The 144,179-nt window shown below is 36.2% G+C and overlaps 7 protein-coding genes, 6 long non-coding RNA genes and 1 pseudogene across 39 annotated transcripts in view; 9 read left to right on the top strand and 5 right to left on the bottom strand.

Annotated features, from left to right (window-relative positions):
- Positions 1–3,247, bottom strand: part of LOC147514264 (S-adenosyl-L-methionine-dependent methyltransferases superfamily protein) — a 6,333-nt gene extending 3,086 nt beyond the window's left edge. For 2 of the 3 annotated variants that reach the window (XR_015207459.1, XM_086582075.1), the window contains exons 1-3: positions 3,020–3,243; positions 2,691–2,936; positions 1–44 (exon numbers count right to left, since the gene is read on the bottom strand). The exon at positions 1–44 is cut by the window's left edge and continues 17 nt beyond it. Coding sequence is in view for 2 of the 3 variants with exons in the window: in XM_086582075.1 (XP_086438201.1) it covers positions 1–44; positions 2,691–2,936; positions 3,020–3,134 (405 nt within the window). In the remaining variant the exon portion in view is untranslated. Of the gene's footprint in view, positions 45–2,690; positions 2,937–3,019 lie in introns of all 3 variants that reach the window. The other variant, XM_086582082.1, reaches the window with a different exon arrangement.
- Positions 3,248–3,581: 334 nt separating this feature from the next.
- On the bottom strand, positions 3,582–9,042 carry LOC147514263 (uncharacterized). Its single transcript, XR_015207471.1, has 5 exons — positions 8,904–9,042; positions 8,522–8,809; positions 7,016–7,137; positions 5,940–6,038; positions 3,582–4,272 (listed from the first exon to the last, which is right to left on the bottom strand). It is a non-coding gene; the product is annotated as an uncharacterized LOC147514263 (long non-coding RNA).
- Positions 9,043–35,299: 26,257 nt separating this feature from the next.
- Positions 35,300–37,867, top strand: LOC147514262 (uncharacterized). The gene is made up of 2 exons (XR_015207449.1): positions 35,300–36,112; positions 37,366–37,867. It is a non-coding gene; the product is annotated as an uncharacterized LOC147514262 (long non-coding RNA).
- Positions 37,868–38,193: 326 nt separating this feature from the next.
- Positions 38,194–39,400, bottom strand: LOC147514261 (uncharacterized). The gene is made up of 2 exons (XR_015213175.1): positions 38,674–39,400; positions 38,194–38,565 (listed from the first exon to the last, which is right to left on the bottom strand). It is a non-coding gene; the product is annotated as an uncharacterized LOC147514261 (long non-coding RNA).
- A 26,577-nt stretch (positions 39,401–65,977) lies between these two features.
- On the top strand, positions 65,978–67,308 carry LOC147514260 (putative receptor-like protein kinase At1g30570 pseudogene; annotated as a pseudogene).
- A 3,711-nt stretch (positions 67,309–71,019) lies between these two features.
- Positions 71,020–72,624, top strand: LOC147514259 (uncharacterized). The gene is made up of 4 exons (XM_086581398.1): positions 71,020–71,114; positions 71,177–71,199; positions 71,675–72,131; positions 72,281–72,624. Exons 1-4 carry the CDS (start codon positions 71,020–71,022, stop codon positions 72,498–72,500), a joined length of 795 nt encoding a protein of 264 aa, XP_086437524.1. The 3' UTR covers positions 72,501–72,624.
- Positions 72,625–75,885: 3,261 nt separating this feature from the next.
- Positions 75,886–82,650, top strand: LOC147514258 (uncharacterized). Of its 23 annotated transcripts, none has more exons than XR_015207435.1 (8): positions 75,886–76,547; positions 76,822–77,230; positions 77,363–77,425; positions 79,666–80,369; positions 80,578–80,649; positions 81,919–82,103; positions 82,190–82,264; positions 82,374–82,650. It is a non-coding gene; the product is annotated as an uncharacterized LOC147514258 (long non-coding RNA). The 23 variants fall into 23 exon arrangements; XR_015207447.1 differs by lacking the exon at positions 79,666–80,369 and adding an exon at positions 79,554–79,665; XR_015207425.1 differs by having other exon boundaries at positions 75,886–76,258; positions 76,341–76,547; positions 79,666–82,103.
- A 9,635-nt stretch (positions 82,651–92,285) lies between these two features.
- LOC147514257 (uncharacterized) lies at positions 92,286–93,266 on the top strand. The gene has a single exon (XM_086581389.1). The coding sequence runs from the start codon at positions 92,286–92,288 to the stop codon at positions 93,264–93,266; it is 981 nt and encodes a 326-aa protein (XP_086437515.1).
- Positions 93,267–93,290: 24 nt separating this feature from the next.
- On the top strand, positions 93,291–93,611 carry LOC147514256 (uncharacterized). Its single transcript, XM_086581387.1, has one exon. It carries the CDS (start codon positions 93,291–93,293, stop codon positions 93,609–93,611), a length of 321 nt encoding a protein of 106 aa, XP_086437513.1.
- A 126-nt stretch (positions 93,612–93,737) lies between these two features.
- Positions 93,738–95,036, top strand: LOC147514255 (uncharacterized). The gene is made up of 3 exons (XM_086581382.1): positions 93,738–94,010; positions 94,092–94,511; positions 94,977–95,036. Exons 1-3 carry the CDS (start codon positions 93,738–93,740, stop codon positions 95,034–95,036), a joined length of 753 nt encoding a protein of 250 aa, XP_086437508.1.
- Positions 95,037–112,546: 17,510 nt separating this feature from the next.
- LOC147514254 (uncharacterized) lies at positions 112,547–113,401 on the top strand. Its single transcript, XR_015213174.1, has 4 exons — positions 112,547–112,581; positions 112,721–112,806; positions 113,111–113,226; positions 113,330–113,401. It is a non-coding gene; the product is annotated as an uncharacterized LOC147514254 (long non-coding RNA).
- Positions 113,402–115,667: 2,266 nt separating this feature from the next.
- Positions 115,668–120,957, bottom strand: LOC147514253 (uncharacterized). Of its 3 annotated transcripts, XM_086581977.1 has the most exons (6): positions 120,442–120,598; positions 120,307–120,366; positions 120,203–120,223; positions 120,030–120,116; positions 118,551–119,003; positions 115,668–116,091 (listed from the first exon to the last, which is right to left on the bottom strand). In XM_086581977.1, exons 1-6 carry the CDS (start codon positions 120,506–120,508, stop codon positions 116,042–116,044), a joined length of 738 nt encoding a protein of 245 aa, XP_086438103.1. In that variant the 5' UTR covers positions 120,509–120,598; the 3' UTR covers positions 115,668–116,041. The 3 variants fall into 3 exon arrangements, with proteins under 3 accessions (XP_086438103.1, XP_086438094.1, XP_086438113.1); XM_086581968.1 differs by lacking the exon at positions 120,203–120,223 and having other exon boundaries at positions 120,283–120,366; positions 120,442–120,957; XM_086581987.1 differs by lacking the exon at positions 120,203–120,223.
- Positions 120,958–133,503: 12,546 nt separating this feature from the next.
- LOC147514252 (uncharacterized) lies at positions 133,504–134,643 on the bottom strand. Its single transcript, XR_015213173.1, has 2 exons — positions 134,142–134,643; positions 133,504–134,057 (listed from the first exon to the last, which is right to left on the bottom strand). It is a non-coding gene; the product is annotated as an uncharacterized LOC147514252 (long non-coding RNA).
- Positions 134,644–140,264: 5,621 nt separating this feature from the next.
- LOC147514251 (uncharacterized) lies at positions 140,265–141,712 on the top strand. Its single transcript, XM_086581370.1, has 5 exons — positions 140,265–140,448; positions 140,540–140,849; positions 140,922–141,023; positions 141,232–141,516; positions 141,593–141,712. Exons 2-5 carry the CDS (start codon positions 140,586–140,588, stop codon positions 141,710–141,712), a joined length of 771 nt encoding a protein of 256 aa, XP_086437496.1. The 5' UTR covers positions 140,265–140,448; positions 140,540–140,585.
- The last annotated feature ends 2,467 nt before the right edge of the window (positions 141,713–144,179 follow it).

The following is a 144,179-nucleotide window of genomic DNA, read 5'->3' as shown; positions in this document are numbered from 1 at the left end:
AGACAAGCAAAAGTAGGCCAGCACATCTTCTGATGGCCAGTGACCTGTAAAACAAGTTAACAACCCAGATGAATAATAACACTACTATTTTATTATAAAAAAAAAGTACGAAGAAAACAATGCATTACTAGGAGCAGGAAAAAATATCAAAATCAAGATTAACAATGCCGTGATACTTTCATATTATTCAGGACCATATTCTAAAGCATAACAATAACAAAATATAAGGATTAAGGACCAGCTGTGTTACTATTCAGGACAAAACAAAAAACACATTAAAAAAAGGGTGAAAACAATACAGAGAATCATATTTTATGTAAGGAATTGCAAAACCAATTAGAATTATATTTACTTAAAAAAAGACATGAATGGAAATACTAAGCAAGCAAAAGACTTCATACATATTTGGCAAGTAATCGTAACTTCGTAAGTAGTAACTATTCTAAAGCACACCAGTACTCCTTCCACTTGTAGAGATAGTTATGGTAGTATTCATCAATGATAATAGCATCCCTTATATATGGCTCGTCGGGCGGGAGCTCAAACAAACCAATTATTTAGTTACTTGATTAAGAAAAGAGAAGGAAAATGATTCCCTTTTTATTTGATGTTTACCCAATTCTTTACCACTATTCCACTATAGAATAACAGCTTACTACACATTGATTCCAAGTGGAAGTGCCACAATTGTGAAACACTAGAGTGAAAACGTGAAAAGCTAAGATAAACAATAAAAAGTGTTGTACCCAAATACAAATATCTAGGATCTGTTGGAGGAACCATAATTACCCGCTATCAATTAAATGAATATTGTTGTAATTTCAAATATTCTCTTAGTAAGCATTCTCTTCTGGTAACCCTTTCAAAACTCTCAGTCTACAACCAGGGAGTACTCCAGATGTACTCTCAGTCAGTCGCTCAACCTCTGAGTACATCTCAAGCAACAATCAAATTTACTTACACTACAATCCTCATAGTCTTTAAAGCAAGCATGGACTAAGAAGCATCAATAGGAAAAGTCGCCCGCATCCCCAACAACAAGAAATGGAGGGGATTAGCCGTGTGAATGAAAGATATAAAAAATTTGGCACGATTGCAAGCCAACCGGAGAGGTTTAAATACGAACACCATTATAAATTTACTCATGTCCTGAAGAAGTAGTTGAGGAAAGGTACTAACGACAATAAATATATGATAACTCGTGCAGGTCAGGGTTGGTCATCGAGTCGAGCTGTTTGTGAGTAACTCGAGCTCGGCTCGTCGAAGGCTCGACTCAAACTCATCCGCACAAAAGTATGAGTCGAGCTTGAGCTTAATTTAAAGCTCATTCTAGATAGCGAGTAATTTGAGTTCGAGTTACTCGTGAGCTACTCGTTTTATAAGCCCATACACAGTATATAATTTATAATTTATACGTCATTTTATACTTTATACCTAACTATAATTTACAATTTATACTAGTTTTAATTTTTTATATACATTTTTTTCGAGTTTGAGCTCGAGTTCGAGTTCAAACGAGCATAACGGAACTCGAGTTCGAACCTAAGCTCGAGCTCGAACTATTAGTATAACTAGACGAGTCGAGCTTGAGCTTCAATATTAAGCTCGAATGCGAGTTCGAGTCGAGCTTCTCCATGTGCGAGTCGAGCTCGAGTATAGCAAAACTCGACTCGGGTAGCTCAATGACCAGCTCTATGCAGGTGTAAGAACTCCATATAATGCAAGGTTACTACTCATTTTTTTGCCTGCCTCGGTTCGGAGCTCCAAAGATGAACTATGTCCTCGAGGGTTTAAGTGAAAATAACAGACAACTCTACATACGACTTGACTAACATACTTCATAGTCCCAGACTGCAAATGCTGGAATTATGTTTTAAATGTTTCGGTTCCTTGTACTTTTAATGAGCCCTTCCAAACTAGTTTCTGATTTCAATATTGCTTTATCTCTGTTCCCCGAGCAATCTCCAATCCAATACTGTTTCTAATTCAAACTAGTAACAGTTGTATAAAACAAGCTTATATTTCTTTCTTACAGTTTTTTCCTCTCAATCTCTCACAACAAAATCTTGAGAAAAATTTCAGGAATTGGTGTTGCTAATCTATAAGAAAAACTTCATATAATCCCTCTCTTTATTTCTCTGTCCTTTCTGTCCTCTTTTCCCATTGGAAACAAATAACCAGAGTGATGAAAAGCACGATTGTTCCACAATGAAAAGATGGCGTACACTATAAAGCAGAACACCACATAGTCGACTCAATAAGAAACAACAAGGATGACTGATTATATTCAAAACAATTGTTCTTTGCCATCTATTGACACCCGTATAATCAAAAGTATGGGTGTTAAAATAAGAACATCCACCATCTATTGACACACCGACAATTGTTCTTTACTCTCCCTCAAAGAAACTAATTAATGAATATCATCCTCCGGAGTCCCCCTCCCCCCTCTCTCAAATTTTACATTAAATTACGCAATGCTCCTTTAGATGTATATGTATATGATGAACAATGAATGCGACACAATGCAGCACAACTAGGAACTGACGAGGTTTGGATGTGTTCTTGAGCCATTGCATAGACGAACAGAATACGATTTCCCTAATAGATAGAACCTTGGCAGTTATTTGATATAAACGAATGAAATGAAAATAAAGGCAAATGGAATGTAGGAAGTGATAGAAACTTACAAACGAGGCCGGTATTGTCGATAGCGAATTGGTTACAGATATGGAAGTCATTGATGAGGTTGACACTAGTAGTAGTGTTGTCCAGCCTTTGGTTCAGAACAAGTGTGGGAGCTCCTTCCAAAGGTAGAGTGTAGGACACACATACATCCTCACACTTGGAAATGATACGACATGGTATCAAGTTAAAGCCTCCAGTAGTCTTTCTAGAAATGCGAATTTGAGCGGACAGCTTGTTGTAGTAATCTTCTGTGCAAGGAATAGTTGGGAATAGCTAGAAACTAATATATATAAAACCGAAATGAAAAAGGAAAAAGGAAAAATGGACAGACCTGTTGGTTGGGGTTGGGAGGAACGAGTTGGAGCAAGAAAGGCATCACGTAAGATTCCCCACCTTAGAGAAGCAGTAGAAGGATATGGGTTTCGATAGCTACCCTTGTCCTCCATTACTTACCACCTTTTGTTTTTCGGAATGGAATGGCAGCTGGGTTATCTATCTATCTTTAGTAGTAGTTTGTTATTCGCACCCATGGGCCATACTTAAAAAAGGAAACAGACAAACGACAAACGCGTCATGCATAGCAAATCACAGTATCTAAAAATCTGACATTAACTCCTTATATATTTATTAATGTAAACGTAACATTTGTCTTTTAGTTGCTTTTGATTCTACCGCGTGCTCATTTTAGTATTACTGTTCAGGTTGTACTTTCAACGTCAAATCAGGTTTGCACAGTTGCGTGTACGCTAAGTTTTATTAGTCTGGTGTTGAGTTGCAGATAACACTTCAGACTCAGTCGAGGCGCTTTCTAAAACCAGAAATTCCAACTTACTATTTATCAGTGCATGCCAAGTGGAATATTGGGAACGCTTGCAAGTTTGACAGACTTGATATCTTCTCCGTAAAGACCAAGAGTTCATAAATGATGTATTAACTATGAAATCACCAACTATCACTTAATATACAAGTTCAAATAGAATTTTGAAACAATTATCATAGTTCTAATCAAAGAACTGGGCGAGCATCAAGAAGAATTCCTTCAGTTGTGGGTCAATTTAAGTCACTTCCTAGTTCCTACCAGCCTGGCCCGGTCGGAATGCTCCATCCCCAAGCACAAATACACCACATAAATGTCAGGCCAGCATCAAGAGTTATGGCGTATCGATCAGTTATGTTTGTACCTATATGCAACAAGTGCAGAGAGAGATAAATGCCATGATGATTGTACAGTTCACAATAGCCGCAGGTGACATGGCTACAGTATTACAGTGGCACCGAGATGTACAGGCATGTTAATCAAGCGGAGCCATTTCTTGTCTGAGAAAGCCTTGTGTTTGGAATAAGATGAGGAACAATTGCTCCAACTAAGATGAGCCAACTCATAGATGAGTACAAGCCTAAATCTCCAAACAAATCGGCGTGGCCTGCTCACACCCTAAATCAGAGGCATCATAGAATACATGGTCACCTAGGGAAGTCAAGCGGTTGCCAGTAGGTAGCAAGGGACTGCCACAATGTGGTAGTGTCCATGAGCCCCCATGCTGTTCCCAAGTGAACAAACGCCGCTTTGAGAGTTCGAACAACCTGATCATACACCAAACGAATTTAAACTAAACGTGAATGTCGTATTCCAGTATTACTTGGGGGAAAAAATTAAATAAATAAATATAAACTATTAGCCTGTGCTCATGAACATTGCTCTACGAGGAATCTTCATGAAATGGCCAATAAGCTTAATCAGGAATACACAGTTGAACTTTTTATGCCTCGGACTATCTTATAAGCGATAGGCGATACTGCAATAGCCACTAGTATATCCTATATCCCCTTTTTCAATTGCTGGAGATAAATGATCATATCCTTGTCACTTAAAATATTACTTGGAGGCTGATAAAAAGAGTTTAAAGCTTGCTTGAGTATGCAAAACGGTTAGGGACAATCAAAAACAAACTTGAACTAGGTAAGCTCTAAGTGAGAAGGAAAACACTATAGAATGTACTGTGGAGAGTGGACCGTCACTGGAGCAGGAAAATATAGAAAAACCATACAAGAAGAGTAAAACTAAGTAGAAAGGGAACTTTGCTGCCCATGTTGCTGCTAACAAGGGCGCACAACTGGCTGAAGATGCAATCCTAAGCTGTACTAGACCTGACTTTGTGAGATCTCTTGAATTCCTACGTATAGAAATTCTTAAATAGTGTAACTTAAATATTTCATTCATCGGTTCTGCTATCTTGGATTATTTATTTTAGCAGTCCCATTCATCATTTTGTTTTTCATCCGAACAGCTGAAAAATAAACTTAATTTATACTGCTTTAGGCATCTAGGGCTTTCTGGATTTTGTAGTAGTATATGTGACCAGACCATCTAGGAGTGCCTAATCAGTCAGCAGTGATCGATATATGATTTCTAGCTGCTAACCTAGCCTTAGCTAATAAGATCAAGTTCAAGTGGAAATCAATATTCCTTATACATGATAAACACTTCCATTCTTTGTAAAACACTTATTTATAAATCAGATAACTGTGTATTGCCATGCGGGCATGATCGATATCCTTCTCTGTGATACTTTCTCTACCCATTATTTGTTTCCTCTTTTTACATGTTTATTTGAGGGATGTGTCGCTCCACATTTCAAATGGGAACAGAAAAATCAGACCCAAATACTTGCAACACCAGTGATGATCCTTCCATACCACTACACCATTTATACTTGAAGAAATAAGAGGAACCATTTTTTTACTTTCAGCTCATATGGTATACATGACATACTTAACCAAAAAAAAAATACATGACATACTACCATGGTCTGTTTCTTGTGTCTGGCAGACACCAAAAAGAAATGATAAGTTTTGGAGAAAATTTATGAGATAGCTACCTCATAAGGGGCTTATATAGTAGATACATGTATTGTTTCCAAACTTCCAATGAAATCATACAGAAGCATACCGGCCAATTCAAAAAAACAAAAATCCAAAATAAACAATACCACTCCATCCTTATTGCTAAAATAATGCTAAAAAAATTTGATTTGGAAGCAATTCACAAGTCTTTTAGGCTAACTTTATTTTCTACATAATCAGGCACGAAAAAATAATCTAGAGGTAGTCCAACAACTTTGATCGTGTCAAATTGTTGAGTGAGGAAGCTGTACAAATAGAAATTATGATTAGAGGTGTTATAGATCATGTACTGGCCTTTTAAAGAACCCAAAAGATGATAACTACTTGCATCAAATGTATCCACTTACATTGAGCTCTGGGGCCTCTAGTTTATCTTCAGCTCAACCAAGTCAGAAGCAAGGGGTGTCATTCCTGCAGTTGATAGATCCTCGCCTTCATCCAATAAGCTGTGAGAGTAACACGTTCCATCCAATAAGTTTCACAATTTCAGTTCTTGTAGAAAAAACCCATCGATTTATCACAAAGAAACACAACGATCCCAATAACTTCCGAGAAAAAATGACATTAATTGTACAAATAGGAATATCCATAGTAACAGATATGAAATAAAATTTACCTGTTAATTGGATGATGGAGCTAGAGAGAGACAAACAAGAATGAATCTCTAAAACAACTAGAATTGAAATCCACTAGAACTGGTAGCAAAAAATATAAATTTAAAAGAAATTGATATTAACAATTTCTATAGAAAGTATAATGATTTGAAGAGAGAAAGAGTACATGGTCGAAGAATAGCTAATTAACATGTTATGGCTGTGTATACCCACTTCCTGAAATTCAAGTAAAATTAAATATAACAATACCAAAACTTAAGTTCATTAGCAACCTATGAATAAAAACATAGCATCCTTTTAGTCACGTACTTCCCACCTTTTCATCGTAAAGGCCAATATCAAGTACCTTTATATAACCAAAGCCTATTCCTTGGTCAAATGGTTAAGCCTGTTCAGCACTAGCCAAACACAGTCCACACGTGTTCAACATGTAAGTTAACTAATACTATATTTAGAATAATAATGAAGAAATTATATCCACACACAGAAAGAACATGAAATTCTTATGCATCTGGAATACTTATTCTAGTCATAGCTAGAGATAAACCAACATTCCCATATTCAAGTTCAGTATAACCATACTTTTAACTCTGAAACGAGTCCGAAATCATCTAAAGTGTGAACTGGGAGTTACTAGTATAATCCATTCAAACCTTTTTCATAACCTTGTGTGAACAGCTAAACAATACATAGTCAAAATTGGTGTTACTAGTGTAATCCATTCAAACTTGTTCGTAAAAAAAGCTAACTAGCTTACATTTAATTCTAATGAAAATATAGTTGAAGGTTTATATAAGAGTTCTACTTACCTGAAGCAAGCTTCACTCCTTTAGAAAACAGCTAGATCAGTGTTTGACTTCAATATAAAGCTAAACCCAACTATCTTGAATTGTTGCATGAAGGCATGTCAAATAAACACTCTACTGATTCCCTGCCATTACCACCTTGCGATAAGCTTATGCCATATATACAAAGATATGGTTAACAAAGCACACCCTTGCTTCCGTTATTGCATTTGCATGAACTTAAGACATCTTACACACAAATGATAGAATCACAAAACAAAACTATGATCACACTCAAAATACCACCAAACAAGGAAATGTTAATATGGTTTGTTTATAGAAAAAAATAAAAAAGAACGCACATTGATGGGTGGGTGAGTATAACGTGGGATGCAGTAAATTTCAGTTACGTGCTAATGTTCTTATGCATACTGTCCTATTGTTTAGACAATTAGTCCATGATGACATGCCATATAAGACCAAAGATCTGCAAACAACATATAAAATCAATGATCAGCAACATCAATTCCAAGGTCTACAAGCATGCATAACACATAAATCCACTCTTTCACAATGAAATACGGAACTCATAACATATATGACACATATACAGTTCCTAAGTATAAGTGACAATATATAATACCTCCAAAGAGCTGAAACAATTGTAGGAAATCCTCAAAACCCCCAATACCAGCAAACAGATAATTGACAACTAAGACGACAACAATCATCATACACATACATATGAATTGTGCATACTACACCCTATAACGAGAAATCCAACATCTTTATAATAGGTAATTTTTGTCAGCATTGTTTCTTCAACACTACCTAAAAGAGAAGAACTAGCCAATCACAAGACATTGATATTAAATCCTTATTAATGCATACCTTCAAAGAACAAAAAAAAGTAGACTGAAACAGTTGAGGTGCACCTTCTTAGAAAACACAGATTGACAAGAACTTGTACAAAAAGACATAGCTTAAGACTAAGGTATTTGTACATGGAATTACTAATGGATACTACTCTATATAAGCACTATTACGAATGGTGTCGAGAAAAATAAAATAAAAAAGGGCATGGGGTTGAACAATCACACCCCTGCTTAACCATCCCTAAGGCAACTGATAATCATTCCATCGTTTAAAGATAAAAAATCCAGGCAACAGAGCATGAAATTAAAGAAACCCATAAGCCAAAAAAAAAACACTCGGAAGCAAGCAAGACTATTCTTCAAAGTCTCACATTTCTTCATTCAATAATTCTGGTTTTTTGTTTTTTCTAAAGAATAATTCTGATTCAAACGATGTTCATCTCATAAAAAATGGTGAAGGACTTGATGAGCTGGTTTAGCAAAGACTAATGATAATGGAAAAAGAGATGATGGCTTCATTTCTTCTGGTTAATTATCTTTTTCCACCCACTAACAACCATTTACACTAATTATCACAATACGATCATCAGCTGTCATATTTAGAGTTGTGATCAATAAAAAAAAAACTTGAATCATGCAAAATGTAGAAACACACCTCAATGTTTAACCCCGAATCTGAGCCAATCAGCATATCACTAAGCTAGTTGCCCTCTCGATTAGCCATACTTATCCCCGTCTCTTTCCTTCAATTCGCCAATATTACTTCCCATAAACCAATGATCATAATCATGAATTAGACAAAATGGTAGATCTTGGTACAAAAACACAAGCTAGTAAGCACTACTAATCAATTAATCTCCAAATCCAATAATTTGAAAGACACCCAAGTCACCAGTTGAACAAAAAAGCATAAAACTCCACTGTCAAATCGATTGAAATTCCCCTGCTCTTGAAAGAAAAATTGCTTAGAAGTCAAAAAACGAATTTTTTTTTAGTACGAACAAGTTCAAAATCAAAAGAGAGAGACGAGAACTAACTTTGGAAGTGCTAATGAACACTGATTAAGGAATCATTGGAAACCTTAACGACCCAAGTGAAGAGAGAGTCGTGGGAGATCGAGCGTTTTTTTATTGTAGAGCACTTGTTTCTGGAACTGTTGGAACGTGGTCTTCAATGTTGTCAATAATCGGGTAATATGTAATTATTTTTGTAAAACTAGTCACAAATAATATGCCACACATGTATGTATGGGCCTTTTCTTATAAAAAAACATTTGTGACTGTTTCGAAAACGACTGTCACAAAAAACATTTTAAAACAGTCACAAAAGCCATTTTTTACCATTTGTGACCGTTTTGAACAAAACAGTCACATATAACATTTTAAAACAGTTACAAAAACCATTTTTTCTACTAGTGAATTTTGATAGTTTTATAAGATATTTGTATAACTGAAATTGTATATTGTGGAAGCTTTGCATCCTTGTTTTGCATTTTTTCTTATGTGTTAGGAACCTCCAAGATTCCTTGCATCATAGATTCATAGTTGATGTATAGCTAATTACTCTTCAACCTGAATGCATAGTTCCTATCTATGACAATGATCAATGAGTAATTAGTTCGTAGTCTAACTTCTCACCAATGTGTAATGGTAAGTCAAGTTTTAGTAGCTCTTGCCTATGAGTTTCCTTGGAATTTTTAACCTGATCTCGGTTACATTCAGATAAGTTTGGTTTGGTCACTTTAGTGAATATAATTGGTTACAAACAATAAGAACCCTAGTGTCAATGCTCTTCTTATATTGCTTCTACTCCCTCTAATTTGTGAATGCAATATGAGTATATTTGTTAGGTACTGCCTGACTCCCATTTTATATTTTTTTTGAAGTGTTTGACGAAAGAAACTGTTGTGATGATACCACACCAAGGTCATCCACTGATGCTTGCAACTGCTCATGGTGGAACTTCTGCACTATTGGTGGTATATATTCTTCTGCTCTTTTTCTTTGTTTTGATAATTATATTTGCATATCCTGGATATTGTTCCCTACGCGCATTAGATAAAATTGGACTGATCATATATTATACTTGTATCATATATTATACTTGTAAAAGGTCATCAAGATGCATTCTAAACATATTCAGACCATGGATATAGTTTGCATATGTGTTTCACGTGGGAGAAGAGAGAAAGCTCTCTTATATATAAGGGGGGCTGTTTTTGGAGCGTTAACTCCCTTTTTGGATTCCTTTTTCATTCCTTGTCTTGTAGTTTAGTTTTTAGTTTTTGTTTTTATGTAAGAAAGCTTGTAATAGTGTTAATGGAGAACATCTTTAGTTTTTGAAATAAACTTCATCTTTTCCTTAGGTAAATCAGGTGTTAGTCTTCCTTTCTTCTTTCTCTCTCTCATTAGCATATATAACTTGTAGTATTTTAAATAATCGAAGGATCATGAGCTAAAACCCTCCCAAGGGAAGGTTAATGATGCTCATGTGAGGATCAGGCTACAAATTTAGGATTCCAGAATGACTAATTAGAGACTTAGGTTCTATTTTTCATCCTGTCCCAAAATGACAGAGATTGACCAATATCTGATCAACTGTTGTAAAATAGAACTAAAAGTTGGAATGATATTTCAGAGATGAAATATCATTTCAATTCCACATACTAGCATGATATGTTTAGAGATAGGTATATTGTGTTAGAGATTTGAGATGGTAGTGACCTGTTTCTAAAAGACTTGTAGCTAGGCTTTGCATGAGTAGGATTAATCCTTTCTTATCTTTCTCTCTCTTTTATTTAAAAAAAAAATTACAAATTTTAGACAACTTTGGTAGTAAAAATCTATCTGTCAAATCCTTCTCACTTAGTTTCCAAGGTGTAGATTTCAGTTATGATCATATAGATTCTTGTCTTAGGAGTTGGAATGAAATCGCTACTCGAACTAGAAAAACCGAAAAACAATGAGTAAGGAAATATTGAGTTTTAGCACGTAGTAAGTAAATTTCTAAAAACACTAAAAACTGCTAACATCACCACCCACTAGGTTTCACTTTCAAAATTGATCTCTCAACAATATGCTTACTTCCTGTAAACATTTTATACTCAGTCTACTAGAGTGATGAGACTTTGACTCCAGCACTTGGAACTCCCCTCAGTAAAGGATAAAGTTATGAAAATCTGAGGGCCTGACTATTGGTGGCACTTATACTAATGAGATCCTAAGGAGTCAAGCTTACGACGCCTGACTTCCTCATGCAAAAAATTTTAACTAGACAGAGTAACAGATTCAACATGACATAGAATATAATCTTTAAGGTGTGTAGATAACTTACCCCAATTTTCCACTTCAACAGTGGTCTGATAAACCGGATCCTTGAGAAAAACGGCCTCCACGTCTCCAGTAGGTAACTCCAAAAAAGGCTTCAGTCGATGAGCGTTGACTTTGAAACGTGTCCTTCTCTTTATGTCTTCTACTTCAATTGCTCCAAAAGGTGTGACATGTCTTACTACAAATGGTCCCGTCCATCTAGATCTGAACTTTCCAGGGAAAATTTCTAGACGAGAGTTGTAGACCAGAACCTTCTGTCCAGGTTTAAATTCTCTCTTCAGAATTCTTCTGTCATGTAATGCTTTTGTCTTATCCTTGTAAATCCTTGACTTATCATAAGCATCACTTCTCAATTCTTCTAATTCACTGATCTGAAGCTTCCTCTTTTCTCCTGCTTGATCTAGGCTAAAATTCATCTCTTTCACTGCCCAATAGGCTTTATGTTCTAACTCAACAGGTAGATGACACGCCTTTCCATATACCAAGCGATAGAGTGACATCCCTATGGGTGTTTTGATTGCTGTTCTGTATGCCCATAGTGCATCTTGAAGTCTAAGAGACCAGTCTTTCCTAGAAGGATTAACTATCTTCTCCAGAATACTCTTGATTTCCCTATTCAAAACTTCTGTTTGACCATTAGTCTGAGGATGATATGGTAAAGCTAGCTTGTAGATTACTCCATACTTTGCCATAAGATTTCCAAATATACGGTTACAGAAGTGAGAACCGTTACACTGATGATGGCCCTTAGTGCTCCAAATCTTGGAAGAATGTTCTTCATCAGAAAGTCTACGACGACTTTATGATCGGCGGTCTTTGTAGGAACTGCTTCAATCCACTTTGGAACATAGTCCACAGCTAGCTAGTAGAATGTAGGTGTAACCAAAAGAAGGCGGAAATGGTCCCATGAAATCTATACCCCATACATCAAAGATTTCTGAGATAAGGATTGGTTGTTGAGGCCACTTGAACCTTTTCGAGGTCTTACCCAAAAATTAGCATCTCGGACATGCTTTGCAACAAACATTTGCATTTTTAAAAAGAGTAGGCCAATAGAATCACTACTACAGAAAAGCTCATATACCACTATTATTTACAGTGGTAAAAAGCCTTTAGCCAATGGTTTCATACAATGGTAACAACCACCGTGACAAATACTTCTAACAGAACCGTGGTATTAAGTATCCTCTATTTACCACGGTTTTTGGAAAAACCGAGGTATTATGTTATAAGAAACCGTGGTTAATAGTCTTTACGTACGCTGTATGTGATGTCAACCGTGGGAAATAGTAATAATAATTACCACTGTTTGATTCAAACCGTGGTTTATATAATCCCCTTAAACCACTGTTTTTACACAACCGTGGTTTATACTTTTTTTTTTAATTTTTTTTAAAAAAAAATTCCCCTGATTATTTAATTTCAACCTGCATATATTTTCACTGTATCCACACTGATTTAAAAAACACATTGCTCAGACAATATATTCATCGTGCAACAAACAAAAGAAACAAATTTAGACCATGCAACAGTGAATTGCTAAAAGAATTTGATAATTTTTGCGTCAATAAAGAAATAATAATGACCAACTTGTTCTTTGTTCCAAAATATCAAAGGAGTAATATATTTGTTCCACCTATACATCAAATGAGTTTTACAATGAAAAATACAAATGTTGAAATCAATCTCCAAACGTTAACTAGAAGGGGTCCAAACCTAGCTAAGACACCATAATCGGCTCGAACATTCCATTAGATGAACTTCAAAATTTCAAATCGAACAACATCAAATTCATCTTGTGCATAAGTATCTTTGGGTGTTAAGTGTCATCTACACGATCAATACCATAAAATAATAACTTAATAACGAAGAATACCATAAAATAATAGAATGCTAAAGAAATATAAGCACAAACAGACATCTTAATAATATAAAATGTGTAAACTATAATTTACCAGCCCTAAATCAATTGTTGCCCCCTAAATGACGCTTGACATTTGTTTTCTTATTTTTTTGTTTCCACAATCTAAAGTGTAAATCTTAGGACAATGTAACATTTGAGTTATATATATATCACGTGTAAATAAAATACTTACATACCTGTTGCTTAATCTCACGTTTTCTTATTTGCATTGTTGCCTAACTTGGGTGTTGATGGAGGTTGGGCTGCTTTGGGATTTAATCTCCTCTGAAAGCCATTAAACGTCAACAAAGAAAGTGAGTATACAATGCATACTGTTTGTGACATCAACAAGATAACAACTAATATGAAACCATAAAAGTCAAAGGAGTATAGAAAATTCATTTCGAGCATCTTGTCTTTCAAAGAGCATAATTCCTCACAACAATTACTAATATCCAATCCTTAGGTGTCTAATGAGCTACTACCAAAAACAAAAATTGCTTAAGAGTCACAATAGCTTGAATTAAGAGATCACTTTGGAATTAAAAAGATTCAAGGATTTAAGAAATCACTGATGCAACACACTCCTAGGAGTCATATTTTATAACCAAAAAGAAAAAAAAAATAGATCGATATTATCTAATCCAAATAATTTGACCATACCAATTTCATATACGGGTCGTCTGGCACTTGCAAATGTAATCACGATTGGTGCAAGTGTCTAACATCACATAGACAAACACAGAACAAAAACAAAACAAAGTGAACACGACGCACTTACTTTTGTAAGCACCTTCACTTATCCAAAATGAAGAAAAAAGTAAAAGAACTCCTTGTGTCAAGGCTCAAGGCTATTAAAAATGATCCTAACAATTTCCCACATAACACATGAAGAAAAAACATACGTCTAGTCCATCAAAATAATGGTGTAGTTTTATTCCTTTTTTCCCATAAACTTCTCCATTTAATACATAACCCGTACAAACACTGAGAATTATTTAACAAACCACACTAATATACAAAATGACAAAGGGAAATAGATATGTAGATTACATAGATCTAGATATTATGGATGATGTCATGCATGATCAACAATATCATAATGATAAATACTGCTATCAGGAAGACTGTGAAAGCCCCCTCACGTTGCTCCTTTTCAAATTTCTCGATTGGATCCATTATGTTGAAGAAGGTGAGAATTTGTGAAGATTAAGTTGTGGAGAGTGAGAGAATGGGATGTGTGAAGTTTGATGAGGAGTGTCGGATTTTATAGTTGCAAATTTGACCGTTTGGATATCTAACTATTGGGATATCTGACTGTTGGGTCTAGTGAATAAATCTGATGGAGTGACAATTTGAATCAGTTCGTTGGGCCTAAAGAGTAGGCCCAATGCATAAAGGAACAAACTAATATATTAGGAAGACAATAATAATTTCTCATTTAATCCGTCTGGAGATACAAAATTATGAGAAATTAATCGATATATCGTTTTACATCACTAAAAAAATAAAGTGCAATACATAAAGGAAAGAAATGACATAGTCATTTTCAAACTTAGAGAAGGGAGCTGCTACTGTGAATCTTCAGGGTTAGCTGAAGATGAACTAGGGTTCTGACGACGATGGGCACTGCGAACTCCTGAGTGAGATAACTGGTCCATATGAAATTCGGAAATTCCCCTTATGTCCCAAAATGTCTGAAATTTCCAAACTGAAATCTTGATTTGTTTCAACTCTAAATGGAACAAATGAGGTGCCAAAACGATCGGCATTAAAAATGACATCCAATGGAATATGGAAAGGGAACATTCTAACCCATTTTTTTTTTTTTCGGGGTTGAGTCTTGTAAAAACAGAACGCAACCTTTTTTTTTATATATACAAATGTACAAGGGGAGATGAATGTGTCAACAACACCGGAAGTCCAGAAGAATCACCACAAACAGTAAAATCAGGCAACTGTCATGTCGGCTATGGAGCGAACCCAATCCAGCCAGATTGTGGCTTAACCTTTATGTTTTGGGGGCCTAAGGTTTAGGACGGTACCATCCCTGACCAATGCGCAATGGTCTAGTAATAATATTACCCTTAGTAAATATGGTATAGCCTCAAACCGCCCCAAAATGCAGTCAAATAGAAAATTGCTAGGGGTTGGCCTTGTGAAATCCATTGCCCGTACGAATTAGGGAACATCCGATTTTGCATATCACGACTCTCTTTGTGCACAATACTTAGTGCAAATGGAAAAATAAAAGACATGAGTATATACATGTTGAGTCTTTTAACGTAAGATCCCCAAGACGAATGTGAGTCTTTTAATGTCAGATCCTCAAGACGAATGTGAGTATATACATGTTGAGTCTTTTAACGTCAGATCCTCAAGACGAATCCCAACTTATGGGAGCAACAGGGTGACGACGAAGTTTATCCTGCTCAGCTAGTGTCAGACAAAAATATGCCTTATACCGGCAATTATTGGGTAGAAATTTAAGACCCGGACAGAAAGGTGTTTCACAATGCATACACCACCTCATCTTTCGCGCACGACAGTTACGAGCAAAAGTACTACGACCATTACCATAAGCGAGATGGATGAGATTTACACCAAATGATGAGCTGAAGTTCGCGAGGAAAAGAATAGAAAAGGAAAGAGAAGGAAGGAGGGGAAATTTTTGGTACCTATTATTTACCATAAGGCACGTTTGCTCGATTATCAGAAGATATTTATACTCAGTTCTGAATAGAGTTTTTGTGGACTAAGGTTCCGGCGCTTGCAACCACACACTCTAAGAGATTTGAGAAAAGAAAATAGAAGAGGGCCCGACTACCCTAATGGCGTACTTTCCTTGTTTTAAACACATGGAAGGAAGTACGCCAACAAATCTATTAGTCTCTATAGACTGGATCTTAGAGAAGAGTTTTTTCGGCATCGGGAAAGCGCAACTCATGATAATGTTTAAGGCGTTGGCCATTTATTTGAAATTCGCTGTTATCGTTTAAATTTTTCAAAGAAATAGCCCCATAAGGGGTAACAGCAGAGACAATGAAAGGACCAGACCATCAAGTTTTTAATTTTCTTGGAAAAATGTGTAATTTTGAGTTGTACAACAAAACTTTTTGACCAATTTTGAAATCTTTTCTCAATATGTGTTTGTCATGCACTCTTTTCATGTTGGCTTTATAGGATTTCGAGAGATCATAAGCATCACTCCGAATCTCCTCAAGCTCACTTAACTGCAATTTTCACTTCTCGCCTGCTGCATTGGTATTATAATTTATGCTTTTGATGGCCAATAGAGCACGATGCTCTAGTTCAACCGGTAGGTGACAAGGTTTTTCAAAAACGAGGCAGTAAGGAAACATGCCTATAGGTGTCTTAAAGGTTGTTCTATAAGCCCACAAGGCATCAGATAATCGAAGGGACCAGTCTTTCCTAGATGGATTAACAGTTTTTTCTAAAATAGATTTAATCTCCCTATTAGAGGCCTCTACTTGGCCACTGGTCTGAGGATGATACGAAGTTGCCACTTTGTGAGTGACTCCATATTTCTTTACTAACAACTCAAAAAATTTATTACAAAAATGTTTTCCCCCATCACTAATGATAGCTTTGGGAATACCAAAACGAGAGAAAATATTTTCTTTTACGAACAAAACGACAGTCTTATGATCATTCGCACGACATGTCATTGCCTCAATCCATTTGGACAAGTAGTCAACAACTACTAATATGTAGAGAAAGCCATGAGAGTTTGGAAAGGGACCCATGAAATCAATGCCCTACACATAAAAAATTTCCACAATTAAAATTTGATTTAAGGGCATCATATTACGTTGAGTAATGCGTCCTAGCTACTGGCAGCGGGTGCATGCTTTGCAATGCTCATGTGCATCTCTAAACAGTGTTGTCCAATAAAATCCACACTGTAGAACTTTGGTCGTAGTTTTTTTACCACTGAAATGACCACCACAAGATTGTTCATGGCAAAAGGATAATACATCATTGTGTTCCCAATCGGGAATGCAACGACGGGTCAGTTGGTATGAACAATACTTGAAAAGGTATGGGTCATCCCATAAATAAAAGTTCACAGTGGATAAGAACTTTTTTCAGTTATTACGAGACCAAGATGAAGGGACTTCCTCGGTGACTAGGTAGTTTACTATATCAGCGTACCAAGGAGATGAAAAGACGGGATACAAGTTTTCATCCGGAAAGGAATAACTGATGGGTTCGGTATCCGTATCAAAATCACTAATGAGTCGTGATAAATGATCTGCAACCTTTTTTATCTCTAATTTCTAAAGTAAACTCTTGCAAGAGGAGAATCTGTCGGATTAACCTCTGTTTTGCATCTTTTTTCGCCAATAGGTAACGAAGCGCCGCATGGTCAGTATAGACTATTGTGGAAGAACCAACTAGGTAAGGATGAAACTTATCCAAGGCATATACCACAGCGAGAAACACTTTCTCAGTGGTGGTATAGTTACATTGAGCTTCATTGAGAGTTTTACTAGCGTAGTAAATGACAATTGGCTTTTCTTCTCGGCGTTGCCTTAGGATAGCTCCAATAACGTAGTCACTCGTGTCACACATTAATTCAAAAGGTTTAGACTAACCAGGTGGTTGAATTATAGGAGATGTAGTCAGGGCGGATTTTAAAATCTCAAAAGCTTGTTTGCAATTAAAAGTGAAGTCAAATACAGAATCTTTAAGCAGGAGATTTGTTAAAAGTCGAGTAACCTTAGAGAAATCTTGAATAAATCTCCTATAGAACCCTGCGTGTCTTAAAAGCGCACGTATGTCGCAAACTATTTTTGGCATAGGAAAGGAAGCAATTTTTTCAATCTTAGCTTTATCTACTTTGATCCCGTCCTTGGAAACAATGTGACCTAGAACTATTCCTTTTGTAACCATGAAATGACATTTTTCCCAATTAAGAACGAGATTTTTCTCTTTATAACATGTAAAAACCTTTTCAAGATTTGATAAACAGCTATCGAACGAATTACCATATATTGAGAAATCGTCCATGAAAACTTCCATAAAACATTCAACCATATCACTGAAAATGTGAAGCATACAGCGTTGAAAGGTATCAGGGGCATTGCACAGGCCGAAAGGCATTCGTTTATATGCAAATGTACCAAAAGGACAAGTGAATGTTGTTTTTTTTTTTTATCAATAAGATCTATGACTATTTGAAAATAGCCTGAATAACAATCAAGAAAGCAGTAATATGCATTACCCGCTAACCGTTCAAGCATCTGGTCGATGAAGGGAAGTGGGAAGTGATCCTTACGAGTGACTGCATTAAGTTTGCGATAGTCAATGTATATTCGCCATTTTACTAGAATACGAGTGATAAGAGCCCAAAACTGTAGTTTTAACCCCTTAATAATCATACTGTTAGACCAATTATGTGAATAATAAGTAAGAGTTAACACCGATTCACATTGTTTTTATGCATTTCAAAGGCTTCAAAGTCCATTATGTGCGTAAATGTGCCACTTTAGCGAGATAAAGGAGCAAAAGTCAGCAGAACTTCCGAATGCCATATCTTTGGACTCAGACCTCGGATTGAGGCCTACCTTATGTTAAAACGACCGGCTCGGAAAGAGCTTTGCAATGGTCCAAGCCTTGACCCAATCAGAGGAGCAGAAGTGGACGAAAAGTCTGTGGAAGTCAACTGCAGCTGAAGAGGCCTTTTTGGACTGAAAGAATTGGGTTTTGGGCCTGATTCTCTGGCCCAAAACATGGCTCCAAGCCCATGCACGATTTTTGATCTGAATGTATAAGAACAAAAGCTTAGTTCATTGTTAATGGTAGATAGGGTAGATAGGGTAGATAGTTAGGTTAGAAAATAAATTAGATTAGTTAGCCTCCATTAAACCTTAGTTCTAGATCTAGTTTTTATATTAAAGTAATTAGTTTTATTCTTGTTTTAAATTTAGTATTGAATGATTGTTCTCCCTTGAATTAGATAATAAAATAGTTGTTCTTGATTCAATTTCGATTTGTCAATTACAATTGTTAGATCTAATTTCATTTACTACTTGTTATTCAATGCTTAGTTGTTAATTAGATTTTTGTTATTGTTTAATTTAGATTAGTTAAATTTCATAAAGTTAGAATCTTTATATTATGTTTAGTTTAGATTCAATGGGAAATGTTAGTTTAATGAATCAAGGCTAAAACCTCCATTAGAGGGGTTGATGAAGCCTTGATGAAAACTTAATTGTTAGTGTAGAATTGTTTGTAGATTCTATTCCACTCTAGAAAGTCGTGTTTAAGCCATGAGAATGGGTGGACGATTTCACATGCTAGTTAGTACTTTCGGTAGAAATGCCATGAACACTAGGGATTAGAACTTCGAATTTCTTGCCGTAAGAACGTGAGAATCGAGATACAAGAATCTATACTAGGTTATTAAGTTGGATTCGAGGTGGATTCAATTCCCCTAATCCTTTATCTAGATTCAAAACAAGCATATTTCCATAGTATTCGTAGTTAAATTCAACGTAGACTCATTTTAGTTTCATCGTAGTATAACACCCTTCGTAAAGCTCTCATTGACTTAAGAGCGACTAGTTAGACTTAGAAAACAATCCGTGCTAGAGAACTAGGAGTGGAACGAACTTCGTACTCCATTTAGTGCAATTCGCATTGAGAGTAGAAGCTTTGATAATTCCTTTACGTAAAAGACTAAGTTCTAGTTTACTTACGTTTTGGATTCGTAGTTCATTTCGTAGGTAAACTACTCATTTTACAATTATCAAATGGCGCCGCTGCCATCTTAGTTGCACTTTAGCATTGTTTTCTTTGTAGAAGTAGTTATTTTTAAGTCCCATTAAACCCACCCACCCTTGTTTGATTCATCTTTGTGGTTATTCGTTTTAATAAAAAAATTCGGAAAAATACCTGAGGCCCCCGCTTCAAGGGAGAGCGACCAGCTATGTTACTTGGAATTTCATCAATACAATCGAAGCCAGCCATACTTCAGGAAGAGCGACCAGCCGCTATGTTACCGAATTTCATCAATACACCGAACCCAGCGCCAGGAGAGCGCGACCAGCTAAGTTCTTGTAATTTTTCTTCTACCCCTGGGCGCCAAGCCAAGGGAGCGCGACCAGCGCTAAGTTTCGAACTTCGAATTTACACCGAAGCGCCACCAAAGTCGAGCGCCAGCGCCTTAGTTGAAATTTCGGATTTCCCGGTTTGATTCGAACCCGAGTTGTCAAGTTTTTCAGTGTTCTAATCTCTTATTTACACTGAACACGCGTAAACAAGACGCTATTCAAACGCGTAGCAAGGAGGCATTCAGGTACTCCTTCTTCCACTCCTCGCATCTTCTGTCAGAGGAGTTTTAATTCTAGTATAATCAGGCTTGTTTTTCGTAGAAATAAATACAACACGCCTATCTAGAATTTCACACACTACACCGATATTATGGTGAAGAAAGAGACCCCCTCTCTCGACTTTTATAAAGCTTTGAAAGCGATAGCCCTAAATCTTGCATCGTTCTAGCGGATCTAACGGGATTTTCGAATTCCCCAAACATATTTAATCACATTACCGCTTTTTCATGGTCTAGACCATGAAAACCTTACCAACACATGCGTGGATTGAACAAGTCCTTACAACATTCCATCATCCTACCGTTGGTACGAACGCATTAAACCGAGGGTATTTCCCTTCACCTTAGTTGATAAAGCGCGTCTTGGTTAACGCGCCCAAGCGCTAATTAAATGGACTCGTGGGCCAAACTTGTTCAAATTGTTTATGGAACATTTTACCCACCCCCTAAAGACGGATGAAATGCTTTCCAAGATTCATTTCTTCCGACAAAATCCTCATGAATCATTTTCGAGGCTTGGAATCGTTTCACCGATGCGCTTATAGAGTGTCCACACCATAACTTAGCTAAAGACACGTTAGTTCGTGCCTTTTCAAAGGACTTCTACACCACCATAAAGAAGTCCTTGACATAATGAATGGGGTAGTTTCCTAAGTAAAGGAGCCAATGAGGCTTACAAATTTTAGAGGATCAAACTAAAGCGAAATAACAACCGGGGGTAGTGGCGATTACTCCCGCTCCGCTAGTTCTTCTTCCACGCTAAGGCTACCAATATGTTTGAGGTTAAACCCGATCTAGAACTTAAAAATTTAATCGAATCTCTAACTAAAAAGGTTGAGGCCATTTCAATACAACAAAAGCCTATCCCCGTCATGAATGTAAATTCAAATCCATGTAGTTTTCGTTGGAGTCCCGAGCATCCCGACTCCAATCGTCCCATAGCTATGAACATTCTTGTTCCATTAATAGTGAACCTAAACGCCCTTGGAGACAAAATCCCAACTTCGGTTGGAGAAATAACCAACAAGTCACACCTTCGTGGTACAATAATCAACATGTTAGGCCAACACACGCTTATAACCAAGCTCCTCCAGACAAGGGCGATTCGGGGTAATTATAATAATTATAACAACCAAGCACAACCTCGACAAGGTCAAGCACAAGGTCAATATAGTTATAATAATTATAATGCTAATAAAGGTATCGTTCCTAAGAAATAATAACTATCACAATCCGCTATAAATAATCAACGCGACATAGTTCCAAATACACCACCGTGACTATTACACCCACACAACCGGATCGTCTTGACACCTTCATACAAGTGAGCCAACAACTTTTCCAAACCATGGCTCAATCTAACCAACACATTCTACAATCTGTTAATAATTTAAACCAACAAGTTAGCCCAAGAGAAAGCCCAACCAAAAGGCGTGTTTCCGTGCCAAGCGATACCCAACCCTAGAACGGCAAACCACGGCCTTTGAGGTAAACGGTAATACTAGTATGGAAACTACAAAACGTGGGTGAGCTAAATGCCATCACCACTCTCGCTTGGGAAGAGTGGTTGATAACAAAGTAACTATGCCTATAGTTACCCCATCAAGATTCCTACAACGGATATCGAACTAGATACGAAATAGAAACCAAGAGCCTACAACCGTAGAGGTACCGGTTAAACCACAACCTAAGAAACAAAAGCCAAGGTTAAACATCCTGTTGATCCATATGCTAATTATAGAGAGAAAACACCGTTTCCCCAAAAATTAGCCATGTTAACTAGGGATACAAATTATGAGGAGATTAGGAACGTTTTCAAAAATCTAACTATAAACCTTCCCTTTCGGCTATTAAAAGCTACCACACCATGCTAAGTTTCTTAAGGAGTTGTGTACTACTAGGCGTAAGACCAATATACCAAAAGACTTTTTAACGGAACAATTCCCAACGCTTATCCGAAAATAATGGAATTGTTAAGTACAAGGACCCCGGGTCGTCCCATCAGATAATGCACCTTAGGAGATTCTCACACGACGACCGGGCTTACTAGACACGGGGGCTAGTGTTAACTTACTCCCGCTTTATTTGTATAAACAAATAGGCCTAGAGGAGATGCAACCTACTAAAATGACATTGCAATTAGCCGATCGGTCTATTAAGTATCCTAAGGGTGGTTGAAAACGTCTTTGGTTAAAGTCCAAAATTTTTACTACCCGGCCGACTTCGTTGTCCTAGACACGAAGTCACTAACGACTCTGTACCTATCATTTTAGGGCGTCCTTCTTGCTCGCCAACGCTCATAAACTGCCGCGATGGTTCGATGTCCTTGTCCTTTGGCCATCTTTCTCATGAGGTAAATGTTTTCAAAACGAGGACCGCGGTAATCCCGATTCACCTACAAATGGAGAGGTTAGCATGATCGAGAGCTTAGCTCAAGATTACTTCAAAACATGTTTCCTGAGAAACAAACTTAACAAATTCCTTTCCTTCGAAATTCCGACTTTAACAATGACTCCTCGGTAGTAGACCGAAATCGAAGAAGAATTCCCCGCAACTCTTTTGCACCACTTCTTTACCACTTCACAGTCCCCTTGCCAACAACCATTCATCCCTTGATGCTATGGCGGAAGATGAATTTTTCAATCTTTATCCCAGTGATCCTTTTGACCCACCTATTGAGGAATGTCCGCATATATCAAGATTTCTCGATGATATGGACTTGAGAGCTTAGCCGAGAATCATTCACCTTCCATCACCAATATTCCCCACCCTCCACCTTTTCAAAGGAACCTCGAGTTTGCACTTTCGATCCTTTAGTTTCTCCCTTTGCTTCATGATTTTTAAATCCACCTAGTAAACAAATACTTCCCAAGGATAAACCACTTGACACTTTCATTTTCAGACTTGAGGCGGTCCCCTAACTACACCATGAATGAGTTTTGTGCTAAACCCACATCCTCATTTTTTCCATGCTTTTCTCTAAAAACTTATCCCAATCCACGATATCTTCCCACAACCATTCACTTTTCCACATTTATTCACTAGGACACCCTCTCCGCTCAAAGATGAAACCAAAGGTGTATGCTCGGTTATGTTATAGGTCTATCCGGCTTCGCTTTCATTCCACTAGGTCAGTGTCCTAGGAAATCTTGGTGCTTGATTGTGTTTGGATATGTTTGCTGTGATATTTATTTATGGAATGATCCACAACTATTTCGGTTGTTGATATATGATAAACCTGCATGTTCATACATATGTTTAGATAAAGTCTCGAAAGTATCGACTATAAACGACTCAATTTCTGTGTTTGGTGCACTTCCTTTCATTTCAATATATTATTGAGTGCACCATTCAGGTAACCGGCCCTCCCTATGGAGTGTGTGGCTGTAAGTACGGATCCTAAGTCCACGTTTCACATAATTCACGTTTTCCACTCTTGCATGTTTTCTCGTTGTTGAGTCATGTTTCTATGGTGTGAATTATGTCTTTATCGCTTATTGTTTTCCTTTATATTAAACCTAATTCATAAAAAGTAAAAAGTTTAAAGATATATAAAAATAGTAATCTAGCAAGTCTCGAATCGGCGTTAAAAGACCCCGTTTTAAAACAAATTTTTACAAACCCGTTTTCAAAAATTTGTTTGGGGAATGGGGTGTTTGGTTTTTCCATTCTTGATCACTTAAATTCCTATTCTTACCCCACCTCGCCCCTTGAAGAATAGCTAGATTTCTCCTTGTATGTTGTTTTGATGTTGTCTTTTATTATTTTTAGTAGATAGGATATTACGTTGTTAAAATTCCGTGAGTTCATTTTGACTTTTGTAGTGAAATGTTGTTTGAATGACAATATGAATATAATGTCGTTATTTTCATTATCGTGATTAGTTAATGTTGATCCCACCTTCCCAAACTGTTTGGGGTGGTGTTATCTATTCCAAAGATGATTTTATATAAACTTCATTCATTCTACACTCACAACCTACACTACACCTAATTTCCATCACTCACCTTTCACTCCCACGTTTAGCCTCTCAATTTTTCAATTTTCAAGAAACTCCGAAGCGCTTTCAAGGCCTCTGTATATTTTTGTTCTGAATTTTGCTTTCGAGCGCCAGCGCCCAGCGAAAGCTGGCGACCGCCCTCATCTATCGGACCTAGAGCGCCAGCTTACAAGTTGGCGCGACCAGCTAAAACACTGGAATTCTAAAATTTCAGAGCGACTTCCATCGCCTATATGATAGCAGCCACTGACTTCCGTGGACCCGGAAAAAATTCCAGTTTTCTACGGGTAGTTTCGGATCATTCATAGCTATTCCAGGCGTAATGTTGAGATGACATCTCCTATAATAATACCGAAACAGTCTTTCAAAGATTTGTTCCAAAGCACTACTTATGGTGCTTGGTTTTGAGGTGATCACACACGTAGGCTAGGAACCGCTTATGGGTCTTGCTAGCAATTGTTCTTGGACTTGCCATGCCCGCTGAAATACAAGACCCATGATGCTATTGGGTAGATAATATGCATGTCCGGAGTGGAGGTAAGTTTTAGTTTACATAGTGTCCGCTTATGTCCCAAGCAATTTAATTACATTAACCCCATAATGGGTGGAACTCTTATAGAGTTGCGTCAGTTTTTTTTTATTATTTCCTATATTAGTATATTCTAACCTTGTTTTGCAGATGTTCCAGAATTTCACGCATTTCCATGGTATTTTTCTACCCTTTTTATTTAAATGCTTTGAGGACAAAGCATGCTTCTTGTTTGGGGGGGGGGGCATAGAAACACGTGTAATTAAGACATCTGCTAGGATATAGATATATATAATATGCATTTGTTTTCTAGTGAAAATTTTCAAAAATTTAAAAATATAAATAAATAAGTTATGCTATACACTTAGGAATATTGGTATTGTTTATTTCTCCATGCTTTTAACAATCTAGAAGTCTCACATAGTACATTTGCATCGGAATAATTGTTAGAAACGTGGGTTAATCGTAGGTAATAATCTTTGCATCTATCTATAAATATATTACATGAGTATCTATGATTGTTAGCGATAAGTTTCTGAATTCTAGGCTAGAGTACTTATTCTACAAATCCTGTGAGAATATAGCCTAAAAGCTTATATGAAGCCAAAACATTTGAGAAATGACACAAAGGAGAAAAAATCCGGATAGAGAAATCACACGCCCACTTGCTTGATCACTAAACCATATCCTAAGTGAGAATTTAGGCCGCCTTTTGGATCGATATAGCCAGAAATTCAAACCTATGAATTATTTTCCGCTAGTCGCCACTCTGAGCCTCTTCTTTAGCCTTCCATACACCCACAATTCCTTTACCCCTGTTACAAAACAAAAACAAAATAAAAAAAAAGAGAATAAATCAACCTACCCAATTTAGAATAAGTCCGAGAATAGAATGAGTGAAGAAAGAAGAAGAGAAAAACCTTGTAAACAAAAAATTGTTAGTTGCTTGGAAAATAAAGAAAAGAAGTTTCCATCCAAAGAAAAGAAAAAATAGAAATAAAATAAAAACTCCAAAAATAGAATAAAAGGGAGTCAAAAGCCAAAGAAAAAGAAAAGAAAAAATATGGCTAAGGATGGAAACAAAGTATAGAAAGCAAAAGAAAATAACAAGGTTTTCTCTAAGTTACATAATCTGAAGACTCTATTATCTCGGACTTGTCCTTTTGAATATCCATTTCCTTCCTTCTTAAACCATCTCCTAATCCCGTAACACCTAATAAAGACCTCTAGCTCAATTAGGAATAGGTTAGTGTGATAGTAAAGTGGCGGATGTGTTTGATCGACGACCCGGCTTCCTTGTTGTCATTGAGATTGTAAGGTAAAGTGTGCCCACCGTGCATTAATCGGAGTAAATAAAACTTGAGTGCAAAAATCGAGTGTTGTTTCTTGACTATTATTGTGAGAACCTATTTGAGGGCCGCCTATTCCGAGTTCTCGAAAACAAACCCGCTAAACATTTGATAAGTACTACTATCATTGTATATATGTTTATTGTAGATGATTGATTATTATGCATATATTAACTTAGGGTTTTGACTGGTTATTCTTATGTAATTGCTAGAGAGATGTATAGATAGTTGAGCATGAATAAGGAAACAATAGTTTTATTTTCTTAGTCGTTGTGTAGTATAGATGAAGTTTGTGAGTACCTTCACTGGAAAACTCTCACGAGGCTATAACTTCGTCCACTAGGGAATTCCTAGTGGTTTAAGGCCTTGTTGCATATGGTCAATGCAATCGCACTCAGTAAACGAGAGTAGTTAGAACTCCATTTTTGGTCACTTATTCTAATTTCTCATATTTGCTTGAGGACAAGCAAAATGTTTGTTTTGGGGTGGTTTGATAAGAGCCCAAAACTGTAGTTTTAACCCCTTAATAATCATCTTGTTAGACCAATTATGTGAATAATAAGTAAGAGTTAACACCGATTCACGCGTTTTTATGCATTTCGGGCTTCAAAGTCCATTATGTGCGCGAAATGTGCCACTTTAGCGAGATAAAGGAGCAAAAGTCGTGAGAACTTCGAATGCCATATCTTTGGACTCAGACCTCGGATTGAGGCCTACCTTATGTTAAAACGACCGGCTCGGAAAGAGCTTTGCAATGGTCCAAGCCTTGACCCAATCAGAGGAGCAGAAGTGGACGAAAAGTCTGTGGAAGTCAACTGCAGCTGAAGAGGCCTTTTGATCGAAAAGAATTGGGTTTTGGGCCTGATTCTCTGGCCCAAAACATGGCTCCAAGCCCATGCACGATTTTTGGATCTGAATGTATAAGAACAAAAGCTTAGTTCATTGTTAATGGTAGATAGGGTAGATAGGGTAGATAGTTAGGTTAGAAAATAAATTAGATTAGTTAGCCTCCATTAAACCTTAGTTCTAGATCTAGTTTTTATATTAAAGTAATTAGTTTTATTCTTGTTTTAAATTTAGTATTGAATGATTGTTCTCCCTTGAATTAGATAATAAAATAGTTGTTCTTGATTCAATTTCGATTTGTCAATTACAATTGTTAGATCTAATTTCATTTACTACTTGTTATTCAATGCTTAGTTGTTAATTAGATTTTTGTTATTGTTTAATTTAGATTAGTTAAATTTCATAAAGTTAGAATCTTTATATTATGTTTAGTTTAGATTCAATGGGAAATGTTAGTTTAATGAATCAAGGCTAAAACCTCCATTAGAGGGGTTGATGAAGCCTTGATGAAAACTTAATTGTTAGTGTAGAATTGTTTGTAGATTCTATTCCACTCTAGAAAGTCGTGTTTAAGCCATGAGAATGGGTGGACGATTTCACATGCTAGTTAGTACTTTCGGTAGAAATGCCATGAACACTAGGGATTAGAACTTCGAATTTCTTGCCGTAAGAACGTGAGAATCGAGATACAAGAATCTATACTAGGTTATTAAGTTGGATTCGAGGTGGATTCAATCCCCTCTAATCCTTTATCTAGATTCAAAACAAGCATATTTCCATAGTATTCGTAGTTAAATTCAACGTAGACTCATTTTAGTTTCATCGTAGTATAACACCCTTCGTAAAGCTCTCATTGACTTAAGAGCGACTAGTTAGACTTAGAAAACAATCCGTGCTAGAGAACTAGGAGTGGAACGAACTTCGTACTCCATTTAGTGCAATTCGCATTGAGAGTAGAAGCTTTGATAATTGACACGTAAAAGTAGAAGTTTAGTTTACTTACGTTGTGGATTCGTAGTTCATTTCGTAGGTAAACTATTCATTTTACAATTATCAACGAGCGGAGATGCATTCATCTTTATCATTTCGCACAATTGTAATGCCAGATTTCTTAGGAACAACGTGTATTGGACTCACCCAAACACTATAAGAGATATGGTAAATAATACCCGCATCAAATAACCTTAAAACTTCATCCGTTTAGATGACGTTGTGGTTCACGCGACGTCTTTGCATTTTCTTCAAGTTGTATGCGATGAGTGCACACACTAGGGTCAATGCCCTTAATGTCATCAAGAGACCATCTAATAGCAGAACGGTGTTGTTTAATGACATTAATTAAACGAGATTCCTGATCGTCAGTCAATTATGATGATATGATAATTGGATGACTACCATCAGGATCAAGATGTACATATTTTAAATTCGAAGGAAGAGGCTTTAAGTCAGGGGTGGGAGGAGTGGGTACTAAAGATTCTTGAGGGAAGTCTTCTTCCATAGAGAAAACAAATTGATGTTAGTCCAAGTCACTAGACAACACGGTAGTAGGGTCAAATAGTGGTATTGACTCTAATAACGCGTTTACTTCTTGAGTATAATCATCGACATCAAATTCAGAACCGCCAAAGGAAAGAAATTGGTGTACTTCATCGTCAGGAAAAGAATTTGTTAAATACTCTTGCACAAAGCTGTCAACCATGTTAACCTCACACTCAATGTCAGCCTCTGGAATTTGTTTCATAAACTTGAATACATTCACCTCGACAGAAAGATTTCCGAAGGACATGGTCATGGAGCCATCCCTACAATTAATGAGAGCATTAGCAGTTGCTAGGAACGGACGTCCTAAGATGATAGGAATGGAATCACAGGCAAATTTTGTATCCAAAATGACAAAATCGACGGGATAGTAAAAGTCTTGGACTTTGACAATCACATTTTCCACAATGCCTTTTGGATACTTAATGGAACGATCTGCTAATTGCAAAGTCATGGTGGTAGGTTTAAGCTAATGAAGACTTAGTTGTTTAAATAAGTAATATGGAAGTAAATTCACACTAGCTCCTAGGTCTAGTAGTGCAGTAGCCGTATATTTGTCACCTAAAGTGCATGGAACTGTTGATCTACCAGGGTCCTTGTATTTGACTATACCATTGTGTTCGGTGATGGATGGAAACTGTTCGGTGAGGAACGCTTGTTGAGGAACATTGGTTCTCCTTTTTGTGGTGCACATATCTTTCAGAAACTTTGCATATTTTGGCAATAGTTTGAGGGCATCAAGAAAAGGTAAGTTGATTGTCAAAATCTTAAAAGTTTCTCGAATTTCATCAAAATTTTCGTCAGGTTTATTCTTTGCCAAACGGGCAGGAAACGGTGCCTTAGGGCGGAATTTGGCATAGGGATCCGTTTGCTCGTCTCCCAATTTTTGAGTTGTTGACTTCGTTGGACTTGGTGTATCCATTGTAGGTTCATTATTGGAAACAGATTCATTGGAACCTTCTGATACCTTTGGGTGCTCATCTGGCATAGGTATTAGATTGTCTACAGTTTTGCCAGATCGAAGAGTAGTGATCGCGTTCACCTCACCCTGGTTTGGAGTACTTGTACCAGGTGCATTGGTGAGTTCAAAGGCAGTGTTTGTAGGCTTAGGGTTTGGAACTGCTTGTCCAAGAAACACGCCTTTCTGACTTTTTTCTTGCTCTAATTGTTAAAGTGATTGTTAGATAGATGTCAATATTTGAGATTGTTGGTTCATGTAAGCAAAGAAATTCTCGCTTGTCCTATCAGTAATGAGTGGCGCAAGTTGTGCAACAGGTACTAGTTCACGATTATTTCTGAGAAGTTGTTGATTATAGCCGGGGCTGGGATTGGCTGGAACAAGCCTGTGATTGTTTTGATAGTTATCATTGGAATTACTTTGAAATTGATTTTGACTTTGTTGGTACTGCTGATTATTTCCTTGGCGGTATGGAATGAAGTTGTTTGGTGGTCCAACAAGTGGATTGGCGAGACCTGGAGGAGCCATCTGTTGTGTATTCGGGTGCCAAGCAAAATTCGGATGTTGTCTCCAAGGTGCATTAAGAATGTTGAATGCACATGTCTCTTCTACTGGTTGGGTAGAGGGGGTTGATAAAACATAAAATTGAATAGTTTACCTACGAAATGAACGTTGAAACTCAAAACGTAAGTAAACTAAAACTATCTTATGTGCCTATATTTTATCAAATATTTCTACTCTCAATCCTATGAGATATAGTGGAGTAGATGATTCGTTCCACTCCTAGTCCTTCCGCATGCTGTGTTCTCTACGTATAAGTAATCTTAACTCTAAAGTCTAATGAGAGATTTACGAATTGGCAACTAGACTACGATGCAACTACCCACAAGATGCAACTAGTCGACTATTAGAACAACTATAGGAATGCTACGTTGATTCTATGATAAGGAGTTAGAGGGGGATTGATTCCACCTTAACTTCGACTTAATCCTACTAACCACGAATCGTCGTAATCTCAATGAATCGCTTCGAACAAATATGGTTACTCCTAATCCCTAATTACACATGGCATTTCTACCAATTCATAACTAGTATGTGAACGATTAAACCCATTCTCATGGTGAACTAATCGTTAGAGTGGAAAGGAAATTACAACGACTTCTACGATAATCGAATCAAGCTTTCATCAAGGCTTCTCAACCCCTCAATGGAGGTTTAGCCGAGAATCATCACGCTTTATCATTCCCAATGGAATTCAAACAAGACATGATATAAAGATTGAAACTTTGCTTGTTTAAACCCAATTCAAAACTACTAATGCAATAATTGAATTAAACTAATAATGACAATTACTTGAATCTACGAATTGAAACTAAACAATTAATGGAAATGAAACTAATTTATGGAGAACACTATTTTATTAATCTAATGAATAATAAAACAATGATTCAAATACTAAATTAATAATCTAACTAATCTAAGTCTAGCTATCTACGTAATAAGGGAAATTAGATCTAAACAATTGTAAATGACAAGAATTGAAATTGACAAAAATAACTATTTTATTTATCTAATCAATCAAGAACAATGATTCAAAGACTTAATCTAAAATAAGAATTGAAAATGGAACTTAAACTTAATTACTCTACTGAAAACTAGATCTAGAATTATCTATAGTTTTTGGTCTAACTAGCTACCATTAACAAAGAGTTAAGCTTGGTTTTTATACTTTCAGATCCAAAAATCGTGCATGGGCTTGGAGCCATGTTTTGGGCCATAGAATCAGGCCCAAAACCCAATTCTTTCAGTCCAAAAAGGCCTCTTCAGCTGTAGTTGGCTTCAACAGACTTTTTGTCCACTTCTGCTCCTCTGATTGGATTAAGGCTTAGACCATTGGAAAGCGCTTTCCGAGCCGGTCGTTTTGACATAAGGTAGGCCCCATTCCGAGGTCCGAGTCCAAAGATACTGACGCGAAAAGTTCTGGCGACTTGTGTCTTTGTTTACGCACGCGACTTTTCAGCTTTTGCCGGGCTTTAGAAAGGCTTTGTCTTCTTGAATCTTGTCCTTTAATCACGGAACTCCTTAGTAACCGACCTTTGCTCCTTTATCTCGCTAAAGTGGCACATTTCTGCACATAATGGACTTTAAAGCCTGAAATGCATAAAAACACGTAATCAGTGTTAACTCTTAATTATTACTCACATAATTGGTCTAAAAGTATGACTGTTACAGGGTTAAAACTACAGTTTTGGGCTCTTATCAGGGGTGTATAACAAAGGACAATAAGCATCAAGGTGGTCAGGACTGAGACAAAGTACACACGGGGAGGTTTTAACGCTCATGACTTGTTTTGGGAGTTGATCGTTAACTTGAACTGTGAGGGCAACTACTTTTTTAGAGAGGGATTCTATCAGAATTTTTAATTTGGGATCAGATTTTACCTCAAAAATAGATGTAACTTTTGTAACAGTATCCTTAGATGACTTAGAAAAATCAGTGTTACCCCAATGTGTACCTATTTTTTGTTGTTTTTCAAGAAAATTATATGCTTCAGTCGCTCCTTTGTCCATAAAGCAACCGCCGTTCATTATATCAATTGTTTCTTTTTGATTATCAGAAAGTCCATTAAGGAATGAACGAACAAGGACAGCGGTATCAAGCTGATGATGAGGACATTCTAAAAGAAGATTAGTAAATCAACTTCATGTTTCCGTAAAGGATTCATGAGGATGTTGACGAAAGAATGAGATTTTCTGAAGCATTTAAGTAGTTTTCTTTTGAGTATAAAATTGTAGCATGAAAGCTTGCACAAGTTTATTCCATGTATCTATGGATTGTGGAGGTTGGCCTGCTAGCCAAACTAACACTTTATCAACTAAAGTGAAATGAAACAACTTAAGCATGAGTTGTTCGGTAGAGACGGTGGGATGGTGAAATGTTGTGGCTACTTGCTGAATCCTACGGAGGTGATTGTACGGTTTCTCATGATCTAAACCATGATAAACAGGTAACAATCCGAAAATGTTAGGCAGGATTCGAAAATCGCCGGTAATATCCTCGAGTTTGATAAAGGAAGAAGGTCATTTCTGTAATGCAGTATAGAAGTCCGGAAGGGGCTTCTCTGCTGGTGGAGTTTCGCCAGCCATGACGAATGAAGTTAATGGTGGCAAGGGATCTTGATTATTATTATTAACAGATGATGCACTATTTTGAGGTAAAAACTTATGCAAATGTTTATCGTATTTTCTCCTACGATAAGTACGTTAAAATTCTTTATTATTACCAGACCTTAATCTCATGCAAGCATAAAATTAGATCTTATGCACACAAGGAACTTATTATTACTTGAATTTTATTATTTTCGGAAGTATTTGAATTGAACAACGTAGGCCTAAGCTGCTGTTAACTTAGTAGTAAAGCTAGGAATACGTGTACATAAACCAACAGCCAGGTCACAAGAAAGATATATGAGGGAGGATTTCCGTGCAAGCACGGTTCTAATTAAGTAACATCAATCTTTCAAGTTTTCTAGACACCGTTGGAATATGATTAAGATTTATGGGATTTTTTTTCTTTTCGTTTTTTATTTTTAATTTTTAATTTTTAATTTTTAATTTTTAATTTTTTTTAGTTAATTAAAATTTATGCAAGGGGTAAAGTACAATCATGCAATCATGCAAATACAACTCATACGTATAAAATTGAAGTACAATCATGCAAATACAACCTACTCATACATTACTAGATACAGTAATATGTGAAGATACTCTACTCATACGTATAAAAATACTAATAGGCAAAGTTATATCATCAATAATTACTTCGATATGCTAGGGGTGGGCAATGGGCCGGGTCGGGCTAGCCCGGCCCTAAACATTTAAAGCCCTTCAAATATTAGGGCCGGGTTGGCTAAAAGTCGACATATAGGGTCGGGTCGGGCCGGGTCACAAGTCTAAACCTCAAGCCCTTACCCTACCCTAAGCCCTCTTTAAAAGCTTTAGGGCCGGGCCTATATATTTTCTTTTTTTTTACTACATCAGTTTTAAAACTCATTTATATTACAAAAATGTACAATAATCTACAAACTCAAAGTCCAACCAATCTAGTAATAATCTGTATAAGTCCAAAATTTTAAATGCACATCCACAATCTAATGAACTGAAGTACATCGAGAGTTCGAATTTGTTCTTCCTTGTACTCAAACCTCACTAAAATTACATTTTAAATTGAAATACATAGACAAATAATTATATTATCATTTTAAAGGAAGAAGTAATAGATATAAAGAAGAAACATAATAGTTTTGGTTAAGGGTCATGGAAGTTGTTAAACTATTTGTAATATCATAAATTAATTCTATAATAGATTCAAACAAATATAATATTACCTTTCTTCTAATTTAAAAGTGATTCAAGCTTTGTATATGGAAATGAAAATATTGGCTTTTGAACAAGTGATGGAGAAAGGTTTGAGATTACAAATGTCATTTTTCTGACAAAGGTTGTTTTTTGGTTTCTATGTTACAAATGTCTGCTCTGTATTTTACTTTAATGGTTTGGAAGGAAATCTTTAGTTTTAGACTTGGCTTGGATGTGAATAAAAATATAATTTATAAGAAATAAGTGAGAAAAGAAATTGAGAATAATAAGTTATGGACTTTGACTTGATGATCAAAGGAATAAAGTCTTATTTTTATTAGGCTAGTGCTCATTGTTCTTCATGGTACATTAAGTTGAGAAGTTTTTGTTATATAAGACAAGTTATTGGAAGTACCCTAGTGTAAGTGATAAATTACAAAAAGACATGTTATTTTAATTGAAAATATTTAACAAAAGAGTTTGACAATTATGGTATGTGTATTTATAGTAAAAGTGTGAAACAGGCGGTTAGGGCTTGGTTAGAAGTCCGGGGCTAATGAAAAATGAATTAGGGTCGGGTCTATGTTTTAGAATCTTAGCCCTAGCACCTAGAAAGGCATTAGGGCGGCCGTACCGCCGACCTAAAACTCTGTGAGGGGCTTTATAGGGCTTAGGGTCGGTCGGTCGAGGGGGGTTGGGTTAGGGCCAAATTCCCACCCCTACGATATGCAAAAAAATACACATCAATAATATGTATATGTAGGCTAAGAGGCAAATATATATTATCATAATGATATCTATGCTAACAGCTTAATTTATACTACTGTGTTTTGCATAATAAATTCATTTCATCAATACTTAGTGAGATTGCGAATGTCATATAGAGAAAGACTTCTTCACCCCAAGGGTTTAAACAACTTACCCAACTCGAGATTTTAACCCTCGTTGGAATGTTCTCCTCTTTCATGACAAAATCAACTTATTAAACAAGACAATTTTCTAAAATGATGAATTTGGAAGGGAAAACAGTGGATTTTGACCTCGAAAATGACCACCACAGAGCTAGCTCAGTGGTGATAGCGTGCGTGCCGTCGAGATCTTTCTGAATTGAGGTCACACGCGTGATTCAGACAACCATAGACAAAGTTATGGCGAAAATACCAAACCCTAATTACTATGTATAACTCATAAGTTATATATGCCAACATGCAAAATAAGCACTCATAAGGTAATATATATGCTAAACATGCGATATATATATATATATATATATATATATATATATATATCGGTTTGTCTAGAGTGCCACTCTAATATTGCCACTCTTATCTGACACTTCTCCTCAGCCGTCTGATCCCACCTCAAGATCTGATGATTTAATTCACTCAAAAACTCTGAAATTTCAAAATTTCATAATATTTCAAAATCGAAAAAACGAAATAAGAGAAAAACGCGAAATTGGAGAAGAACTCTCTCTCTGTCTTCTTCTTCTCCACTCCAGCAACCAAGCCATTTCGTAGGTAGACAGCCAAAAAAATAGCCAAATTTGAGCCGTTGGATCACAAAAAAATCGAACGCCCATATCCTAAACACCGAAAAATCAAATTACGAAGGGTTTCCTATTCCTCTCTCCAATCTCTCATGGGTTCCTCTTCTCATCGATTGCTGTCTACGAAATCTCTCATGGGTTCTCTTCTCATCAATTGCTCTCTCCAAGCAAGACATAAACTCTGGATTTGAATTTGTTCCAGAATTATCGTTGAATTGTTTTTGATGTCGATGAAAATTCTTTTGTACCATCGTGGAGTTGCATGGAGAGAGTGGGTTGAAGGAATGGGTTACCGCTATAGTTAAGATGGAAGTGAATGGAGATGGTGGTAATGATGTGCATTTTGAAGCGTTTCAGTTGAGTGATGTGTGTTAGGTTGTTTAAAGAAGGGTGGTTTGAGACTGATGTTGGGGAAGGGTTTGATCTAAAGCTATCGAGGATGAAGAAGGAGGTTGTTATTGGGCCTGAGGATGTTAAGGAAGTTGATAATGATTTTTTCTTGGTTGTTGTTAAGATAGTGGATCATCAGGTTCGCTATTACTTTATGTTCGTTGTTTTAATGTTTTTCACTTATCATGTTATATAATATCTGTTAAAAACAATTGCTTTTTTATTTTGTTAGATTTAATTTTGAAATAAAAGTTTATTTTAGGGTAATTGACACACCATTACTGGGGTTTATAGTGATTATATTTATGTAGATGTAGAAATCAATGTAAAAGTTAGTAACATAATAACTTTTTGATTGATTCTAGTACATTTCATATTGTAAACTTCACCAATTTACGGTTCATGTGTTTGGTCCGTCGCTATCGCATACTCTACCATATAGGAAAAGAAGGGCATCATGTATTTGTACCCCCTCCACCCTCAAGGTCTTTAGGATAAATGATTAGAATAGGATTAGAACCGTAAATAAGATTCTCAATTTCAACCCTCGGGGATGGGCTCTTCACCGGGTTGAGATTAACACATACACGTTATGCATACGATTTCAGGCTAGCGCTTCTCTTAAAACCTAAAATACTAAGAGCAAAATCTATTGACATAGTTACAACTCCATGATATGCAAGGAGGCACTGTGTAAGGTTTTGAACCAAGAATTAGTTGTGTATTTAATTAATAGTAATTGTTTTCTTTTTAAATAGATACGTTGTTGTGTCCTATGTCATATACGTCGCCGTGTCTGACACTATGTACCTGTACCTGTACCTGTGTCGGACACCGACACGCGTTACCTGTGTCAATGTAAGTTGGAAAAAAAGAAGACTACTGCAACTTGTGTGATTGATGGACAATACCATTTTTACATGGTCTGCTAGAAATAGATTAGGTTTCACACTCAAAAAGTAAATACATTTTCACGCAAAATATTCCTATTGGATGTTGTGGATATTTTTACCCCAGTTCGGGAAACCCTTATGGTTCTAGTTTGAATTGAACAGAGGATGATTTAATTTGTTCTGTGATGCAGTTCGTATAATCCACATCATTAGTATGTTTTCTCTACATGCATTAGAGTCAGGTTCTCTTACCATGTAATGGTCATACCCAGTTGTCTTCTGTAGGCTGAGTGTTACATTGACCTGTAAACCTAACTGTTGAATTCTGCTCTTTTGTTTTTCTTACGCTTTAATTGTTTATCTTACGCATTAATTGTTTAAGGCACAAAGCTGGTGCAGTGTACCTGCTTGTTCGGATATTAACTAATTTTAAAGTTTCATATGTAATTTTTTTTTTTGACGATGGGCCACTTTCAATAACATTTCCTGTTGAGAACAGGACCGTACCAGTGACGATGAGGGCACTGAAGACTCACCTGGACAAGGCAAAGAACCTTCCATTTGTGAAGAAAATTTCAGATTTTTACTTGCTACTACTGCTGTCAAGGTTCTTAGACCCCAATGCTGACATTCCTGCATTAGCAGAGTGTGTACAAACAGGAACATCAGTACCAAAAGGTTACCAGCTACTAATAGATTCAGTGGCTAATGCTTCTTGACTTGAATGGTCGTGCCATGGTCCTCTGCCTTAGTTATGTGCAAAAAATCCTTTCTGACATGGTACATGCATGCTCTAACTGGAGTGGAGATTCTGTTACAAGTCAATTATTGGCTGTGATGTATGCATAGCAGTGATCAGTTGGTTTTTGGTTATTCAAAACAAATGTTTCATGATGATCGTTGTGTGGTGTAATTATACTCGTAAAAATTGTGTTATCAAACCTTGCATCTTAGATGCAAATATCTTTCAAAACATGAATCGTTTTATCTTTTTGTGTCAATTTATATTGTGTAAGCATTTTGAATTGATGTATTTTCCTAAGAGCATCTCTGGTAGTTTCCCAACTAATTTAGTTCTGTTTTTTAAACCCTATGATGCCACCAAGTCACATCTAATCTTAGGTAAGATCCACACATAGGTACTTATACCAGCGCACACACCAGCACATAGACTTTTTTCACCCTTCGACCTTTGATAGACTTTTTTTATACGTCACTGGCATAATCAAATGCACACTTCTGGGAGATTTAAGTTTGGCAGTGATATGGCATCAAATAGGTGCAGAATGGAAATTTTATGCATGCTATATAGGAGAGTCTAAACAGGTAACACAGAAATAGAGCAGTACTCATTTTCTTCCTAGAAAGGTAAAAGAGTTTTACATAAAAAGTTGAATAACAACTAGATCCAAACAATTAAGAAATCTCAAAAACATCAGGGAAGGGACGAGTGTTTAAGTTATGTGGAGTTCTATATCATTCTCCCAGAGACAAAACATAACTCCTTACTTCATCTTTGCCTCAGTAAACAACACTTGACGATTCACCCGGTCATACTTTCGAAACTCAAGCTTCTCTGTCATCTTCCGTGGATTCTTACGCTTCACATAAAAAAAATCCCGTCCCTGCCACAGAGACAAGCCTGATGAATATTGAACCACCCTTGGCCTTCCCCATTAAAACTCCTAAATAGTGAAGCCTGCAAAATCAGCTTATTGTCAGAATGGTATAGGAAAATTGTAAATTGGACAAATAAATTCAGAGATTAATGCACATTCTCAATGTGTTTTTGGGCCCTACAACTGACATTTATAAATGGAATGCCCAAAAATATTCTTCGTCTAGTTATGACAGCTTTAGGGCAATTACTTCATAAACCAAATAAGAACAAAGGTAAAATAAGTTCATTAAAATATGAGAACAAGGATTATAATCATCTGAAGCCGCTTTAAGAATGTTTCAAGACAAAGACTGAAACCAATAAAAAATGTATGACAAAGTCATATTGAAGGATAAGGACAGCATGCTCCCTCGTTTTCTTAAGCAGTATGATGTCTCTTAACCAACATAAATATAACAACAATTTGACTCATTGGAATAGCTATTCAACGCTGCCCTTCCCTTTTCGTTTTTCCCAAGACACGTCTGGAATTCGTGAACAACTGTAAAACCTCTATCTATTGACAGCAGGGTGTAATTTGGCTATACTGTTTCTAGTTCTTCCCTTCACTACCACCCAACTTGTACTAACTAAGCTTTAGTAATTAGCTAGAATGCTGAGGTGATAGCCTCTATGGAACTGAAGAGAGTGGTCACATTGGAGGCAGTAAAGATATCCTTCACTCTGAGCTGCGATCTAATGTAACCTATACTTGCGCAAACCATAGAACTAGGGTCACGATTTGAATATCTTAACCTCGAATCCTAACTTTCTTCCAATAGATAAGGATAATGAATACCGGTCTACACTAATTCAGTTATGATCTTCATCAGGTCAAGAACAAACACATTATGGAACTTCTGTTAGACATACCATTTTTATTAGAGAAACAAAAAGCCACCACTTTATTCTAACACAGCTGTAGCTCCCAACTCCTTAAGCTTCTCAATAATAGGATTGACTTGCTCTTTCGTAACCCCCTTTTCAAGGGTTAAAGGGTTCTGCAAGCATAATTACTCCACATCCTTCTGAACCCTACATGCAGAAGAGCAATCAGGGCATTCAGACAGCTCAACAAAGAATGCTAAATAATATATCGATTCTAGGAAACCCAAAATAAAATACAATAAAATAGAGCAGATACCAACTTCCTCAAATCATAACATCCAAATATATATCTAGAAATCTATACAGTGAGACGCGGATACCATTGGAGACATCATAGTTCTACTGAGTAAGTCTGCTTACTTGCGGGAAAGAGCCTTTTTCATAGGATGGTACAAAAGAATTTTCATCGACATCAAAAACAATTCAACGATAATTCTGGAACAAATTCAAATCCAGAGTTTATGTCTTGCTTGGAGAGAGCAATTGATGAGAAGAGAACCCATGAGAGATTTCGTAGACAGCAATCGATGAGAAGAGGAACCCATGAGAGATTGGAGAGAGGAATAGGAAACCCTTCGTAATTTGATTTTTCGGTGTTTAGGATATGGGCGTTCGATTTTTTTGTGATCCAACGGCTCAAATTTGGCTATTTTTTTGGCTGTCTACCTACGAAATGGCTTGGTTGCTGGAGTGGAGAAGAAGAAGACAGAGAGAGAGTTCTTCTCCAATTTCGCGTTTTTCTCTTATTTCGTTTTTTCGATTTTGAAATATTATGAAATTTTGAAATTTCAGAGTTTTTGAGTGAATTAAATCATCAGATCTTGAGGTGGGATCAGACGGCTGAGGAGAAGTGTCAGATAAGAGTGGCAATATTAGACCCTATATATAGAGAGAGAGAGAGAGAGAGAGAGAGAGAGAGAGAGAGAGAGAGAGAGAGAGAGAGAGAGAGAGAGAGAGAGAGAGAGAGAGAGAGAGAGAGAGAGAGAGAGAGAGAGAGTTTTGCTCTAGTCAGGACTTCCCGGACAAAAAAAGCTCCGGACCTAAACAAATCACGTGATTTTTTTCTCTCATTTCTCTCTATTTTTCTATCTACCCGACCCCACCCTTTCTCTCTCTTTTTATTTGACTTTAAACAATTATTCACGCTCTCTCTCCACACTCTCTCTCACCTTTCTTTTCTCTAAAATCACTCTGTTCTCCATTTCTCTCTCAGTCTCATCAACCCACTCTCTCTCAATTTTCTATGATTTTATTTTTGAAATCCTATCAAGCTTTTTCAAATAGAGTAATGGATTTATCGGATATTATTGACCATGTTTTTGCTTTTTTATTTGAACAAATTTACTTTAGGACTTTAGGTGTGATTTTTTAATTAGTGATGAGGCATGTTGGAATGTTGATCATAGGATCAGGATGTTGGATTGGGTATAGAGAAAATACATATCATACAAAGAACAGAAGAAATTGTTTTATAACTTGTGATGCAACAAAACAATAACGTAACAAGATATAAAATAGTCATAGATCATAACATAGAGAAGCTTATTTGTCAGGAATGAACAACTGAAGCGGAAGATGAATATTCTGTCCAAATATTACTTTTGCATTTTATTTTGGAAACAAAATGTTCACAACTTTAACAATCTAAATGGAAGAGCACAAAGAGCTTATGAGCAAATAACAGAAGAAAAAAGGCTTGTAATCTTAACCAAATTCGTTGGCCAGTAATGACAAAAAAGTAAAGGGAGTATTAGTCTATCATCCCAAGCAGCTTGATCTTGTGACCTCGTAGGCCAGAAAGCAGGCTACATTTGCTGGGACGTTTCTGGCGGACCGAATCCTTATTGTATAAACCTTTTACTCCCTCTGTAGCTAAAATCCTTTTAAAAGCATCGAGGGAACCAGAGAATTTAGGATTCTTGTAATTATCCACTTGAATCACATTCTTGACAAAATCAGTGGGGTATACCATAAGCCAAAATAAGGCTCCAGCCAAATCTCCAGCAACAATCATGAACTGCCTCCTTAACCCTGAAGCGTCATGTCCACCTGCGATTAATTGCTTGACACCAAACATTGCAACATTTCCAGGAACTTCGCGTGCAAAGGTATGCCTTTGAAGATGCCTCTCAAATCACCTTCGGATCTTAGCAACATCCATTGGACCACCATACTTCACTCCCCCACCAGATGAACATTACAATGGTTGTTCCACCCATTTCTGAAGCCACTTTAACATGAGTAATGGTCTATACTATAGTTTCAGGATCAGCCACCTCTCCTTCAAGCTCCCCGACACTGTTATAGACAAATTGAGTGTGTTTGCCTGCAAAATCAGGAAGTGTCTTCTTCTGCACAAATCTCTTTAACCAACCACGAACCCCAAAAAATTAAAAGTTTACTCCATTGGAAAGCAGAGGTACAGAAAGAGTGATTGAGTTGCAAAGCTTCAAAGAGAGGGAATGAGACATTGAGGTGAGAGAGAAAGTGTGGCAGCAAAACACAAGAGAGAGAGAGAGAGAGATAGAGGGCGTGAGAAAAGTAGTAAAAGTGGAGAGTTTGTGTGGGCCAAGGGGGAAAAGTGGAGAGAGAGGAGAGAGAAAAAAAAGTTGCGTGAATTTGTTTAGGGCAATTTTTTAGTGGAAAGAAAGAATAGGAGAGAGAAAAAAAAAATAAGAGAGAGAAAAGAGAAGTCACGTGTTGTTTTTAGGTCCTGATTTTATTTTCTGCGGACTGGTCCTGACTAGAGCAAATATATATATAAACCATGCAAAACAATATCACCGATATGTATATATACATTAAGATGCAATTCATAATCACTCAACGTGTATATATATATATATATATATATATATATATATATATATTAACAGGTGTATTCACATGATTCATACATATTTCTAACCTAATACGTAAATAATAGTCCATTACCTACGACATATTAGATAATACATGTGAATCATACAATAGTCTATTAAAATTTGGAACCTGTAAGCGTCCCGCAAGTCCACCAAAGAAAAGAAACGTGCACAGCAGGCTAAATCTTTCACAATAAGCTTAGTTTTTGTTGTATACTAGTTTTCAGGTCCTAGCATTTGGAACCTGTACATGCAACCAAAAATTAGTATGCGCACGGATCAAAAGTAAAACGCGGGAAAATTAAAAAAAAAAAAAAAAAAAAAAAAAAAAAAGTAGAAAAAAAAAAACGCAACAAAATGAAATAAAGGAAAGGTAGGAGATTGGAGATTAGGGGTTTTCCTTGTGGAGCAATTCCAGCTTATAATGGAAGGTCCTTTGGTTTTTAGGATTGCAGCGACGCCATTTGATCCTTACACTTTGCGGTCTTTAGATTGAGTTTCTATTCTCCGTTTGGTGTAAATACAAGTTCCTACTCAAGTGTCTTCGTGCGTTTAGTTGAGTAGAGATTCGAACCAACCTAAATTCTAGGACAGCATATGTCACGCCCCGAGACCTAACACACATTCCGAGGACACGAAGATGAATCTCAAGGCAGTCACTATCCTGATTCTAATGAAATTTCGGCGGAGTTTCCTTTGTTTAATCGACATTTCGTATACAAAAACCTGTCATAACACCTGGACATCGCATAATTCATCCTTACAACCATATATATATCTAACAACCATATATATATTACTACTCTTAACTTTAGATACTACAGGGATATGACTGTATATCTACAAAACAAGGAGAACCGTTGCCAAATACATCGATTATTACATCAAAATGACCTAGCTCTCTATATATACAACAAAAGAAACTAGTCTCTCTCTATACAACCAAAATCACTCGACTCTGTCCCTCGTCAAGCATAAGGGAAACCCCCCCAAATCTCCATAACCATCATCCCCAGTGGTAGGGAAAGTCTCCTCCGCAATGGGCTCGGCTGAAATGTTAATGTAGGATGAGCAAAACAATTATGCCCAGTAGAAACGCACATAACCAATAAATAGTCTACTTATAGAAAATATTTAAAACATGCAGGGTTTCCATAATAATATCCAAATATCGTGACTATATAATACATCATTAACTAGTAGAAATCATTTTGACATGCTTCGTTAATATTCAAAATATAGTTTTCACAATCATCATACAACTATTGTGGCGTGATCCTATTAGAATGGTGAGGTGCGGTAATTACTCGGCCCGATCCGCGAGGCATATCTCGGTTCAGTATTTTCCAGTGTGAACTATGCACCGTTGTTTTCTTGATTTTACCGGCAGGGAGCTGAAATGCCGTTGTTGTGTTCATACACACAAAATCCCCAAAGCTTTTAGGGCTCAGGTGGGCCCCGTGACCACGACCCCCCATATAGGCAAATCCACCTAACTTACGGTGGTCAACCGCTCGACGATCGCAGACCGCCAGATCCTCGACACACATCCAGGAGTGGACTAAACTCTCACTCCTCGTGTCTAAACCTCATCGAGGTAACATGTAACCTCACACAAGCTAAACACCATACAACGTGACACGTACAAGCATGATTATCTAGAAAAGTAGAAATGGAATTCCCAGACTACATCCTGTGATGCATCCCTTTCAAGATGACCCACCACCTCGAAAGGTGTACACCACAGTTGGAATCCTAGAGCGAACTGCCGTCTCCGGAAATGCGACAACAATTCCTTCTTTATAGGAATTCACCAATTCTTTTCCAAATCCCCTCGTGATAAGCATAGTAATATATATACTCGTATTACCGATTATTTTTAAATACTATAGTTACATATTTAGTTTTTCCTTTAATACTGCTGGTTCTGTATGTGTGAGTTCCTGGATTTCCAACAATCGAGTAAATGCAACCTATGACTCCCAAACGGGCCAGTCATAGTAAATGACAACCGATGATTCCCAAACGGCGAATCATCATAAATAACAACAAATTATATCCATGGAACAATCCAGAACCTCACCCATATTTACAAACAACCGGGTAATTCTTACCCACATTACAAAATCCATCTCTCTGTCTCCTTACTGAGACAAGAGACGAGAGCCCTTCCCAAAACCAGTTTTTGCTCTTTTAACACAAGAAATTAATCCCCCGCTACCCAGATTTCGCAAACTCATTTTTCATACAAAAGCTATCCGTATATTTAGTTTATATCGCGGAAAAATACAAATGCAAAACATGAATACCATATATACATGCATGGTTGATAGGCAAACTATCTCTTACCAATTTAAACAAATCAAATCATGCATGAAAATAAACATGCTATATATTGGTATGTAGGTTCCTACCTTAGCAAGCTCCGTTCTCCTCAAGCCCACTTAACCGAATCGAGCCCATTTAACCGAATTCACTCGTATTTACTCCTATAACATCATATATACACGTAGGTCATTAGAATTTATAACTGACGAGAACTCTTATCTAACTTAAGCCGAGAAGAATCTCAACGTTACGAATTTGGTCTCAGTAGATGTTTTCCTCTAACTACTGTCAACAGCGCTACAGGCCATTTCTAGCACTGTTACTTTGACAGGTCTCTACAGGCCTTTATGCCCACACTACTCATATCTATCAATTCCACTAACGATTACGATTTTCCCCAACTCTAACTACAACCAAATTCCACTCTTCACTTCACCTTAATCTGTTAATCAAAATCAAGTGTGTGTTCTCTCTCCTTAATCATAATTCAACATGATCTTAACAAAGCCTAGAACTAACATAAATTCTCTAAAATAGATTGAATATACAGTAATCCTTACCAAATCAGTAGAATAGCTCCTTAGCCCTCTGCTCCATAATTTCGATCCACTCTATCTTCTCCAAACGAGCTACTGTCGAAGTACATCACCCTAATTCAATTAATTCCATCAATACAATCCCAAGCTATCTAAATCGAGTCTAAATAATTATTTGAAACAAAATTAAACTCACCTTTCGCTGTGATACGACGAAATTCCAAATTTTTTTTGAATCTTCACACTTGGATTCACGGTTTCTAAAGATTGGGTGCGAAGAATTATTGGTTTTAATCGATGGGAATTGAGCGAATTGGTTTTCTCTCTCCTAGGTTTTCAGTAGTGGGCAAAATGAAGAAGAAGAAGAACTTGGGTGCAATAATTTTTTTTTTTTTTTTTTTTTTTCACATGTTTAGCTAATTAGGCCCAAGCCCAATATGCCCAAATTAGGCTTAAAGCATAATTAGACTTCTAACCACTAACTAATTTAACTTAGCGTCGTGATTATTTTTTTTCACCCATCCAAATTTTAATTTAATCTCCTACATTCTATCCCACCGCAAGAGGCTATAACGATAACCCCACTCATGCGTGTAAAGCCGTTAACTTCGTGCGTGCGAACTTGAAACGCAAAAAGCCGCTAACCGAAATTTTTGTCAAATTTTCGTATATGAGTTGCTTACCTAACGTGGATTATGAGTCGGAGTTAAGTTTCATTAATTTATGTACATTTGAAATGTAAACCCGACCGACCAATTATATAAATGTCCCTAGGTTTGCTATGTAATTTATGAAAATACCCTTAACGAGAATTTGAGTCTTTACAACATACAACTTTCTTATGCTCCAAGTCAGGAAACTAGTGAGTAAGTTTCATATTGGATTACTAACAAAGTTTAGTTTTGTTGTTTAAATCCTAACGGACGCTTAAAATGCGAAACAAGCATTCAAAAACGAAAGAAAACTAAGATTTACATAAGATATTCAAAGAGAAAGAACGGGTGGAGGATCATTCTACTCATGCAAGGTCTTATTAACTTCTCTTAAAATTGGATTACTACCATCTCTAAGCTATTTTGGGTTCATTATCAAACCCAAACCGGCTTGAGCGTCAATCCCTAGCGAGATGAACTCATCTCTAAGTCCATTTCCCTAGCATAAGGAGTTGAACTGGAATTTCATCTCTGAAATCCATCTCAACTCCTGGACTCATAAAACATATTCCTGTCAAATATGGAATCAATAACTTCAATAAAACCCGTGCGCGCGGCTAGCCCAGGCATAGAAAGGGAGGCACACGCAAGTCTTTCTTCACTTCCAAGCTTCAAGTTTGGTCGGACACTACCATTTTGGGGTAGTGTGTTACATGTGTCCTTAAGTCTAGGCAGTGAATCATACTTCTAAGAAATTTATATGAATCCTCACATGAGCTTCATTAACCCTCCACCTTGGAGGGTTTTAGCTCATGATCCTTGGATTATTTAAAATACTACAAGTTATATATGTTAATGAGAGAGAGAAAGAAGAAAGGAAGACTAACACCTAATTTACCTAAGGAAAAGATGAAGTTTATTTCAAAAACTAAAGATGTAAAAGGGAGTTAATGCTCCAAAAACAACCCCCTTTATACATAAGAGAGCTTTCTCTCTTCTCCCACTTGAAACACCAATTTCTATTAATTTCCATCTTATCCACAAAACAAGGCAAAGTGACACCTTTCATGGTTTACACTATTATCACCTAATCTTATCTAACTTCATTAATTGCATGCTAGGTGTCCACTTTGTTTCGATTATTTGCTCCTTTTGTCTTGACTTGTATGATGACTCATCAAATCTTGTGGGCCCATATAGTGGATCAACATGCTGTGTCCAGTGGCGGTCTGGTCTTTTGGCATTTTTACAACTTCCCGCCTTTGTGTAGAGTTCATCGCACTGATCGTCTGAGCAGCTCACTTGTCGTATTCATAGTCCTAGTTCAAGAGATATGAGCTTCGGAAGTTTGATGTTTTTGTGCACGTAATCCCGTTTATGACTTGATTCTGTATTGTTTGAGTCTTTGGGCTTTAGTCCGGATTTGTTAGGCTTCACATGGGCTTAATCGGAAAGCTTATGTATACGCCCTATTCTGTGCTTAAATGCTGGCTTTATCATCATTTTTACGTTAGTTGCTCCAACCTGCAAAAGCACGAAAATGTGATTATTTCCGGATTATTAAACACATAATTAACCAAATTGCTATGTCTCTATGGAGTCTAATATTACAGTTTTGGGTGCTTATCAGGTGGGAATACTAGTCTTGAGGATCTGACTATAAAGGATTCAAAAGTCTTGAGAATCTGACATTAAAAGACTCACATTACATCTTAGGGATTTGATGTAAAAAGACCAAAAAAAAATATATATATATATACATGATTATGAGGACTAATGATAATTATGAGGATTAATTTTGATTTGAACTAATTGTATTTGATTTTCTCTATTTTGTGAGCTTAACCTTTATATGACAGAAAGATCAAATTATTGATATTCGGCATCAATGGTAATATCCTACTTTTTTCCCATCCATTTCATTTACTTCTTTATACATTGAGGTCAATGCATGCATAAGTAAGGAGAGGGTGTACTTGAGAAATGAATTTCGAAAATTAGTTTTCAAAAACAAAAATATTTTTGTTTCTATATCAGTAGCATGAGAAAAATGAATTTTAATGATGAGTCTGTGATATAGATTCTATGCTACTTAGTGTTGAGCTTGATAGATAATTGATATTATTGATTTCATTACCGCTTAGTGATAAGAGCCCAAAACTGTAGTTTTAACCCCTTAACAATAATACTTTTAGACCAATTATGCGAGTAATAAATAAGAGTTAATGCTGATTACGTGCTTTTATGTATTTCAGGCATTGAAGTCAATTATGTGCAGAAATGTGTCACTTTGGCGAGGTAAAGGAGCAAGGGTTGGTTGCTAAGAAGTTCTGTGATTAAAGGCCAAGATTCAAGGAGAAAAAGCCTTTTTAAAGCCTGGCCAAAACTGAAAAGTCAAAGTCAACGCGGGCAGAAACAGTGCACAAAAGTCAGCAGAACTTTCGAAGACCGAATCTTTGGACTCAGACCTCGTAATTGGGCCTACATTATGTCAAAACGACCGACTCGGAAAGAGCTTTCTAATGGTTCAAGCCTTGACCCAATCAGAGGAGCAGAAGTGGATGAAAAGTCTGTTGAAGTCAAATCTAGCTGGAAAGGCCTTGGTGGACTGAAGAAATCGGGTTTTGGGCTCGATTTTCCGGCCCAAAACATGGCTCCTTAGCCCATGCACGAAAATGTGGATCTGGTCTCCTCCATTTGAAGAAACAAGACTTAACTCTTAAGCATCCATAGTTTAGGTAGCAAGTAGCCATTAGAGAATAGTCTAGATCTAGTTTTGAGAATCCATTAATTAATTAGTTTTATTATCTTGTTTTAATTTAGTTATTAAATTATTGTTATTGCTATTCATTAGATCAATAAAGTTAATTAGTTCTTCATAATTTAGTTTCATTTTCCATTAATTATTTAGTTTCAATTCATAGATTTAGTTATTTGTCATTACTAGTTTCAATTAATTCTTGCATGATTAGATTTCCATTTGAATTAAAATAAGCAAAGTTAGAATCTTTATACCATGTCTTGCTTAAATGCATATAGAAATGATAGCATAATGATTCTAGGCTAAACCTCCATTAGAGGGGGTTGAAGAAGCCTTGATGAAGCTTGATTTGTGTTAGCGTAGAGTAGTCGTGATTTTCCATTCCATTCTAGAAAACGATTAGTTCACCATGAGAATGGGTTTGATTGTTTCATATGCTAGATGTTAGTTGGTAGAGATTACCATGAACAACTAGGGATTAGGATGAACCATTTGTTATGCGAAAGCAGTTCAATTTGGATTACGACGATTCTTCGTTAGTAAATTAAGTCGAGTTAAGGTGGAATCAATCCCCCCTAATTCCCTATCATAGATTCAATTTAGCATTTCATAGTTTAATTATCGTATCTCGTTAGTATAATTTGCATCGTAGTATAATTTCGTAAAACTCTCATTAACTTTGGATAGATTAATAATCTTAGGAAACACAAATTCTAAAGAACTAGGAGTGGAACGAATCTTCTATTCCCACTATATTGTTATAGAATCGAGAGTAGACAACTTTGATAATTAGAACACAGTTGAGTTTTAGTTTTACTTGCGTTTGAGTTTCATCATTTATTCGTAGGTAAAACTATCAATTTTACTTTTATCAAATGGTGCCGCTGCCATCTTAGTTCCCTTTAGAATTGTTTTCGTTAGTATAATTAGTCTTTCCAAAGTCCCATTAAACCCACCCACCCTTGTTTGATTCTAACTGTGGTTGTACGTTTCAGAACTGAAATTTTCCTCACAGGATTACACAGAGCGCGACCGCGCCCTTGGTAGGAAAATTTGGAGCACACCCCGCGCCCAAAACACTGGACATCAGCCAAGGTTGAGCGCGCCCCGCGCCCTACCAAGGAGAAATTGAAGCCCCAGCCGCGCGCTGAACTTCGAAGGGGTCCCGAAGACCAACGCGCTGCGCCTCTTTACGAAATAGTCCGATTTTGGCAGGTTAGTTCAAACTTCCATTTCTTCAAGTTATTCAATGTTCTAACTTGTTAAATACACTAAGCTCGCGTAAACAAGACGCTATTCATAAGCGAAGAAAGGAGGCTTTCAGGTACTCCTTTCTTCCACACCTCGTATCACCTGTTAGAGGTTCATACTAGCATATCAGGATTGTTTTGAGAGTTGTCGTGTTTAGTTAAGATTGGTCTTAGCCTTGCATGAGATTAAGGTCAGGTCGAAGAAAAACACCTAACGTAATCAACCAGCAACGTCAACAAACACGCCTTTCTCGTATACCAATCACTACACCTCTAGCTAATATACCACACACTACACCTGAAATAATGGCTGAAGAAAGAGAGTCTCATCTCTCTGACTTTTACAAAGCCTTGAACAATAGCCCGAAATCTTGCATCGTTCTTGCAGACCCAGTGGGGGATTTCCGAATCCCCCCAAATATATTTAATTTGTTACCCGTTTTTCATGGGTTAGACCATGAAAAACCTTATCAGCACATGCGTAGGATTGAACAAGTCCTTACAACATTCCATCATCCTATGGTTGGTGCTGAACAAATTAAACTGAGGGTATTTCCCTTCACTTTAGCTGACAAGGCAGCGTCTTGGTTAACTGCCCAAGCGCCTAATTCTGTGGACTCGTGGGCCAAACTTGTTCACCTATTTATGGAATATTTTTACCCACCCTTGAAGACAGATGAAATGCTTTCCAAGATTCATTTCTTTCGACAGAATTCTCATGAATCATTTTCAGAAGCTTGGAATCGTTTCACCGATCTTCTTATAGAGTGTCCACACCATAACCTCGCGAAAGACACATTAGTTCGTGCCTTTTTCAAAGGACTTTTACACCACTATAGAGAAGTTCTTGACATAATGAATGTGGGTAGTTTCCTAAGTAAAGGAGCCTCAGAGGCTTATAAATTTGTAGAGAATCAAACTAAGCATAATAATAACTGGGGTGTAGTGACGATATCTCCCGTTCCGTTAGTTATTGTGCAACAGTTAAGGCCACCGGTATGTTTGAGATGAAACCCGATCCTGATCTAAAAACTTTAATCGAATATCTCACTAAAAAGGTAGAGGCTATTTCTGTTCAACAAAAGCTTATCCCCGTCATGAATGTAAACTCCAATCCATGTAATTTTTGTTTGAGTCCTGAACATCCCGACTACTGTTATCCTCTAGCTTACGAACACCAAACATCACAACAAGATAACGTTTGCTTAATTAATAGTTATCCTATTCCTAACGCCCCTTGGAGACAACACCCCAACTTCAGTTGGAGAAATAATCAACAAGTAACACCTCCAGGGTTTAATAATCAAAATTTTAGGTAAGCAAACAATTATAACCAAGCTCCACCACGACAAGGACAAGGTCAGGGTAATTATAATAATTATAATGCTAATAGAGGTATCGTTCTGGTTAATAATAATAACTATCATAATTAACCCATTAATAATCAACGTGACATGGCTCCTGTCACACAACTTATAACTAATCCTACTCCACAACCGGATCGTTTTGATGCCTTTATGCAATCCTAACAACATATTTTACAAGCCATTCAACTTTCCTTACAGCAGTTACCACAAGAGAAAGTACAACCCAAAGGTGTATTTCCAAGTCAAGCGATACATAATCCTAAAACAACAAACACAGCCTGTGAGGTGAACGGTAATACTAGTACGTACAATGCAAACATAGGTGAGCTAAATGCCATCACCACTCTCCGTTATGGCAGAGTGGTTGATAACAATGTAACTATGCCTATAGTTACACCACAAGTAGTCCCTACACAGAATATTAAACTAGATACCGAAATAGAAACTGAAGAGCCTACCACTGTAGAGGTACCAGTTAAACCACAACCTAAGAAACAGAAAGCTAAGGTTAGACATCCAGTTGATCCATACGCTAAATATAAAGAGAAACCACCATTTTCCCAGAGATTAGCTATGTTAAACAAGGATACCAACTTTGACGAGATTATGGAAGTTCTTAAAAATCTAGCGATAAACCTACCCTTTCTCGAAGTAATTAAAAAGTTACCCCACCACGCTAGGTTTCTTAAAGAGTTGTGCACTACTAGGCGTAAGACTAATATTCCTAAAGACACCTTTCTAACTGAACAATTTCCAACTTTATCAAAACATAATGGAATCGTTAAGTACAAGGACCCTGGTCGTCCTACTGTACAATGCACCTTAGGAGATTCCCACACGACGACTGCTTTATTAGACCTAGGGGCAAGTGTTAACTTACTCCCGTATTATTTATACAAACAAATAGGTCTACAAGAGATGCAACCTACTCAAATGACGTTGCAATTAGCGGATCGGTCTATAGGGTGTGGTTGAAAATGTGCTTGTTAAGGTTTAGGATTTCTACTATCCTACAGATTTTGTTATCCTCGATACGGAAGTCGTTAACGACTCTGTTCCGATCATCTTAGGGCGTCCCTTCTTGGCAACTGCCAACGCGCTTATAAATTGTCGCGATGGTTCAATGTCCTTGTCTTTTAGCCATCTTTCTGTTGAGGTAAATGTTTTTAAAATGATGAAACGATTACCACATTCGTCTGTAGATGGGGAGGTTAGCATGATAGAGAGCTTAGCTCAAGATTATTTTAATAACACATTTCTAGAAAACCATATGCATAAAAGATGAAAGTTCAGATTTTGTTGATGACTCCTACTTAGAGGAAGTCAACACCATCTTTGAGTCTACACCTATCGTAGACCCTTCTGTTGCTCCATCTACTGAGTTTGAAGACCTGCTGCCAAAGCAAGTATTCATTACTCAAGATGAGGACCCTCCAGAAGCATTTATTGACATTCCTTCTGAGTTAAAATATATTCAACTTGATCCGGATGGTAGTCATCCAGTAATTATATCTTCTCTGTTATCTAAGGAGGAAGAGGCACGTTTGATTAGGGTGATTAGGGAACATCGTTCTGCAATTGATTGGTCCCTAGCTGACATTAAGGGAATTGACCCTAATGTGTGCACTCATCGTATCCATTTGGAGGAAACACAAAGACTTCTCGTGAACCTCGCTTGAACCCTGCCATGAAAGAGGTGGTCAGGGAAGAAGTCTTACGGTTACTTGATGCGGGTATCATATACCCAATCTCTGATAGCGAATGGGTAAGTCCCATTCATGTAGTTCCTAAGAAATCAGGGATTACCATGGTACATAATGCCAAGGGTGAATATGTTGCAACGCATGGTCCTATGAAATGGAGAATCTGTGTCGATTACAAACGTTTAAATGCCATGACACGAAAGGATCATTTTCCTTTACCCTTTACAGATCATATGCTAGAACGTCTAACTAGTCATGCTTTTTACTATTTTTTGGATGGCTACTTTGGCCATTTCCAAATTATTATTGATATTGATGACCAAGAAAAGACTACCTTCACATGTCCTTTTGGAACATACGCCTATAAACGAATGCATTTGATCCTTTATAATGCTCTTGGTACCTTCCAGCGGTGTATGCTTCATATATTTACTGACATGGTAGAACGCTTCATAGAAGTATTCATGGATGATTTTTCTATCTATGGAGACTCTTTCACTGATTGCCTATCTAACCTATCTAAAGTTTTGACACGGTATGAAGAGAAGAGTCTGGTTTTGAATTGGGAAAAATGTCATTTCATGGTGAAAAAGGGCATAATGCTAGGTCACATTGTATCTAGTGATGGCATCGAAGTAGATAAGGCCAAACTAGATAAGATAGAGACTCTACCTATACCACGGACTATCCGTGATATTAGAGCCTTTCTAGGCCATGCAGGTTTTTATAGGAGCTTTATCAAGGATTTTTCGAAAATAGTTAGGCCTTTAACTAATCTGCTTTTAAAGGATGTCATCTTTGATTTTAATTTTAACTGTAAATAGGCTTTTGAAACTTTAAAAACCGCCTTAACCTCTGCACCCATTATATAGCCTCCTGATTGGTCTAAACCTTTCGAACTCATGTGTGATGCTAGTGATTACGTTGTTGGTTGCTGTCTTGGGACAGAAACTAGATAATAAGTCCACTGTTATTTATTATGCTAGTAAAACTTTAAACAATTCTTAAAGGAATTATACAACTACTGAAAAAGAATTCTTACCTGTCGTTTATGCTTTAGATAAGTTTCGTCCTTATTTGGTTGGTTCTAAGACTCTAGTTTACACGGACCATGCAGCCTTTAGGTACCTTCTCGCAAAGAAGGATGCTAAGCAGAGATTAATCCGATAGATTCTTCTCTTGCAAGAGTTTACATTAGAAATAAAAGACAAATAAGGGGTCAAAAACGTAGTTGCCGACCACTTATCTAGACTTACAAATGATGATGATAGTGATTCTGAGTCCATACCGAACTCTTTTCCTTATGAGCATTTGTATGCTATTTTTTCTACACCATGGTATGCTGACATTGTGAATTATTTAGCGTCTGATACTATTCATGATGATTGGTCAAGAAATGAACGTAAGAAGTTCTTAGGCAGAGTTAAGCTATAATACTAGGATGAGCCTAACCTTTTTTAGTATTGTGCGGATCAGATTATTCGTCGTTATATTCCCCAGTGGGAATATAATGAGGTTCTCTCTTTCTGCCATGACAAAGAGTGTGGTGGCCATTTTAGTGGTATGAAAACAGCTGCTAAAATTCTTCAATGTGGGTTTTATTGGCCTACTCTCTTTAAAGATGCCCAAGTGCATTGCAAGACGTGTGTTCGTTGCCAACAACTTGGGCGAATCACGAAGCATAATATGATGCCATTAAATCCAATCATTTTGGTAGAAATTTTTGACGTGTGGGGCATTGATTTCATGGGTCCTTTTCCTATTTCCCACGGTTTCATTTATATTATAGTTGTCGTGGACTACGTGTGTAAATGGATAGAGGCCATGGCTTGCCGTAGCAATGACCATAAGACAGTTGTGTTTTTTGTTAAGGAGTATATTTTCTATCGATTTGGAATTCCTAAAGCCATCATTAGTGATGGTGGAACACATTTTTGCAACAGAGTTGTTGCATCTCTCGTAAAAAAGTATGGAGTTACACAAAAAGTAGCAACTCTGTATCATCCACAAACTAGCGGACAAGTAGAAGTTTCTAATAGGGAAATCAAAAAGATCTTAGAAACAACTATAATTCCTGATAGGAAAGACTGGTCGAAGCGTCTATCTGATGCCTTATGGGCTTATAGGACTGCTTTCAAAACTTCTATAGGTATGTCTCCCTTTAGACTTGTATTTGGGAAACCTTGTCATTTGACCGTTGAATTGGAGCACCGTGCTATGTGGGCTATAAAAAGCTTTAACTTCAATTGTGATGAGGAGGGTGTCAAGCGCAAGTTGCAATTGAATGAGCTTGAAGAAATCCGTAGCGATTCTTATGATCTCGCGAAGGATTATAAAGCTAACATGAAACGAATTCATGATAAGCAAATCTTGCGCAAAGGGTTTGTGGCAGGTCAAAAGGTCTTGCTTTACAACTCCCATCTACATACTTTTCCAAGGAAATTAAAAACCCGTTGGTCTGGTCCTTTTCTGGTTACTGAAGTCACCCTTTACGAGGTAATCACCTTGGTAAATCCCAAGGACAACAGTACCTTTCAAGTCATTGGCCAACTGTTAAAACATTTTCACGAGCTATTGTCCCCTGATGTGGAGGAAGTCCTTTTACAGGACCTTGTCTATAAGGACTGACCTTTGTTGGTTGGTGTACTTCCTTTCATTTCCATATATTGGTAAGTAGTGCACCATTCTGGTAGTCGGGCCCTCCCTATGGACTGTGTGGCTGTAAGTACCAGATCCTAAGTCCACGTTTAATATAATTCACGTATTCCACTCTTGCATATTTTCTCGGTTTTTGAGTCATGTTTTTCTATGGTGTGAATTATGCATTTATTGCTTTATTGTTTTTCTTCTATAAACCTTATTCATAAAAACTAAAAAACTTTAAAATCATAAAAATAGTCATTTAGGAAGTCTCGGGAATTTGACTTTAAAAGACCCACTTTTAAAACAAATTTTCTAAACTCTGTTGTCTAAAATTTGTTTAAGGGTGGGGTGTTCATTTTTCCGTCCTTGATTGTTCAACTTTCCATTTGTGTTGCTTAGGTCATTTAATCGTATTTCAATTCCGGTTAACATTATCTATGACTTTAGATTTCATTCGTTCTCATAACTTACGTCATGCACGCACTTTGATGCATTTTCCATCTTCTCATATGTCACCCACGGTTGTAATAGAGTGTTTTATAGATCATTGGATTGGAAATTCTCTTCTGATCATTTCTATAGCTCGTTCGCAAAAATCAGACCGGTAACGAAGCGGCAATTTTAGTTTGAAGTTGCGCGAAAAATCGACAAATTTCAAAAAATCGAATTGGGCTTGGGCCCAATCTCGTACGCACGTGCCATGCACATGCGTCTCCATCTTCAAAACCAAAATAGCTCGCGAGTTTTCTTTTTCCCCACTGCTATTAACAAAGCTTATAAACCCTAGAAACCAAAAATAAAAATAAAAGTAAAAAAAAATAACCTAACTACAATCACGCCCACAATACAATCCCACCCCAAATCTTCTCCAAACCATTCCCACCACCATCTCCATCAATTTCAACCACCAAAATAGTAAAAATTCAAAAAAAGAAGAAGAAAAAACTAACTTTTCCGCCTCAGAGAAGTAAACTGCTGCAAGTTCATACTAGCTTATGTTTCTCGAGCTAAGAGGTGAGTGAAGATGCTTACTCGTTGTGTAATTATGACTCTGTTCACAACCTGTAACCAAAGGTCTTATAGTTTGTAGTTATCCTGATTTTAGTACTGCACAAGTATTGTTGCTCTTGATTGATGCCCCTGTTATTTGCTTATCCCTTAAGGATTCTATTAGCTTATCAACCTTATTTTAACTTCTAAGAGTAGTTGTCTTGAAATCTATAGGTTTGTTTCTTAAAATCCATAGCTTGTCTTAAAAGAATTACCTTTCCAGCTCACATATGTTATTCACTTATTTGACTTGCTTTCTTCAATTCTTAATCAAGCTAGTTTATCATTTCATATGCGTTTGGAATTGTGGAAATCAGCATAAGTAGAAAGTCGTAATAATTTTGAAATTTTATTCCTCTACTTTGAGCCCTGAGGTGAGCTGAACCAAGCTGTTCCTTCTTCTAGTTGGCTTGAATTTGTCAATATTTGATTCGAGGGTTGGTTACTTGACTTAACTGGCACTAGTCGAGATGGTTAAGTAGCCGGTTCTATGAATCAGTATATCTTTTAGTAGTTGGGTGTATTTTTATTGGATTTCCAAGTTATGACAGGATTTAAGTTTATGAAATGTCGAAAATACAGAGGAAACTCAGTCGAAATTTTTGTAGGATTTTTCTGTCTCTGTGTAGTTTGGGTTTTACTTAGTTGGTCTGTATCACGTCCTGAGTTTTGTAATAATTGTAGATGCCACGTGTTTTTGGTATTCAATGGCTGTTTTATTGCTTGATTGTTTTATTGTTATCTTCATTCTCTTATCCCTTATCTCTCTGGAAATACTAGGGCTAGTTGTTCTTGTGTGCGCGCATCTGTGCTGAAGATTCATACGTGAAGGAATCATCATAAGAAAAGATGATGAAATCAGTCTCAGCAGAAAAGATGATGAAATCGGTCTCAGTAGAAAACGTCTCTGAAATCAATGAGATTTATATTGATAAAAGCATGGGAATAATGATGGTCAATGGTCCGAACAAGACGATGGGTAAGGTTCTAGAGTTCTTGCAAGAGGTAAAGGATCATGATCATAGAAAAGGAGAGGATCTTCTTGATTTAGTGTTGTTTGTTGGGAAGAACTTGGCGGAATCACCCTTTGCCTGCATGCTAAAGGTTCTAGATCTTCTCGAGTACCTTCTTTCCATCAAGGGTGAGGATGAACCAAGACCATTCTATTATGTTTTATTTATGCTTCCCCTATTGTCCCAAATAACAACCTCCATTGAAGGATGTAAAATCTTGGCTTCAACCAAAGGGATGCAATATGTTGTAGACTGCCTGATCAAGATGATGGATGCGGTTTATGGCAGTGATGGGGAGGATACTAGTGGGAGCATGGTTTTGGCAAGTGATGTAATTGAACACGTCCTATTGACAACTGATGAAGTGGATTGGAGTTATGTTGGTCGTCACCTAAAGACGTTAGAGTGTTGGATAGACTCTATAGGCGAGGCATCTATGGACATCAGGGTTGCAGGCCTTCACGCTCTCATCATGGATTCAATCACAACAGAAGATCTAATAGATGCGTTATATGATTGAACGCTCAGTGCAAGTGCAACAAGTATTGTAATATGTAGAAAAAAAATTCAAGATTCATTGTTAAAGAATGAAACGTCAATGTAATATGTAGGAATTCTAAGGTGTATTTTTGAGCATTAGAGAGTAATTTATATTAAAAGTACGACTGTGAGGGAATAATATATTTATATATATTATGCACATGTCCAACACGAATCAGGAAAACTCATGGAAGATCGTTACAACATAACACCTCATCCAGAACGAGGTGACAACCTCCAGGACTCATGACACAACATAACACCTCATCCAGAACGAGGTGACAACCTAGCACATGCACACAAAGGGCAGTAACGCTCAACGTAGATGTGTTAGTTAAAGTCGTAGCATTAGTCGTGCTCATGAATACACTGTCTAAAAGCTCATTTATTCTCATCAAGATAGAGACCTGAGCTGACAGAGGAAAGGGGGGAAGCATTTGGTACTTACCTATAAAACAGAGGAGAGGAACTATGTTTGACTTGATTCAAGTTCATCACAAAAACTTGATACGTAGGCAGCTCGTTCCAAAGCGAGCTCAGTCAAAACTCGACCCATCACAATCTTCCCCATTATTCACACTTGTAAGGAGTGATCAAATTCAACATTTACAATGACCACATTCAAAGAAAATATAGATATTTGTCAATATTTGTCGACATTTGTGGATATTTATCGATATTTTTCGATATATCGCGATATATCTACGATATTTGCAGTCATAAATACCCACACATAGTATGTGGATATTTGTCGGTATATCTCGATATATCCACGATATTTGCAGATGCCCCAATGTAATATATCCCCACACAGAGGCATATATCCACGATACATATCCATAAATCAGAGGTCGATATTTTGCCATATCCTGATATTTTGTACTATGGGTGGAACTCCTTTGGATAGACAGAGACTTTCTGGTGTTAGTAACGCTTCTGGGGTAAATAGGGGGAGAGCCCTATCAGGCAATGCTTTGAACACTCCTAGTTCTGGGAGAAGGTCTATCTCTAGTGATTATTCTAGGTCTATTGATACTAATGGTTCAAGCTCATCATGTTCTGTCCAAAGTGCAGAACAAGGACAAACAAGTTGTTAAGGGTGAAACAATTTCTCTACTTGAGGGTGGTATATTGGAAGTTGTGCTTGAAACCACTGAGGTCGCACCTGTTGGGTACAATATGGACCATGAAAACTTCCTTTTATTCCATGAATCACCGGGTGCTGAGGATGACATCTTTGGTGAGGAGCAGGAAGAAGTCTTTGTAGAGCATACTCTTGTGCCTACTAATGGTTGTGAGGGACTAATATACACAACCAATGTATATTATACACGTGTCCAACACAACTCATCACATAACTATATCAAGACCTGCCAAGTTGCTCTGTCAGGTCGCTCATATCAGGTCGTTCATGCCAAGTCGCTCATGCCAGGTCACTCATGTCAGGTCGCTCAGCCAGGTCTTGTAACGCTCAAAGAAGGAAAGACAGCCGTTACAAAAATTCTATAACAGCAACCATGCACTCATTTATCCTCCATTTAAGCTCATTCAAGAGCCTCATTGACCAAAGGTCACAGGCTATAAATGACAAGGGAACTACCAAACAAAGGAGGGGAGCTCCATGCTCACATTCTCTCCATCTCTAACTCAATCACTCAAGATGAACTACATCTGACTTGATTCCAGTTCATCAGAGAACTGGATACGTAGGTAACTCACAACATAGACATGAGTTCAGTCAAATATCTTATACAAACCCAATTCTCTGAGATTGTAAGATTGTGACTAAAATGTACCTTTACAATGGTTATACTACTAACCATCATGGAGCTGGTGGTATTACAAGAGCAGCTAGAAAGGAAGTTGCTCAAGCAGCACAATCACAACAAAGTAGTGGTTCGGGTAAGAAATCACATGGCAGACCTAAGAAAGGTGGGGGAGGTAAGAGCAAAACCAATAAAAAAGATGATAAGTGTCGGTAGTTGGAATGTTAGAGGAATGAATGGCAAAAATAAAGCTAAGGAAGTCTTTAAACTTATTTATGAAAATAATTTGTGTCTCTTAGGTATTTTGGAAACTAAGGTGCTGGAAAGCAATGTTAGTAGTACTTCAAACATTATTTGTCCTAGCTGGCCTATTGTTGAAAATTATGGTAGTGATCCTAGTGGTTGGATATGGATTACTTGGGACCCTTTGATGGTCAGAGTTTTGAAGATAAAAGAAGCGAGATAGTGGATTCTTGTTGAAGTTACTTTGCTCCCTTTGAATGCTAGCTTCCTAATAACTGTACTGTATGCTAGTAACTCCCTAACTGATAGGTTGAGATGTTGGATTGAAGTATGTGCTCTGCGTAACTCAGGTTTTGGGCCATGGTGCATGATGGGTGATTTTAATAATGTCCTCTTTTCTCATGAGAGAATTGGACAGCTTCATGTTCACCCTCAAGAGATAGTGGAGTTTGAAAGATTTTTGAATTGGTGTGGTTTATTTGATCTGAAGGCTGTTGGATAGTTCTTTACATGGACTAATAATGGGGAATTAGTGAGAAAGTGGTCTAAAATTGACAGATGCCTCGTCAATATTGAGTGGACTCTGAAATTTTCTTCTGCTATGGCATGTTTCCTCCCTAATGGGATCTCTGATAACTCCCCAATTGTGCTATCTTGGCATGATGCTATTAAAGGCCCAATACCCTTCAAATTTTGTAATTATTGGACCTTGCACAAGGACTTGTAGAAAACTGTTGAAGAGGTTTGGAATCAGGAGGTGAGAGGTACTCCGATCCTCTATATGTTCTTGCTTATAAACTGAAAAGTCTTAAGGGCATCCTCAAAGGTTGAGCAAGAAAGTTTTGTTATGACTTACAAATCAGAGTTGAAAGTGCAAGGTCTGAGCTCTTCAGTCTTCAGGTGAAGCTACAATCTAACCCTTTAGATTACACTCTGAGATTACAAGAGAAGGAAGTTAGACTCCATTATGTGAACTTTCTGAGTATGGAGGCTATGGATACTGCTCAGAGAAGTGGCTGTGATTGGCTTGTGAACTATAACAGATGTAATGCATATTTCCATAAAGTTATTCAGGAGAGGAAAACAAAGAACTGTATATGGGTTATAGAGAGCAATTCAGTGATCAAGCAAGGTACAAAAGAGGTGGCCGAGTGCTTTATTGAGTACTATAAATCTTTGTTGGGAATGGAGCAACCTTTTTATTCTGAGGCAGACTTCTATAACAACATACAGGTCAATGCTACAACAACCCGATGCTGAACTTCAACAACCCGATGCAATTAACTATATATATATATATATATAGATGAGATCAATATATATATATATATATATATATATATATACCACTTTTCACTGGGTTACTAGCGAGTAGAGCAACCACCAAAAAAAATTTAATCATATAGATGATAGTAAGAAGATTGGAGGTTTTTTTACACAAAAGCCAATTAAGAATATTGGCAATAGTGAGATGTGACAGAACATTATCTTGCAATTAGGATGTCCTAAATTCGAATGATGAGACTTCGGTCAACTAAAAGAAATAAAATAACATGATCTTCACCATGGTTTTAATTGAGGTGGTGTAATTTACTGCTTTGATGGTCACCCGTGTTCTTCATTATCATTTTATTGGTGGTGGTTTTGCTAGTGGCCACCATGTATATATTAGTGTTAGAAGATAGCCAAACCAAACCTACTATGAAACGGGGACTGAGATAAGATTTCTCAAAGTATTGTTTGAAGCTTAATTTCAAAAAATTTAAACTTTGGAAACTTAGTTTTACTTGACAGTTACAAAAAATTAAGGGTTTATTCACTTTGGGCCCCACTTTTAATAAGGTATTCAGCGTTTGGCTCCTGTAAATCCGTTTATTCGTTTTTGGCCCTAGTTATGTCAGTTGACTCACTCAACTTTAACTGCATCGTATGTTTTGCTTCTCATATTTTCTGAATGACCGAAATACCCCTCACACACGACACATGTGACTATTGTTTTTTGAAAACAAAATAAATTTACACTTGTCCAAATCTTAATGTTGGCATCCAACGGTTAGGGTTAAATTGTGGTGGGGGGGGGGGCCTAAAAGTTTAAAAGTTTTATTGAAAGAGGGGCCAAAAACAAAAATATATTTAAATGGAATAATTTTTTTTTTGAATAGATTTGAATCCCACAATCTAATAGATTTCATAGTGTTCACTTTGCAAAATAGAACCCTAATTGGACAAAACCTCCAATTTGTTACATGTAATTAGGGCCCATTTATGTTCAATATGCTCAATATAACCATAATTATATGTGAGTGTAAAGTGAAGTGGAGCCGCTTCTATGAGAATTTGAGGGACAATTTTTCAAAAGCACTCATGATACAAAGAGGCGTTCAAGGCCAAAACAAACATAGATGTGGAAACCAAATGTGTAGAGAAATTATTGTGTAGGGACAATTGTCTAGGTTTACACCAACGGCTGACAGTTCAAAGTTTTCTAATCGTCAAAGTAAATCCAATTGTCTTTCATTAAGGCAAGTTCAAGGTCACCCATGATACTTGGGCTAATGTAATAACTTTTCAAATTTACTCAAACATGTATCTGCATATTTTCTGCATGTTGGAAAGCCAATTTTTACATTCATGTAGAGGCATGTTAGAAAATTAATTTTTCCTTATAGCCAAGTTCAACTTATGATATTCAATGCAAAAATGCCACACGGTATTCATACGGCAGGTAGGAACCAACTCTCCAATAACATTCTTAACTATCATGATACCTGACTTCTAGGGAACTACCTAAACAAGACTCATCCATGCACTATCAAAGATGGGGTAAATGATACCCGTATCCAACAACTTGAGCACCTCAGCTCTCACTACCTCTCTCATGTTAGGATTAAACCGTCACTGCATCTCACAATTTGGTTTTAGTTTTTACTCGAGATGAATATGATGTATACAATTAGTGGGGTATATACCATTAGTATCAACAGTAGTCCCCCCTAAAACTTTTTTATGCTCTCTAAGAACTCTTCAACACTTTACCCTCCTATTCACTATCTAGATTAGAAACAATAATAATAGGCAAGGTCTCATAAGTCCGATCCCAAAATCATTGTTCATTTTGGTTTTTGAATATTAGTGTATTGTTCATTGTTTTTGTCATGTAGAGACTTCTAAGTAATTTGCCATTTCTTCGTAATTTTCTTATGGTCGCGAGAAAAAAAAAACAGGGAGTGACTCTCAAGGACAAAACGACCGAAAACGTAACTCTTAACACCACTTTTTGTTTTAATCCCTCACAACGACAGGGTAGATGAAAGGTCATATATACCCTTGACGCAAAATAAAAAACAGCTCGGCCTAACTGAAACGACCCGGTGTATATAGTATGAAGTATGAACAATCATTGTTTATACCTTAACATGAGTTATGTACAATCATTGTTCATACCTCAACATAATGTATGATCAATAAGAACACCTATTGGAGTATAAACAATCATTGTTCATACCTATTTGGGGTATTGTTCATACATCAACACTGTTCATACCTCAAAAATGTTCGTATGAACAATCATTGTTAATACTTCAACATGAGCTATGCACAATCACTGTTCATGTCTCAACATCAGCTATGAACAATCATTGTTCATACCTCAACATAATATATGATCAGTAAGAACACCTATTTGGGGTATGAACAATCACTGTTCATACCTAAAATTTGAGTTATGAACAATCAATATTCGATTGTTCATACCTATTTGGGGTATGAACAATCACTATTTATACATCAACATTGTTCATACCTCAAACATGAGCTTTGAACAATCAATGTTGGTATGAACAATCATTGTTTGTATGAACATTAATAATTCATACCTATTTGGGGTCATTGTTCATACCTCAACATGAGCTATAAGCAATCATTATTCATATGAACAATCACTGTTCGTATAAATAATCATTGTTCGTATTTCAACATGAGCTATATATGCACAATCACTGTTCATACCTCACCATAATGTATGATTTGTAAAAATACTTATTGGAGTATAAACAATCAATGTTTATACATATTTGGGTATGAATAATCATTGTTCATACAACAACATAGTGTATGAGGTATGTTCACCTATTTGGGTATGAATAATCACCAAATTTCTTAGATTTATAAACATAACACAGAGGGGTGAAACTGGTATTTTAAAAAAATAAAAATTTATATGTTTTATATCTATAATAACACAGAAGGGTAAAACTAGTATTTTTAAAAAAATAAAAAAACCAAACAAACTTATTTTGTTCTTAAGGGTTACTAAAATTGAAATTGTGGATTCGTTGGTTACTTAATGCTGTGAATTACTAAAAAAAACCGTGTCCTCCACAATTACTTTTTTCCAAAATTGGTCCTCTTGACTATTTTCTTGAAAAAAAAAACCCAACAAAGACCAACAAATAAAATTGAAAGATTTGGTATAACCGAAAAAAAAATGAAATATTCTATATTTCCTAATCTCTTGTGCACTATTCCACTATTCTCTTTACAGATAATAGAAAAGAATTATTACACCGCCCTAAAGCCACCGCTACTTAATTTGGTAACCCAAAAAAAAATGAAATATCCCCATCTCTTCGTGCTCTCTCCCACTATTTTCTCTCTACAGATAATATAATAGAATTATTACACCACCCTCACACCCACTGCTATGTTGTTTATCTAGTAATCATGACCTTTAATAGGATTTTTTCTACTTGGTAGCACGGACTTTTTTAGCATATTGTAATTGGCCATCTATATATATATATATATATATATATATATATATATATAAAAAGCTATAAAAGCTCGCACCTGACATCTCTCTTCACCATATTGTTTTATTTTCCAAACCGAGTAATATTAGAGACTCCCAAAAAAAAAAAGGTGCTAATAATTAGTTAGACCTCCCTTCATTTGTTTAAATCTCCTTTCTTTATTAAGTAATTATATTTATCTCCCTACCAAAAAAAAACATTAAACCCCAAACTACGTGAGAAAAATGCAAACCCAAAAGTTAGAAACTCCGGAAAATGAAACCAAAAAGTTTCGTATGTTAGCCAGCTGCTAACAAACCTCACCACCACTAAATCTCATCCTCCAAGAGATTATAGATTTAAGTTTTTTATTTTTTATTTTTGGGTAATACAAACGAGGTCCTTGATTTTTTACGGGTAAAAGAAGATCGAAGGAGTGTTTTGTGTAATAATAACCCTGGCGATTTTTGTGAGTATTGCTATTCTTGGTACTAATTGTTACTACGGCATTTGTAATATCAAACAATGAGGAGCCAATGGAATTCATTCGGATTCCAGCTCCACAAGATGTTTTGTTTCGTTGTTTTGATTTTTCTCTTCAAAATCCACGAGTGTTGGTCCCTCAATCTTGAAGGTATGAGTCTTTGTTATGTTTTTATACTTTTACTAGTATTAGAACCTTATGACTTTGTTTTAATGAATACAATTCGCAATTCAATGGAATTGCAGGATCAGCATTGTTGGATTTTTAGGAACATGTGGATAGTGATCCATATGGTGTTTTTTCAAGTTAATTGTAGTTCACTACTTTCAGTAGGAAAATTTATTCTTTTAGATAATATAGTTTGTATAAGGATTTCTATTGAACGATATGTGTGTAATGTTACACTTAGGTGCTTCAATCTTATGTTCTATAGGGATCTAAGTGGGCTGTCTTTGGGAGGAACATTATCGCCTGAGCTTGGGAAGCTTAGTCACTTGAAATCTATGTAAGTAATATAGTAGCATAGTCAACGAACTAAATGAAGTATTGACAAGAGAACTTGCTGAATATGGTCACTCCCATGCGTACTGAAATTGGATTACCTCGATATGGTGTCTTCTAAGATTGAAACTCTTTGGATTCAGTTAGGGCCTGATGCATCTGCTGGTGCTTCTGGAACTGATGCATTATTGAATGGATTGGAGATATTTAAGCTCGGTCAAAGAGGGGATCTTTCTTATCCATCAAAGCCGCCGTTCGTTCGGGTGGAAATGCATCAGTGTGAAGGGTCGGGGGCTTTGGGTGGGAATTGGATCGGGATTGCTTCCATTGCTCTTCTTTCATTTTGTGTACTATGTTTTTCTTCTATCGTGGCCAAAGGGAAAAACAGCTCCCGCCAAAAACAATCCACTGGATGGCCCCTTTTTTTCACCATTGGAAATGGCACTACAAGTGCTCAAGGATCCAAATTCCTGTTGGAACTTTAAACTTTACTAGGTCTATGACTAATAATAGAGTTGGCAAACATTTCACATTAGCAGAATTTCGACTTGCTACAAATAACTTTGACGACTCTTTAGTGATCGGAGTTGGAGGTTTTGGTAAAGTTTACAAGGGAGAGATTGACGATGGCTCCCTGGTCGCTGTCAAGCGAGCTCACCCACAATCGCAGCAAGGCCTGAGAGAATCGAGACTGAAATTGAGATGCTATCAAAACTCGATTAGACACCGCCATTTGGTCTCAATGATTAGGTTATGTGAGGAACAAAACAAGACGATCTTGGTGTACGAGTACATGGCCAATGGAACCCTCAGGGCTCACCTGTTTGGTAGTGATCTTCCTCCTTTGTCGTGGAGGCAAAGATTAGATGCATGTATAGGTGCTGCTCGGGGTCTCTATTACCTTCATACAGGGGCAAAGAGGCGGGGTATAATTCACAGGAATGTTAAGACGACAAATATTCTATTAGATGAGAGTTTTGTTGCAAAGATGGCAGATTTCGGGTTGTCAAAGAATGGTCCTGCACTTGATCATACTCATGTGAGTACTGCAATAAAGGGAAGCTTTGGATATCTTGATCCAGAATACTTCCGTAGGAAACAATTGACCAAGAAGTCTGATGTGTATTCATTTGGTGTGGTGCTGTTTGAAGTTATGTGTGCTCGACCTGTTATCAATCCAAACCTACTGAAAGATCAGATAAACCTTGCAGAATGGGCATTCCGATGACAAGGACAGGGAGAACTAGAAACAATTGTGGATCGACGTCTTGAAGGGTACTCACTTGATTCGTTGAATTTTTTTGGAGAAATAGCCGAGAAATGTCTTGCTGATGAGGGAAAGAATCGACTAACAATGGGTGAAATCCTGTGGCATACCCAAAACGTTCTCGGTAAATTAAATTAAAATAAAAATCTCGTTTTTTTCCAATATTTATATTTTGCTTATTGGGTTATTTGGTTTGTTAAATGTGAGAAGGGGGGAGGATTAGGGAACTAACATCTGTCGTTTAGAAAAGGTTCAAATTTCCTAAAAACAGTGTTGAGCTTTATGCTGAGAAGGTTAACAATAGGGGTCTTTGCGCTATTGCTCAAGTCTCTTCGATATAGCTCTCGGTGGCCTCGCTGTTTGCAGGTATAATCTCATTTCTTTCAATATAAATTAATACTGATTTTATGTCTGTGACTTGAGTAGTATCTTGATCAGGTCATTATTACAACGTCTTTGTTATGTCTTTCAAAAACTCAATGGAGCAAGTACCAATGAAAGCACCACCAAGTACCAAAAAATTTACAACTTCTACTGAAAATTTGTTGTTTAATTTTGCATGGTCTGCCTTTTCAATATCATTTTTGATGACCGTGTTTTTTATTACGTTTATTTTTATTTTCTTGCTTATTCAATATTTTATATTGGTTGTTTCTTTATTTATTTTTTTGAGTGATGAAACAATTTCAGTCAACTTGACATAATCCTTGTCAAAGATATTATCATTAAGATCATTGAATATTTATTTTTGGTATAATATATTATACAAACTTATGTTTTTCATAACTTTTGATATAATATGATTTATTGTGGTATAATATGAGTAGAATTTCCACAATTTTTGTTGATTTCAAATGGATATCTCATTTTTCTTTTGGGTGGTCTCAAGTTCGTCTTCTATAAGTGTTTTTTTAGAAAAAAAATAATAATAATAAGTGAAAGAATGTACTACTACTTAGTGAATGAACTTATTGTAAATTTTTTTATATAGTATATGTTCAAGGTAAAATATAGATAGATTGTGAATTGTAAATAACAAATAGCAAATAGATGTAGAAACCCTTCAAAGAGCATTATGTCGATCTTTAAGTGAAGTGAATGATCTTAACATTTTCACGTTAAGCTATACGAAGTCGATAAATTAAAGGATCAAATTTTGTTACTATGTTTTTCATATTATTCTTATGTAGATGACCTATATATAGAAGAATAGCTCTCTTAGATTTTTTTTTTTTAAGAGACTAAGTTGTAAACCAGTCAGATTTAGGGAGGACATCCAATGACATACAATAGAGACTTGACAAACTTCTTATCATGCACTACTTATTGGCCGACCTACTATTTTGTCGATATTGTTATTATTGCTTGAATAGTTAAACACACTAATAGCTTTGTGGCATAGTCATACCAAGAATGATGACCTTTCTTCTTTGTTCTTATAATTGGGCAACTCTTCACTTTGCCTCTATCCACCAAAGAAATTAAGCTAATCAGAGAAATGGGATTCAAACTAAAAGTAGTGCAACTTGCTCTTTGTAGTATTCTTGAATTTATGCAGTTTCACTGATCGAACGATATTTTGATACTGAGGTATTTATATTTTGTATTTGTAGTGATGCGCTCATTGAGAATTGGAAAGGTTCTCACTTTTTTTGTGATAATTTGAGGTAGTTCTTCACAGTATTTTAATTCATTTTAATGCTAAGGTACTACTAAAACTTACTGATGACCTACAGGGAATGTAAACAATGAAAGATGATTTGAATGCCTCAGACTTGCACTGGAAGAACTTTCTAAGAGAAAAGGGAGTTTCTTATTGCAGGGTTTTAAGATGGTTTAGTTGATATAACACTCAAACTATTCATTACCATACTCATCTCATTGAAACTTAACTTGACTTGATTTTTTCTTTACTAAGTGTATGTTGGTATCTGTCTTGCAGATATTTCGCTAAATTAAACACCTGAATGTTTAGCTCGCACACATTCTCTCTCCTCACCATATCGCTCTATTTTCCAAACCCAGCAATATTAGTGCCTCCTAAAAAAAGGGAGGTGCTAATAATTAGTTAGACCTCCCTGCATTTGTTTAATTCTCCTTCTTTTATTCTTAAATTATAATCACCTCCCCATCACATCGAAATTTCACCCAATTTCAAACAATATCGGAAGAAATATTATAAGTTTTCGAAAAAATTTGGAAATAACAAAAGAAAACCCCACATTCTAATCTAATGAAAGATTATGGTTTAAACACTGAACAAGCTTCTCATTTTTGGTCGCCTCTATCTCTCACCCATATTCCAAACGATTTCTCCTTGAAGCCCTGCATATCAAAAGAAGGTATATTTTCCAACTAAGTTACTTTTATTTGTTTTAAGTTCATCAAAACCTTACTTTCTGACTTTTATCATTTTCAATTCTTTTTATGTAAACAAAACTATGTTGTGCTGATGAATTTTTTTATGTAAGTGTTATCGAATTGGTTTCTCCTCCTCAAGTGAATCTGTCTGCTGTGTATTCGATGTTGCCCCTTTCTTCCGTAAAAGGTACTGCTAATTTCTTTGCAAAATCAAATGCTCTTAATGAATTGCTTCCTTTAAAATCAATGTATGAGGATTAGGTTCAAATGCTTATGCGTCAAGGTATAATAACTCTCTTTCTTTCTCTTGGTGTTTGAATATTTGTCTATTTTTGGATAAAAATGATTGCCTTATGTTGTGTGTTTGAGTTGCTAGCTGCATTTGGATAGAAATGAGGAGACCCGTATTAAATCTAGATGTATTATGAGCTTTGGAACTGCTTTTAGATTGTAACGTTGATTGGGCATGTGATATTGTTACTTTGATTTTGAAGTTGTTATTATGGTAAAGCTTAAATTGGGCTTTTATATGATTTGTTGTAGATAATGGTAAATGAGATTAAGTTCCAGGGTGTTTATTAGTTATACCCTTCTTTCGTCATTTGTAAAGCCTCGCAAACATTTTATTGCTTCTACCTTTTGTTTCGATATGTACTTGTATTTTTCATTTAGGTTCTGATGGTAATAATTATGCATCTCAATTATAGGTTCTCAATTACTTCAGCGACCATTGACACAATTAATTTGTTGCCATAAAGTTTACGAGGCTTTACAAATGAGCAAAGAAGGGTATCCAAGGTATGCAAAAATAAGTCATAGTTCAGGCACTAAAATGAATTTTGATTTCCATGCCACTTGAACCTCTTTTGTCTATTTTCTCAATACTGTTGAATTTTTTTTTTCTGAGCTTTACCAAGTTTAATTGATGAGAGAAATTGACCTTTTTTTTTCTTCTTTTTAGGATATACTCCATGAGTGGGATGGTCATTGATACAAACTGTGAGAACTATGAAATTGGTTTACGAAAGTTGCTCATCACATTGATTTCAAAGGTGTATATATATAAATTTTTGGAGGTAAAATTTTTTTTGTCTAAGCATATAGTGTTGTGATTGTGAAAAATATGGTCAGTAACCCACTCTCCATGATATGATGAGTGGAGAAACAAAATAATGTGGTGAATGTTCTTACGAAAAAAAAAATCACAAAAAAATGATATTTTAAATTATTTTTTCACAATACTCATGTTCTGCTTATTGTCAGGGTAATTAACGTTAAGTTTATCATTAGAACTCTTCAATTCTTATTTGTCTTTTTCAAAGCTTTTGATGTAATATGAGTTTGTTATATAATTCAAATAAAAATTCCACGGTTTTTGTTAAAACTTCTGACCCATTATACTGGATTGATTAAAATTCCAAAACTTTTGGTCTCTGTTGTAATAAACTTTACAAGCTGGATTTCTTTTGTAGAATAAATAGAAGAGCAATGCTAGATCTTTATGGTGTTGGTGTTAGTGCTGGTGCTGGTGCTGCTAAGCAGTCAAGACTAAGGCCAAGCATTATACCTCCTACCTCACGAAGGTTTGTGTGAAAGTAAGATGATATCCTTTGTTTACTTCCAATTTTCATTTACTCTATAACAGTTCAATTGGGTATGTACAAGGGAGTAAGCAGTAAGGGACAACATAGTAGAAAAACTATGACTCAGTATATGGGAGTCAAGGGTTTATTGTCGACTGTTATCTACTATTACTATTTTAATCCTTTATGGCATTTTCATGCACTTCTTGGAGTTCAATGAAGAATAGAGTTAGTTTTTCAGGTTATTGGAGTACCTTATAATGAGACTTCCCAAAACCCCCTAAACTAGATATTGATGGGTAAGAGCACACTATCTGCAAATTAATACTATTTGAATGTTTCCGTTTTTTTCTTCTTCACGTTGGGTTGCTACTGAAATAAATCAAAAAATGAATAAACGTAGAGACTCAAACTTTTAGAGTTGTCACTTCAAAACCTTGCGGCATAATATCTCCATTGTAGTATAATGAATTTGTTTGCAAGTGAAGACAATATTTCCTTGAAGAATTTAAAAATGCATTCAACAGCATGATCAAAGTACATCTGAGCATTAGAGTGAGTTACAGAGAAAAAAGAGGAAACTGGCGAATGTGATAGGCCAGATTTGGATAAAGACAACAGTGGAAGGCCTTCTTTTTCTTCAATAGAGAAATCGTTTGGTTTCCTAGACAAGGAACTTGAGGCCAGTGGATTTACCAAAAAGAACCAGGAAGAAATAGAGAAGGTTTTGACTGGAACAAATGTGATTGATAATGAGTCTGATGATAGTGAGTCTGATGTTGACACTGAGGATGAAAGATACATTGAAGTTGGCATCAAGAATATGGGTTCCTTGAATTTGGGGGATCAAGAATCAATTGTGAGTACCAAAAACAAGGAAAGGAGCGAGGATAAGCATTTATGTAATGCTAATGTCAACAATGGACCGGAGACACTGCAAGCAAGTGAGAAGGATGAAACTGGCGAGGATAAATCTGTTGAAAGCATTGGACATGAGCCATTACAAGCAAGTGAGAGGTATTACTTGAGCCGTCCTTTTATGTTACTTATTATAATATTCTTTTTTTGCTCTTGAGTGAAGACATTGATACTTTTCCATTGGGAGGGTAATCAGGACCCAAACGACGCCGATCGACATGACAATCGACAAGCGTTTGCACAAGCAGAGACGGCATGCAATTGCAGCAGCTCATGGGAGGCGGAGGCCAATTGCCTCGAGAAATACCTATAAGGACAAGGGTGGCAAGAGTTCTAATAGTTCCAAAGTTCAGAAACAAATGGGCATTTGGTGATGAAAATATTAGATTCACCTGCATTGGATCTGATGTTTCATTAGGTGTGCATTCACCGCGACAAGCTTTGGATATGGTTAGCAAGAGACAGTAAAAGTTGTAGTTTTGTTTGATGTTGATTCTTCTTTTCAATTTAAGTTATTCCGAGTGAACAGTTTAAATAGCGTGAAGAACCATTTATCATAAAATAAATAAATAAATAGAAAGAAAATGTGTAATCATTTTGACGGAAAACCACCAATTACTTAAAGGCGCTTTACTTCATGAATCAAAATAATCGCCCCCATGTTGTACTTCTTTTAGGAATGTGGATGAGCAATATTCCAGGGGTGGAATGCAATATTACAAGTTTTATGCTGGAACTTTTTTTGTACTTTTTTCTTATTTATGCCATATTTGTAACTATGGCTTGGTTGCAAGCGTATGGAAAAATTTAGTTTCATTTCAATATTTTATTGAGCGCTTTGCGTTTATTCTGCAAAATAGACTAATACCAAATTGTTTATTTATTCTTTTTTTTTTCTTACTATGACCAAACGCCCGGTGATGTATCTTGGATTACAAACCTACAATAAAAGGTCTGTTTTCCTTTCCTTGAAAAAAAAAACAAAACAAAAAACAAAACAAAACAAACAAACAAACAAACAAACAAACAAACAAACAAACAAACGATATTCCCATGGCATCCACATTCCCCAAGTATCTCTCATTTCCATTTCTCTACAACATCAATGGTTAGAGACAACAATTTTTGAAGGATCTTTCATATTTGTGAATCTGGATTGTGTCCGTGATTAGGGTTATGATAATTATGGGATTAGGGTTTAATAGTTTCATACTCATTTTTAATATAAAAGTTATTGTTTCTTTTTCTATTGAGCAAGGCTCAGTTCAAGTACGGTATGAAATTCAAGGAATACAACAAATTTTAAACTTTTTAGATGTGACGAGTCTTTTATAAAATATGGCTATCTATATATGGTGGTTGCATTGAAAGACTATAGAGGTGTGCAAATGGACCTAACTATTGTCACTATTATTTCTTATAGACCATTAAGGAAATTGAATGGTTTCAATATTTTTTCTACAATTCCGAGGGTTCTATCCATTTACTATGTTATTCAAGATTATGCTCACATTTCTACCGAGGTGTACGTCTATTGTGAATGGTTTTTGTGATGAAACCTTTAGTGGTTGGTTCTATTCATTTTTCTAAAACCACGAGATTTCTATTCATCCCTCCTTCACCAAGATGAATACACAACTATTTGATCTCTTTTGTTTTTGGGAAAAAGGTAGCACATTAAAGATTAGAAGAACAATGAATCTAAGTCCTCAAGATCCCGAGTAATTAAGTAGAATGCAACATGGGCTAACATGTGCCTCATCTTAAATAGTTTAATTGTTAAGAATACGAGATGTGGATCTAAGTTTGTGGTATAATAAGAAGGAGAAGAAGAAGGATATGTGAGTTTGTGTTTCACCCTATTGTTGTTGTAGGTTAGAAGTACCCATGCAATATTGAACTCCTTCTCTCTCAAAGCAATCAGGTGAAATTGGTGATTTTCAGTGTTTGAGATCATCATTGTTTTCATTGTTTGCATTTTCAGGTCGTAAGATTATGAAAGAGTTTGAGATCATCATTGTTTTCAGTGTTTGCATTTTCAGGTTAAAGTAAAAGAGGAAGAATGTCGCCGAAAAACAAACAAAATGGGCAAAGGAATCTTAAGTTTACCTACGGTAAGTGCAATTTTTTAAGTGTATATTGGTACTTATATAAAGAAGTGATTTTGGGCCTAAGTGGTGGATTGATTATCTTACGACAATGAACTGATTATTATATTTGAGACAACAAGCTAAGTTCTTCAATATTACTCTGACAGTCCAGTCTATTACTATATGATTATAATGAGATTATGACATGTAAATTTCTACTAAGAGAGATGCACTGCATCATTATATGTCAAAGAATAGATGAATGTAGGGAGATATAATGTTCATAGATTAAGACTTAGAGAGTGGCGACATAGATGTTTGTTAGGACTAGTAAGAGAGCTCAGTAATTAGGAGTGATTTTTTTTTTTCCTTCTAAAAAGCATGAATGTGTGATACGTACAAGAGAACCGTAAAGGTATTGTTGATGGTGAGCCATTTTTGTTGTCTTTGATTTGAATATACTTTAGTAGTTTCTGTTACATGGGTCAAAGGGTTAACAAGTTTATGACTACAGTAAAGGTATTTTATTTCATATATATGCATCGGTGGGTTAATAATGATATGGCTTCGGTAGTGTGTAAACCTAAGTGCTTTCTTTATTGCATATGCGTGCAATAATGTGCTTAGTGACAACTTTTGCCTACGTGATTTTTTTTCCTTAAAATATGAGCTAATACTGACCAAAGCAATGCATTTGCAAATAAAACTATTAACTAAGTGGGAATTGTATATGAGTTGATGAAATATATTGAACAAATAAAGACCACTAATCATGCTAGAAGTCCATATATTTCAAGCTAAATAGTTTTCAGATATAGAATTTTTATCTTAATTTCCTATATAGATTCTCAATTTTCCATAAATTTTAAGAAATTCACAATAAGAAAATGGCAAGTAGTGTGATGTGCTTGGTTATTATTTACAGGTCCTCATAGGGTTAGCAAGAAGAAAATGGTAGTGGCACTTTCAGAGATAGTTGCTCGATTAATTTCAATTTATCCATCTATCTTTTGGTTGACATAATGCAGGTCCAAATATAACAGTCCCTAAGACTCTTGAGTTGCTGCTCCACAAGTTATTCTTTGAACTCAATTTGGTGTTGTCAATGATTTCTCAGGCAATTGTTGAGAAAGGCATTGTAGTTGGTGGAGGGTGCACCCTGTTGAGACTTGCAGCAAAGATTGACTCTATCAGGGTTACTCTTGATAACGAGGAGCAAAAGGTATATGTCGACATATACTTCTTTTGGACTTGAATAACTTTAGTTTACTTTTTCTTTCTCTGTGAGAGAATTATGCATTGTTTTGTTATATTACTTTGCCCGGTGTTCATTATCATGGGCAGATGGTAGCTATTGTTAAAAGAGCCATGAGCTATCCACTAAAGCTAATTGCTAAAAATTCTGGTGACAATAGAAGTGTGGTCATGGAGAGGGTAAGCATTTCACCGGGTAAACTGAACAAGGATTTTATTATTGGTTTTGAATTTTAGTGGGTTTAATAAAAGCTTGCACCTGACCTCTCTCCTCATCACATGCCTTTGTTTTCTTAACCGAGCATTTTGGGAGACTCCTAAAAAGTAGTCACTTGAAAAAATTAGAAACACCTCCCTAAATTTGATAGTTTATCCTTTATTTATTCTTTAATTACTATGACCTCCTTCTTTAATTCCTATGGGCTCCTAAAACTAAAAAAATTCAATCGAATTACACGCTAAAAAAAAAGGGTGTTACTTAGGGGTATTACAGTATTACAAAAAAAAAAGGAAGAAATACGAAGAAAGAGGAGAGAAAAATGGAAGTTCACTTAAGAAAAAAACACTCAAAAAACGGAAAAAAATTCCTTCCTCTCATTTCCTATCCTTCTCTCTCACCATCTTCAATCTCAGTTTGTTACAAACAACAACAATACCCAACTCCCCATTATCCTTATCAGAAGAAGAAGAAGATGAAGAAAGGGCCTATCAGTCAAACGAGAAAGTAGTAATATCCGGAACAGACGAATTTATTATTCCCGGTGAACAATTAAGACTACACAACAACGACCCCACTATTCTCATGGAAAAAACTATGGTTATTCACAGACCCGGGTTTTCTAATGAGTATAACTTTTTTAGATCCAGGAAATTTACAATCAGGTGCAATTGTTGGATACTCTTTGTTGTGGTTATTAATGTGGGCTACTATAATGGGTTTGTTGATTCAATTGTTGTCTGCTAGATTGGGTGTTGCTACGGGGAAACACTTGGCTGAACTTTGTAGAGATGAGTATCCTAAATGGGCTAGGTATTTGTTGTGGATTATGGCTGAGTTGGCTTTAAATGGTGCTGATATTCAAGAAGTTATTGGTAGTGCTATTGCTATTCAGATTTTGAGTCATGGCTATTTGCCACTTTGGGCTGGTGTTCTCATCACTTCCATTGATTAGTAAGAATTAAAAGTTTTCATCTTTTTTTGTTTGATTTTATGCTTTTTAGTGTAATCATATATGTTTTAGCAGGATGAGTTTGAGTGCATTAGTGTGATTTATTATCGAAAAAACAAAGTGCATTAGTGTGATCATAGAAAGAAATAATTTAATACTCTTTACATGTCAAACTGATAACCTTTTGTACAATTCATTGATCCCGCATTTTCTGATCCTATTTCATATTGTTATGATTCTCTAAACAAATTTTTATTTAAATGATTATCATTGCAGGAGAGGAAGTGGAGGCTGTGGTTTTATCAGTGGTGCTGGAGAAACCGACGAAGGTGTGCAACATGCTTTTATTTGAGCAATTAATCCTATAAACTCCAGCAGCTTGATGGGCATATGCCTTCCTATGTATGTTGTCAACCTGAATGAAGTAATATATTGATGGTTAAATACTTCAAAGGTGTGTGAAGAAGAAGCACCCTTCAATCTTTTATTTGTCATAAAAGATTTTATATGATTTCATTCGTTTGTGGTGGATGTCACCCTACTTCTCTAATCTCCTTGATAGGATCGATTTTGAGTTGGAGCTTCAGGGATCAGGAGTTGAGTCCCTTTCATTGTTGCATTGTTATTGGTATGTCAGACAAACTGAAAAGTGGTTGAATAGTACTTGAGATTGCACCCAATTCAGGTAGCCTTGCAAGTTGATTTTCCCTAGGTGGATGGTGGTGTATTCAACTAAGAGTGGTTGTTAAATCAATTTTCTTCCGTTTTGTGTTTTACTAATTACATTTCTCTTATTTCACTTATTGTTTGATGTTAGGATTGCCTACTAAAGTCGTCTATTCTCGGAGATCTTTATTCCAAGAAATATGCCCAATACTTGGTATGCATGTTCCATTCTCTTTTGTAGATAAATATGCTCTTTTTATTCTTATCAAAATCGTTTAAATTTTTCAAGACATTCGATAGTTGTTTTTAAAGTTTCAAAATTATAGATTTCACCTTATAGGAATGTTTGGTCGTTAAATGGCTTTTTGTTATTTCTTTCATTATTGGTATCTTACCATGAAATATATTGTTTGTTTTAGGGCTTTAATTTGGTACCATGGTGCTTCAATGGTATTTAGGCGCGGTTACTGCTATAGATTAGATGTCATTTTTAAAGTTAAGCCCTTATTTCATTTTTTTTTTTTTCCATTTTTTTTTTTTTTAAATTATTGTTTCATTTTTTCCCTAGGAATAGAACCGTTGAGCTCAATTTCAATGGGATTCGTCAAAGGGGACACAGTTGAAGTCTTTTATAGGGAGCATAGTTTAAGCTTTTAGTTTCTCCACTCTTTAGAACCACCTAGCACAAATTCGTATTTTTTTCCCCAACAAAAATAAACAAATTCATGATTTGGGTGTCATGAGTGGCTGTGGATACCCTATCAGTACCAATGGAAAGAAGTGTAATTTAATTGAAGGTAAGTATACGCAGGGGAGTCATTATTGTATGAGCCACTACCTAGACACATTAGAAACATGCCTCGAAAGACCTTCATTACATGTTTTCACTACTACTTTCTTTATCACATATTTTTTAAATGGCCGCTGTCAAATTGGCCTTTAAACTCTAATTGTTTAGTTGCAAATTGATTCATTTCATGCTATGGTTGCATAACTTCATTTCTCCCAACTGATGAGTTATATTCATACCCTTTCAACGTGTTTTCTGCCTAAACCAGTCCTTCCGAAGATAGTAGTGTAAGGTCATAGAGATGATGGTGATGACTGCCGAGGGTGGATTTACGACTGATGCAATAGAAAAAACTATAGAGTGGTTAGATATTGTGAATAAGATTCAAACATGAGGTACCATTCTACATGAAAACATCCATATAAAGAAAAAGAAAACTAATATTATTTGTATCTCTAAAACAAGCAGTCTTACTTACATTGAGAAACAAACTGGAGGTGAAAAGCCAGAACATTTTTGCTGATTCTTCTATAGTACTTGAATTTGTTGGTGGGTAAGGGTTCTTGACTGTTACTTTATATCTATCTTTGTTCCTTCCACAAATATTATCTACTATGGATATGGAACTTATGGCTTCTGGATCAAAGAGAACCTCTAATTCCGAACGAGTTAAATCAAAACGGAATTGCCTCACTCCTTTCAAATTGCCAAGCATGCCTTTCAAAATATGCAAATCCATTTCAATGCATATTCCAGATACTCCTAATATTATTTTGTCCTGCTCACTGCTCTATACAAAAGAACCTTCAAAACCAGCATCTTCAAATGCAACAACAATCTCTTGCTTACTAATTGAAGTAGGTTCATATTCGACTTACCCCAATGATGTAGATAAGGCAACAACTGGTCTTTTGACACTGGCAAGTTTTCTCAAAATACCTTCGACAGAGTTTACACATGCTGCACAGGTCGTACCCCCTATCTTGACCTATCCTGTTAATGTACCCTGTGATTTCGGTTGAATAGAATCGGATTCTGAAAGCACCTCTGCATCAAACCCTGCATCCTCAATTGCAAGTTTGATATCCTCTCCCTGCATAAAAAATAGTCAGCAAACAGGCAATACAAAACTTTTAGCTTGAGGAAAGAAACCTATGAATCATCGAAGGCCATTTACCACTTTAATATTACATGCTAGCTGTTTGTACTAATTAAAATATAATAAAATAGATACCATGGTTGACAAAAATGTACAATATAGAACTTAAGCATCATATCCTTTTAGTTTGATGTTAAACCTAAGTTGCATTGACATGGACATATGTGTCCACACTTCGAATCCGTGTCAGTGCTGAGGTTTAAAAATTTCTTATATATATATCTGATTGTCATTGCCTAAAATCTTCATTGCATGATAAAACAAAGTGAATTGATTTGAACCTGTCCAAGACAAAACTAGCTCTCCATGGTTTTTCTTTTGAGGTTTTTGCTTTGGTTTGATATATTAGCACAATTGGTTAATGTGGGTTTTATTTGCTGGTGTATTTTTAAGATCGATAAGGTAGTGCAATGTCACTTGGCAGTAATTGAGGCAGCATTAACGAGACAAGTGGCTGCCATTATTGTCAGTCCCCCTTATACTTGCTTTTTTTCATTGGTTTCAGGTATATATCGTCCTTGCTCTTTATTCCTTATGCACATTTGTCTGTTAAGAAGATGGGTTGTAAGCGTCCTCTAAATATTGGTTCATTGTGACTTTAGACCTAAGGCTTATAGAGTATTGGTACATTTGTAAGTCATTATTCCTTTGACTATTCGTTTCGAAATCAAAGTATCTTATTTTACAAGTATCAAATAACTGAGGTTAATTACTATCCTAATTTGATATTCATTACAAAATAAGTCATTACTATTAACTAATTTATTAGATGGTAAATAAGGTTAATTACGTAAAATCAGTATAAGCAAATAGTTAATGAAACACGAAAAACTAAATATTTAGATATTTAGTATTTGCTTAAACCTGTCAGCTTTGTTTCATATCCAAAAGAGAACACATCAATTTCTATCATTTTTAATGGTGTTGAATAACGAAGAATTGATAAGTTGTGAAGTATGCTCAAGATTGGTTTTTCTTATGAAATCTTCTTTACTTAGCTTAGATTAAAATCATCATACCGGTAAGTTCAATCAAATTAAGAAAGAATGAATTTAGTTTGTGATTCCTCTTTCTGTTCTTCGCTTATCTACACCGGTTTACAGATGCCTATTTCCTTCATGGATCTAGGAGTAAGTCTTACGAATAATGGCTAGCGGGATTTTGCATTCAATCAGAGTTGCCTTAGTTGGTTTCTGAAGGGAGGGGAAGGTACTCAAGACTCTTTATAGCCGTTTATGCCCTTATTTGGCTTCAAGAAGCATTCCTTAATACGAGTAAAACAAGCTCACAAGCTAATTAAGTTATGAGAATAATAATGCATGATACAACGTTTTTAGGATACAACAGCAAGAGTTTTTGAGAATGCCGCCCATTATATCTTATGACAATATTTTTTGTCTAATGCTCTATGTGTCAGATGGGCATTTGAGAAGAGGTCATCTTATCGGTGAGATATTGACTTTACGTTGAGATGATGGAAATACGTTCGGTTAAGTAGATTTTCACCTTATTTTCCTATTAGTTCTACATTGTAATTCGCACTGTCTATGTGTAATAGAAGAAAGAGGATAAATAAGCTACCTTCGATATTCGGATTGATCTAGAATTTCTCATATTTTTTGCGCTATTCTAAATATAATTTATTACTTTATTTATATGAGCTTTGTTACTTATTTTCATTGTGCTCAAGGATGAATTGGTCATGAGGTTTGTTGGCCATATTGGTTCATATGACATGGACATGTAGTGGGGTCAAAATCTGTATGAAACTCACTTACTCTTTCGAAGAGTAATCGTGTTTCTAATTGGTCTATTCAATTGTGATAGCAAAACTGGTACACACATTGGTAAATAGATTTGTGATGCTCCCTATAATAATTAGCAGGGAAAAATGGGTCGTGAGAAACTAATAAATGACTTTTTGCATGAATGAGATGGAACTGTTTTTTATTTTTATTTTATTTTTATTATTTTTTTTTTTGACAACTTTCACTAGCGAGATATATCTACCAAAAGACCCATTTTGAAAGCTTAGTTGCATTTAAGTTGTCTCCGTGAACCCAACAAATAGAGCCTCCAATAACTTATAGCAAAGAGTGTGTAGTCAATTATTTATTGGTTTCTTTGTCCATCTAGGAAGTAGGAACTTGCTCTCGAGTGTAACCAATCAATAGGTTGTTGTGAACATATTATGTGAATTGAACCACCCATTTTTTATACTTGAGAGGTATAATATTGTCAGAACTTAACAAGCCTTTTAAGACTTGCATTTTTGTATCGTAAGATTTTCACCTTCATTATTGCTCCTTAGTATCTACTGCTACCAATTGGTATAATCTTAAGACTTCTATTATTGTTATAATTTTTTTTCTTCTAACTAAGCATTTAGTGTGATCTCATTTGATGTTGTTTGCATTAGATTAAAATTATTTACAAGTGCTCACTGTCAGCTTGATTGAGGCATGGATTTTGAGATCAGTTCTTGATCTAATGTTGTTCAAGTCAACAAAAAAGTTAAAATGGAGATAACTTCTTATAATATTAAGATTGGTATATAGTAAAACTGGTATTATTGTTTTCAATATGGCTTCAAGATTGACAATATACTAATATTGGTACATATCTTATAGCTTTCGCGACTTTAAGATTGATAATACATATCTTATAGCTTCCGCGGCTTTAAGATTGATAATACATATCTTATAGCTTTCGCAGCTTTAAGATTGATAATATACTAATATTGGTACATATCTAATAGATTCCGCTTCCATGGCATCCTTCTCTGTGCAAATGACAAATCTACCACATTTTTTTAGTTCAAAAGAGAAAGTCCGTAACTACGCATATAATTATTTTATTATGTTCGCAATCGCGTTGTATCCTTCCAAAAGGTTTTTGTTCAATTCTGAGGTGGCGAGATAAACATCTCTTCCGACATTTAAGGTAATGAAGAGTTGTGTGTGGATTTCTTTAATGTCTTGCTAACCCAATGATTTTGCTCTTGGTCAATGATTGCAATTTTGTTTTAGCCAAATGCAGGCCATGATGACAATCACAACTACATGTTTGGCTTTTCATCCTCGAGCTGAGACATTACTATTGAGGTGAACATGGATAATTCTATTGTATAGATGTAAATTGTTCACATGAAAGAGGTCTGTCGTTATGCCATAAGACACATCTTAGAGACTAAATTGACACTCTTTCGTGCAGGTGAAAATCTAGCTGAAAAGCATATTTCAAACAAAATGATTTTTCAACATACGTCATAAAGATGGTGTTACCACGGTAGAAAGCTGATGTCTGCTTCAAAAACATGTGATTTCATAGTGTTTAATTTGTAATACAATTTATTTATGAAGATTGTTACTATGTAGTCCAGCTTAAATTTGTAATACCATCCCACTCCGTTTTAAGACAGAATGACTTCGAAAGTTTGAAGACCTTGACATTTTCAGAATTTTATAGAAAAGAACTTGGGGTTTGGCAATCAAGGTTTGGTTACTTCAATCTTTTTGGGTGGAATAAACATTTGATATATTGCTCTAGAACATGCTAGGCAAATAATTTGCCAAATGCGACTGAATTAAGATTTGAAAGAAATCTGAATTTTTATTTGCTTGGTCGGTGGCAAATAAGAGTAGGATGGTGGGATGATGAATGAAGTTTTAGTACTTTTGGATAATTGTCATTTTGTGCGCTTTCTTTTCTTTTTGTGAATGTGGGAGAGCGTTAGTTCATATGTGTTTTCCAGTTCCAGCTCTCAAAGTGGCAATTTTTTTACTGTGTTTTACAATTCCAGTTCTAAAAGTAGCAATTTTTTAAAGATTATTTAGTCATCACTTTGTGAGGCAGGTCAGGTGATCATATTTTAACGTTTTCTAAATTCATTTTCTATTTTTTGGATATCTATCTATTATTAGGGTATAGTTCTATATTGTTTTTGCAATCCGCTCTCAAAGGCTAATATGAACGGTAAGACATAATTAATTTCATTAAACAATTTTTTTTTTTAGAAACCGCAGTATTACGTTCATATAGTCTTCAATATGATTTTCTTTTGTTATCCACGTTTGATTTTCAATGTCGAGATTCTACTTTTGAGATGTATGTTTATTTATTGGTGTCTTATAGCTTTATTATAATTTTGTTAAGCTACCATTGTATCATGTAGAAAAATACATGTTATGATTTTTTATTTTTTATTTTTTTATTTTTTTTTGAGTAAGTTTAATTATTAGTATGTTGAGATTGACTTTACTTATTAATTTGTGGCATGTATTGTATATCGGTGACTGTTATTGGATTTGTGTATGTTGGATTCCAAGCTTATGATTTGGCTTATGATTTGAAAAGAATTTTAATCTACCTACGAACAGCAAAGGCAGGGTTGATATCAACAAATTAATGGGTGCGAGCTGTCTTTGCCAATTACCAAAAAGGTATATGTTAAATGATTGATGCTCCCCTACTATATATTTTCTACTATATATGTTTGGTGCTAAGTACTAGATGCATGCTTACCACATTTGTGTCTGTTGAATATAAGAGAATTGAACCAAGGTGGTCTGTCATGGGTGTTTCATGCTTGCTTATCAAAAGTTAGAATGTGTATTCAATTTTTTTCATTGTTAAATCTAATGAGAGAAGTATGTTATAAATCAGATTATTCAATAAAACTGAGAAGAAGATAATAGTTTGGTTAATAATCTAGGTAGAACATGTGTTCATGAAAGTATCCATACTTAAGTTCTTATTTGTATAATTTCATTTTGTTGTTTGTTGAATTTTTTTTAGGACAACTGTTTAGTGGCCTATTTAATCTCATGTGCAGTCTTAGGTTGTGTTAAATTTTAGGTATTCTATATTCATGATACTTTATTGTTCTATGACTTCTATCTATATGGGATTATTGGACGTGTTAAATTTTTCTTGGTTGGTAACTTGGTTCTTTAAAGTACTTTGAGCTGAATTGGTCGTGTTTACAGTATGTAGCTGGTAATATATTTTTTGCTCTACTTTTCATATTTGTTTGGGCTATGTTATATTTGTTTAGCAAGCTCAATTTTGGTTTTAACCACTTTATTTGTCATTTTGTCAGGGTATATAAGAATATGGGTATATCATCTGATTGGATATATGTGATAATTCATTTGCATAATGTTACTAAATAATGATACATGTTTATCCATGTTTACTTCTCACAGTCCTTGATCAAATTTCAATGGCATGGGAGCCATGTTACCATGATAATTCCACTAAACACATTCTCACAGTCCTCTGTGTTTCTTGGGGGTTTCGAAAGGATGTCACCAAATAGAAGTCAGACCAAATGGGACCAAATAAATATCTATTCCTTTTCATAATTGATTTATTTTCTTAAAACAATGTCATTTATGACCAACATTTCTCATATTGTCGTTCTAAAAGTTAAATTAATTAAGCTTGGATATTGAATAATGATGACTCCGTTAGCAGAGCTACTAAGGGGAATATATAAATGGTTGGCTATGGATAGTTGGGAAAATACTTACGTAAGGTAATTACATCAATTAACTGGGCAACCTTATGTCTTTTTATTTTAATAAGTTTTAATTTGCGAATTAGGATGTGATTCTATGCACATTCGATCCACGATATTAACTCATTATCTTTGTTCTGATCCGGCCTTTAGTAGTAGAGTATCTTCATCTTTGAAGCTACTATTTTAGCATATTGTTCATGATTGCTTAGAAGCTTCTTACCATTTTATTTCTATGCAATTTTAAAAGTTGGAGTTTTGTATCATAGCATATTGTTAGAAGCTTCTTACAATTTTATTTCTATGCAATTTTAAAAGTTGGGGTTTTGTTTTTTCTTTTTCTTTTTCCTTTTAAAAAAAATTTGGTATTTGGACTCAAGTTTGTGTAGATTGTTTAATTTCGTTGGCACTCATAGGCCACATTATTATCCATGAGCATGGTTTTCAACACGTAAAAAATTATATAATGAGACGAGATTAACAAATTATGGAGGCAACCGAAGGATATGAATATAAGCTGTTGAGGTACAGTCATGAATTATCAATGTAAGTTCTATCAATAAAATTTACCAAATATTTGTAGGGAGACATTTATAATCTACTTTCATTGTAGTAACAACAACCTTCTTGAATTGATATTAATAATATTTCTTTGTAGAACGCTTTCTCTAAAAATGGGCACTTCTCCTCTTTAAGTCGGAGAAAGCTTTTAGAAAACCTATCAAAAGCTGATCAACGCAATAATGAGTGCATATGATATTTTTAATTTGTTTTGATTCCAATTGGAGGTAGAAAGAGCCTTACTTACTAGGTAACAACAATGGTTTAGAACATCTTTATAGAATTGCTAATTAGGATTATATTCAAAGAACAGTGAAATATTTTGGAAAATTTGTTTATATGGATAATTAATTAACTTGCAGTTCAATTTTCTTTTACATTTTGTTTAATAAATAATACTCTAACCAAGGACACGATTATGGGCCAAAGTTTGGACTTTCGTAAAATACATACATAATTAGAAGACTTTAGGTTTTTCACGTTGTTCGTACATTTTTTTTGCTAGATACGATATTCGTTTTCACAATAAACCCCACATACGTTGATAAATAGTACCAGATAAATAATAGTTCGGTTAATAGGAATTTTATCGTTCCAATTCGTTGATTCTTCTTCCATCACAACTTAACGATTTAGCATGTAAGTGCAAGTTTATACATGAACAAAAAGTTGGGCTTTTTTAAAAAATAAACAATGAGGCCCAAACAATTTTAAAAGTTTAACAGATTAATAGACTATGGGCCAAAGTTTGGTCTTTCGTAAAATACATACATAATTAGAAGACTTAAGGTTTTTCACATTGTTCGTACATTTTTTTTGCTAGATACGATGTTCGTTTTCACTATCAACTCCACATACGTTGATAAATAGTAGAAAATAAATAATAGTTCGGTTAATACGAATTTTATCGTTCCAATTCGTTGATTCTTCTTCCATCACAACTTAACGATTCAGTATGTAAGTGCAAGTTTATACATAAACAAAAAGTTCTTAATAAATAATACTCTGACCAAGGACACGACTATGGGCCACAGTTTGGGCATTCGTAAAATACATACATAATTAAAAGACTTTGGACGCAAGTTTATACATGAACAAAAAATTCTTAATAAATAATACTCTGACCAAGGACACGACTATGGGCCAAAGTTTGGGCTTTCATAAAATACATACATAATTAGAAGACTTTGGGCTTTTCAAGATATGCAGATTATCTTTCAGACCGTTGATCATGAAACGGCGTATGGGAAAGATAGGCTTGAAGAAGACGATAACGCGTTCGAAAATCTGGTGGAACAACTAACAAAATATCATATTTAATCATAGAATGAATGGGATTCCGTTTATTTCTTCACTTCTAATTCTAATCTCACCAATTATTCTTCTTCTTCTAGCTATTTATTATTCTTAATTCACATCCATCATATATAAAGATTATCTTCAAAGCATATTGTAGTACAAAACACTTCCTCCTCTTGCTAAGGTTTGCCTACATCGTAATATAAAATCTTTATAACAAATTAGGGAAGGGTTGGGCACGATCCGACGGTCCAAACACTTTCTCAGAGTTTCACCCTGTTTATGACCTGGCGGAATCTACGGATATTTGGTCGTATGTCTCTTTAGTTAACGTAGACCGGCACACAGTATCGCGATTTCCTCCAAATAAACCAACGCCTCCCCCTTTTTATTTTCTCCTCACTCTCATCCCTACCGTCCTCATTTCTATCACTCCAAATTTCTATTCCTCCAAATTTCAATCTCATCCCGACCAACACTCCATATTTCAATTCCTCATCCATCTACCTCTTCATTTAACCCATTTAAATTGGTTTTGGAAAAGTAACTATTCCTCATCCAAGGTCAGACACTACTATATTCAGTTGGCGTCGGTTACTGCACTGTTTGGCAGCACTACAAGGTCAGACACTACTACACTACTATTTTTTTTTTTGGTTGTATAGAAGAAGAATGGTTGAGGCGGGTGGAAAGTTTGAAGGAGAAATAATTACTAATATATATATTTCACTTTTACCGAATTTTAATGATAAATTGTGATATGAGTTAATTACCCTCATTGTTTTAGTGGTGTCTGTTCATTTTGCTGGTTTGGTGTGAATGGTAAAATTGGTATTTCAGGATTTCGAAATGAAATGTAGGTGCTTTGTTTGGTCCACAATATTGAATCGTTTCTTCTCTCGAGTAAACCTTCCACATGCTATGTCATTGAATTACTGAGGATAGTGTTATTAATTTCACCAAATCATTTGTTCACAATTGTCAACAGAATTACATTCCAATATCAATGAGGATAGGTAGAAGATTAGCAGTGCCCTCTGAATACTTTATTTTGAGGCGCTATCCCAGAGTCACTTAAGGAATGGAACTACACAGCATTGATCCATTTTTGTTGGGGTTTTGGATGAATTATTTAGGCTGCCTTGATCAATCTCGTTGGAGTGGTATCGGCATCATGCAACGTCACTAAGAGAATGGCTGATCGATTGAACGTTGCCTTCCCCCTAATCGACACTAAGAAAATTGGCCTGCCACTCTGCCAGTTGACCTTCACACTTCCTGGTGACCTTACTTTTTTAAAGTTAACTTTCTTCGAGCTCGAACTTTCTTTTCCCACTTCTTTTTCTCAGGGCTCAAGGCTAAAGCAAAAATCCAAATATGTACTTACAAGGAGCTACATTGCTGGATTCTGTTATGTGTGACTATATGAACTGCTTTATGGGCTTTTCTCCAACTTCTGTGACACTCCTAAAGAGTCTGCATGATGACCTTGCGCGTCGGGGACGCTAAAGGCGCGCTTATCTGTGTCCCAAAGTAGAAGTTAGTTGTTTTGAAAAGTATAGCTGGTTCTCTGGTTTTTCAAGGTTAGGATTATCAGTCGTCTGAGAGTGGAAACAGTCATGCTCCTTTAACTTCCCTTTTCATAGTCGGCAACGACCCCCTTTCTCCTTTCTCTCTACCAAAGGACCCTTTTTCTCTTTTATCCTTTCTCCTTTCTCTCTACCGAAGGACCCTTTTCCTCTTTTATCCTTTCTCCTTCCTCTCTACCGATCGACCCTTTTTCTCTTTTATATAATGCCTTATTCCTTATATTACAGTTGTGCGTTCTTATTAATATAAACAAGTTCTATATTGAAGCAACGTGTATTTGTAGTTTCTATAGTCAATAACAAAAATAATAACCGCAAATCACAATAACGTACATTTATTATTCAATGTATTTGTAGTTTCAATCGTATATAACCAAATTAATAACAAAAAATCACAACGACATACATTTATTATTCAATTGTTTTTTATACTCATGCATTATATGAAAAAATATCCTCATTCTAGCTTTCACATAATGTAATTATAGCTATGTTACGTAGACATGTATCCTTGCTGGACATGTATCCTTTATGTGGCATCTTACTGCAGTATCAAAAATCAATGTTTCTTATAGCTAATTACCATTCCTTCTCTTTTCTCTGTTTTAAATTTTGAGTGTACAATTTCTATGAAGGATTGAACTTGGTGGTGGACAAGGGAAAACGGCCAATGGACCCATTTAAGGATCCTTCAAACAAAAAAATTAAATATTCGATTCCTACAACAGATAGGTTGAACCTTCAACCACCTCCTGGCTTCTAGGTATTCTTGTTGTTTCTATTACATTGGTTCGTTAATCCACATGGTACTTATTTCTTACTGGTCTCATGATTTATATGTTTGCTTCTCTATTTATTTTGGGTTATGTATATAGCATCCAAACCGACCAACCGTAGACAAGGGAAAACGCCCAATGGACCCTTCTCTTGATCCTTCGAATCGGCCGATAAGCACCTTTGTCCCTCTCCAAGATAGACTCAACCTTCAACCACCTCGTGGCTTTGAGGTAATTGAATTGCGGTCTTATGTGATTTATTATACTAACTGTTGACATTGCACATCAAATTTGCTTTATATTTTCTCCTTCTCTAACTTTTTCTTTGTTCTTTATATAGAGGCCAAACCGACCAAACCTACAAAACAGAAAACGCCCACTGAACCATTCTCTTGATCCTCTTAACAAGGAAAAACGTGTCTCTGTCCCTCCACAAGATAGACTTACCCTTCACCAACCTCATAGTTCTCAGGTACTAATACTCCTACAATGTTTCCCTCTAATTATCTACCCAATTATCCTTTTTTTCTATTTTCTTATCATTTACCTATTTGCTATGTCACTTGCATACCTTATCTTCGGGTGTTTCTTTACATATGGGACTTCGCCGATACCAATATTGCCATATATATTATCTTTATTTCATATACCTTATATGCTTTATAGTCGTTTCTTTGCATATAGTAGTTATATAGATTTTACCTTTGAAAATTTGGTTTATGTTTATCTCTGTTCCAATTTCAAATTCTATTTCGTTTCCTCTATATGCTCTTATCCAATTACACCAACTTATCTCAAATCAGACGATTGACTACAATTTGCCCAATCAGGTACAACTATCCCCTTCTCCTATCAAAGACGTTCGCCTAACAAATAGAATTATTGCACAGCGTGCTCGAAGGGAAAAGGAAAAATTGAATAAACATAATGGGCATCAAGCAATGGCCCATCGATTGTCTGGTTTTGTGGTGGATGTCCACCCTCCAATTCCAGGAACTCCACCTCAAACTGTCAGGCTTCTACCTCAGCATAGTCCAATCACACCTCATTCCACATCAACTAAACGACTCAATTCTGCGGAATCTCTTCGAACATCTCTCTCTGTTCTTAATCCTATTAGGTTATTTACACTGCCTGAAGAATGTACTCATGTTGATTCAGCACCTGTAAGCAATAGGTGAGTCTCGTATGTCATTTTATTGGTTTTCCTTGCATTCCAATTCACACCTCACCTTTATTAGCTTTCTACAGCACATGTATTCTTAGCTCTAGTGTTGCGTTACCAAATAATGCAATTCCAAATTTCATAAATGAGTCCTTCACATCAACGTCGTCTTACCAAAATGCAAGGTATAGCACCACAGAGCTCTTTACAACTTTCACTTCATATTTTCTACTTTCCAATATTTTCTTACCCATATAAGATCCCTTGCAATGCGTGTAACCTCATTTCGTCTACATCAAGCTTCCCTGATGCAATACCACATTTACCAAGTCTACGTTCTGAGTCAATATCAGCTAACCAAAATTCAAGGTAATTTCTCTGCTAAAATGTTTGCAATAATAACAAATTGTTTACACCTCAGTCTAAATTCTTTTAATACTTCATTCTTGAGTAAACCACAGTCATTCCAGCATACTGCACAACCGTTCTCTGAACGTGTTGATGCCATGAGTGAAGATGACGATGAAGATGCACTTGACTACAATGGGGATGTGCACATGACTCATAATCCTAACCGCCCAGTTGAACAAGGAAGACACTACTTGGGGAAAATGGACGTTCAATGTCCATTTTGTAAGACACTTCATTGGATGGATGAACGATTATCAAAGTCATCACTGTCACGTCCTCTTTTTGGGAGATGTTGTTTACAAGGAAAGATAAAGCGTCCTCCTTTGCAACCACTGCCACCTGCCCTTAAAGCCTTATACGATGGGAATGATCGGAAGACAAAGTCATTTCGAAGATATATGCGACAATATAATCAAGCTTTTGCATTTACAAGTCTTGGAGTACAAGAACACTTATTTATGGGCCGGGTCCAAGGCCTTTCACTATTCACGGTGAACTCGCGACATCGCGACCGGGCTTTAATTCTGCGCGGGATATCAAGCTACTTATTCTCAACTTTACATCTATGATCCCAGTGCTGCACTAGCTGTCCGTCAACTTCGTAATCCTAAGCTCAACACGGATGTCTTGAAAATCATTCAAGCTACTATGCTCCAATATAACCGCTTTTCTGATACATATCGCCACGCATATGATGTTCTTAGATCGGCTTCTTCTGAGCATGGTCAGAACTTCAATGTACCTACTTATTTACATTACACTGCTTCAAGAGACAGTCGTCGGTACAACTTACCAACAGCAGATGAGGTTGCTGTCATTTTGCCCGGTGATGGCAATGAGCGAGCAAGTATGAGAGACATTGTCATTTATCTGAAAGGAGGGCAAGAATTCATGCAAATTAGTGAGTGTCATCCAGCTTACTTACCATTGCATTATGTCCTATTGTTTCCCCATGGGGAGCTTGGATGGACACCTGAATTGCGGCGTTGGGACTCTTCAACCGCTACCACCACTAATGATCGCTTGACACAGATGAATTTTTATTCTTACCTACTGTTTGATCGCCCCACAAAGTACTCAGCTATTTTGCGAGGGAGAAAGTTGTTTGAGGAGTTTGTGGTGGACGGATGGGCATCAACCGAGCAAAACAAAATGCGCTACTATAGGCAACAACAAGACAAGCTCCGTGCAGAACTATATCAAGGTATCACTGATGTGTCAGCTAATGCTGTCGATCCAAATCAGATTGGAAGGCGAGTCATACTACCATCATCCTGTATCGGCAGCCCTAGGCATATGTTTGAAAATTTTCAAGACTCCATGGCAATTATACATTACAATCACCATCCAGACATATTCCTCACAATGACTGCAAACCTGCAGTGAACGGAAATTCTTGAAACATTGTTTACAAACCAAACTGCTTATGATCGCCCGGAGGTGGTTGCCCGTGCTTTTGAATTGAAACGAAGAGCTTTGATGGAAGTAATCAAGAAGCGTGGTGTCCTTGGTGTGGCAGTTGCTCATGTTTACACCATTGAATTTCATAAACGTGGTCTGCCACATATGCATGCACTTATATATCTTTGGCATTCAAACAAGATCCGAGTACCTGCACAAGTGGATCGCATTGTATCTGCAGAATTTCCTGATCCTGACACTGAGCCTGAATTATTTCGTACTGTACTAAGATGTATGGTTCATGGCCCATGTGGCCTTAAATATCACTATCCAAACTCTCCTTGCATGGTTAATCGTTAATGTAAATATCACTATCCCCGAGCTTTCACAGATTGTACAACTATGGATACAAATGGATATGCTCTCTACCGTCGTTGTGACAATGGGAAGTCTTATTTTGTTAGAGAACATACAGTTGATAATAGAAATGTTGTTCCTTACAATCCTTACCTTTCTAAGATGTTTGATTGTCATACTAATGTTGAAGTTTGTGCAGGACTTATTTGTGTGAAATACATTCACAAGTACATATTTAAAGGTAATTACAGAACAACAATTGTGTTGAATGAATTGGATGAGATCAAGCAATATTTGGATGCGAGATATATTGGTCCACCTGAAGCTGCTGTGAGATTGTTAGGAATTTCTTTGCACGAGGAGATTCCAACAGTTGTGAGATTAGCCCTTCATCTCCCTGGAATGCATCGTGTTGTGTATAATGCTAATGAGTCTATGCATGATATCTGGCGAGAGGCGAGAGGCAAGGTCAACTCTTCTGCATTTTTTGATTGTTGCACTTCAGATGCACGTGCAAGGGGGCTCACATATCAACAAGTGCCAGAACACTACGTTTGGATCAAGCAACACCAAAATTGGAAATTCCGGGAACATGGGTTTGCTATTGGTAGAATGTATTTCGCGAGTCCTAATTCTGGTGAAAGGTTTTACTTACGCTTGCTTCTAACCATCGTGAAAGGGCCACAGTCCTTTGATGATCTGAAAACGACTGGTGCTGATTTACATCCAACTTTCAAAGAAGCATGTATTGGGCGCGGACTTCTTGAGGATGATAGTGAATGGGTGCAGTGTCTGCAAGAGGCCTTAACCATGCAGACTGCCTATCATCTTCGTCGACTATTCTGTGTTATTCTCGCAGAATGCAATCCTCTATATCCCCAAACATTGTGGCATGATTTTTGGGAGAGTATCTGCGACGACCTCTCACACAAACTTCGAACCGTCTTCAACATTCCAGAACCTACCGCAGCTGAGGTCCAAGATTATGGTTTATTTCTTCTAAATGAGATTCTCATAGAGTCGTAAAAAGCGCTCATTAATTTTCCTCCTATGCCACTATCAACCACCAATTGGAACTCAGTTGTTGGTAACCGACTTATATGGGACCAACGACAATTTCAATATGATCCACAAACTGAAAAAGCACATGGCAACAGAGTTCATTTAAATGTTGATCAACACTCGGCATATAAAGCAGTCCTGGATTCTGTTTACCGAAATCAAGGGACACTCTTCTTTTTGAATGGGGCAGCAGGGACAAGCAAGAATTTTGTCTATAACACCATTGCTGCTACGTGTCGGATTGAGGGACATATTGTTATTATGGTTGCTTCATCTGGAATAGCTTCATTGCTATTGGCTGGCGGTTAAACTGCTCACTCAACCTTTTGCATCCCACTGGACATTCTTGATACCTCGGTTTGTGGGTTCAATAAGAATTCACCGCATGCCCACTTATTCAGGGAAACTAAACTTATTATTTGGGATGAGGTCCCAATGCAAAATAAGTTCTGTGTTGAGGCAGTTGATCAGACGCTTCGGGATACTTGCAACAATAATAAGCCTTTCGGTGGAATTACAGTTGTTCTTGGTGGTGACTTTCGCCAATGCCTTCCAGGTATACCCAAAGGGGTGCGAGAACAAATTGTGTGTGCTTCTTTGCGGTGTTCTTTCCTCTGGAATCATATTCGGGTTCTAACTTTGGTACAAAACATGAGATTAGAACATGGGAACTCTGCAAATATGGGAATCACAAATTTCTTGATTGAGGTAACCACTTATGTATTCTGTTTTCTCCTCCTTTGTTTCAAACTTATATCCATTAATCTTTTTCTGTCTTCCTTCGTTTAGATTGGAAGTGATCCAAGTGAGACGGTGGAACTGCCATCGACAATTCGTCAATGTGCAGATCTTCGAGAACTAATTTCTACTACATACCCTCAGCTGAGTCATGCTGCCACAGTCACCCCAGGATATTTAACTAAGCGTACAATTCTTTCGGCACGCAATGATGATGTCAATGAAATTAATGCAACAGCTTTGAATATATTCCCAGGAGAAATGACTCTCTTTCTAGCTGCCGACAAGATGGAGGATGCAGAAGCAAATAATCCAAGTAATATTAATCAATACCCAAATGAGTACCTAAACACACTTGATCCAACTGGTCTGCCACCATTTCGTCTTAACCTTAAAGTTGGTAGTCCTATAATGTTGTTGCGAAATATTGCTCCCAGAGATGGACTATGCAATGGAACCCGATTGGTTGTGGTACAATGCAAACCACACGTTCTTTTTTCCAGCATTTTAACTGGTGAAAAAGCGGGCAATGAAGCTTTTATTCCAAGGATATCTTTGTCACCGTCGTCTTCCGATTTTCCTTTCCATATGACGAGAAGACAATTTCCAGTTCGATTGGCCTATTCAATGACTATTAATAAGTCTCAAGGACAATCAGTGAAGTATGTTGGTATTGACCTCCGCACGGAAGTTTTCAGTCATGGTCAATTGTATGTGGCGCTCTCAAGATGCACTTCGGACGGATCGGCATTCTTACGCCTCCAAATGCAGAAAGTCAAACCGCTTGAATGTCGATACCCATAAGTTTTGCTATAAACATCTTCAACGACAAATGTGTAATATCCCATTTCCCTCTTAGTTTATTTTCTTTCGCTTTGTTTTCGTAAGTGGACACTTTTGTTCCTGTACTTACTGTCTTTCGTAACATATGAACAGGCACCTGACATATTTTTGTCACTAGGAATAACCCGTGCCTATGGCACGGTTGGTTATTAGGCACTAAATATATCGAATGGAGTTGCTTATTATGTTTTAAAGACATGTACACCTTGTGATCCCATGTAAAAAAAGTGTCCTTTGACTTGCCATCTTTGGAATAAGAACCCCGAACCGAATTGACTTACTAAAAGCTCTCAATGGAAAGAAGTTCTTCCAAAAAAAAAAAAAAAAAAAAAAAATTGAACCTAACATAGTGTAATATTCTACTATGAATAATAGAACCTATATTTCTTTGAATATCTGCGTAAGAAATTATTTTTTATGCCCGATTTTAAATCCTCAATCATATACGCAAACCGATGACTTTTTTTTTCGACAATTTTGAAACATAGATTAATTAGGATCGATGTTTCGTTTTGCAATTCTAAGCTTTTGTCTTTTTCTATCAGATCTTCATAGTTGTAATCTTTTACTTCAAACGTATACACATGGCCTTAATAAGTCAATTGCTCCTCCGGCAGCTAAATGTTCTGATCCTTCTTGTATTGTCAATGGTGTCCCTTTAAATTTGTATATCGGTGGTTTGTATTCCAAATGTTTCACTTATATTATCGGAATAGTTGTAATGAGAATAGAAAAAGCAAACTTAGGAAAATGTAAATACAACATGCTTAGTAAAGGACATATCATTTAACATATGAAAAAGCATACTGTGTCAGTTCCGAAAAAATTATATTTTTTTCACCCAAGTCTAATGGATAATCATTACCTTAGAATCGAGCATTACAAATTCAATGCTAATGGTGCAATTTTTCTTCAAATTAATTGGTTTCCACATTCATGTGACTCGAACCCTAATCTTCCACCGGTTCGTTCGAGTGTGAAGTTTGTCGAGATCGGTGAATTGCTGATTCAACATTTTCTCCAGAAGCTATTATTTAGAAAATTCAATACGTTAAACTGAGAAAATGGGAAATGTGTCAAAATGCCTTAAAATTCAACAGGAAAAATATCCGTCTCGGTTTCATAAACGATTAGCATAAGGCGCAATAAAAACTCATAACTATTCGGCAAACTGATCAAGCATAAATCAAATACATACACCATAAACATTACAAAGAAACTAACTAAACATAGCGTGCACTTATAAAAGTCACAACGTAAATTTAAAACATTAAACCCAGGAGGAACAAAGTGAAAAAATGGAAAACCACCATAATGTTGGTTTTAATGCGCTCGACTCCGCAATGGTGTTTCAATATCCACCACACACTTGTCTACCCACTAACAAAATCTCAACCTAATCCGACCTTGCCTTAACAACCTGATGTCTAAAAAAATTGCAATCTACAACTCAATATCATTTGAAAGCATAGGAAATGTATATGTAGTTTAAATATATATTACACGGTGAACAAGTAGTAAGCATTGTCTTTTTTTATATTCACAATCCTATATTCATGGGAAAAATAAGAAAAAGACGACGTCTCTAACCTACATCCAGGACCAAAAAATTGTAATGAACCAAGGTGCAATAAAACCTAACAACAATTCGGCAAGTTGAGTAAGCATAAGGTACCCAACTACAACGAATATACTTGTACTTTTTTTTACTTAACTTTTACTCTAATAGGACGAACATGAACTGAAAAGATAGAGGAGGATGCAGGCTAATAGGGAGTTTGCTAGGAGGTCAAGATTAAAGAGCTACAATTAATTAAAGATAACTATTGGGATTCCAAATGTAATAATTCATTTACAAAACATTTAATTCATTAAATAAATCTCAACGGTGTTAATGAGAATTAGCCTCAAAGGGGTTTCAAAACGATATCTACCGTACACATGTCCCCCATTCATTGAATTTCTTGATTTACACTAATGGTTAAAAAAACAAATATAGTAGAAAAATGAATTCTATGAAATTAAATTGATCTACAATTGTTTTTCTCTGAATTAAAAGCTGCATATTTGTAAAAGAGTATAAGAACAAAAAATTATATGATGAGGAAGTACGTGCACTTATTCACCTCCTCATTTGCTTGAAAAACTGAGTGACTATTGGCGAGCATTCGTTAGTGTGGCTGACAGTTTGTAAACTTGGTCTTGTTATTGTAAAAGTTTCAAGAATAGGAAAAACAGTTACTCTAAAGGGTCTTAAGTATAGTAGCATGCATCATTATAAAGATTAGGAAGCTCTTGTACTAACTCTGTTACGCTACTTCTAATAACATAACAGTTGGAAGGCGTAGCAAAGCATGTTTTGTGGCCCATTTACAACTTTTATGTAAGAGCTCGTGAAACAAAGCTCATCCTATAAGGGACCAATCTAAATTAGAACAAACAAACAAAGAACATGAATTGGGAAAACAACAGTTAGAAAAGATGGAAAACTAAGCTACTTCAATTAGGTATTTTAACATGTTGTTGCTGAAGTATATACTACTCCACTTTCAAGAAAGATGTTTCTTCACTTGCCAGTGGTAGAATCATGATCATTAGGAGGGTCATCAATTATGTAGTTTTTTTTTAACATAAATTAGAGATACCAATTTAATACTTGGTTAAATATAAACGATAGCTTTTACGGGGTTTTTAGCAACAAAATGGCATTTGTTTTATAAGCGACTATGTCTTAAAACATGCTCAAGACGTATTAGTTCAACTTCGACCCATTTAGTTTGAAGACCATGCTCCAGGACTCTTTCCTAATTAACTCTTGTGCAAATTCAAAGAAATACTAAAAAGACCTTAATGGGTGAGACACACAGAAAGATCAGGGCAGCAGGTGTAACACCAATATTCCAATATCACTAAACGACTATACTAAACGTTGAATGCATATAAAGCTTCTGAGTGGAGTGAGAAATCCCGAATGAGCATGTTATTAACTGAAGTAAAGAAATATAGAATGCAAGCGTAAACTGCTTAAGTCTTCAGAAATTGAGACCAAATATTTATGTCACACCGTAATATTTTCTAAAGAAATAGATGATACATTACCACTTAAAAGATTCATTCCAGGCTAAGATTTTGAGGTTTGTGAGATATACTGTAAAGCCTAACCCATAAAATTAGATATTCTCATTAATGTGAAATAAGAAATGATTAAATACACTTTTTTCGGTCAATCTGAAGCAACTATGGATATTGATCACGGGCTTGGAATAGAAATTGTGAAGGTATCAAAGGAAGACGGAAAAATATGCGTGGAGTTTTTACGTGGGTGATATCATATAGGATTCAAGGCCTAACACTCGTCAACATAAGACTACATAAAAACATTAATGAACCGCAACTATGCAATACTTACTGAGTCAATTTTTTCGGTCATAATATCAGGAAAGGTAAGTTCTTTCTTATTGAGAATAATATTGATTAGTGTAGCATTACAATAGGTAGAATGGCTTTTTCCTTAACCAAAATAATGGTAGAAACATAACAGCAGATACTTCGCAGAAACATAACGCCGCATAGACTTTTCTCTGTCTCAGTGCTTGCTCATTACTTCAAAAAAAAATCTTCCTAGTGGTCAAGCTAGTATAGAGTATAGGGTAGAGTGGTAGACAGTTACTGGGGTAAATCTGAATTCTGAGCACACAAACGGGTAGACAGTGCAGATCGATATCCTTTGAAAGGCAGATTATTCAATTCCAAAGTGGTTGCAAACTAGCAATGGTCGGCTCAATCAAAATTGGGGAACACCACTTCGTAATGGCTTTCACTTTGTCGTATTCAATTTTGTCCATCAAATTAAATTCAATTTTGTCCATCAAATTAAATTCAGTTTCGTCATTCAATTTAAATTCAGTATTCACGAAGCCTTCGGACTCCAATAGGATAAGTGGTTCATATCGTTTGATATCCATGTTGAAAACTCCCAATTCATGATTCATATTTCCATATCCATACGTGGAGAAGGATGCTACCAAATGGATGCAATTTGGTTTCCATCCTGGGAAGTCTGAAGCTGATAGGGAGAAGGAGTACGTATCACCAACAAACACCATACGATTGCAAAGGCTCTTCATCTCAACCCACTTAAGCTCAACGAGGTCCAGCTTGAAGACAAGAAATTCAGGAGTAAAATCACTGTCCTCTCTGTTATAGTCATTGTCATCGTTATTGTCATTGTTTATGCCCATATCCCTAGCCCTTTTGAATAGGAACCGATCCAAGTCACAGTAACGATTTTCCATAGCCCTTGTAATTAGTAACAGATCCCCAGCAGACTCTACAAGATACTTGGGGTAAAAAGTCTCACAGCTAAAAGGGCATGGTGCGACGGTTTACCAGCATGGGCTCGCTGGAATTGTTTAGGTCACAAGAAAAAACATGTCCTTTATGATCGACAAAGTAAAACTGATCTCGATAACAAATAATGTCTTTCACTGGTTCATAATCCAAGTTTACGTGGGTCCAAGCATTGTCACCTGGCCTGCAGAAGATTAATCTGCCTTCGAGACCACCGATTGCCATGACTAGAAAGTTGGGATCTGATGCTGGGTTGGCAGACAAAAAAAAGCTTTTCAAGACAGTCTGTCAAAGTTTCAATAGAAGGGAGATGGATCTCATTATCAACGGATAGGAACGGATTGAGTAGACAAACATCACCGTGGTTGTCAACAGTTACCAACCATCCACGGCTAGAACCACAGATGTGCAAATTACGGGGTACATGTAACTTGGAATTGTAGACTCTTTTCTCATTAATGTTGAACAAACTTTGTGTTTTAATGTCGTCGAGTTGAGTAGGAAGCATGAGCATAGGAACTTGGCGGGGTATATAGCGACGAATGTCGTGATAAACAGATTGCCATAACTTACAAACCGCACCAAACCTGATGTAATCCTTGGCATCGACCAATTTACGCCCAATTTCATAGAAAATATGGTCAGGAAGTTCCGACCAGTCAACCACTGTAACAACATCATCACATGGGGTATTGGGCAGGAAAAGAGCCGCACTTCCAAAGCATGTTGCCTCTCCATCCTTAATCTGATCCATTACGACGAGAAGATCGGAATATATATGTTCTGATAATACTACTAAGATATATTATTATTAGAAAGAAAAGAGGAGGTACGTTCTTCTACAGTATCACAAGGCATAATATATATAGCTAGGTGAAGCTAAGAAGAAGTTCCCTAATCATGCACAGACACTAATTCCCTAATTGTACTCTAATAACAAAACTATGATACTTACATCCCGAATAAAGTGTAACCCACATATACCGGCATACGAGAAGACAATAAGCAAGCCTACCTCAAAAGACCAAGGAAACGGATCCTCTTGAATCTTGATTGATCCCTTGGTTGGACTTAAACACACTAGGCCTTGTGGGCTTCCCATTAAGAAAATAATCCCATGGTCCATTAAAGAAAAATACCTACAGCTCGGTCAGAACTATCTAATTCTTATCTCTACACTATATCTGTGGTTATCAGGAACCACACTTCTCAACCGAATAAGCTATTTCTAATCTCTCATATTTTACAATTTAGAAACACCTCCCTCAATTATTCTAATAAGCTCCCTCCATTTTAAATAATTTACAAAAAACTCCATCACCTGATTGAAATTAGAATTAGCGTTCACTGAAATTAGAATCAACCCCTCCTAATGTTTTTATATTGTTTTTTAAAAATATTAGAGTGACAGGTTTAAAGATTTGAAAAAAACAATCGTGAGTACGGTTCACATACTTGTAGAAAATGATAGCTAGACATGTATATCAAATTGGTACTATTTCACCCCTATGTCTATCATTTTCTTAACCTTTACCTTCCCATCGATAATTTGGTATTACTTTTTGGGTTAACTAGTAGAATTAGAAAACAAGTATGAAACCGTCTTCGCATCCCCAAGTAGGCCCCACTTGAAAAGGCCCGCCCCCCCTGGGATAGGGCTCTATTTTGAAAAAAGGCCCTACCATTCTCCAAATGAAGTTTATGGATCAAACTTAGGGATGTCCATTCTCGCCCAAACCCAAAAACCCGAAAAAAAAACCAAGACCGAACCCCCTGCCTCGAGCAGACAAAACCCGAACCCAACCCGGACCAAAAAATACATAGGGTCGGGTTTGGTCACACTATCTAAACCGGACCGACCCGAACCCGACCCGATAATTTGGCCCTAAACCCGTTAAAAGGGTTAAAAAGCCCAAACCATATCCGACCGAACCCGAACCCAAAACCCGGTTATATAGGGTAAAATGCCCGACCAAAACCCGAACCCGAACCGCACCATAATTCCCAATAACTATATTTTCATTTATTATCTATTTATCTTCAACAAACTTTTAGTCTTTTGCTTTCATTACTATTTACTTTTTTGTCTTGAAGACAAATTACCTTTGACCGTACCACTACTACTCTTCTCTCTTCCTCCAACAACTCTCCAAGAACAAGACAACCCAATCACACGCTCACGACGAAAGAGATTGGTGGGTTTGATGGTCTTCTTAAGTTTGCATTCACTTCGAAAAATTTGAAGACCTCCTCAAATATCTCTTTCTAAATGTGGTCACCAAGGCCGAAAGCAAATCAACGAGTCGGATTCACACCACCACAAGAAATTGAAACTCCCAAAAAGCCATCAATCTTATTGTCAAATCAATGGTCGGTTCACACCACCACAAAGTCGAAACTCCCAAAAACCATCAATCTTATTGAGTTATTGTCTTTGGAATTGCTTGCTTTGCTTGGTCTACTTTTCTCTTCTTTTTGCTTTTCAAAAATGCAATCGCGTGTGTTTGAATCTTTGATGATTGTTGGTTGGCTTTTACGATGTTAAAGTTAAACAGATCAAATCCATAAAAGAAGATGGCTTTTGATTAATTAGATGAAAAAGAGGTTTTTTCCTGGAGATCTAATAACGGAAAATGGCGTTCTGGATGAAGAGATTTAATATTCTTTTATTTCATATATTTCGGGTTTTACCATACCAAAACCCGAACCCGAACCCGAATTTGCACCAAATATAGGGTTAGGGTAGGGTTTGGTCACATGTATCCAACAAATACCGAACCCGAACCCGACCATAAAAAGAATAGAATTAGGGGCCGAACCCGATACTCGCTCAAAACCGAAAAATCGGGTTCGGGCCGGGTCGGCTACCCGTTTGGACATCCCTAAATTCAAACTATAGATATGTGTTTCCTATTATAAGAGAAAGGGAAAAAAATGAATTTCTGGGCATCAAACTAGATTTAATTACATAAATATACAATGTACTTAGGTCCATTAAGAGATGTCCAAACGGGTACTCGACCCGGCCCGAACCTGATTTTTCGGGTTTTGAACGGGTATTAGGTTACCCAGGACCGGCCCTGTTCTTTGCGGGTTGGGTTTTGGTTTGGGTATTTGTTGGATACATGTAACCCTACCCTAACCAAACCCTACCCTAACCCTATATTTTGGGTATCCGTCGGGCTCGGGTTTGGGTTTTGGGTATGATAAAACCCGAAATATATGAAATAAAAGAATATTAGATCTCTTCATCAGGAACGTCATTTTCAGCTATAAGATCTCAAGATCTCAAGAAAAACCTCTTTTTCATCTAATTAATCAAAAGCCATCTTCTTTTATTGGATTTGATCTGTTTAACTTTAATATCGTAAAGCCACCCAATAGTCATCAAAGATTCAAAGCACACAGGATTGCATTTTTTGAAAAACAGAAGAAGACAAAAGTAAACCAAGCAAAGCAAGCAATTCCAAGACAATAACTCAATAAGATTGATGGCTTTTTGAGAGTTTCGGCTTCTTGTGGTGGTGTGAATCCGACCTGTTGATTTGCTCAGCCTTGGTGACCACATTTAGAAAGAGATATTTGACGAGGTGCTGCAAATTTTCTGAGTGAATACAAACTTAGCAGCACCATCAAACCCACCAATCTCTTCATCAGGAACGTGTGATCGGGTTGTCTTGTTCTTGGGGAGTTGTTGGAGGAAGAGGGAGAATAGTAGTAAGGGTACGATCAAAGGTAATTTGTCTTGAAGACCAAAAGTAAATAATAATGAGCAAAAGACCAAAATTTTGTTAAAAATAAATAGATAATAAATGAAAATAGAGCTATTGGGAATTATGGTTTGGTTCAGGTTCGGGTTTTGGTCGGGCATTTTTACCCTCTATAACCGGGTTTTGGGTTCGGGTTCGGTCTGAATATGATTTCGGGCTTTTTAACCCTTTTAACGGGTTTAGAGCCAAATTATCTGGTTGGGTTCGGGTCGGTCTGGGTTTAGATAGTAGTCATTGCCATTATCATCCGCATGAAAACAACTAGGAATTTCAAATGAAAATTATAGAAACATTTTCTAGGACAGCACATGAAAGAAAGGAAAGTAACTTCCCAATCCCCAAGAATGGTAATCCCCAAAGAAATAAAAATAACAAGAAAATCAAGCAAAGATTTTAAGAAAAAGTGAAAACAAAACATATCCAAATGCACCTAATGAAAATATACTCGGTCAGATGATGGTACCTAAAAACAGCATGTGTACTGCAAGCATAAACTTCCCTGGCTCCCTCTTTATGCAAGAGCTCTGCACCTTCTGCAATAGTCCCTGAAGAAATGAAAAAAATATAACATTTTTATTAAGAAACAACACAACAGGTAAGTATTTTAAAGATAACAATAGAGAGCATTATCAATCAATGACTCCCGGATGTATACACTAGACAATGAGTGGGTTGAACCCGTGTTGGATATACTTTATATCCATATTTGGATGAAACTTCCTCAGCTAATCCGAACTCAGATTATGGTGCAACCTGAATCCCAAAACCACAACTATCTTCGATTTCTTATACTTTTGGTTTATTTTATCTATTATAATAAAACACAATGGCAAAACAAAGGGTGGTCGGGATTGTCTGGTGATCTGAGTTAGATTGGGGCAGATGTGCGATCTAGAGCATTTTGAAACTCCTTTTCAATGCCATTTAAAAATATTACGCTTTGGGTTTGAGAAAAAATATCATACACCTAAACAAATTGAGAAATTTTAGGAGTTCATTAAACATAGGGGACGGGATTGCTTCATTTAATATCTAAATTAGTAAAACCATTAAATTACTGACATAAATTCATTTAAATCATAAAAACGTTCAAAAAGAGGTGGGCTGGGCTTTAGTAATAAAGTAAATGACAAATGGGTGTTTTAAATGGCGAGTCCTCTTTAAAGATTTGCTAAACCAACGCCCTTCTTCATCTTAAATGGCATTAACGCCTACCCATTTCTTACTCTCCCTTAAACCCCCTTTCCTCCCTTAAACCCTCCTTCCCAAACTCCACAAATTACATCTTAAAGTTCCCATCCGTTACTCCCTCATTCTTTCCCATCATGATAGATTTCCTTTTATGGTGCTTCTTCTCTAACTATAAAGTTCAATATTTTGGCTAGCTTCTTCCATAACAGCTACCGGTTCTATACTTCTATCTTTCACCCTTTTATGCTTTTGTTTATTTTTTGACAAATAGAATAAATATTACTTTATGGATACGATAGGATTTGTTGTTCAGAGCATTACATATTTTTTGCTTGTTTGCATTATTACTATATATTGTTATTAGTATATAATTACTCATTATAGTTTTGACAATTAACATTTTTGAAGTTTCGTTTGCTAATGGTTAACTGCCACTAATAGTTACGAATTTTCATGCCTACAGGATGAGTTGCTTTTAGTCTACGATTATCTTCTCAATGGACAATGGCGCATACGTTCTCTTTTACGTGGTATCACAAGAAAGATCTTGACATATGTGCAATCAATTTCCAATGATTTTTTTGCCCATCATAAGGTCGTTAGGTGTTTGATTTATTTTGATTTATCGTAGGTGTTTGAAATTGCACCGTCGGGTAAGCACTTAATTAATTCATGTTGACAATGACTTCACATTTCATTTCATATATAATTAATAGAAAAGTAAATTAGTTTGCAGCATTAATTGAACTACAAACAATAATTGCCCAACCATCAAAGATTGCACGCCTTCTTAACATTTACTCAAATATGTCAATGCATGCCTTTGGCAAGAATGTGAGAAATATATAACCTACCAAACCTTATAACCTAAAAAGAAAAAAAAGAAAGCATTCTATTCTGATTTGTGATGACGAATATCAATTAGAAGGAGAACAATTATAAGGAGGACCCAAAGGCAAGAATGTGATAAATATATAACCTACCAAACCTTATAACCAAAAAAGAAAAAAAGAAAGCATTCTATTCTGATTTGTGATGACGAATATCAATTAGAAGAAGAAACAATTATAAGGAGGACCCAACCACAACAAAAGAATGAATGAATATTAGGTATGTGCGTTTGCAATTGAGAAATTTGAAACCTTCATTTTTCCAATAGAATTACTTGGAAAGATCAAGGGGTGATTCATTCCCTAAGACTTGCTCTTTACATTGTATATATACTGTAATTTAATGGCGTTGGTTGTATCCGAATCAGATAGTATGTTGTGCTATCAGCTTTTGGTTTAAGTTAAATTTTGCTTACTCTGGTCATTGAGACACTGAATTAATTTTTTTTTAAACTTATTTAGAGAACTACCCTTGTTATGTATATACTTTGTGTGATTTATGAGGATGCATAAGAAATTGCAGAATACCTTTGGTATGAACCAAAAGTTTGCATGTACATGATTTTGATGGAATTTGGTGTTAATCTACTTCATGTTATGATGTTGTAGTTGTATGGATATATACCAAGACGGCACCGTAACAACCTTAAAGGACAGAACATAATATGTACGTGTGTTAATTAAATGCTTTTTAACAGCGCATCGTATGTGTCAAAGTGGAACATGTTGGACTATCCATGGTCTCTACTTATCTATTTCGTGAACTTGACCAAGTGGACAAAAGTATTAATTATGTGTCAAAGTTGTAACTCCTAAGGATTAGCAAAAAAAAAGGTAATTTCTAAAGAGATATGCTAGAATAATAATTCTCAAAGAATGTAGGATAGGTAACTCTTTGTGCAGTTGTAAGTCACCAATAATTTAGTCTATCATGTCACACTCCTGGAGTTGCAATGGTGGTTATCTTAAACATGTGTCGGAGAGGGATGGGGGGATTCAATGAGCAGCTGATCTGTAGGTCATACATGAAATACTAAAAGTTGTGCGTTTCATGTCCGAAATGTAAAAATATTGAAGGAATAGTATGCTATTCAAGATAATGACCAATGTGTTACTTTAGTTTTTTTTTTTTTTTTTGCTTGAAGTACATCTTAAGCAATGTTACCGTCAGCCAATGTCCGCTTATATGCACGCACCCAAATATCATTGTTTATATTTTTTATGGAGTCATTTTTCCTTCTTTCATCAAATCATTTTCACAACTTTATATAACTTTTGCAAAGTCGCGACGAGCCTCTCGAGCATGGCGCTTCTGTTGGAACAACCCCTGCAGAAGTATTCAAGAAGTGTAAGTACACCATTGGAATGCTCTCTGATCCATCTGTGTCTATCACGGTTAGTGAGAAATTATTTGTTTTCTACTTTTTGTCACATCATATCAAATGTTTTTGTACGTGTCACCAAGTTGCAACATTTGGAAGATTTGCAGGTGGTTTTTGACAAAGATGGTGTGCTTGAGCAAATAGGAGAGGGAAAATGCTACATTGACATTTCAACAGTTGATGCCGATACTTCATCAAAGATCAGTGAGGTAAGACTTGCATACCAATGGCAATCCTAATTTGGTCTGATTTTTTAAAGTCTTTAATTCTCAGATCTTCTATATTACACTATTATTCAACTTGCTCTTATATATTAATTTGAGGGTTAACGAGTATTACCCCCCATTAGATGAGCCAATTAGGATTTCCTCCCCACTAGATGGGAAATTAGGGCCTCCCCCCCTAAATACACACAAAAAGAAAGTCAAATTTCAATTCCACTATCAGTCGATCAATTCTACTGTCTTATTTATTATATTGTCTTATTTATTACATTATTAATTTATTTTGTCATTTTAATAAAACAAAATGGCATACTCAAGCCATTTTATTATAATAGATATAATAAAATGTGCATTCAATGGCACATTATTATAGGACTCCCAACAACTGATTTTTTTGACGTGATGGCTATTTAATTGCATATGACATTGTTATTTGGTTTAGTAACTAATGTGCTTATCTAACTTTATTTGCCCTAATTTTTGTGGGTTGTTGATTTGTTTAGATAGCTAGAAATGTTTAACATATCTATGTTACTTCGCCCAAGCTTCTTTACAGGAACACCAAAACGTTGAATGTCTGGTGTTGGTGGATTTTCAGGTACGACTTTGAAACCCCTTATTTATCTTTCATTAATATATTTTTCTATTAAAATTTTATTTGAACTATCATTTGGATGAGAAATTAGGTAGTTATTGGAATGCGGTTGTGATCCTTTTTGGATATTGGATGTTAAATTTCAAAATTTGGTCAGTTATTTCATCTCTAATAGTTGGTTATACACACTAAACAAATTTTGGTGTTGTTAAGTGCCTTGAGTATATTCAGAATAGGGGATCGTTAACTGAGCAATGATTGCGTTGCCAGGCCATGGTAAATCTCTCTCACTTCTCCTTTTTTGTTCTTTATTCTATGAAGAGTTTGCCAATAATAGATTTGTTTACTGCTCATTTGTGTGCGTGTACCATAGTCAAGGTCAAGGAGATTAAATGGGAGCCACCTAACCAACAGCAAATGACAATTCTGGCGTAGCAAGTTTAGAAGTGATATATAGAGATCGTGATTGCCATACTTCAGGTGCTATGCATGAATATTGGTATTAACACAAACTCTGTTCGTGGCTGAGTGTTTGGCGATTTTGAAGTGCATCGAGGAGCACGTCCTGAAAGGGTGCAGGAGACTATGGGTGGAATAAAACTCTGTGGCTACTGTGATGGCATATGGATTTTCAGGCTACTGTAGTTAGTTAAGCCTAAATGGTTAAAGTGTTATAGATTGCTAGAATTCTCTTTTCTGTCAAGTACTTGGTGTGAAGCCAACTTTACGGCTACCACGCTTCTTCATCTTCATTATTCTTCACCAATTTTGAGGAATTTCAATTCCTCAAACCAAATATAGCCTAAATGAATTTGAATAAATTCATCTTGACTTCTTATTGTTTAATAACGACTTGAAATTTGTTACAATATTTGCACATTTTTTTTCCCTTTTTATGCGCGGAGTTAATGGCGTACAAGACTTGCAAATGTATTCCATAGAAGAACTTGGTGATTTTGTTAAGTAGATTGCAGATGTGATGAAGAGTGGAATTCTAACCCAAAGAGGGGCAATAGCATGTCTTTGAAGGCGAGAGCATATCTTTGAAGGCAAGAAGCAATTTCTGCCCGCCGCTCTCTACACCAGTATATAATTCAGTTAGCCAGTCAGTTTTGTCAGACATTTGCTTCCAAGTTAAATTAATAGATCTTTTTTTGTGGCTAATGCAAGGTATTTATATGTAATGCTACACGTACAAAAGGAACTTAAATAGCTAAATGCCACCATGCACACCATGTTGTAAATAGAAATGGCATCACAACAGAAACAAAACATTTACTGCATATATATTTTTTTGCTTGGCAAGTTTAAATTATATTAAAAGGTCAACAACCTGCGCCCTTCTAAGGTTCAATCTAAATATGCACTATCTAGCTACTCCCATTCATAAAGGTTCTTTAGCCTTGATTAACATTTACTGCGTATTGAATGAAACACAATTGGAATAAACCATGCAACTTCAGTTCCATAATTTTATCAAACGAATTATGAAACCTACTGAAGTGGTTGCTAGAGAAGACAAGTCTATACTCATTACTTAATTCAATAATCTAAGAACAACCAGCGGAACACGTACGCCTTGGTAGTTCATGTTCGTTCTATCCTTGGGGATCCGAAGTTTAGGTGTCGCTCGGGATCTCAGGTGATCTCTTTGGAGCTTTAATCATTGATTTAATGCACATTTATACCTATTCCATACTAAATATACCAAATTAATCAATATTTACCAAATTAATAAATATTTGTGGACCTGGGCTGTGAAACGCCCCAAATTTGCTACGCGAAATTGCACCGTCTCTGCTCGCCTCTCTCCTCCTTCATTCCCACCTTCCAAGCTCTCAAAGAAACGGAAGCAGTTAAAATCAAAACAGAAAATGACTATCCTCAACCCTGAGTTAAATGTTAGTCATTCAAATTACCACATGCAAACGTTTTATTGCTCGAGCCAACTTTTGACTACCAAAGAGACAAGAACCACTTAAGCAGTTCTTTTTCTTAATAAGTACTTCAAATCCCATTTTCATTGCTACGGTTGTTATTTTTTTAAATTAAAAAATTTTAAATGAAAATGTTTTTTGACCCTTGGGGATTTAATATAAATTTGCACTATAAATTTCCGTTACCATTTGGTTATTAGGGTTTTTCTGCCAAAGCAAAACGGCTAGATACTTTGTCACTTCTGCTGCATCTACTACTTCATTAACTTCTTAAACTATCCATTCTCCTTAAATCTTTCATTCCAAATTATCTTATAACTTCTTCCCTCCTTTCCATTTGGTATAAATTCCCTTTAAATTGTTTGCTGGAACCTTTTAGAAAAAACTTTAAAAGGTACGAAATAACATACCCCTATCTGTATTTCTTTAGTGGAATGTTCATATTATATTTAACATCTTTATCATCTAGTTAAGAAATTATGTTTACCTACTTTATTAACGTATTTTCTCAGTGTTTGTTTAAGATTTTTGGTCAAATAAGCTAGGTGTTTGAACCGTCAGTGATCGACTTTAGTCAGGCATCTCTTCTCCGTCTCTAACCAGCAAAGTCTCAGGTAAGTTTTATATTACAGATTACTTATTACGTATCCCATGGCCTTCTTCGTCGGCCACGCTTGAAGAAATGAAGTTTTGCTTTGTTTCTTACTGTTTTCCTTTATGTTGATCGATGTTGTTAGTCCATTTTTTCCCATGTCCAATAATGATTGTCGTCGTGAAACTTTGATCCAGTAAACGAATCCGGTGTTAGTCCAGTGTTGCGAAATATCTATAGAAAATGACAATATGGTAGTTGATGCCACTTTCGTTGAAATTTGATTGATCCAATTTGCTTGACCACTAGGAAGATTTTTTTTTTTTAGTAATGAGCAAGCACTGAGACAGAGAAAAGTCTCTGCGGCGTTATGTTTCTGCGAAGTATCTGCTATTATGTTTCTACCATTATTTTGGTTAAGGAAAAAGCCATTCTACCTATTGTAATGCTACACTAATCAATATTATTCTCAATAGGAAAGAACTTACCTTTCCTGATATTATGACCGAAAAATTGACTCAGTAAGTATTGCATAGTTGCGGTTCATTAATGTTATTATGCAGTCTTATGTTGACCAGTGTTAGGCCTTGAATCCTATATGATATCACCCACGTAAAAACTCCACGCATATTTTTCCGTCTTCCTTTGATACCTTCACAATTTCTATTCCAAGCCCATGATCAATATCCATAGTTGCTTCAGATTGATCGAAAAAAGTGTATTTAATCATTTCTTATTTCACATTAATGAGAATATCTAATTTTATGGGTTAGGCTTTACAGTATATCTCACAAACCTCAAAATCTTAGCCTGGAATGAATCTTTTCAGTGGTAATGTATCATCTATATCTTTAGAAAATATTACGGTGTGACATAAATATTTGGTCTCAATTTCTAAAGATTTAAGCAGTTTACGCTTGCATTCTATATTTCTTTACTTCAGTTCATAACATGCTCATTCGGGATTTCTCACTCCACTCAGAAGCTTTATATGCATTCAACGTTTAGTATAGTCGTTTAGTGATATTGGAATATTGGTGTCACAACTGCTGCCCTGATCTTTCTGTGTGTCTCACCCATTAAGGTCTTTTTAGTATTTCTTTGAATTTGCACAAGAGTTAATTAGGAAAGAGTCCTGGAGCATGGTCTTCAAACTAAATGGGTCGAAGTTGAACTAATACGTACTGAGCATGTTTTAAGACATAGCTGCTTATAAAACAAATGCCATTTTTGTTGCTAAAAAACCCCGTTAAAAGCTATATGTTTATATTTAACCAAGTATTAAATTGGTATCTCTAATTTATGTTAAAAAAAAAACTACATAATTGATGACCCTCCTAATGATCATGATTCTACCACTGGCAAGTGAAGAAGCATCTTTCTTGAAAGTGGAGTAATATATACTTCAGCAACAACATGTTAAAATACCTAATTGAAGTAGTTTAGTTTTCCATCTTTTCTAATTGTTGTTTTCCCAATTCATGTTCTTTGTTTGTTTGTTCTAATTTAGATTGGTCCCTTATAGGATGAGCTTTGTTTCACGAGCTCTTACATAAAAGTTGTGAATGGGCCACAAAACATGCTTTGCTACGCCTTCCAACTGTTATGTTATTAGAAGTAGCGTAACAGAGTTAGTACAAGAGCTTCCTAATCTTTATAATGATGCATTCTACTATACTTAAGACCCTTTAGAGTAACTGTTTTTCCTATTCTTGAAACTTTTACAATACCAAGACCAAGTTTACAAACTGTCAGCCACACTAACGAATACTTGCCAATAGTCACTCAGTTTTTCAAGCAAATGAGGAGGTGAATAAGTGCACGTACTTCCTCATCATATAATTTTTTGTTCTTATACTCTTTTACTAATATGCAGCTTTTAATTCAGAGAAAAACAATTGTAGATCAATTTAATTTCATAGAATTCATTTTTCTACTATATTTGTTTTTTTAACCATTAGTGTAAATCAAGAAATTCAATGAATGGGGGACATGTGTACGGTAGATATCGTTTTGAAACCCCTTTGAGGCTAATTCTCATTGACACCGTTGAGATTTATTTAATGAATTAAATGTTTTGTAAATGAATTATTACATTTGGAATCCTAATAGTTATCTTTAATTTATTGTATCTCTTTAATCTTGACCTCCTAGCAAACTCCCTATTAGCCCCAAGATCCTCCTCTATCTTTTCAGTTCATGTTAGGCCCTATTAGAGTAAAAGTTAAGTAAAAAAAAAAATTACAAGTATATTCGTTGTAGTTGGGTACCTTATGCTTACTCAACTTGCCAATTGTTGTGAGGTTTTATTGCACCTTGGTTCATTACAATTTTTGGTCCCTGATGTAGGTTAGAGACGCTTTTTTTTTTTATTTTTCCCATGAATATAGGATTGTGAATATCAAAAAGACAATGCTTACTACTTGTTCACCGTGTAATATATATTTAAACTACATATACATTTCCTATGCTTTCAAATGATATTGAGTTGTAGATTGCAATTTTTTTAGACATCAGGTTGTTAAGGCAAGGTCGGATTAGGTTGAGATTTTGTTAGTGGGTAGACAAGTGTATGGTGGATATTGAAACACCATTGTGGAGTCGAGCGCATTAAAACCAACATTATGGTGGTTTTCCATTTTTTCACTTTGTTCCTCCTGGGTTTAATGTTTTAAATTTACGTTATGACTCTTATAAGTGCACGCCATGTTTACATCTTCGGATGTGTTTACCCGAAAGCGATAGATCTTTCTTCACTCTCTCGCAAGTACGACTTCTTTTCTTTATTGAAATAAAAAAAGACTATTGATTTATATCATATAATATGTGAAAATTTTAGGTTTGATTATTGATTTAATGACGTCATATATTTAAACTGTTGCTAATTTTGCACTCTTTTTTATCAGATTTTGTAGGTAGGTACTGTTTTTTTTAATAGAGAAAAGAAGAAGGATGATTTCCAGTGAACATGTTGCAAATTTGGCTCTTGCAGGTATCTATAATTTATCTTCTTTAGTAAATCATGGTTTCATTATGTAATGATGATTTACTGTTGATTGGTGTAAAATTTGTGGGGAATTTTAATAGATTGTTCTGTTGAGGGGTTTTATGGGATGTGAGTAATTCATTTTCTTGTAACTGTTATGTTTTTTGGGGTTGTATCGAGTGTGTGTAAAGTTTGAGATAATAATTGTAGTTTACAAGAATGCGTAACATACCGATTGTTGAATTGTTTTGTGAAGTTACTAATTACGAAAGGAGAGAAATTATGAATCTCATACGATAAATTTTTACAGGTTTGATGTTAGCACCTTTGGTTGTAAAGGTCAATCCGAATCTGAATGTGATTTTGATAGCATGCCTGACAGTGTATGTTGGTTGTTATCGATCAGTCAAACCAACACCTCCTACCGTCTGCACAGTTGTTAGCACAAGCATGTTCTACAGTTGTGATCTGACAATGTATCAGTATTTTTTTTTCATCGATCTGAGTTTTACGCGTTTTGATCATGCAGGAGACGATGTCAAATGAGCATGCTATGCGCTTCCCTTTGATTGGGAGTGCAATGCTGTTGTCACTGTTTTTGTCAAAAGATTTGGTTAATGCTGTACTCACGTGTTACTTCTTTGTACTTGGGATCTTAGCACTTTCATAAGTTTTTTTCCCTTTTTCTTATTTTTATTAAGGTTATTGATATACTAATCCGAAATTGTCTTTGTCTAACTTTTTTATTTTGTTATGAACAGTGCAACATTATTACCTGCAATTAGGCGTTTTCTTCCAACAAATTGGAACGATAACATAATAGAGGCAATGCCATGTTACGTTGCAAAGAGAAAAAGAAAACTCGGAGGTATGATCTTTCTCAGTCATTTAATTCTCTTCCTTTGCATGTTTTAGGTAAATGATTCTCTGAATCGAATAACCAATTGAGAGTATTGAACAGATTTTATAAGCACATTTGATATGAATCAAGAAAGGCCACGGCTGATACTAGGAAGCGGGTGAACGGACGGTTTGTCAAGGAAAGTGAAAGTCAAGGTGCTGATGAGTAGATGAATTGGATTGGGAATGAGCATTTACGAATGTCAATGTATGCTTAATAACTATGTGAAATCCCAAGAGGTAAGTTGATGTAATGTTGCTCACGTGTCGGCCATCTCAGTTTGGGAATAATGATGGCTGACCCTTCTATATGGTGCCATTATTCCCTAATGTTGTATTAGTCTCTGAATATGCCTAAAATATGAAATGGTAAGCATCTGTACATAGTCTTTATTTCATCTGTTTCGAGAGATTTATATGTCAAGCAGTGAAGCCAATCTAGGCCAGGCCATTGTAAATTCATTAGATCTTCATCTTTTTTATGACTACTCTAACTCCATTTTTGCCTTGGCAAATCAGTAAATCTTTGTTTTCGGGTGATTCTGTACTCCGTCAAAATTGCCAAGAGCCTCAGCAACTAAAGTTAAATACTTACATAGTTACATGGATGAAAACCCGCCCACCGTGTTCAACCCCGACTCATGAGATCAAAGGAAGTAACGAAAATATAGGTTATTATGGAATTGGCAAACTATGTAAAGATGATGTGATTCCTTTTCTTCTCAAGGTTTTTTTATGTTCTCCGGGTTTACTTAAAGGATTCAATATTCAAGAAAAACAGGTTGCTCGTGCCCAAGTACAAAAAAAACACCAACATACATTTATTTTTGTCAACGTCAAATTCTATATGATTTTTTTTTCATGATCTGACCGCAACTAAATATAATTTCCATTGTTTTTGAACGTTGCCTTTAGCTTGGTGTTGATATGTTTTTTTACTTAAAGACACCTTCGCACCGAAGGCGCCCGTATCTGTGCCGTACGGCACGGGCAAACCCTAGTATAACACAAAATGTTGCACAATGTAGCAACTACCACAAGCATGTTAAACTTTTTTTTTCTTAAATAAGGTGCATTGTAACTCAAATGTGTCGTTCAAATATGTAGTTTCTTTCCTTCACTAAAGTTGAAAAAGTTTGTAGTTGATTGCTTCATGCCTTCACGTCTATTTTGTGTTTTGACATTAGCACTCAAGTTGAAAAAGTGTTACGTGCATTAGAAAGAATGAAGTAATAATCCTTAATACCGAACTCTGGTATACCACATTCGGAATTCAAATGTAAATGAAGTCGACGTCCTCAATTACACGGTGGCTTGGGGAAGCAAAATTAGGAAATGACCCCGAGAATTCAAAAGAAATACTCAGTCATTGTTCTTAAATCAAATCATGCGAAGAAGGTTATAAAGCTGAGAACTCAATTTACAAAAGTTTACAAGCCGATCAAGTTCATTATTCATAATAAGAGCTTATTCAATGGCTATGTCAGATATCCAATTGCCTTATTTTTGGTCTGTAAAAAAATTATTGTTTTACTGCATAATTACTTGAATGCAAAAAACTAATGTAGTGTTTTTCCTATAATCCTTGGAGTATCTAACTTCATAATACAAATTATAATAAATGAGATATATTTGAAATACCAAGTTATAAATTATGATTTTCATATAACTGGACTTACTAAGAAGAAACAAAACATCTCAAAAAAATTCATGGAGTTCACAATTGGATTTTATGTGATATCCCGTCACAATGTGATTGTCTGTCGCTATATTATTTCTAGTGCAACAACGCTTCCAAACTGCAACATGCTATCATACTATCAATTTTCAAATATTTAAAATGATTGCTTATTATTCACCACATATGTTTTGAGTCATTAAGAACAATCTTTTGCAACAAATGGCACGCATCAATTACCAGGTTACATCTTATTTGTTTAATTTGATGTCATATGCTCATTGCCAAATTTTGGATCAAACTATTTGTCGTTCTTTATATTAATAATCAAGTAAATGCTATGGATATTTATCTACTCATAGATAACTCAATTATTAATACGTACATGAAAACGATCCCCGTTCGTTGAACGGGCTCAAAAACTAGTGTAAGCAAATAATTGTACCTATTCAAATTACATGTAGCCCGAACCCACTGCTATGTGAAAGTATCAAGAAGCGCCATGATCAAAAGTGTGAAAACACCAGATGGTTATAAATAACCCGAACACAACACATAGATATATATAGAAGTTCCCGATTAACTGAACATAATAGATAGAAACTAAAATAGAAAATATTAATTCTAGGCGGAAGCATCTCATGCATGATTTGTGGTTTTCAACTAATTAGTAGAACATGTCCCAAATTCCCCACATGCACGGTCAGATTTCCCTGCAACAAATTCCACTGAATCAGAAACTCAAGTGATCAGAAGTATACTTCAAAATCATCAAAGACAGAAAATTTTATGCACTTTGAAGCATAATATACTAGTGATTATCAAAGTTGGGAAATAATAGAATTACTACACAGGGACAGTATTACTAGTGGTTAAAGGGGGGAAAAGAAACCCAAAGCCACAATAGAACCCTCCACTTCTAAAAAGATCCTTTTATGGAGAGGAGCAAGAAAGGAGAATGCTTTAGAAGACTAAAAAGGATTTACTAGAGTCGAGTAGTTTTGATTTAATCCGTCGGTGGACCTTTAATTGAATCAAATGGCCATGATCTGTTAGATTTATTGGAGACTTCAACTGTGTTTCTATTATAAAGAAGAAAGGAGCAGGCCGCCTAACCAACTCACAGTAAAGAATTTCATCACAACGCTATGAACGCTACCCTAGTAGAAGTTCCAAATCGTGGGACTTGGGCTGACCTGGTGTAATGAGCACTAACCAGATAGGTGGGGGTAGATTAGCTTCAAAAATTGACAGAGCATTATCAACATTAGGAACACGAAGAATGGAAATATGGAATATAAAATTTACTAATCGGAAGTAAAAAAATTCCAGCAAGTGCTCCTTCCAGATTCAACACTTGTTGGGCATCAGATCCAACTTTCTTAGACGTGGTGAAAACAATTGGCAAAAGGAACTTGGAGCTCCTGCATAGGTTATGTTAATGAAACAGATACAAAGGATACTAAGGCAAGACCTTAACTTTTGGAGAAGGGATCTATGGCAATATCGAGAAGGCACTCTTGTTGAAGATCTCATTAAAGCTACGAATAATGTTGATGAAGATCCGGATAACAATGCACTGGTAACAACTGTTCTTCAGAAAGAACTAGACTTGAATAAGGCTCTAACTACTTCCATGTAAACAAATAACTACTGAGGAGAGCTGGGAAGACAGAGGTGAGAGAACCACTAACTACTTCCATGAACAAAATGAAGCAAGGATTATTTCTACTTACAGAAGTGCACACCAAGGGTGGGAGTGTTCTTAATTATGAAGATGCCATTCAAGACCACATTCTTCAGTTTTATTAGAAGAGAATCCAATTTCAACAGGTCTAAACTTGTATCCCAAAGCTACTTTTCTACTGATGAAAAAAATTCAAACAACGGTATTTGAATTAAACCATGAAAGCTCACCAGGGCTTGATGGATTTATGCGGTATTCTTTCCGCATTGCTGGAATATTGTAAGTACTGATGTATGTTTTTTCATATCAGTCTTACTTTATCAAATCCTAATGTACCTACTATCTTTAATTCTATAACTTTGAATCACTTTCGCCCAAGAAAAAAATATTCTCATAATTCTTGTAATAAAACAATGAGCTAGGATATCATAGCCGGGATATCATAATTCTCATAAAAAATATTCTCGTAAAAAATATTCTCATAATTCCCTGGGATATCATAGCCGGGATATCCTCATAGGGATGAGCTACTGATGCCGTTAGATTTACTCTTATCCCGAGACTTCATTAACTGACCAAAACAGATGGCAAAGTGACGAAAATGTACATGCTTGTGTGCTTGTCTTCTTCCCAAGTTAACCTCTCTCTAATTCTCTTTAACATCAATCAAAATTGCTAGCATAAGATCTACTCATCCATACCCACATATACTTCGAATATTACCAAGTTAGACTGTATAATTGAAATATATGTTTCATTAATTTGAAGAAATTAATCACTGCTAGAGTCCTAGATCCCTGTCAAACAGTCGATATGTAATGTCAACTCCAAATCAGCAACCCACCAATCTGCTTTCTCTTCTTCCAAATGAGAGCAAGTGACCAACCACTCAACTAACCAAACCGATCATATGTTACCTGTAGCTTCATTGCACTTCCCAATTTTGATTTCTCTCTCTCTAATTTTGATTGATGTTAACATGGTAATTCACGTTGATACTTACTTCTCTAGCCTAAAGTTCTTGATACTTATAAAAAGCTTCCTTGGGATTCCATAATCTATGCGAATCATAGTTTTGTTTTAATAAGAATTGGAAAAGGAAAAAGAAACAAAAAACAAAAAACAAAAAACCAAAACCAAAAAGGATTCCACTAGCGAGGTATGCGAAGAGCAAAAGACGAATTAGAGGACGACCAAATTTTTTTTTTTTTTTTGCTTTTGCTCATCAGTTTTTCTCTATATTTTCTACCCTTTTTTTCTGTCAGTTCTTTTTTTTTACTTTTTTTAGTTGTATGATAAATGTTGAGATTTGTGGATCTACCAGTCAGAGTAGCTCGTCCCTATGAGGATATCCCTAGGATAGCCGCGCTCTAAAACAATTATTAAAAACCAATCTCATAAGTTATCACACAGATGAAAACACACAAAAGAATCAATCAAGCTAAAGATAAAGACTCTAATAATCTTAAGCAGTTCAGAACTTACCTAATCTAGAAGCCTCAGCTACTGCCAAATTCGCAATTTTTCCTTCTGTTTTCTTCACCCAAGAGTCAACCATATCACGCAAAATGTTAAATTTTTCCTCGGCACTTATCTTCTTGCCTTTCTTTCCTTTTTTTTTGATAGATTCTTTCATGCATTTCTCGGCATATGTACAAATAGCGGTAACATCTTCCACCGGGCAAACAAGAATATCAAATGCTTTCTTGACGTTCTTATAAACCACTATCCCCTCCATCAAAGACCAATCTTCACACTTGAGAATTTTCTTCAAAAACGCATGGAGTGTTGTTAGCAAAGCGAAATTATACTGAGCAACGATTAATGTATAACAACTTGGATCTCTTTTACATAATTGTATCAGTATCTCCTTGCGCTTTGCTAACAACTCCTCATCATTAAGCTCAAAATAAGTCAGTCGTGGGAAATAATCATCACCTGTCATAAAAAAAACTCAGAATTATAAAAAAAAATACCACTACTAAATGAAACCAACAGAAGACGATATCACATAAAACTGGAACATAGAAAGGTTCAAGTGGAGTGTAGATGTGTCCAACTAGTTATTGCATTAAGTACTAGATTAAGAAGAAAATCCTACTAAGACTGCTAGATCGGAAAGGACATCCAACAGAAACTTGGCTGATCCAATATTAAGAAAAACCAACAATATCAGTTTAGACTTTAGAGTAATGCTTATATATTATCAACTTGCAAATGGTTCTCGAAAAGTAATACCCATTAGATATTGGTTGAGTTTCAGATGTTTCTTGAAACCCAAAATGATATATGAGCTATATCGTGGTAACTTGATACTGGTAATTAAATTTTATATTACATGATTATATTGTATAATCTCACAACTACATGGCTGACATTTAATCTAGTTCGGTTCGATTACAATTGGCTTGAACACATTTTGTTTTTTCTTAAAAGGTTTTGAATTAGATTGGATGCAAGTATTCTGGACTGATCCACTGGCAGAGCCTATAACAACAAACTACAGACAGAAGCTCCATTTTATTTTCAACATGGAGAATGCAACAAACATATGCTCATGCAGACTCACAAACGCATTACACAGCGCACATTTTATTACTAAAAAACCTCCATATAATAGGCCCGGTGTCATAAAGCCATGCGGCACCGTCAATCACCCAGTATATCACTAGGTTAAAAGATCCAGCAATCACCCAGTATATCACTGGCAAGTTCATTATACCAGTGAAGTGAAAATTATAACTGCATTAGTCTTTCTTTCTTTTCTTTTGGAAACGTACATGTTGAAAGCAATTTCCGGATTGCGTTATATAGGTGAAGGCATGGTCATGCAACATACTACACACATTACACGTTGATGCAGACAAAAATATTTTTCACAAGAAGTATATAAAGTATATTGTAGTAACAAAGGTAGGTCACAATTCAATATGAATTAATCAACTAGAACGAGAATTTACTTACCAGGAAAAAAATTCATAAGTGAAGGGAAGAAAAATACATAATCTGGAAATCCATCATCCCATTCGGGGAGGTCATACGCAACACTTGCTATAATACACAGGAAAAAGAAGCAATTGTGTATACATTGGAAAAATTGAAGACATAAAATATACAACTAGTAGAAATTTGAGTACCTGAGGAAGAATCCGAATCACCTAGATATGGAAATAAAAAATAAAAAAAGTCGAGGGAATTAACGAATAAAAGTGATTACTTGAGGAAGAAAAGAAGTGATTACTTGAGGAGTAAGTCAAGTAGTCAAGACTTGAGGAAGACGGGTCATCTCGATTATCTGGATCTGGACATGGTGAGAGAAAAAAATATAAATAAATAAAAGGAAATGGACTTTTGGTGGAAAAGAAAATAAATAAACCTCTGTGAGCAATTTGGTCTGCGATCTCCCTCAAGTGAGCTTCGTCACGAATTTCCACTGCGATCATCTTCAATTTCCTTCTTTTCTTTCCTACTTGTTCTAGGGTTTAATCAACAAACATCTTATGGATAGCCGCTGTTAAATGTGTTGGGCTGGATTTTAAAACTTTTGGGCTTTAATTATTACAAGCCCAAATAATAGTTGTTTTTTTTAGAAGCACATGATATCTATCACGTCTCTCTATAGTCTATATGGGTCCGCCGTCCGCCTGTTTCCAAAACTGGCCGGTGCAAATTTAGAAAAGTTTGCGTGGAAACTTTTGTTAAGCAAAATTTTGCATAATAAAGTTTTCCCCAACTTTCCAGGTGCTTGGTTCGCTCTTTGTGCAATTTTTTTTTATCGTATTCAAAACGTTGAAAATAAATTGATAAGAGGAGCTCAGTAAGCTCACACAGGAGAAATTTTAATTTCTACCCAAATAAAATCAGCCACATAAAGAGCTTGCACAGTCGACATATGAGCAGCAGTTACTCCTAATATCAACTTAACAAAACAGGGTTGTTTCCTCACTTTCTTGACTCGCGGCTGGAATTCAATCTAAGGGTGGATAAATCAACGGTTGGGACGAGTGCCATGATGGCAGTGTAAATTAATTAGGTCATTAATTCTGAAATTAAACAAAAAAACCCTTCGTTTCTCCAGACTTAAACCACAATTGGAAGACTTGGAGACCGTGTTTTGTGGGATTAGAAAACCTTTTGGTTCTCTTCGTTCTCTCTCCCTCTACAACTTCATCTAACAAAAAAAAAACACTTTTCTCCTTGGCCAATACAATCGCAATGCCTTCTTGGGTTCCACACCATTCATCAAAAGGGTACAATGAATTTATACATCTTTTTTGAAGAAATTAATTATATCATTTTCTTATAATTTTTTTTTTTCTCTTAATGTACAGAAAGAATTGGGTGGTCTCTTCTTTCTCTTCAATTTCGTTTCACATTCAAAGATGTTCATTTATGGCACCGACCCAATCTCAATGCCCACCTTCAGTTCTCATTTTCATTTCTCATCGTTGAAGAATTCGATTCCAATTTCTTCCAGGTATATTGTTTTTTTTTTCGATTATTTTAAGTTTTAATCTAATTTCGATTATTTGTTTTTTCTATGTTTTGGTACTAATGCGTTTTTTTTTTTGCTCTACGTAACTTTTTTTTTGGGTATGCGTTGTTTTGTTGTTACTGCCATTTACATTTAGAATGTATTGGAAATTGTTATTGATTTGCACTAACTCATTAGCACCTTAAATTATGTTGTTAGGGAAGAGGAGCACATACCCTTCTCTTCTACCGTAGCTTAGTCCGCTGGGTGTCATCATTGTGAATATAGGAGTTATGCAATGGTAGAGATTTCAATCAGTAGCTGTCTTGATAGCTCTTTCACAAATGCTATCTTGGTAGCTCTTTTACAAACATGATAGATTTCAGCGTGGTGATTGATTGGCTATATATAGTCATACATGTCATTTTTAAGTACTTAATCCAGACTTTTACCCAAAGTTGTATACAATGTAATGGTACCTAATCCAGACTTTTATCCGAAAGCATAAACAACAACAAACAAATATCATAATCAATAATTCAATGATCAATTTATCCGACTCCAAAACATTAATTGCCTGTTTTCATATTACATCGATAAATTCATGACAGAGAGAAGAACTTTTAACACTTACAGTCATAAACCAAAACACGATTTTGGATTTGATGACGAAAGACTGCTGGAGAGTTTAGAGAGCATGAGAGATGAGAGGGAGATTACACTTGCACTTGGGTTGAGAGTTGAGACAGCATGAACAGATGGGAAGAGAGTTTAGATTAGTTCAGGAGATGAGGAGCTGCCTGCTTCGAGAGAGAGATATCCACCCTACTACATTTACTACATTCCTTACTTCCCCTATAAATATTTAGCCTAGAATGTAACTATTTTTTATTTATGAATCAGAAAAATCCGAAAGCAAAGAAGTTTCGCAATGAAGGTTGTCCTGAGTACGAAAAGTTTGCTTTGATATTTGGAGAAACAGTGGTTGTTGATGAACATCTCCAAGGTGTAAGCAACCAAGATATGGAGGATATTACTTCTACGGATAGGGAGGACACATCTAATAATATTGCATCGGGCCTTCTCACAATGAGCAAATGAGAAGGATGTCCACTGATAATGCACCAAGGGTTCATGAGCAAGACCAAAACCAAGTTAAACCATGAGTCTAATTAATAGTAGAAGTAGAGACAACTGCTTTGGATCTGATGTCCAAGATTGTTGAGTTTAATTTGAAGCTTCTCAAGCTAGAGCATCTTTAACAAATCAATACACGATATCAAAGTGTACACGATATTACCATTTTCTTTATCAATTACCATTTTCTTTAATATTACCATTTTCAATTAATAATCCTTTTAAAGTTTAGTGTTTGTTAGAATATATATATATATATATATATATATATATATATATATATATATATATATATATATATATATATATATATATATATATATATATATATATATTAGCGGAAGGTTGTGCACAGGTGGTGCAACATGAACTAGTTCACAGTTATTGTTGACGAGCTGAGGATGATTTAGCCATAACTTGGATTGACTGGAACAAGGCTGCGGTTATTTTGGTAGGTAGGAATTGAATTGCTTGGAAACTGATGCTGACCTTGTTGGTACTGCGTATTATTCCCTTGACGGTATGGAGTATAATTGGTAGATGGTCTAATAGGCGGATTGGCAAAACCTGGAGGAGCCATCTGTTGTGTATTTGGTTGCCAAGCGAAATTCGGGTTCTGTCTCTAAAGTGCATTAGGGATGTTGAAAGCGCAAACTTCTTCAGAGGGTTGTGAAATGGAATCATATAGCAGGGGACAATAAACATCAGGATGGTCAGGACTTAGGCAAAGAAGACATGGGGAAGTGTTAATGTTCATGACTTGTTTTGGTTTTTGATCATTCACTTGAACTGCGAGAGCATCTACCTTCTTTGTCAGGGATTCGATCAGGGTTTTTAATTCTAGATCGGGTTTTACCTCAAACATAGATGTAGCTTTGGGAACAGTGTCCTGAGATTTTCTGGAAGAATCAGTGTTACCCCAATGGGTACCTCTCGTCGTTGCTTGCTTATCAAGAAAGTTGTATGCCTCAGTAGCTCCTTTGTCCATGAAACAACCGCCGTTCATGATATCAAGTGTTTCTTTTTGGTGTTCGGAAAGTCTGTTAAAGAATGAACGAACGAGGACAGCGGTGTCGAGCTGATGATGGGGTCATTCTAAAAGAAGATCAGTAAATCGACTCCATGCTTCCATAAAGGATTCGTGAGGATGTCAGCGAAAGAATTTGATCTTCTGAAACATTTCAGTAGTTTTCTTTTGAGTGTAGAATTTGATCATGAATGATTGCACAAGTTTAGCCCATGTGCCGAGAGATTGTGGCGTTTGACCTGCTAGCCAAACTGAAGCTTTATTAGCTAAGGTAAAAGGAAACAGCCTTAGCAAGACTTGTTCGTTGGAGACGGATGGATGTTGGAATGTGGTGGCTACTTGTCAATCCTACGAAGGTGATTGCCGCGGTTTCTCATGGTCGCCTAAACCATGATAAACATGTAACAATCCAAAAACGTTATGGATTCAAAAATCACCTTCAATATCCTCGAGTTTGATGCGGGAAGAAGAAGTCATTCCTATAAGGCAAGATAGAAGTCCGAAAGGGGCATCTCACCAGTGGAGTATCGTCGGCCCCCTAGCTAATGGAGTTAATGGCGACAAAAGGATTTTGATTATTTTATTAACGATGAAGAACTTTTCTCGAGGTGAAAACTTATGCAATTGCCTATCGTATTTTCTCCATAAGTATGTTCAAATTCCTTACTATGACCAGACCTTAATCTTATGTAAGCACAAAGTTGAAATTTAAGGCACAAAAGGAACTTATCTGTATATGAATTTTATCATTTAGATAAGTATTAGAAGTGAACAATGTAGGCCTACGCTGCTGCTAATGTAGCAGTGAAGCGAGGAATATGTGTGCATAAATCAACATCCAGGTCACATGAGAAATATGAGGGAGGTTTTTCGTGCAAGCACGTTCCTTAATTAGAGAACCCCAATCTTTCAAGTTTCCTAGACACCAATGGAATATGCTTATTATTATTATTTTTTAAGTGAAAATTTTATTGGTAATGATAACGAGGTTTACAAATGATTAGGACAAGCATGCAATAAGTTGCACTGCAAGTCCTTTCTGAATGACAAATCCTATCCTCTTGAATACATACTAGTTACACCTAGTTGTTATTATTACGTTACTGTCTATAACTTTCTGCAATCTCTTAAGGAGCTCAACAGACTGTTGTGCCAAGAAACCAAAAGTGTCAAAACTGAACAGAATGAAACAATGCTGGTTAGCCTTACAAGCATCCTTGTGTTTCTCAATCTTCCCCGTCACTTGCTTCTATTAGTCAGCTTCTCCAACCTCAAAGACTCCATTCCCAAGCCCTACCAACGGAGAGGCTCCAGTTTACATCAACACATGCATGCTTCCCTTTCATACCAACTGTAGATCAATACATCCGCAGGCGAAGTGTCGATCTTCCTTCATTCGGATCGGTGAGAAATTGACAAGAGCCCCCTTCTTCTTCACCCACCACCAAAATCCAAAATGCATCGCATAAAATGTCTCTGACATGATCATGTCAGTATTTTAAACCTGGAAAATGTCGACAATGTGTTGCATGGTCCCCAAAAGCATCCAATCTACTCTTTTTGAAAATAGGGTATAAACCACCGTCAGAGTACAAAGGAATCATGAGACAGTACCGAAGAATAGAATGATACTCCACTGGCGACATACGCTGTCCAAGTCCCTCCATTGCAATAACAAGTAGAAAGAGAGGTATTGTCACCGTTAGCATACACCATACGGTTGACAGCGTGCAAAATCACCTCTGCTACACCAAAAACACCCACCCCATACTGGAAATCCTGTAAGTACCCAACCACATCTCTGGAAACTCCTTTCATTGCAATCTAATATATGAGATGGTGCCAAAACCATGCCCACAGCTATAGGATGAATATTATTATCCAGCTTAAGAAGTGGAGTAAGCGGAGCACTCGTTATGAATTCTGCTAACGGTTGTGGACATCGCCCTTGTAACCAATTATTCACCACAGGGGTCAATGCATCTAGCAAAATAGATGATATAGCTGCTGCAGCACCACTCATGGCATCCAACAAGTGCTGAGCTAGAAAACCATCACGGCCACAAGAAATACCTTTCAGAAATGACCTAATGCATGACAATAGGGTGTCTCTCTCTACCAATAAAGGGGCTCGGCAAAAGGAGTTGGTCTCACAGGTGGTTGTCGCATTGGGTGCTCCTCCTCTAATGCTTGAATAGTCTCCGCCAAGTTAGGGGCAACCCCTGATGATGACAATACTTTTACCACTGCAGTAAAATACCCATCAGCAACTTTCTGTAAGCATCGACGCACATTCTAAGTTGAAACAGATCTCTGGGGTGGCTAGATTGAAGGAGGCACTACTGCAGACTCTAAGAGGCGAAATAGTCCATTAGGCTCATTCTATATCGTCAAAGCATGGATAATCTGTTTTTGCTAAAGGTTTTTCCTATTACTAGACCGACGTTCCTAACGATTCTGTGGTTGGAAAACTTGTAGAGTGTAGCACGGAAGAAGGAGAAGATGAACCCATGACATAACTGAACTAGGATTAGCCGTAATATCCCAGAGAGTAGACTTCAAAGCACCAGAAAAAGCCAAACGACAAGCATGTGGTACACTTTTCACAGTGCGAAAGGGTATACGAAATGCCATATCAAGTAACGTCTCATCAAGAGAGGGAACAACACCCAGAGGCCTCAGGATAGCGCTAGCGTCTCCTTGTGATGAGAGTGCAAGTTGCATAGTCATAGGGATGGGCGGTGGATTTGGTATACTGACAATAAGACACCCTAACTCCCCATTATCAGTCATTCCCAGTGGTTTTGTGATGCCTCCTGAATGACGACATGGTATGGTTAATGCATGCATGCTGAGGCAATGGCCACATATCCATTTGTTCACTGTTTTCAAAAAGTTAAGAAGAGATAAATATAAACTTATTTCCTCCTTAATTTTATCCCCGCGGTCTATCCAGATATCCCCGCCACTCAAGTCTTTGCTTAATGTGAGTTTCGATATACGAAATCGCAAAGACGCCACCACCATTGACCTCATCTTTGCATTTATCAAACTCATGAAAGGGGCAATGCACATGTTTCTTCTGAGAGAGCATGATGACGACACCTCTAACAAACCTAAAAATAGACAAAACCAAATCTAAACACAACAAACAAGAGCGCTACCATAAATCAAACCCAAACAACAAACCTAGCATCGAAGCAAACCCAACTCCATCAAAACCAACAAATAACCATACTTGCTAATCAATTAACCAAACCAAAGTCTACAAAAACAGAAAAAAAAAAAATAGCTAGGAAAAAAAAACCAAACTATCATGATTTTTTTTTTGGGGGTTGGGGGTTAGGGGAGGGGGGAGGAGGTGTCGGGGTGTTGAAGTTGTGGTTGTGAGGTCTGTTTCGGTGTGGAAGGTGTCGGGGTCTATTTTCGGGGGTTGGGGTATGTTTTTTTTTTGTTGTGTACATGATTAGGGAAGGGGTGGGAAAATTGAGAGTAGGTTATGTCGGTTAGTGGTGATGGGGGGAGATGGTGCTGGCGGATTGGTGGAGAACGAATCATTGGTGGAGGCGAAGGAAGAGATGGTGGAGGCATATATATGTGGTGGTGGTGGTGGGAGATTATGGTCGGGGTTTTAGGGGAGAAGGTGGTCGGGGTCTGTTTTTGGGGGTTGGGGAAGGCGGTGGTTGGGGTCTGTTTTTTGGAGGAGAAGGTGTCGTGTTTTTTTTTGGGGGAGAAAGCGTCGAGTGGTTTGGGGGGAAGGTGACGGGGTTTTTGTAGTGGAGGTTCTGAGGTTGGGGTTTTGAAGTGGTGGTTGGGGAAGGTGGTGGCAGGTGATGGTGGCGGGGCGTCTTGGCAGAAGAAATCTTGGTGCGGCTCTGATGGATGGGGAAGATGAGTTTTTTTTTTTTTTTTTTTTTTTTTTTTTTTATTATGGATAATATAAATGCACAAAATATTTATTATTATTATTATTATTATTTATTTATTTATTTATTACGAATTATGCATACAAAATCTAAGCATGCGATATAAACATCTTACTACACATGTGACATATTTCATACTGAATAATGTATTATACTAATAGTATATATATACTAAATATACAACGTGTTCCACTCATACGTATCTATATATGTTAGCAGGCGAAGATATTCTACGTATATATATATATATATATATATATATATATATTGATGTAGGCAAAGACATATCACATACGTAAAAGCTAAACATGCAACGTATTATATACATAATGATATAGTACTCTAAGCGACACGTGTTTTGGATAATAATTTGATTTCGTCAATACTCAGTGAGATTGCGAATGTCATATAGAGTCATAGAGAGTAGCTTTACCCCGGAGGGCTTAGAAACAACTTACCCAACTCAGATTTTAACCATCGTTGAAATGTTCTCCTCTTTCATGACAAAATCAAATTATTGAACAAAACAGTTCACTCTTGTGTAGATAGATGCTAATCATGCAACAATGTTCACAGATATGTATATATATGCTATCATATAATAGTAATATACAACATGGTAATATACAGAGACAGGAGTGATAGGAGGTGAAACCTGGAAGTGTCCTTGCTACGCTTATAAATACTGCCTTCAACAGCCTTGAAGCACGTTTGTATGCTACATACTGGAACACGATATTAGTACTGTTCCAGGTTCGAGAAGTGGATTGTGAAGTCCTAAAAAAACTAAACCTGTTCGGTATTTCTTGGAGCGCGAGAGTGCTCTGAAATAGGCAAACAATGGCGCGGCACGCTCGGTACTATTTGTATGCGGGCAGAAAATTTACTGGATCGAAAGTGCGAGGCGCGCTTTGGACATGCCAATCAAGGACGGCGCGGGGAGCGCTCTAAACTTTGAGTAGTCGGCTGGATTTTTTTTCAGTCCTTTCAAAGTGGTTCCAGGAGTTGTTTTTTCAACTCTTATGCAACCTGCAAGTGAAAATAAATGATAGTACAGAATCAGTAGCAAAATACGAAAAAAATTCAAACGAAAACTAAACAAAAAATGAAAAATGAAAGAGATAAAAAGGTAGGAATGGGGGTTGTTCCTCGTTAACCTATTCCACTTGGTATGCGGTTTCTCGATCCTTTAGGATGGAAGCGGCGCCAATTGATAGATATCCTTTTGTATATGTAAAAACTTGTTCTCACACACACTCGAGAATATTTATTCAAACACCTCGCTCATGTGCACGTTGCAATTTATTTCGAGCAGGAGTTTCGTTCCAAACCAAAAGGCTAGAACTCTAGTTAACAACCAAATGGAGATTCCTCGTTAAGGGAATTATGTGCGCAGGATTTTACAAATATTATTTAAACCACTTTCCTAGGTGACTTAATATGCAAGTTACTAAAAATTAACAAGAGAATTTGAGAGAAAGATAGGTGGAGATTTTTAGCTCATGTGTAAAAATCAAAAGATCGGGATATAATTTATGTATAACAGAACTGAGAGACTATGGAAAAGAAGAGTATCACTAAATTAGCAAATTCATAAGAATATGACAGTGCAAGATATATTGATCAAGTCTACCACACAAATTATCACAGACTAAAGGAGGGACATAAGCATGGTACATCATACATGTATACATGAGAGACTTATATTTTGTTACATGAGAGACTCATAAGCATGAATATATAACAAACATAAAATAATCCAGTAATAACTGTCATGAACCAAAAAATCCTTTCTAAAATGCATCAAAAGCAATTACAATCTCATAATTCTCCAATACGTCTGCGCAAGTCATGTAGCATGTCTTTTCTACCTTCTTCATCACTCAATATAAAGATTTTAGTTTCACTATGATCCTTCATCAGAATTCGAAAAACTGCATTTAAAAATCGCACACTAAAGCCTTCAACACCAAAAACACCATCTCTTAACTGCTTTCCAAATGTCAATGGGTCAACTATTTCTCTAAGCTTTTCAAGATTTTTATTGACTCCTTCTAGAATCTCTATTGCCTTGTCTGTATTTTGCACTTTCTTAGGAGGTGGTTTTGTAGACGAAGAAGATGGTCTCTTTTTAGTACTTTTGGATGACATGCTATCTTCCACTTCTTCCACATCATTATTCTCACAAGTTGTTTGCTGATCGTGTGAATCTTTAATGGTGTCGATATTGATATCATCCATACCATTAAGTGCAAATGAACCTATAAACAATCAAATTATAATGGGATATGTAACAAAGTAAATTGGTATTTGAAATGTGAAAAATCAGTCAAGACACCCAAGTAAACTGATGTATGTATGCAATTTAAGGAGACTATCACCTATTGAATGAGACTGGCCCATGACAATTGTAAGCTTCTCAAAGTCCCACTTGATCCCTCTATCTCTAAATGCCTTGAATTTTTTCGACTCTTTCTATATTTTAAAAATTAAAGTAATGATTTAAAATGAAATGTAATAAAGGATCATACCATATCATGATAAAATGCTTTCATTGAATGTTTTCAATTACATGCAACAGTCAGTTACATTAAACAAGGAATGACACACACACAGAGCTATGCTCAAACAAGTTCTCATAGATCAGTGAATGACACACACAAAGCTACAAGTCTAAGATACATTCATGCTGCAAGTTTTAAATCAACATATCTAACACTTAAAAAATAAATCACTTACCTCATTTTTCATAATCTCTCTCCAATAATCATTTGAAGCCTCCAACTCTTGCTTGGCTGGTATAAAAGCGACCCCGCTCCTTCCTTTGAGCTCAAGAAATTTCTATATTCAAGCTTCATCTGCCGTAGTCTATTATCTATGTGACTTTGTTGCACTTCTTCCTCAACTATCTCCGAAAGAGCAGGTCTCATAGATTTCCACACAGAATCTTGCCATTTGTTCATACCACACTTTTTGCCCATCCCTCGTTGCTTCCACTAACGTACCAAGAAGCACATTGTCCATTGCAGTGGTCCACCTCATTTGCCCCTTCTTATCTTCGGTTTTCACGCTAGATTCACAATCATTTGTCATTCCTGAACCAAACTAAATTAAATTTACATAGAAAAAATAATACAAGACCAAAATAGAACATGACAAACGTCTTGGTTATCAGCACACCTAGAGTTACTATGAATACACAATATTCGAGCAATACACATCTTAATCAAAATATATAAAGATAAGCAGAATATAGATTTACTTATGCTTTGTTTCTTCTATAATTATTGTAGTCTTGAAACATCCTTCGTGCCATGGCAAGCCTAAATTGTACCCATCTATTTCTTGCGTTGCGGCTTGACTGGCACATACTATTTGTACTTGGTACTTGATCTACATGTACAATTGTAGTTGCAGCAAGTTCTCGATCAACTTCTTCCAAAATTTCATCATTCGGATCTACCCCCGTGATGTGATTATGAAGCATAAAACACGCTAATGTCATCTTAACTTGCGTCTTATATGAGTAATAAAGAATTCGCAGACAATACAGCCCAACACTTCTTCAATACACCAAATGCTCTTTCAATTGCGTTTCTAAGATGCGAATGTCGCTTGTTAAACAGTTCTTGCTCAGTCTCTGGAGTACGGCCTACTTGCTTCAGAGAGATGGTAGCGGGTACTACAATAAGGTGCAAGAAAGCCAACGTCATTTGCCTAACCTGCATCTACAAGATAATACCTCCCTACAAGTAAAAAAGTATAATCAAGACATTTTAATAAACCTATCCAAGTAAGCTAGGGTAACTAAATAATCATTAAACCTAGACAATTGGTGTTACTTGGAGGAACAATGAATAGGTTAGGTCGCACAAGAGCATTATCCAAGACTCTTTGATCATGTGCCGTTCCTTCCCAACCAGCAAGTACATATGTGAATTTTAAATCAAAGGAACATGCTGCCAAAACATTTTGTGTGGTTTTTAGTTTCCTCTCTCGAAACTTATCTTGTAATTCAGTAGGTACAGTGGCTGTTACGTGTGTTCCATCCAACGCTCCAATGCAATCCTTAATATATACCCATATTTATAAGAATTTATTTTTCAAATAAAATGTTAGATGGAACTTAATAATTTTTGTGCTTACCTTGAAATAGTTTGAGAAACGCGGATCATTGGCGATTTGTGGGGGTGTTCCTCTCCCATGTACGGCTTGTAAATGATTAGCCACTAAGAGATTATACAAGCGAACTACGCAATGTAAAATTTCATTAAATTGATGACTAACTGTTTCCCGAGATCGAAAAAATCTCTCTGCCACCACCCTATGCTTTACATTGTGACCAAGTATGTGAAGAAACCGCATCACCATCTCCTCCAAATTACAGTTATGGTTCTCCCTTATAGTTCCTTGTTCTCTAATTAATGTACATAACCACCTAAAAGTATCTAGTCCCATTCGTAAATTATCACGACAAATATCATTGTCATTTAGGACACGATCCATATACCTTTGTTTATCATCATCTCTGTTAACATGTGGCTCTCGAGGTATAATCCTTCATAGAATCCAATCATTCTTCCTACCCTTTTCTTCTAACACTTATCCACATTCCAAGTATTTTCCACAACCATTCATTTTATCACGATCCACTACACCATAATAAGATATTTGCAACACGCACCTTTTTTGATTTGCAACACTTATTTAGCATTAGTAAGTTTCCAACGTTAAATAAGCGTTGGCAATGTTGTAAAGCGTTGCTTTATTTGGGTGAATTTCCGGAATTAATTGCTAACACTTAAAAAGCGTTGGAGAAGTGTTACAAACTTAAAAATTTCGCAAAACGAAAAAAATCGAAATATAAAACATAACTTTTTTTTTTCTCTCCTCTCTCTCTCTCTCACCGCCGCATTATTTTCGCACTCCTCAAAACCTAAACAGTCAATCAAATAAAGAAAAAGAAGAAGAAGAAGAAGAAGAAAACAAGGAGTTTGGAAGTCCGTTTTGACACAACCCATTTCTTGCAGTTTGAGGTAATAATCTTTGATATTTACAAGTATGTGAAAGTTGCAATTCTCGATATTTTTACTGTGATATATTTGCATCCTAATTAGTTTGTGTAAATGTGGTCTTACGATCACTTAAATATATATGGAGCTTATCTTCTGATATAATATACTTGCGAATTCCTTCCTTTATATTTTACAAAACTGTCATTCAATATACTAAACTGTCATTCAATAACTGGCTTGAAACGTTCTTGATCTGGCTGAAATGTGGAAGACGGAACATATGAACTGTGCATCTGCATTATGAGCATACGGAGATATTTTTGGATAAATTGGTTAAAAACTTAATATGAATTGTTTTTACACGTTAACCATATAAATGTTTGAATTGACTACAGAAGCGACAATGTGTTTCTCCTGTATTAATTGTTCTTTCTAGAGTTTCGTTAGTATAGTTTATGTCTTTGTTCTTTAAACTTGCGAAATTCTGCATACAAACCAGAATTCACCTATCAATCTTTCCTCTTACTGGTGGTTACAAGGACCTTGTACACATTTCCTACCAAGCTACCCTTTGCAAATGGAACAACTAAAGATGACCCATGCAACTGCCAAACAAACAGCGGAATTGCTACGGTCTGTAATTTCTCAGCAGAGAGTTCCTCATACTAATCAGGCTGGGGCGTTAATCGACGCTATTAATTCAGTTGGAGAGAAATTAATTGCTGCTAATCCTGTTGGTATACTTTTTTCATTGTTTTTATATGTATATATAGACATTCAGTAGGATGCTAGAAAGTTATTTATACTATATAACGCTTTTGCTCGGAAGGATAAAATATTGTCAAGCAAATGATTCAAAGTTGAAAGACGGTGAAAAGTCAAGACCAATGCCTTTTAGGAATCACACTAAAGTTGAAACTATTATCTGGTATTGAAGAGAATGAGAAACTGGTGCGGTATGATGCCCTTCTTTGTTGAGAACTTGGAAGGGGGAAACCCAAGGGTTTTTTTAACCCGGAGAACGAAGGTTTTGAAAGTTAATTGTTTCTAATCATTTTGTTTCAGTTGAGATGCCAGCTGTAATCCTGATTCCTACCCGCTAATTACTCTACTGTAGGATTAAATATGAGCCACTAAACTAGTTCTATTTTGTATTGAGTTCGCAATACAAACATTTATCACTGCATATAGGCATTTACCAAAATCTTCAAGCTGCTGGAGCATATTCTTGATTTGCACATATGGTGGGATGTCTTTGGTGATCGTGCAAAAACAGTCATTTGTCATTGAGGAAGCTATAGTCTTTATAGAAGTTTCAGAACTGCAACTCAAGAAGAAGAAGAAAGAACACTTGCTCACCACCATCTGGATCAACTGAAGCATCATGGCCTATCGCAGCTGAAGTTTGACTTCCTACAAAAGAATGTGTTGTGGAAGTTTAGGAAAAAAAATTACAATTTTGTTTGCCTCACTTAGAGTTTTGAATAGTTTTCTTACAACATTTAAGTATTTAACCAAGTCGAATAGGTTGGATATTTGATGCAGCCACTCTGTCTGAGACATTTTGAAGAGAATATCTTGAGACTATGTCCAAGATATTAGAGAAAACAAGACACATTTGTCTTTATTACTAAATTAATTCATTCATTAAAAACACTACAAGTATAAATAGTCTTTAACAGTTTAGAGATAAGGCTAGGTTTCAAACATGGGGAGAGCAGCAGTTTTTGCTTTTCTGTTTGTTTTTGTTGTGGTTTGTGGTGTTGATGCTGCTTTTGTCAAGTATAATACATCAGCTGGGACTGTACAAGGGAAATTGAATGTGCATTTAGTTCCTCATTCACATGATGATGTTGGTTGGTTAAAAACTGTTGATCAGTATTATGTTGGATCTAATAACAGTATTTAGGTTCTAATTACTTAACTCTTTTGTCACGGTTGGTAAAATAGGTACATTGTGGAGATTTGTTACATGAATTTTTTTAAATTTGGTTTTGTGTTTTTTGTGTAGGGTGCTTGTGTTAGGAATACATTGGATTCGTTGGTTCGTGATCCTAATAGGAGGTTTATTTTTGTAGAATAGGTGAATTTAAGTAATGCTTTTCTTTTCTTTGATTCTTGTTTATGTTACTGGTTCTTGATGCTGATAACTAGAACTTGAATTCGGTTTTTAGGCAATGGAGTATTGAACTATTATTTGTATTACATAATTATTTACATTGAAATAGTTGTTAACAGTATAATTGAAGTTAATTAACAAAAAGATGTGCCTGACACGAAATGTAGTATAGTTTGTTTCGTGTAAATTGCAAATCCATGAATGCTCCCGGGAGTTCAGTTAGCTCAAACAAAAACTTGACATACTTCTCTTTCTTATCCTTCTCATCAACAGCAATCTCATAGAGTTGGCCACTATCAGTGCCAAGAATAATTTCCCGTGTAGCAACTAGAGTTGGTTCAAATAAGATAAAGAAGATATCAATGTAGACTCTAAGAGAACGCGTAACAAGTGAAGCGGTGAATAATAATAATCCATTGCTACCTTCATTTATCCGTTTGCTTTTATTCCGTGCTCTTGCATTTATTACAAGACCTTTCAATTTATTTATAATACGAGGCTTGCTCCATTTAGCATGTGTATAGTATGTCTCAACCTCGCCACTATATCTACCTACTAGCCTACTAGCCTACTAGCCTAGTGCCCTGTTACTGGAAAGAGAATCCAAGAGGTATGTTTTGTTGTTTAAGGGTTATTATGTCTTTGATTTATAAAGATTATATATGCATATGGGTTATTGTTTGATTTGATAAACTTTTCATTGAAATTGATAAGATAAAATTGCATTTCATAGAGCTTGATTAGGATGGTTAAGTTAAATAGTATTGACTGCAGTATGCCGTGATTGCTTTGTTTGGAATTTACATACTGGGAAATGTGTATATGGTTTGTGTAAAGAGTATATATTTTCATTGAAAGCTATTTGATGCATTAGGGTCTCTTTTTTCAATAAAAGTGTCATGTAGTCATGTAGGGGAAGAAAATTTATTTTCAGATTATCTACATAACAAGTTAGAAATAGGTGAAGTAATTGTATATGTAGCATTGTTGTTAGAAAATGAAGCATGCTAGGTTTACGGACTCTTTAAGTTTTTCATCATGGCGACACAATTTGACGCCGACCGAAAGTATTGATAGTCAGCTTGTTGTTTGAAGTTTTCTTATGTTCATGGTGAAACAATGATGAAGTATATGTCGTTGCTTAGATAAAGATATGTCGATCGAGGGTTCGACGGTGCCCACCTAAAGGTGGTAGTATAGCCCAATGTTACGCAGATTAAATCAATTTTTCTTTGTTAATATTCTTTGTTAATTCTATTTATAGCTATTCTTTTAATATCATAGACTTAGCTAGAATTTGAGAATACTAGTCTTTGCTTGCTACCTAGGCAGTTTCTTACTTGGACCGACTTAGAGCTTACTTTTGATGTAGTTGAAGTCGAAGTTTAGGATTCAACGACTTACACAAAAGCCTTAGTACTCGGTTTATATTCAAGGTTTGATTGTGTATTATGTTGTATCAAATCGATAGATTACACAATGTGCTTGTTCAACCCCCACGCCTAATTTTGCAGAATGTCTCGCCAATTCGAAAGAGTGGATGAATGAATTGGACAGATTTGGAGATGTGTACAAACAAGGGGTGGCTGATTTCATTCAATTTGCGATCGCGGAACAACCGCGGCTCGACCACGCGTGTCCTTGTCCTTGCAGAGAATGTCGAAATGGAAAAAGCTTTGTGTTTGGTACAATCTCTAGACATTTGATTAAGTCACGGATAGATAAGAATTATCGTATGGGTTTTACATGGTGAGAACCCATGTACGGATCCGGTGGAGGAGCCGATTGATTGAAAAGAAAACACCGAGGCCGGGAAGGGCTTGGGATGGGAATTTTGTTGATGCTTCTTATGGAGTGCATGAAGTAGTTGCGGTGATTTGAATGAGGATGAAGAAAATCATATGGAGGATTTTGAACCACCACCGTTCTTGAACGTGATTTGGGGAAGAGGTACAACGAATACAAGAAAATGGCGTAACAAAAAAGTTATACCCTTCATGTGAGGCTCCCCGCACTACACTTTCGCCAGCTTGTTGACCTTCATAACTTGAAGAAGAAATATGGTTGGTCGAACTAGTGTAATTCGCACTTTTGTCCCTTTTGAGGATATGGTTCCCAGAAGGAATCACTTTGCCATCAAAGTACCCTGTAATGAAAGCAATGCTGAAAGATTTAGGAATGAAAGACACAAGTATCGATGCATGTGAGAACAATTGTATGTTATACTGGAAAGATGATGCTAAGTTAACGGAATGTCGTTAGTGTAAAGCACCCAGATACAAAGTGAAAGAAGGAAAGATGGGTAAGAAAGAAACAAAAGAGCTGAATAAAGTTTTGAGACATTTTCCCTTGATTCCAAGGCTCAAGAGGTTGTACACTATCCCATGGATAGCGAACGAAATGACATGGCACGACCGAAGCTACACCTTCTTGGGATCATATGCGACATCCCATCGACTCAATCCAAAGGGAAAACATGTAAAAGAGTTGGCCTGATTTTGCTCAGGAAGGGCATAATGTTTGGCTTGGAATTGCAACTGATGGTTTCAATCCCCGTGGAATACAATCCACTAGCTACAGTTGTTGGCCTGTTTACTTGGTACCTTATAATCTCCCCCCTTCTTTATGTATGAAACCAGAGTTCCAAATGATGTGTTTGTTTCGATACCGGGCGGAAGGCACCGGTCAAGATATCGACGCTTTTTCTTCATCATTGTATGAGGAGTTGGAACATTTGTGGAAGGAAGGGGTGCCGCTTATGACATGCATGCATAAAAACAGCATTTTACCTTGAGAGCTATGCTAATGTGGGGTATTCATGATTTTCCCCGCTTTGGAAACTTAGCGGTCAGATAACACATGGTTACAAAGCATGTTCGATTTGTTCGATAACACTCAATCGATATATCTTGAGCATGCAAAGAAGATTGTTTACACAAACTATCGCACCTTTCTTCCGTTGGTCACCCGCTTTGGTCGCAAATACTTGGGACTTCAAGATCAAGAGTTGAACATTGCTCCACTAAGGTTAAGTGGAGAAAAAGTTATGCGCCAGTGAGTCATATGAAGTATAAGCCGGGTAAAATCCCAACCGGTAGCAAAAGAAGCACATCCGATGTGAATTTGGATGATAGTGTAGATGATGAAGATGTTCAAGTTCTGAGGCTTGGTATAAAAGGTCTATTTTTTGGGATATGCCCTATTGGCCCACTCATAAATCCCGACATGTTGTTGATGTGATGCATACTGAGAAAAATGTTGCGGAACATCTACTAAATTACATCCTAGACAAGAAAGACAAGTCAAAGGATACAGTAGGTGCGCGAGAAGATATGAGGAAGATGCGTATTCACAGTGGTCAGTGGATGCAATCAGACCCAGTCACAGAGAAACCAATAAAACCGAAGGCTCCATTTGTCTTAGTTAAAGACGAGAAGTTAAATTTCTGCAAAATTTTGAAGGACTTGAAGCTTCCTTCTGGTTTCTCATCAAATCTGAGCAACATTGTCACTTTAAATCCACCTGGTTTGCTCGTAATGAAATCACATGACTATCATGTCATTATGTGTTATTTGCTACCTGTATTGCTTCAACATGCTTTTCCTAAACATCGTGACCTACGAAGAGCTATTCATCAGATAAGCTTATTCTTCAACTTGTTGTGCTCTAAAAGTCTTAGTCCGCAACATATCCAAGAGGCCAAGTACATGGTTGCGTAAGCATTGTGCGTGGCTTGAAAAATATTTTCCACCATCATTTTTTGATATCGATCCACCTCATGGTGCATTTGGTCGATGAAGCGCTACTTTGTGGAACTGCATCAAAAAGGTGGATGTTTCCATTTGAACGGTATGTAAATTACTTTTACCTTAATATCTTCTCTAGCTTTTTCTATAATTGGATTTTAAAAATTGAAAGTGTATACTTAAATTTCTTATTCTAATAGGGCGATGAAAGAGTGTAAAATATTCCCAAAGAATAAACGATATGTTGAAGGGTCCATTGCGAGTCGTGATATTGTTTCGAAGTCGCTTAGGTATGCTATGGAGTATATGCCCAATTCGCGGGATGGAAATCATAAATCGAAGCGTGTGGCCTTTCTGGATGAAGATGGCGAGTATAGTGATGAAGGGCCTTTGCTCGATGGTAAAACTGTGACCTTAAGTGTTAAACAATGGATTCAAATACGTAGATGGGTCTTGTTTCGACTAGACGTTGAAAAGCTTGATGATTACTACAGGTGTGTTTTTTTTGACACATTTGGTTTCTAAACCCACTCTAGTACTCTACATGAAAATACTCATGCGTAATTGCATGAATGATTTGTAGTGAATACCGCCCTTACAATCTCGCGGGTAGAGGAAAAGGGGTTGCAAAGTCGGCACGCGGATACAAACAGATTTCATTGTCCGGTTATATAACAAGGTATTGTTTAATTCATCCATTACTTAAATAGGAAATCTGAAGTTAGTAATATTAGATTTCTAACTATCGCCTTTTACGCTTATTGGCTGCAAATGACACCAAAGAGTGACTTATGGCGATTAGTTGAAGGACCATTGCACCAAGCTAAAATGTATAGAAAGTACCGCGATCAATGGTTTTGTCTTTTCTACTAGGTCGATGATCTAAACAAGTTGCCACACAAGATAGTGGTGTTTTTGCATGGAGGCAATCACTTCGCTTATGTCAAGTAGGGAAAGACAAAAATCCAAGAGATGCATCGGCCGAAGTGGTATGGTTATTGAACAAATATTAGAGTTGGACTATACGGACTTTCAACAAGTAGTCTTTTATTGCAATTGGGTGAGGGTGGAGGACAAGACCAATGGTTGCAAGCTCTCATCCAAACTCTAATTTGGTGTTGGTCAATCTTAATAAGATGAAAAGTGTTGATCAAGACTTTGATGAGCGGTCATTTTCGCCCGGCTAGTCAAGTGTTTTACTTCAAGGACTTGAAAAATCCTAATTGGTCGGTAGTCATCCATTCACCGAGGCGATTGACGGTGGAGTTGACTCACTAGATGTACCAACCGTTTTCCAATCTACCCTTGAGGACCAACCTAATTTGAAGCCTTTGATGAAGTGCTTAACCCGATTGTAATTGTTTTAGTTTCCAAACTATGATACAATTTTTGCTTTAAAGTTTCCAGTCTTAGTATGTATGCTTATTGTGTATATTATTATTATTATTCATTTTGTTTGTTATGTATCTCTCCTCGGGTTTATTAAATTGGTGGTATGTGTGATAAGGTAATGAAATACTTTTGTTTGGATTGAATTGTTTATATACTTTTATTTATTCTTCTTTCTCACCTTTCATGATTATATTTTTCAAGCACCGCACTACTAATAGACTATTTTGCAATATATGTTAGGATTTCATTTGAAATGGTATCGTCAACCACTGACTAGTGCATCTCAACCTTCCGGTTATGCCTCACATGCATCACACCTTCTACTTCAGTTTTCACAGCATCTCAAAATTCCTTCAGCATGCAAGAATCGAAAAATGTTAGGAAGTTACCAGTATTGATTGATATTGATGGTGTTGTCGTTGGTGATAATGCCTCCAGATGGAATACTCGTGCTGGTAGTCTCATTCGAGCTCGTATCCCAGTTAGTTACACTGATTGGAGGCTTGTACATCCTGACTTCAAGGATAAGGTTTGGAATGCCTTAATGGTAAGGTTTACCTCTGATTTTTTTTTTAATGCATACTAGACATTTTGAGTTATAGCTTCATTCACATTACTATATAACTTGTGTTTTACAGCGTGAATTTGAAGTTACAAATGTCGACCAAGCACTAGCTTGTTCACATGCAAAAAAAAAACTTTTGTACTAAGTTTAGATATGGAAAATGGGTCTTGAGAAAAGATATATTGAATAAGTTTGAGACTTTGGAAGAACAAATCGCCGCATGCCCAGATGGCATTGATCCAAATCATTGGGAACAGTTTGTACTATATGAGAACACTCCTGAAGTGATGGCAAGAAAAGCAAAGAATGGTGAGAATATAAAACTGAATGATTCTCGACATACACTTGGGCGGGATACGTATGCCAACATGTTGCATAAAATGGTAGGTGTCTTTCCATAAACTTTTAAATTTTGATCACGATATGCTAACAATTATTTACCAATGTACATGTAGAATAAACAAAATCCTGACAAGATACATGGACGGGTAGACAGTTGGAAATCAGGACATGAACGTCGTAATGGAACTGTTTTGGAGAGTGCTCGAGCCCGTTATGTGAGTTTGCATTTCACTTGAGTTCCAACTATAATTTTGTTAAGTCTTTGGCATAGTATTTCCCTTTATAAATGATGCAATTTAACTAGTGTGCGGGATGTTGTTAGTTCGTTACTTTGTTATTATAGACAATATTTTCTCGACTGATTTACCTTAAGTTTGTACTAACTTGTTAGTTTTGAACTAATTTCAATGGAAAACACTATAGGAATTGGTGGAGGCTGCTCAAAAGAAAAGAAAAAGTGCAACTTCAAGTGGAGAGGGCAGTGCAACTCATCTTGATTTTGATAATGACGAATTGACCGAAGTTTTAGGAGCGGACAAAAGGAATAGGACTCGTGGAATCAGCTCTAACCTCTCTACGAAGCAATTAAAACGTACAAGTATTGCGAAGGTGATGTTAGCACAAGCAAGGTTTTCATCAAATTCTGAATTTAAGGGTGAAATGAGTGAGATGAAGTCCTCCATAGCTAGAGTTGAGGGTGTGTTGATGGTGAGTTTGCCTTAAATATAAAACTTATTGCTTTCATCATATATATAAATCTTAGTTTTGTTTTTCATTTTGTCAGGATATGCTTAAGCTTGTAACCAATAATGGAATGTCGAATAGTCAACCGCCGCATGGGGATACAACACCCGGAACCGATGTTGGTTCCAACTCGGTCGCCGCTCGCCTCAACAGAATTTAATGAATATGTTTGAATCTGCGAACCCTCCCGAACCCCCTCCCCGCAAACCCTCCAGTTGAACCCTCCGCAAACCCTCCTGGCTGAAAACGTTGAGTCCACCTCTTTAGGTTATCCTATTAGGTAGAGATGGTGTTCCGTTGCTAGGGGATATGTTATGACCACCACCGCTAATATTTGCCATGGCGGTCGTCCTTGGAGGGGAAAAAGATCTACATCCAGAAAGTCTTGGTTCCCAATGCTCCTATTTATGATGGACCTCAATTTGGCTGCTCGAACCTTAGTGATTTTGTTGAAGGGGGGCCTTTGATTTGGCTTGAATCAAGGTTGCAGTATGAGTAATCTATTGTGTGGGATATGCAAACTTTTTTCTATTTTGGTTTTTTGAGTATGTTTTTTGTAAGTAATGGTACGAGCCTTTTGCAAGATGTAAGAATGACATAACGAACTTGTGCACTATAGCTTGTTATGATGGTATGATGGCTAGATGGTTTATAAGAATGTTATATTATGAAAGTTTTTGTTTTTGCAGGTTGAAGAGATAATAACCCGTTTTTTAACTCCGCCCGATTGCAAAATAATGAAAGTCTTTACCTTTGCCGGTCCCAAGCCCGGATAAAGGAGGAGGGAGAGTGGTGGACGATTCTGGTTATGTTACGTTGGTTGATGTCCATCGTAGACAACAATTGTTCTTCGTGGTGGAGCCGATCGTATCCGAACACCAGAATTGTGTGTGATTTAAATATGTGTGATTTAAAGCTATGGTGTTGTTTATATGTGAATTTGAGTATGGCTCCTCTTCTTTGTTTTTTAAGGAGGGAGTTGATGGGTCGGCGGCCATCTTCAAAGTCAGACCCTTCGAGGAATTCTTCAAAAGAAGTAGAAAAAAGTTCATAATTTGTCAGAGAAGGTAATGATTAATGGCTAATGATTGTTAGTTATGTTTTATGAAATTGGTGGTGATGATTTGGATTGGATGGGTTTTTTGTTTGGTTTGTGACAGAGGAGGAGAAGTAGGATTAATGAGAAAATGAAAGCTTTGCAGAATTTAATTCCTAATTCTAACAAGGTAACACCATCTTTTACGCGTTTTGGTTTGTTGGTAGAATTTTCGATTTTGATGTTTTGGTTTTGGTAGACTGATAAGGCGTCTATGCTGGATGAAGCTATTGAGTATCAAAAAAAGAACAACATCCCAAGTTGTCCTTAGAAAATGGATCAGAGTTGACAAGTGACTGTTTTTATGAGATACTGGAGAGTGAAAGGAAATGAGGCAGGCCCGGTTTGATCCGTTTCAAATGGATCTTATCCAAAAAAGGAAAAAGAAAATAGAATTGAATATATATATATATATATCAGCGAGGTTTATGTCTAAGAATTGGGAAACTGATTAAAAGCTGTTGTATGCATGAAATAAATTTACAAACATTGTTGTGGGGCGTGAAAGATAAGATAACATGATTGATGGATATCTCACCTTGATTTCTTGTACTAGAAGCAATGGCCATGTTTACCATGGATGTGTCCTCTGAGTGTGATTGATGGTTGGGTGTCAGAGGTGGCCAAGTTTTGTCCACAACTTAGACTACTTAGGTATATTGGAGACAAACAAATCCGGCGTGGTTTGCGCAGGATGTTATTTGAACATGTTAAGATACACTCCTCGACATCTCATGTAAGCATTTGATGGGAAAAATACTGATTGTCTTACTATGACTATGTTCATTGAAACTCTTAAATGTCAAATATTGATGATACTATTGTTTACCTAGACTTCTTATATACAGTTTTTTGTCTCAAGAATTCGCAATCTTATCACCATTATCTAAACTAGTGCAATTCAAGGGTTCGGTTTGATGTGTTGCGAGAAACAACGGCTTTGCCTTTTGATATCCTATTGACAACTTATTGTTAGAATAGTTGTATGAACACAAAGAACTAAAGTAGAAATGAAGGAACAAGATAGCAATGAAGAAACAAGGACACGATGAATCGAATAACCAAGGTGCGGATTAGGTCATCCCTTAAGGAAAGATTTAAGCCCTTCCAATGGTGCGAAGCAAAGGCAAATGATGGCGTCTTCCTCACAGGATTCAATGGTTAACAAAAGAGTCTGACTTTGCACTAGAACATACTACCCTCTAGAACGACAATATAACTCTCTCTCGGGCGGCCGACAGAAGAAGAAAAGAAGAAAAAAGACCGGTTTTTGTTTTCTCGCTTTCTCGAGTTGAGTTTTTGATCAAGTCCATACCTCTATGGACTCACAAATCCTATTTATAGAGGTTAGGTTGGTCTCCTAAACAGATAAGGAAGAGAGACCAACTCCTAATAGAACACCAAACTTGTCACTGAAGAAGAAAAAGCGTAACAAGTTTAGGCAATTGGTCAAACCACTACCCACAACAAGTAAAAGCCAAAGCCCAAGCCCTAACCCAACCCGATGTGGTGGATAACCAATGTGGGACTA

This window comes from Coptis chinensis, chromosome 2 (assembly GCF_015680905.1).
Source record: "Coptis chinensis isolate HL-2020 chromosome 2, ASM1568090v1, whole genome shotgun sequence".
NCBI lineage: Eukaryota > Viridiplantae > Streptophyta > Magnoliopsida > Ranunculales > Ranunculaceae > Coptis > Coptis chinensis.
This window is presented reverse-complemented; position numbering and strand designations above follow the sequence as displayed.

Bases quoted from the DNA above. Each gene is read 5' to 3' on its own strand.
- LOC147514257 (XM_086581389.1), top strand. From the start codon at position 92,286: ATGGATACAAATGGATATGCTCTCTACCGTCGTTGTGACAATGGGAAG.
- LOC147514259 (XM_086581398.1), top strand. From the start codon at position 71,020: ATGCTAGATCTTTATGGTGTTGGTGTTAGTGCTGGTGCTGGTGCTGCT. The intron at 71,115-71,176 runs GTTTGTGTGAAA...ACTCTATAACAG, and splicing joins ATACCTCCTACCTCACGAAG to TTCAATTGGGTATGTACAAG. The intron at 72,132-72,280 runs GTATTACTTGAG...TTGCACAAGCAG, and splicing joins CCATTACAAGCAAGTGAGAG to AGACGGCATGCAATTGCAGC.
- LOC147514256 (XM_086581387.1), top strand. From the start codon at position 93,291: ATGCCACTATCAACCACCAATTGGAACTCAGTTGTTGGTAACCGACTT.
- LOC147514255 (XM_086581382.1), top strand. From the start codon at position 93,738: ATGCAAAATAAGTTCTGTGTTGAGGCAGTTGATCAGACGCTTCGGGAT. The intron at 94,011-94,091 runs GTAACCACTTAT...TCCTTCGTTTAG, and splicing joins TCACAAATTTCTTGATTGAG to ATTGGAAGTGATCCAAGTGA. The intron at 94,512-94,976 runs GTACAATGCAAA...ACATATGAACAG, and splicing joins ATGGAACCCGATTGGTTGTG to GCACCTGACATATTTTTGTC.
- LOC147514253 (XM_086581968.1), bottom strand. From the start codon at position 120,508: ATGATCGCAGTGGAAATTCGTGACGAAGCTCACTTGAGGGAGATCGCA. The intron at 120,117-120,282 runs GTAATCACTTTT...TGTGTATTATAG, and splicing joins TCACTTCTTTTCTTCCTCAA to CAAGTGTTGCGTATGACCTC. The intron at 116,092-118,550 runs GTAAGTTCTGAA...AATTTGTTGCAG, and splicing joins AGCTGAGGCTTCTAGATTAG to GGAAATCTGACCGTGCATGT.
- LOC147514251 (XM_086581370.1), top strand. From the start codon at position 140,586: ATGCAAAAAAAAAACTTTTGTACTAAGTTTAGATATGGAAAATGGGTC. The intron at 141,024-141,231 runs GTGAGTTTGCAT...AAAACACTATAG, and splicing joins AGAGTGCTCGAGCCCGTTAT to GAATTGGTGGAGGCTGCTCA. The intron at 141,517-141,592 runs GTGAGTTTGCCT...TCATTTTGTCAG, and splicing joins GAGTTGAGGGTGTGTTGATG to GATATGCTTAAGCTTGTAAC.